Source organism: Indicator indicator, chromosome 33 (assembly GCF_027791375.1).
Source record: "Indicator indicator isolate 239-I01 chromosome 33, UM_Iind_1.1, whole genome shotgun sequence".
Classification (NCBI taxonomy): domain Eukaryota; kingdom Metazoa; phylum Chordata; class Aves; order Piciformes; family Indicatoridae; genus Indicator; species Indicator indicator.
In genome coordinates, this window is record NC_072042.1 from 7,588,088 (window position 1) to 7,729,782 (window position 141,695).

At 47.9% G+C, this 141,695-nt stretch overlaps 3 protein-coding genes across 3 annotated transcripts; 2 read left to right on the forward strand and 1 right to left on the reverse strand.

Moving 5' to 3' along the window:
* Positions 1–3,770: 3,770 nt before the first annotated feature.
* On the forward strand, positions 3,771–30,210 carry ZMPSTE24 (zinc metallopeptidase STE24). The gene is made up of 10 exons (XM_054395312.1): positions 3,771–3,887; positions 5,458–5,604; positions 12,472–12,558; positions 13,253–13,369; positions 15,209–15,361; positions 22,046–22,187; positions 25,771–25,931; positions 27,283–27,387; positions 28,957–29,100; positions 29,410–30,210. Exons 1-10 carry the CDS (start codon positions 3,771–3,773, stop codon positions 29,632–29,634), a joined length of 1,398 nt encoding a protein of 465 aa, XP_054251287.1. The 3' UTR covers positions 29,635–30,210.
* A 4,615-nt stretch (positions 30,211–34,825) lies between these two features.
* KDM1A (lysine demethylase 1A) lies at positions 34,826–82,915 on the forward strand. The gene is made up of 20 exons (XM_054395287.1): positions 34,826–35,119; positions 37,872–38,037; positions 42,712–42,771; positions 46,283–46,416; positions 48,391–48,469; positions 49,279–49,371; positions 50,423–50,529; positions 52,376–52,457; positions 54,859–54,953; positions 59,277–59,419; positions 59,927–60,017; positions 61,803–61,937; positions 63,080–63,153; positions 63,812–63,923; positions 66,674–66,806; positions 67,533–67,720; positions 68,157–68,271; positions 77,928–78,055; positions 81,465–81,611; positions 82,675–82,915. Exons 1-20 carry the CDS (start codon positions 34,832–34,834, stop codon positions 82,858–82,860), a joined length of 2,556 nt encoding a protein of 851 aa, XP_054251262.1. The 5' UTR covers positions 34,826–34,831; the 3' UTR covers positions 82,861–82,915.
* Positions 82,916–98,185: 15,270 nt separating this feature from the next.
* Positions 98,186–107,160, reverse strand: LUZP1 (leucine zipper protein 1). The gene is made up of 3 exons (XM_054395218.1): positions 104,056–107,160; positions 100,066–100,230; positions 98,186–98,224 (listed from the first exon to the last, which is right to left on the reverse strand). Exons 1-3 carry the CDS (start codon positions 107,158–107,160, stop codon positions 98,186–98,188), a joined length of 3,309 nt encoding a protein of 1,102 aa, XP_054251193.1.
* Positions 107,161–141,695: the final 34,535 nt, after the last annotated feature.

Below are 141,695 nucleotides of genomic sequence, written 5' to 3' on the forward strand. Positions count from 1 at the left end.
GACACACACAAGTCTATGGAGCCAACCATAGGTGCTGAGGGAGCTGGTGGAAGGGCTCACCAAGCCACATTCCATGATTTCCAACCAGTCCTGGCTAAGTGACGAGGTCCCAGCTGACTGGAGACTGGCAAATGTGACACCCATTGGCCTTGGTGCCAGAGAAGGTCATGGAGCAGGTCATCTTGAGTGCCACTGTGCAGCACATGCAGGGCAATCAGGGGATCAGGCCCAGTCAGCACTCGGTTCAGGAAGGGCAGGTCCTGCTTGACAAACCTCATCGCTTTCCACAACAAGGTGAATGCTGACTGGGTGAGGGACGTTTACCTGGACGTTAGTAAAGCCTTCAACACTGCCTCCCACAGCATCCTCCTGGAGAAACTGGCTGCTCATGGCTTGAATGGGTGTACTCTGCTGGGTTAAGAACTGGTTGCATGGGCAGGTCCAAAGAGTGATGGGGAATGGAGTGTGGATCCTCTGAAGGTAGAAAGGCTCTGCAGAGGCATCTGGCCATGCTGGATCCATAGGCCAAGGTGAGTTGTATGAGGTTCAACAAGGCCAAAGGCTGGGTCCTGCACTTGGGTCACAACAACTCCATGAATGCTCCAGGCTTGGGCCAGAGTGGCTGGAAAGTTGCTGTCAGAAAAAGACCTGGGGATGATGGTCGACAGCAGATGAAGATGAGCCAGCAGTGTGCCCAGGCTGCCAAGAAGGCCACCAACATGCTGGCCTGGATCAGCAATGGTGTGGCCTACAGGGTCAGGGCAGTGATCGTGCCCCTGAACTGGGCACTGGTGAGGCCACACCTTGAATACTGGGTTCAGGTTTTGGGCCCTTCACTCCAAGAAGGATATTGAGGGCTGGAGCAACAAAGCTGGGCTGGGACAGGGTCTGGAGAACAGGGCTGGTGAGGAGCAGCTGAGGGCTGTGGGGGTGTTTAGTCTGCAGATAAGGAGGCTGAGGGGAGACCTCCTGAAAGAGGTTGGAGTGAGGTGGGGGTTGGTCTTTTCTCCCTAGTAACAACTGACAGGAGAAGAGGAAATGACCTAGAATTGTGGCAGGGCAGGGTTAGGTTGGAAATGAGGAAAAATTTCTTTGCTGCAAGAGTGGTCTGGGATTGGCATAGGCTGCCCAGGGAGGTGGTGGAGTCCCCATCCCTGGAGGTGTTCAAGAAACCTCTGGCCATGGCACCTGGGGACATCAATGGTTGGACTGGATGGTCTGAGAGGCTTTTCCAACTGAAACAATTCTATGATTCTGTGCTGATTCAGGTCAGCTTCAAATGTTCACAGTGACAAATGCAGCACTAAACCTGTCCCTGCTACCAAAAGGAGTCCGCTTCTCTGTTCCCAGCTGTCACCTGCTGCCATTTCTCTTGCTCTGGCTCCAGCACTTCTGTGAATTCATTTAACTCTTTGACATGGTTAGACAACCCCAGGAGCAGTAACACAGTTTAGTGTCTTTCTACCATTACAGAGCAGAGAAGCAGGGCTGCAGCTCCAGGACGCAAGTTACTGCTGCCATGGGGGCTGTTCATGTGAACAACTCTGCAGCCTTCCCAGGCCTGGTCTTCACCTGATGGATTGCAGCAGCTCATTATCCAAACCTCCCAACCCACTATCCCAGTCCTCTGCTTCCCCTCATTTATATTCTAACCTCTGTGCTCCTATTTTCCTCTTGTGTTCTAATCCATTCTCCTTTACAAGAAGTAGCTCAGGCTTTATCTCCTTACCCAGAAGTGCAGGTCCTGTCCACTGCTTACTCAACTGGAACAGGATCACCAAAAAAGTAACAGCTGAGAGTCAGAGGCTTCCTGATGTAAACATTGACTGTGCTCTGAAAATGGTGCCCTCTCCCTCCATGGTCCCTGTCATGGTCCCTCACATGAGTAAATTGGTGTTGTGTACCAAGCTCCTGGTGTCTCAGCTCATCTGCAGGGCTGGGCAGCAATATCTCTGTCTGCAGTCGGGAGCCCCAGAGCAAGCAGCCAACCAAGTAACTTTAAGAACACATGTTCCAGACTGCTTTTAAAAGAACACAGGAGAGCTTACTCTAGTAGAATTAAAATCAGCACAAGGAGAAAAAAAAAGTAGCTGTTAAGAGGCAGTCAAGGGACTGCTTGCAACATATACCAGGGGAGAAAACCAGTTAAATACTGGTTTAGTCAGTATTCATTTTTGCACTTCCCTTTTCTTAGTGTGAAAGGGTTTGGGCTTTATATTCATTACTGTGCACAGTCTGGGTAACCTGTACTGCAGAACAATGGTTAAAATATCTTGTGTAGAGACTGCAGTACCTGGAGAGTGAAGTCTAGTGGATGAATGAAGAAAAACTAACAGCTGAGTAGAAGGGAAGAAGGATCACCTCCCATGATCTGGCAACTGAATTCCCCACAGATATAACTCCCCCTCACCAGGGATCTTCCCTGCATATGTGTACTAAGAACTCTCCAGACATCAAGTTCTGCTGCACTTTCTAGAGAATCCTTGGTCCAAAACACGACTTTCTGGGTCAAGTTTGCAGCCAATAATTTGCTGCTCATGTTGTGCAGGGACACCTCTGCATCCTACAAAACTTGTACCCACCAAGATCACTGTAAAGACTAGGTCAGTGACAGCTGAGTGCTAGACAATGTGCTACCTCCTGACCAGGCCTCGATGGTTCTAAGTTGGAACACTGGACAACACTTTGTTGCAAAAACACTTGGTAGGGAGGATTGACAGCTACCCCATGGAGAGCTTGTAGGAGTCTGCTCTCACCGAGTCAGGTTCCTGTGGACACTAGATGCTGCTAGTAAGCGCTTGGGCAAGTTCAGAAGTGTACTGACCTATTGATCAGATTTACATGGGAATATGCTTGCCCTTGTCCAATCAGTTCTACTCCACTGCTATCAGTCCAGTCCTCTGCCACTTCTGGAGGGCGATGCTGGGGTTGGTGCTCCGAGAGCTGGGCCTTTCAGCACGCACTGTGTTTGCTGTGATTCAGGATACAGCAGCCCCAGTGCATGCGCAAGTGCATAAAAAACCCCATCTTTTCAGTGTCTTCTTCCACACTGGTCAGCCTCATGGTTGGAATCAGGTGCAAACTAATGCAAATTTGATCAAATTTAGCACTGTTAGGACTGATGGAATCGAGAGTTACGGAAGGGAATTTCTCCAAGGATCAGCCCCTGTGCTCTACACCTGAGCAGCAGGAGAGGCCGCTGTGCAGTGTAAGCGTCCAGCACGGACACGTAGACGGGTGCCTCCTTCCCTGCTGCCGATGCCTCCCAACACCACCAGCAGCTCCCGACAGCTCTTCTCCACCTTGGCACAGGTCCGCAGGCGCTGCAGGTGCAGCGGGACTGTCCCGGGAGCCGCCTTGTCAGGCCGCCCCTCACGCGCTGCCTTTCCAGGAACACACTCGGCCCCGTCCCGCAGGCCCCTCACCGCGACATGACGAGGGGCTGTCTCCTCACGCCCTCCTGCTGCTGCACGGGGGAGGCCGTCCCAGCCGCCCTGCCCTGCGCTGCCCTCTCCGCGGCGGGGCTCCGTGCTCCAGCGCCGCCCGAAGCGGCGGAAGAGCGCCGTGCCAGCAGGGGCGAGCGGGCGCAGCACCCCGGCACCGTCCCGCCGTCGGCGCACCGCGAGACCACCGCTGCCGCTCCCCCATCGGCTCCGCCTCAGGGCCTCTCACCGCCTTCCCTCGGAGCCCGGTCCTGCCCGTTCCGCGGCTCCTCCAGGCGCCAGGTGGCGCCGCAGCGCGGGGACCGCAGGAAGCGCGGGAGCGACGCCATGGCGGTGCCCGGCGAAGTGTGGGCAGAGCTGCCGGCCGAGAAGCGCATCTTCTGCTCCGTGCTACTCTTCTCCTGGGCTGTTTACCTTTGGGAGGCCTTCCTGGCGCACCGGCAGGTCGGCGGGGGTGGCTGGGGGGCTGTGCTGGGGGCCTGTGCTGGGCCGGGGGCTGTGCTGGGCCCGTCCCGGCCTCACGTGGGGGCGGCAGGCGATGTTCTGGGCGCGGAGCGGGGACCGGCTTAGTCCGGCCCCTGCCTGAGAAGGACTTGGCCCTGTCCTGGCCGAGGCAGCAGGCCTGAGGCGCGGTGTCAGACCTGCGCGCCCGCGATCCGTCGGTGGAACTGGTTCGCCCCCGGCAGATTGTGAAGAGCCATCCGGGAAAGAACCCCCGAAAAGGGGAAGGGACTCGCCATGCCGTCGGTGCTCCCCCTGTTCAGAGCCGAGTGGCGAAGCTCTCGGCAGCTCTGCCGAGCCGGGCTCCTGACCCAGCTCTGGAACACAGCTGTGCTGTGGGCCGCTCCTTGCTTTAGCGGGTGGTGGAGACCCTTGGCATCCCCCGGGGGTTGGGCGAGTTCATGAAACCATCTGAAAAATGCGGGTGTGGTAGGCAGCAGCCCAGCGCCCACCCAGCAGCTCGAACCTCCTTCCCTGGCCAAGTGAGAGAGCAAGAAGAATAAAAACTCGGTCGAAGCAAAGACCAATAACAGGTGAAGGAAAAGGGGAAAAAAGCTGTGCAAGTTTTGTAAAGGCATTGCTCAGCACCTCCCACAAGCAGGCAGATGCTTCTTCTGCCTCCAAGTAACAAGCCACCTTGGAAGTCAAACTCTCCTCTTCCACTTTCTTCTTCTACTTCAGCTGTGGTTGCTGAATCATCCAGTGGGGAACGCCCCTGTGGTCAGCTCGGGTCAGCTGTCCTGGCTGTGTTGCCTTGCAGCTTCTTGCCCACCCTGAGCCTTGCTGTGGAAGAAAGAGAAAGCCTTGGCCTTGCCTCTGTTTAGCAGTGGCTAGACCAGAGGTGTCACCAGCACTGCTCTGGCCGCAGATGCAAAGCATGCCTCTGTGCAGGCTAAACCCCATCCCAGCCAGATTGGCATAGCTGAGAAAGTGCTGGCAGGACTCAGTGTGGCACAGAGAGATCAGCTGAGTCCTTTGGGAAGCTGCAGCCTGGTACTTGGTCAGAGGAAGAAAGTGTTTTGAAGTGACACAGGATGGGAGCTTTTGTCTTTGAGAAGGGATAAATATTACTGAAATAAGGTAAGGAAGTGGATGGAATAAAGACCTTTAGTCTTTAGAATTTTTCAAGTGGCGAGTTCTCTACTGAAAATGGAATTGCACTTCATGCAGGTGCAGCACAGGTACTTTTTCTGGTGAAGTTGCATGATTTGCATGGAAGGATCTGGTGTTTAGTTTCAATCTCTGCAATAAACCATATCCTGTGGAAAAACAAGTTTATGTGATCTTTATGTAATAACTATTAGAAATACATTGAGTGGGCAACTCAGTTCCTGGTTATAACGTAGTTATGCTTCAGCTTTTTATTTGGGACTTGTTAGAAAGCAAAAATTTAAGTTATTTGTAATCTTTGAGTGGTGGCCCATAGGATCATGTCGTATGTTGCTTTGAAATTGTATTTATCATCTTTAAAACCTTGGATGTAGACATTTAAGTTTCCTTTTTACTGTTTCAGAGACGGGTGTACAGGACAACAACATGTGTGCCACAGGAGTTAGGACAGATCATGGATCCAGAAACCTTTGAAAAGTCTCGCCTGTACCAGCTGGACAAAAGCACTTTCAGCTTTTGGTCAGGCCTGTACTCGGAGGTGGAGGGCACTGTAAGTACCTGAGCTTCCCCAGCATTCATAGGATACTGTTCATAAACTGCTAGTGCAGCTGCCCTGTTGGTGTCCTGGTACCTAGGTCAAACACTGACATTTGGCTGCTCTGGGGTCCTGTGTTTCTTTTTGGCCCTGTATTTGCTGTATGAAAAGAGGGAATTACTCAGCCAGCACATCTCCTGTCTGTGCAGTGCTGAGTCACACTGCACAACTACAGTTTGCAGTGTATTACTGGCTTAGTGGCACAGCTCGGCTGTTATGGTTTCCTCTGCCAAATAATGAACACTGGAACAGGTTGCCCAGGAAGGTGGTTGAGGCCCCATCTGTGGGAAATTCAAGGTGAGGCTCAACAGGTCTCTGGGCAACCTATCTAGTGGAGGATGTCCCTGCTGACTGAGAGGGGTTGGACTGGATAAGCTTTGGAGGTCCCTTCGGAGGTCCCTTCCACCCCAGACCATTCTGTGATTCGATGAACTACTTTAATTTATAGATAAAATTTAAGTAGAAGGTAAGAAAAGCCTTCTGGGAATAGGAAGAATACCAGTGGATGCTTCTGAAGTGTAAGAACAATTACCTTGGGCAAGTGACATATGTGAAAAAGCAGAGCCATTGAGTTAGAACAAAGCATTACAGGTGTGGTACACAGGCTTAAGAGAAACTCTTGACTTACTGCTGTAGTGCAGCACTGGTCATCAGTAGCACGACTAGGTGAAAAAGGAATCCTGAAGTGGTTGGCATTGCAAAATAGAACTTGAGTATGATGTACAACAGGATGAACTTAAGGAAGCAGTCAGGTAAATTCTAAAAGGTAATGGCAGCAGTATTGTGAAATAGTGCAAGTGATGTAACTGTGGTGGGAAACCAGTACTGGAGTGTGGTGACTCCTCTTGACTTTAGCATATCCTGATGTGTTTTGTGTAGCCTGACCTGGACATTGTTTCGTTTTCTGTGAGCTTGTGAAAATGTAGTTACACACCTGTCAGCATTCCTGGTGCATTCCTCTTGTTGGGCTTTTTGGTTTGCTGTGGAGAATTTCTCACAATTTTTGTGTGAATGTGAAAAGCTTTTATGGCTGTGGCCAACTTGAGAAGCAGTATTGAATTTGAAAACTGAAGTGATCCTCCAGCAGTGGATTAGTGGACACGGTGAGATGGTACTACCTGGCAAGTGCAACAAGTCAACAGGTTCTGAAGCTTTATCTTGCTTTAAGAGCTTTAGCCAAAGCAGCTTCCCTTGCTGTTTCTGAGGAAAACACACAACTGGAATGAGCCTTTCTTGCCACTGTAGTGCCCTGCTAAACAAAGAGCTGCATCAGCAGTCTGTTCTTACCTTCCCCCAGGACTACCATTGTTACAGTCCCCCACAAAATTCTGGCTACTAAATTGGAGAGGTAGGGGTTTGACAGTGTTGTGAGCTGAATTTCCTGTTGCCCCTGCGATCCAGGGTTACATTGGTGACAAATGAAGGGTATGACCCCCACTGCTGTTCCACAACAGAATTCCTGAAATGCGGAGTAGAGAATCTCAGAAGTCCTTTATTACAGCATTGCAGAATCTGCAGCATCACAGTCTCTATAACAGAACCTCAGGCATCCCTAACAGAAGTCCCAGAAGCCCTTAACAGAATCCCTAACCAAATCCCCTTATTGCCCAAAGTAGCTGATTTTTATATGCTTCCTTATCTTTCACATTAACTCACTCAGCCAATAGAATTCAGCCCTGTATACCAGCAAAAATATGCACCTATAGAAGATACTAAAAATAGCTCCATATGAAGACAATTGCAGTGCCTCTGAAGGTCTGGCTTCTGCAGAATGTTGCCTTTGGCACTCATGAAAACAAGTTCGCAGCTTGTAGTTGTTTGCAGAAGGAGCAGCTGCTGGGTGGACTGTTTGGTGGACAAAGAGCTGGCTGGGTGGCTTTGTCCAAAGCGTTACAGCCAATGGCTCTAGAAACCAGCGGTGGCTCTCAAGGGTCCATTCCTGGACAATACCATTTCATATCTTCATCAACAACATCAACTACATAGGAAGGAAGAAATTCTTGCCAGGGAGGATGGTGAGATGCTGGAACAGATTGCCCAGAGACATTGTGTATGCCCCCACCCTGGAGGTGTTCAAGGCCAGCTTGAATAAGGCCTTGAGCAGCCTGGGCTAATGGAGGTGTCCCTGCCCATAGCAGGGGGTTGGAACTGGATGAGCTTTGAGGTCTCTTCCAACCCAAACCATTTTGTGAATCTATTAACATAGAGGATGGGGCTGACTGCACCCTTGGCAAGTTGCAGATGACACTTAGCTCAGTGATGCAATGGTACAGAGGGGGAAGGGAAGGGAGGGGATGCTACCCAGGGCAGCCTTGACAAGCTCCAGGAGTAGGCCTGTGCAAACCTCATGAAATTCAATAATGCTAAGTGCAAGATCCTGCACCTGGAATGGGGCAATCCCCAGTACTAGTAGAGACTGGGGGGATGAATGGATTGAGAGCAGCCCTGCAGAGGACTTGGGGGTGCTGGTAGATGAAAAACTGGACATGACCCACCTTGCCACTTGCATATGTGCACTTGAAACCCAGAAGGCAGCTACGTCCTCGGCTGCATCAAAAGCAGCGTGGCCACGAGATCAAGAGAGGTGATTCTGCCCCTCTGCTCTGCTATGGTGAGATGCCACCTGGGCTCTGCTGTCTGCAGCCCAAGAAAAACATGGGCCTGCCAGAGCAAAGCCAGAGAAGGGCCACAAAAATGATCAGAGGGATGGAGCCCTTCTCCTAGGAAGAAGGAGCTGGGGTTGTTCAGCCTGGTGAAGAGAAGGCACCAGGGAGATCTTCTTGTAGCCTTTCAGTAGTTGAAGGAGGCTTGTTAAAAATATGGGGAGAAACTGTTTGAGGACCTGTAGTGACAGGACAATGTTTGTAAACTGAAAGGAGGTAGGTTTAGATTGAACAGAAGGAAGAAATTTGTTACTATGAGGATGGTGAGTGGCTGGAACAGGTAAGCCCAGAGAAGTTGTGGATGCCCCATCACAGGAAGTGTTCTGAGCCTGGTCTAGTGAAAGATGTCTGTTCATGGAAGGAGGATTGGACTAGATGGTCTTTAAAGGTTTCTTCTGACCCAAACCACTCTGTGACTATGCCTGTGTAGGAAGAGCTCAGCCTTTGCTTTCTCTTCATGACCTTTTCCTTTCTGTTCTGCTCCTGTTACTTAAATAACAGATCCACAATGATTCTGGCCACTGATGGATCTGTTAAAGAAATCGTTGCATCCAGATGTCTTCCACAATTGAGCCACAAACTCCAGACTGTGCTGGTGCTTCCTAAGCTGCAAACAAAACCAAACACTAAGGGCAGCTCCTCAGCTTGTGTTTGTTCCACCACTTCAGCTGTGGTGGTAACAAAGAGCTGGGAAACAGCTGTGTCTCAGACTGCTACTGTTATCAAGCTGATTGCAGTGCTCTGCTTTGTGTGTTACAGTGACACTGATGAAGAAAAGCCAAGGAAAAAAACATGAACTATGTGAGTTAATGCTCCCAGCTAATTAATTGATCGTTGGCCTGAAAAAGCAGGTCTCAGAGCAGTCAGCTGAGATGCTGTATGCCTGTATTCTGCTAGCACCATCAGCTGTCCTCATCTTCTGAACAAGAAGCTACTGTTTCTGTTTGGGTTGTGGTCTTGAGAATCTGTATCCCCGAACTTTTATTTGGGACGTGGAGGGAGTTGTCCCGGGGGGTTGCTATTAGGGGCTTGCCTAAAAAAAAGCTGTTCAAGCTTTGTGTGTGTTGGCAATTTGCTCCAGAGGGTGCAGAGCCTTGCTGGAGATAACGCTTGCAAGTCTGGTGGTTCCCACATCTTGTTTGTTCATTATGGCTCTGTTCATGCAAGCTTTGCTCAGGCTTCTCTGCTTATTTTGTTCCTGCAAAGGGGAAATAATTACATTTGGATGGAAATTCTTAGAATGAGTTGGGTTGGAAAGGACCTTAAAGATCATCTAGTTCCAATCCCCTGCCATGGGTAGGGACACATCCCACCAGCCCAGGTTGCTCAAGGCCTCATCCAACCTGACCTTGAACACCTCCAGGGAAGGGACATCCACAACCTCCCTGGGCAACTTGTTCCAGTGTCTCAATACCCTTACTCTAAATAATTTCTTCCTGATTTCTGGTCTCAATCTCCCCTCTTACAGCTCTTCCATTGTCCCTTTCCCTGTCACTGGAAGCCCTTGTAGAAAGTCCCTCCTCAGCTATCCTGTAGCCCCTTCAGGTGTTGGAAATCTGCTCTGATTTCTCCCTGGAGTCTTCACCAGGCTGAACAGCCCCAATTCCCCCAGCCTGTCCCCATAACAGGGTTCTCTGGCCCTCTGATAATCTTTGTGGCCTCCTCTGGACCTTCTCCATCAGTTTCACGTCCTTCTTGTGCTGGGGGCACCATCACTAGACACTGTGCTCCAGGTGGGGTCTTGTTAAGGGATTGCACTTAACTGACAAATGATGTGGCAAACTACAACACTTCTATGCAAACTGGGAGGAAATAACATGGAAAGAGAGGATCTCTGGGAGCGAAAATGGTGCTCACCACATTTTGGGGCAGGGAGGAGAATCAATAAGAACTCTTAAGCCCAAGAGGCAATTAATTAATTACACACAGCTGATTCTTCTACCCACATGGGGAGTGCTGCTGCTGTGTTAGCTGTTGAGGCTTTGGGGTGCTCTGGTATGGTGCTGGCACGGCAGGCTGCTGGCAAGAAGGGTGCCACGTTGTCCCAGGGCTGATCTAGCTGCAGCGGACCGTTAACGATGCGTTCTTCATGACAGGCACTTGCTTTCTTCCTGGGTAAACTGAGGCATGACATGATTCCAGTGACAAGGGGAAGCAGGCTTGATTCATAAGCTTGTGGCTTCTCCAGCTTGCTCTCTATGCCTTGTGGCTTTATCTCAGGCTTTGGACCAGGCACTCGAGGCAGGGCAGGGCGACTTGAGGCAGCTTCATTCAAGACAGGTCCAAGAAAGCAATTCAAGCACGGCTTGAGCAAGGCTTGAGCAAGGTCTAAGGGTAAGGAGAAGGCTACTACAAGTCAGCCTGTGTATATATCTCGCCCAATATCCATGTGCGCCAATAGGGGCAACTGAAGCCAGTATATAGCTGCCCAGTGAAAATGGTTCTGCTAGGTTGTGGCCATAAAAGGCAGAAACAAAGGCCTTGTTTCTGGGGGAGCAGTGGCCAGTACATGTCCTCTTACCCCAGGTAAACAACTCGTTTACCAGACGTGCACGGGTCCTGTCTCCTTTGTTCCTTTTCCCGTGTTGCCCTGACTTTCTGCAGGAAGAGGGGAGAGTGGGACCGTATCAGGGCCTTCGGGCCTGTCTGGGTTTGTGCTGGGCCTGTTTTGGCCCTACCATGACAGGTCTCAACTTCTGAAAGGTTTCTCAAGCATTGGAACAGGCTGTCCAGGGAAGTGGTCATCATTGCTGGAGGTGTTGAGAAGATTTGTAGACACAACACTTGGGGACATGATTTAGTGGTGGACTTGCTGTTGTGTTGGGTTAATGGTTAGACTCGATCTTAAGGGTCATTTCCAACCTTAATGATCCTGTTATCCTGTTCTACCCTGACATTCCTCATGTGTTGGGAGCCTGCAGCTGCTTCTCTGCCTATGTGAGTGATGAGTTATTGCTCCTTCCTGGGATATTGATCTCTAGCCTCTACTGTCTGGGTTTCCCACTTTCTTAGACTGTAAATTGCATCCTTGGTCATCTTTGGGAACTGCCTGAACTTGAAAGCAGTTGCCATGGCCAAAGTTGGTGAAATTGGATGACAGCTTTGCAACATTTTGCTTTCAATAAGCAGAAGGGTGATTCACTTACCTGGCAGTTGAGCTGGAGGGAGTTGCTGTGTTAGGATTACTGGCATGCTTTGATTTATTTCAGCCATTAATTATGTGGGTTTCTTTTAAACTAATAAATAGTGTCAGCATCATTAACAGCTCTCTTTGTTCAGGGATTGGTACTTCTTGGATTTCTAGCTCTGAAACCTACTTTTAGCCTATGAAGGAAAAACAAGCTTGCTTTGGTCACTTGCATCTCCTGCTGATACTCAAAATGCACCCTGATAGTTAGGTTTTAAGAGTATACCTTTCAAAAATGTGAACAAAATCTGCTTCCCGTTCTGGAAGCCTGCTTACTTCAAACCCGATTTTTGTGTGTATAGGGATCAGTCACTTGATGAGAAAGTAAATGTGAAATGTTTGGAGTCAAGCTGCTGAACAAACATCCCTGCCCCATCCTTGAACCACAGGCAGCGCTTGCTGCAGTAGCTCTGGCTCAAGCATTTCTTTGATGATGGTGTGTCCTGAGCAGTCCATTAGAGTGGAGGCAGGCAGAAGGAGGAGGGCAGAAGGAGCTTCCTTAAGATGGCTGAAGCAGCACTGATACTGGAAGTGAAATCACAGCTTTTTTCTGAAGGCCTTCATTGGGGCACGGACTGCTGGCAGGTCCTAGTGCAACCAAATTGCTGTCTTGCACATCTGTCCTAGGGAAAATGTTTTACAAGCATAGACAAATGAGTTTAAGGTCTTCTGAAAAGTCTGCCTTATGTCTGAGCCAGTAGAGCAGCAGAGTGTAGGCTTGGAAATGGGTGGTGTTTAACATACCACCAAAAACACAAAAACTTGACCTGATCTATACTTCTCTAAGTACAAATGAACCATTCCCAAATATTCCAGGTTTTCTTTATGCACTGCTGAGATCAGAGGAGAAAAAAGCCTAATTGTAACAGTTTTCTCATTCACCCTTAAAAGATTTTTACCTTCCTGTAATATCAGTAGAAGATGATGACAGTCTGTTTCTTACTGCCTCTGCTATGTGCTTTTGTTCTCCAGATGATTCTCCTCTGTGGAGGAATTCCTCTTCTCTGGAATCTGTCTGGGCAGGTCTCTGTCCGTGCTGGGTTTGGACCAGAATATGAGGTAAGTCATTTTAAATCGTGGTGAAAACATTTGATTCATAAACCATACTGTTACCATTACTTTTATTTTTAAGCTTGTGTTTACTTAAAGCACGACTCAGCCACGGACACCATGTATTAAGAACAACAGCTGTGTTCTGGTGAGTGCAGGGAATACCAGGTGGGACTTTCATATTATCTTACGAATGAAATAGCTTTGTGTGCTGGAAACATGCAAATCTGAAAGCTACCTGAATCAAATGGCGGTGAGCTGGGGGGTTGGAGGCTTTTTGTTTGGGTGGTTTTTTTACTAATCTTAGAAGTGATCTTCTGGCACAGTAAAAGGGTCAGAAATTAGAGGCTGCTGCTGCTGTTGTCTTTGTGCTGTGGGTGAGGCAGCCAGCCAAAGGCCTGTCACAGATCCTCAGTTTGCATTTCAATTTGTTTCATTAGTGTATTTCTTGTCCTTCATTTAACACAGTGACCAGCAATCTGATCATCACAAACATGTTGTTTCTGTGAATTTATCTAGCTCCAATTTCTAACTGGTTTCAGTGAACACTGACATGAAATCCATTTTTAACACCTGGAGTAACAGTGTTAGTACAGCTCAGCCAATACCAGATGTTTTTTTTTCTCTGTGGTTGTGGTTTCGGGATTCTCTTTTTTTTTTTTCTTTTTTTTTTCTTTTTTTTACAGTGTTTATTTGTTTTTAGATTGTTCAGTCTTTGGTTTTTCTGCTGCTTGCAACACTCTTCAGTGCAGTGACTGGTCTCCCGTGGAGTTTGTACAACACGTTTGTCGTAGAAGAGAAACATGGCTTCAATCAGCAGGTATGCAGATAGTGTCTGCACTGACTGTCTGGGATGGAGTTGGTGGGTTAGATGGACTGGTGTGTCTCTGGCCCTGTGCCAAAGACTGTTCATTTTAGGATCTTTTCTACACACACTGCATAAAAAGACAAGAGTGGTGCCAGTTTGTGACTAGTGGAGAACTACCCATGGCCGCAGCAGGAGGGCTCTGCGTGAACCCATGCCTCTGAGCACAGAGACCTGTGTGTTCTGGCAGTTGAATGAAGAACATTTCATACTTCAGCTGTTCATTTCTGGATGGACTCTTCCTGCCCTTCATGTGCCCTTGTTGAGCAGCCTGGGTCTCTGCTGGGTCTCTGGGTCTCAGGGGCACTTCTGAGTCATGTACCCTGAACAGATGAAACAAACTCAATCAATGGCAACGTTCCTGCTCTGTTTCATTTATTGAATTCTTGTCATCAGAAAATTCTGCTCCTCGTTTGTATTTCTGCTAGGTACTCAGTATCAACCCTGGCTTTACTTTCTCTCACCAAATTAGTTTAACCTGCTTCAGTGTCTGGTTTTTGTGAGATCAGATTTTCCTGTTGAGAGAGGAACTTCAGTCTGAGATACACCATTAGCCATTTCTTGTCAGAGTATAAATTTGTTCTCTGCTTTTGGACCCAGCTAGCATTGCCCACAGTATTTTCTGTTCCAGCTCCACTAGGAAACTTTTATTTTATAGTAGAATGAAATTTGGATGGGTAGCAGAAGTGGGATAAAGCTGTTTGGCACATGTGCTTTTGTCTATGTTCAACCTATATCTGTGGCTAACCTGTAGCAGTTGCTCTATCACCTGATGACCCCTCCCCAGAAGAAAAGAGGGCTTGGGAACAGAAGAGAAGACCCCAGACTGAAATGGAAGCAGGTTTAATGAAACCACAAAGCTAATGCCAATGCCAGCATAAAGTATACAGAGTTGAAGGAAAGAAGTCAGAGTTAAGGTCAATGGGACGGAGTCTGGTTGAAGGCCTGTGTCTAGTGGAGTCCCTCAGGGGTCAGTGCTGTTCAGTATATTCATCAACAACCTGGATGAGGGCATAGAGGACACTGCCAGCAAGTTTGCTGATTACACCAAACTGGGTGGAGTGGCTGACGCACCAGAAGGTTGTGCTGCCATTCTGCCAGACTTAGATAGGCTGGAGAGTTAGGCAGGGAGTCCAACCGCCCTGCCAGAGCAGGGTCACCCAGGGCAGGGCACACAGGAACACATTCAGGGGGGATTTGAATATCTCCAGAGAAGGAGACTCCACAACCTCTCTGGGCAGCCTGCTCCAGGCCTCCAGCACCCTCACAGTGACAAAGTTTTCCCTTCTGTTCCCGTGGTACCTCCTCTGCTCCAGCTTGCCCCAAGTGCCCCTTGTACTGTCCTTGGACATCCCTGAGCAGAGCCTGGCTCTGTCCTCCCCACACTGCCCTGCACATCTTTATCCCCAGCAATGAGGGCAGCCCTCAGTCTCCTCTGCTCCAAGCCTCAGCTCCATCAGCCTGTCCCTCAGCCTGCAGCAACTTTGTGGCTCTGTGCTGGACTCTGTCAATCAGTTGCTTGAGGTCCTTCTTGAACTGAGGGGCCCAGAACTGGACACAATATTCCAGATGTGGCCTCACCAGGGCAGAGTAGAGGGGCAGGAGAACCTCTCTTACCTATTCATCACAGCCTTTCTAATCGACCCCAAGATGCCATTGCCCTTCTTGGCCACCAGGGCATCTTGCTGGGTCAGTGGCATTGCTGGTTTGTGATTTGCCTGACTGTTTCTGTGCATCCACTAAAGGCATTAGCTCCCTCAGCACCATGGCACTGACCACATCCTTCCTTTGCAGACGCTGGGATTCTTTTTTAAGGATGCCCTCAAGAAATTTGTGGTGACTCAGTGCATCCTGCTGCCAGTGACAGCCCTGCTGCTTTACATCATCAAAATAGGGGGAGACTACTTCTTCATCTATGCCTGGCTCTTCACATTAGTTGTTTCCTTGGTGAGTATATGGCTGGGGATCTTCCAGATATTAGCTCATTTACATAGCTCAATGTGCCAAGGTTTAAAAACATAACTGAAAGGAGATGGAGACAAATCCAGGTCTCTTGGGAATTCCAGTGTCTGTGGTTCTGCTTGTCTAGCTACTTTTATATACTGAATTGGTAGCTGGCATTTTTAGCTCTTAATTAAAAGTATCTTTTGTATCCATCATAAGGCTTTGATGTTTTCTATTGTTGCTATAAGCTCTGAAGTCTGTATTTTATTTTTTTTTTTTATTTCTCAACATGGTGCTCTTCTGGATTTTTTTCTCAATATGCTGTCATGGTAGGGCCATGACATGGCCCAGTACAAACCCAGACAGCCCTTAACATGTCTGGACAGGGTCCCTTTCTCTCCTCTCCTTCCTGCAGGAAAACAGGGCAACACGGGAAAAAGAACAAAGGGGACAGGACTCCTGCCTGTCTGGCAACCAAGATGTTTATCTGAGGTGAGAGCACAGAAGCTGACCACTGCTCCCCCAGAAAAAAGGTTTTGTTTCTGCCTTTTATGGTTATAGCCTGGCAGAATGCCTTTCCATTGGGCAGCTATACGTTAGTTTCAGTGCCCCATTGGATCAATCGATCTCTGGCAAGATGTATATATACAAGCGACTTGGTAGTCACCCTTGCCTTGCCTTGCCTTGCCTTGCCTTGCTTCAAACCTTGCTTTAAGCCTACTCGGACCCGTCTTGTAGAAGCTGCCTCGAGTTGCCCTGCCCTGCCTCGAGTGCCTAGTCCAGAGCCTGGGATCTGGCCATGAGCCATACACATGCAAGCTGGAGAAGCCACAGTCCTAGAAGCTGGATCTGCCTAGCCTGCTTCCCCTTGCCACCAAACTTGTGCCGTGCCTCAGTTTACCCACGAACCAAGCCAGCGCCCGTCGCGAAGAGCGTCGTTAACTGCCCGCCATCCACTGAAGCCAGATCAGCCTGGGACCAGGCGGTGAACTCTCCTTGCTGGCAATCTGCCACGCTGCACCATACAAGAGCACCCCAAAGCTAACGCAGCAGCAGCGTCCCCCATGTGGGTAAAACTAGCTGTGAGTTATTAATTCATTGCTCTTTGGGTTTAAAGATTCTTATTGAGCCTCCCCCTGTTGGAATCGAGCACTCTCTGCTCTTGGGGACTTTCTCTTTCCAAGTTGTTGCCTCCTAATTTGCTTAGAATAGTTTGTATTTGCCTCATCCAGTCTCCTCTTGAATGTCTCTAGCGATGGTGACTCCACCACCTCCCTGGGCAGCACATTCCAATGGGCAATCACCCTCTCTGTGAAGAACTTCTTCCTAATATCCAGCCAAGAAAGCCAATGGCATCCTGGCCTGGATCAGGAATGCTGTGGCCAGCAGGACAAGGGAGGATATTCTTCCCCTGTATTCAGCCCTGGTCAGGCCACACCTTGAGTACTATGTCCAGTTCTGGGCTCCTCAATTCAAGAGAGATGTTGAGGTACTAGAACATGTCCAGAGAAGGGCATCCCATTGGCCTCTGCCTACCCATTGAGCCTGTCCAGGTCCCTCTGCAGGGCCCTTCTACCCTGCAACAGATTAACACCTGCTCCTAACTTGGTGTCATCTGCAAACTTACTGATGATGGACTCAATTCCTTCATCCACATCATCAATAAACATATGGAATAGGGTGGGGCCCAGCACTGATCCCTAGGGGACACCACTGGTGCCTGGCCGCCAACTGGATGTGGCACCATTCACCACCACTCTCTGGGCACCATTCACCATCACTTTCTGGACACCGTTCACCACCACTCTCTGGGCACCGTTCACCACCACTGTCTGGGCCCGGGCCTCCAGACAGTTCTTGACCTATTTCAGAGTGAATCTGTCCAAACCGTGAGCTGCCAGCTTTGCCAGGAGCTTCTTGTGGCAGACAGTGTCAAAGGCTTTGCTGAAGTCCAGGCAGACTACATCCACAGCCTTCCCTGCACTCACCAGACAGTAACCTGATCATAAAAGCAGATCAGGTTGGTCAGGCAGGACCTGCCCCTCCTGAATCCATGCTGGCTGGGCCTGATCCCTGAGCATCTTGTAGGTTCTGTGTGATTTCACTCCAGATGACCTGTTCCATAACCTTGCCTGCACTGAGGTCAGGTTGACAGGTCTGGAATTTCCTGGTTCCTCTTTCAGGCCCTTTTTGTGGATGGGCATCACCTTGGCCAGCCTCCAGTCATCAGGGACCTCACCTGTGAGCCAGGACTGCTGATAAATGATGGAGAGTGGCTTGGCCAGCTCATCTGCCAGCTCTCTCAGCACCCTAGGATGGATCCCATCAGGTCCCTTGGACTTGTGAGGATCCAACTGGGTCACCAGGTCCCTTACTGCTTCCTCCTGGATTACAGGGGGAGTATACTGGTCCCCAACTCCAGCTGCCAGATCAGGAAGCCAGTTGCCTGTCCCACTATTGAAGACTGAGACAAAGAAGGTGTTAAGTACCTCTGCCTTATCCTCATCTTTTGTTACTATACTCCCCTCCACATCCAATAAGGAGTGGAGGTTGTCCTTGCCTCTTCTTTTGCCATTAATATATTTGTAGAAATATTTTTTATTCTGCTTTACGGCAGTAAATATCAGAAAGAGAAATTCCCTGGGAGCAAAGTGGTGCTTGGCCACAGTGGGGGAAGACTCAACAAGAACCATTAGGCCAAAGAGGCAATGAATTAATTACTCACAGCTGATTCCACCCAAGTGGGGAGCACTGCTACTTTATTAGCTGTTGAGGCTTTGGGGCGCTCTTGTGCAGTGCTGGTATGGCAGGTTGACAGCAAGAAATGGCCACACGGTCTCGGGCTGGTCTGGCTTCAGCGGCTGGCGAGCCGTTTATGATGCTTCTCACGACGGGCACTTGCTTTGTCCTGGGTAAACTGCGGCACCGTGAAATTCTAGTTGCAAGGGGAAGCAGGTTTGGCTCCAGCTCCTAACCTCGTGGCTTCTCTAGCTTGCTGTGTTGTAGGCTCGTGGCCTTTATCCCAGGCTCTGAACCAGACACTCGACGGGGCAGGGCAACTTGAATCAACTTCAAGCAAGATAGGTCCAAGCAGATTCAAGCAAGGCTTAAGCAAGGCAAAGGCAACTAGAAATCAACATATATATATATATATATATACGTATAGCCTGAAATTCAATTGGGCCCATAGTTACCCAATAAAAAGGGGTTCTGCCAGGTTGTGGCCATAAAAAGGCAGAAACATAGGCCTGGTCAGGGAGGAGCAGTGGCCAGTACACCTGCTCTTAGCCCAGAAGCAAACTTGTTTACCCGACATACGTGATCCTGTCCCCTTTGTTCCTTTTCCCACATTACCCTGACTTTCTGCAGGAAGGAAGGGGGAGATGGGGACCATGTCTAGGCACATCAGGGTCTGTCTGGGTTTTGTGCTGGGCCTGTTTGGCCCTACCATGACAATTTGTCAGCTTCCTGTCTATAAAGCACAGGCACTGGCTGGCCTCATCAGTACAAAAATGGGATCTAATGCTGCATGAGAGGCCATGCAGTTAATGCAGGAAGATCTGATTTCCCACCCAGATATCCAATACCTGTAAAGTCTTTTCATAGTCCTGGCTTTGTGGGTCACAGATGTCCTTACCTGTATTGTACTGGTCTTTCTACTGGGATTTTTGCTTCATTGGTGCCTGTGGTGAGTTGGAGATTCCACTCCCCCAACATTAAATTTGCCAGACCATCTCAGCTGGAAGCAAATGAAAGCTCTGTTTACAAGCAAAACTACAATCTGCAATGAAATGCAGTGAATATGTACAAAATATACAGTATTTACAATATTTACAAATAATGAACAGCACAAGGACCCCCCTGGTCAAAGACCAGAGGAGCTCCCTTCCCTGCCTCCTCCTTACCCCCCTGTACACAAAGGGACAAGAAACAGAGCAGACAAGTTATCGTTAACACCAGTCACAACAAAAGCAGTGCAGCCCAAGGTCAAGCAGAAGCCAGTTAGTATCTCCCAGCCCAAAGAAGCAAGAGAAATAGATTGTTTTGTACAGCTAGTTTAAGTCCCTTATCTCTCCAATGGGATTGTTTAGAATTATCATTATTTTCCTTTTTACACCCAATGGTGATTTATTTACATTTTACTACTTTCTGTTCAAGATCTGTGGAAAAATTTTAAAGGCATAGCCTAAAACTGCCACAATGCCTGACATGCAACTGAAAGAAAACCTGTGTGCAGTAGTGGATGGGCCACTGATTCTGGCCAAGTGCAGTGACCAGTGCTGTGTTTCTGAGCCACTTAGGGACAGTACAGTAGCAAAGTGTCCCACAGAGGTGGCAAGTCTGGCTCACAATTACTGCTTTGAGTTCTTTGCCACTTTTGTTTGTTGGTTTCACCATACAGCATTTCCTGGCATTCTGTGGTACTAGCTCCTTCTCTCCTTATGCTCTGACTTCTTTCCTTTTTTGTCTCTGCATGTATTCTGACAAACCTAGTGTTAGGTCCCAGAAGTGTCAGTTCATGCCTACTGAAATGACTGTTACAGGAATGCTTGTGCAGACTCCTGGTAGGATTTCTTAATGAATTATTCTTTTTCTTTCAGCCTTTTATAAGCACATACTCTTACATCCTAATGCAATATGGAGCTGCTGCTCTGCCCAACTCAGTGAAGCAGCCATGCTCACAGCTTATTCCAATTCAGCCTTTTTATTTGCAAAACTGGGCAAACAGTCATTCCTCATGGTGACAGCTAGTTCCTATTTTAAGCCTTTAGTCTTAAAGGCTTTAATCATTTGCTTTTTCATGGAAGGATTAAGATGAAGTTTTAAAAGAACAGGTAGCTTTGGGACTGAAGGAAGAGCCCGGATTTTCCAGAGTGGCCTGCCCTTGCCCTTTGTACACCCAAAGTGAAACTGTTTTCTGCTCAGTTTCCTTTGTACCAGACATTGGCTGCTTTATTATTGCCATATTTTCTTTACGATATGTATTGTAAAAACTGTTGTGTGATCTCCTGTGAGAAGCTTTCTGAAAGTCCATCTGACAGCTTTTATCAAGCAAGTTTAGTAGAAAGAAATGACAGACGTGAGTGGTACCTAACACTGAATTTTAAACACAGAAGCAGAATGTACGCAGCTTATGCCACTTACCTTTCTGGCACTTTCCTATCACAAACTATTATTTTAGTTTTGCTTTGCCTCTCTCTTCCAACTGAATATTTCAGACTTCTGCTCTGTGCTGACAGACAATGTTGCAAGACTGAGTGGCTCACTTTTCTTCTTTTAAAAAAGAAATTATTATTTTTTCCTGAAGTTGAAGTTCATGCCCAGACAATTGGTGCTTTTCAGGTGTCTTGCATTGTCACTGCAGCTTTACAGGGTGTTGCTCAGGCTTTGAGGCCTGTTTGAACAGTCTTTGACATGCAAAACAAGCTTAAGAGGTGTTAGATTTACCATTCAAAGTTCCAGTTAGGGAAAGATTCCTTTACCCTATAATCAGGGTTAGAATTAATTACATCCTTCTACCAGTCTGCTGATGTCAAGGCTTTATACAAAGATCAGAGATGAAAGCTTAACAGTAGGCCACTAATGCTGCATGTCTGAGACACTGCTCTGGACTGAAAACCACAGCTGATTCCTGCTGGTAAAATACCCTTCTACAGCTGCTGTAAAATATCTGCAGAAGTTTGAATCCTTGTCTGAATCCTTGGTTTTATTTTCTTGTGGTGTTCCATATTGCTCTGTACCTGTCCTCCCTTGCTCTGACTGTGGGAAAGTCACTTTCCCTACTTTTAGATTTTATTGGACTTTCTCAACAGAGCAGGTACTTTGGAAAGTCAAGGGACTTGTTTCAGTGGATAAAAACCTGTCAAGACAATTTTGAAGCTCATGTTGCTGTCCATTTGCCTCTTGTGCCCTATTCCTTTTTCACTAACCAGAATTTGACATTTTGTCCAGTCTAGTTTTTTAAAATAAATAGCTTTGTGAAGATTCAGAGTGTAAAGGAAGGGAGTTCAGCTTTTCTTTCCATCACAGTGTTATTCCAGTCCTGCCTTTCTCACCTGGACTGCATCTGCTGTCAGTTTCAGGAGGTGCAGGTACCATGCAGTGTTTTTTCGGACATGGCTGTGGATCACTGTGGACCAGAGGCATCAGGCAGCTCCTTAGCCTTCATACAGCTGGGAGAAGGGCAAGAACAAAGGGGATGTGATTTTTTTTTTGCCTGCTTTTAACTGTGGCTTTGTAAACTAAGAGGAATTTGAAGAACAGGATCATTTCCTGGTCCAGTCAGCTCTGCTGCTCGGTGTGAGGCACCTCAGAGCTCTCCAGCGTTGGTGAAGCGGGTGAGAATGAGAGCCTGTGACCGATCAGACCCCTGCCCCCAGCTGTCATAGTGGCTTTGCAGTTTGATGTGCCCTCAGAGCAAACCCTCTGTTCACACTGGCTTTGCTGAGGACTACAGACTGTAGCTGAACCTGCCCCCAGAACATCTTGCTTTGTCAGTAGACTAAGGAGCTATGCCTGTGGATGGGATGAGCCACAGGAGCCTTGCTGTGGCTCACACTTCATGCAGAACTCGACTTTATCAAGTATGTTTTCTGACATTGTGCCTTCTCCCTGTACTTCTGCTCCATCTTTAGTACTCAGCACACGTTTCTGTGCCTTGTTTGTAATTTCTGCCTGTGTTTGCAGGTGCTTGTCACAATCTATGCAGATTACATTGCACCATTGTTTGACAAATTCATTCCACTTCCCGAGGGAGAGCTCAAGCAACAAATTGAAACGATGGCAAAGAGCATTGACTTCCCCTTGACTAAGGTCTACGTTGTTGAAGGTGAGATTCTTTGTCATTTCGAACTTGTGGATTTTAGCTTCCATTTGTGGGTGCTGTAGTACACTTGGTAACATTCGTCAGCTGTTGGAATGCTTGTCAGTGTCTGTACCATTTTCCTTGCCTTGAGGTCAAAAAAGCAAAGCTGAATGTACAGCCTGAACTCAGCATCTCCCTGAGAATGTTGTCCTGTCTCCATAGAATGGAAATACACAGCACAGACAGAAATGGAAGCAGCAGTCAAAAGTCCAATTTTAGAGCTTGAAACCAGAGGGGAAAGAGTTTTTGATCTTTTCTGGTCTGAGTTCATTACCTGCCTGAGTCCTTAGTGAAACAGTTTAAAAAGTTACGGAAGTTAAACCCACGTGTTCCTTCTCAGGGTTGTCACATGAGTGGTTTCTCATGGTCTGGCTGGATTCTTACCTTCTACTTGAGACTAATGTCACTTTCTAGTGATGAGTACAACATGGAGTAGCTGCCACGTCCCTTCCTTGTCACTTCCATGTTCACGCAGCACTTGTTGATGTTCCTGCTGTTGCTCACCTTGCTCCCTTCTGAAACAGATTTCAAGGACTTTCCCAAATTTTGTTTTGGTTTTACCTCATCTGTGAGGATCAGAGGTGTTTTTACTGCCCTGTCCAAAGCAGCATGAGGTGGCACGAAAAGCTGGAATGGTAGAGTTTAGCAGTAAGAGAGGATGAGCTAGTATGGGGCTGACCAAATCCAGCGTGCCTCAGTCCAGCCAGGAATTGCTGCTATTGATGTCCTTGTGGCCCAAGAAACTCCTCACTTTCCTAGCAATGCTGAAGCTTTTCAAGTTGGAGATTCAGCACAGAGCCTTGCCAGTGGGTCTTTTTTGTGTGCATTGATCTTGTATGTATGGCTCTGTGCTAGCTTTTAATCCTGGGGGAAGTTCTTGTGAGGCACTGGTTGGTAGCCTGGCAGCTGTGTGGTGTGCACTGGCTTCAGTAGCTACCACTGGCATCCCAGCATGTCTGCAGGTAGTGGCAGTGAGGTGCAGAGGAGGGAGGCTGCAAACCCTCACTCTCTTCCTGGTATCTGTAAGAATGTTGAGCCATGGCATGGGGAAACCTTTTTGCCAGTGTTGTTCCACTGTTGCTTTGGCTCTTTCTACTCCAGAACTGACTTTTTAGTAACATGCATCCAAGTCCTTTAATTTCAGGGTTCATTCTGTAAAAGGTTTGCTCTCTACCAACATCTTTCTGGGGCATGATGGGTTTTATGATACACGGATGGAAGGAACACATCCAGCCTGTAACCGTTCAGATTTCTTCACTGAGAAGGGAGTGGATGATGAGGCTTCATACTCTGACCAGCCTCTTCCTCTGCTGATCTGTCTGGTTTTGGTAATGAAGGTTACAGCGACCAGACCATCAGTTGGCTGGCAGTGGAACACTGGATCTTGTGTGCCCTAAGGATGCATAGAAATGCAGACCCTACATTTAGAGTGAAAGCTGAAGGCAGACATCTTTCCCTTAACCTTTTGCTGCAGAAACCAGAGCAGTTCACCCCACCTGTCATAGGTGGGGTTACAAGAGCTGGTGCTGTCCATAGGCAAAACTAGACAAACCTTTAACAGCTGCTTTGATCTAGTGGCTTTCTACAGTGGAGTGACTGCAGCAGTGGACAGGGGAAGGGCAATGGATGTCATCTGTCTGGACTTCTGCAAGGCCTTTGACACAGCCCCCACAGTGTCCTTCTCTCTGAGCTGGAGAGATATGGATTGGATAGGTGGACTGTCCAGTGGGTAAGGAATTGGTTGGGTGGTCACATCCAAAGGGTAGTGGTCAATGGCTTCATGTCCAGATGAAGATGGGTGACAAGTGGTGTCCCTCAGGGGACTGTACTGGGACCAGTGCTGTTCAATATCTTCATCAATAATACAGACAGGGATATTGAGGCACCCTCAGCACATGTGCAGATGACACCAAGCTGAGTGGTGCTGTCAGTGTGCCAGAGGGACAGGATGGCATCCAGAGGGACCTGGACAAGCTGGAGAGGTGGGGCGAGGTGGACTTCCATGAAGTTCAACAAGGCCAAGTTCAAGGTCCTGCAGCAGGTCAGGGCAATCTTCAGTATCAGTCCAGGCTGGCAGATGATGAGGTTGAGAGCAGCCCTGTGGAATAGGCCTTGGGGGTGCTGGTATGTGAGAAGCTGGAGAGGAGACAGCAACGGAACTGGCAGCCCAGAAGGCCAAAGGCAGCCTGTACTGCATCAAAAGAACTGAGAGAAGTGATTCCGCCCCTGTACTCTGCTCTGGTGAATCACAGAATGGCTCAGCTTGGGAGGGCCTCAGAGATCATCTACTCCAACCCCCCTGCCATGGGCAGGGATGGCTCTCAACTAGACTTGGTTGCCTAAGGCCTCATCCAACTTGGCCTTGAGGCATCCACAGCCACTCTGGGCAACCTGTGTCAGAGTCTCACCACCCTTATATTGAAGAACTTCATCCTAAATGAGACCTCACCTGGAGTGCTGTGTCCAGCGCTGGACCCCTCAACACAAGAAGGACATGGACCTGATGGAGAGGGTCCAGAGGAGACCACAAAAATGATCAGAGGGCTGGAACACCTCCCCTGTGGGAACAGGCTAAGAGACTTGGGGCTGTTCAGCCTGGAGAAGAGAAGGGTCCAGGGAGATCTTGAAGCAGGTTTCCAGTACCTGAAGGGGACCTATAGAAAAGCTGGGGAGGGACTGACAGGGGCTTGTAGTGGTAGAAAAATGGACAATCGTTTGAAAGTGGAGCAGGGCAGGGTTAGATTGGACATTAGGAAGAAGATTTTTACTATGAGTGTAGTGGAACATTGGAGACATTCAAGGTTGGTTGGGGTTCTGAGCAACCTGATCTAGTTGGGATGTCCCTGCTGACTGCAGGGGGGTTGGACTGGATGACCTTTATAAGTCCTTTCAAACCCAGTGCATTCTGTGAGTCTGTTCTATGATGCAGACAGCTTTTTAATGCAGTGAAACAGTCCCTGTGCTATGGAGTGAGAGGAGTTTGTGACCCCAAGTACATGGTTTGCAGAAATAGTCCATGAGTCACCTGGTCTAGATAAAAGCAGCAATGAAATATCACTTCTTTCAAACAAAAAAGTAACTTTGAGGGGCTGCCTGGTACCTGCAGCTCATCTCTTCACCTTTTCTTTCTTTAACATCCTCATCTGGTTTGAATTTTCTTTGCTGGCATGTTGCAAGGATTCTAAGAATATTGGAATCTCTCACAGGTCCTTGGCCAGGAGGGCAGCTCATGCTCTGTACAGAGTGCAGAATGCTCTCCCTGAGACTGCAATTAGAGATTGCTTTTGCTCTGGCTTTTGGATCTTCCCATGGCTGCTCTCACATTTGTAGTGATTTTTGTGATTACATCTTACAGATGGACAAAAATCCTTCCTTCCCTGGTGTCAGTGAATGCAATCAGCATTACTTAGCTAATTTTAAAATACGCTTCAACCTGGAATCTCAGTTGCTTGACTTTGTCCACTGTTCATTTGGAATGCTAATGGAATACCACAGAGTCTTCAGTGCCTGGCATTGTCCAGCCTTTGATGTATATTTTCCCTCTCAGGTTCTAAGCGTTCTTCTCACAGCAATGCCTATTTCTATGGATTCTTCAAGAATAAGCGGATTGTGCTCTTTGACACCCTCCTGGAGGACTACTCTGCACTGAACAAAGAGCCAGCAGAAGGAGAAGATGGTGAGAATGAAGAGACAAAGTCTAAAACCAAAGTGAGCTCATCTTTGCTTTTTGTTGTGTTACTTACATTAACTTCTTGATGAGATATTCCCATGTGTTTTCTGAGTGTGTCTTAAAGATTCTAAGTAAGATGCTAAAACCCAAACCCTCATGATTTCAACACCAAAGTATCCCTGAGCTGCCAAGTGGGATTCTGGGGCTGTGTGAGTGATGTTGATAGTGCCAGAGACCATAGAAATCCACAGAGCCTTTAGGAAAAATATTGGTTCCCTGCATGTGAAAACCAGGACTTGTGACTGTTTGAAGCAGGGACCTGTTCAGCATTTCAGCTGAAGTTCCTTCTCTTGGGACTGCCAGGTCTGTCCATGTGCCATTTGTCTGCCTTCCAATATAGGCAAGAATTTGGTGCAAGAGGTGTGCGCAGAGAGGTTCCACATGTGTCTCCTCCCCTGGCCTGCTCACCAACAAGATGATGGCTTTTCATTGTCCTTTGCATTTCAGCTGCCATCAGGAGTCTGCTGGAACAACTTTTGGGGATTCAGGAGAGCGTAGGGAAGGTTAAAAATAATGGAGTTCTTTCTCAAGAGCTTGACGGAATAACTGAGAACAAAGAATTGTCTCCTGCAGCCTAGCATTAAGCCAATATAGAGATTAGGCCAATGCATAGTCCAGCTTCTGTTTCTTGTAGCTGTGGTAGTGATGGCATTCTCTTCTTTCATGATGTGGGATGGCTTACTGCAGATGGGGTGATTACAGGAGGGGATGTTGAGCTCACCTGCTCTGGTCATAATGAGAATCATTTGTTCCATCTCAACAGGTTCTTCAGCTGTGTTCTCAGTACACAAGCGCATGTGCCTCCTTCTGATTTGCTGGTGTACCTTTTTTGGGTACAGATGTCCCTCTGACCTCATGTCTTTTTGCAGAGGGCAGGGATGTTGTCATTACCTTCTAAGGGGAGGGGAGTGCAGTGCCTTGGGAGGGAAGCTACAGGTTGAGGGCTCTGCTCTCAATTCTTCATTGAAAATCTGAGGCCCTTCATTGTAATTAATTTCTTGAATGAAAAAAAACATGATGAGATCAAGGGATGGTAGGAGAGAGCTTGGAAAGCAAATCTTCCAGCATTCTTCCATGTTTGCATGGGCATGCATGGACATAAGAGAATGCCACCTCAGCAGAGAAGTCCTGGGAACTTTAAAGTCAGGGGGGTTGTAAGTGTCTTCTTGAAAAAGGCTCAAAAAATAATGAGTCTGTCTGATGGTAGATGGGAGCAGCTTGATCTAGGGACACCTAAGTGACCTTGGGGAAAAAACAGACCAGTATGTAAGAAATTTATTCAGTTGTGTTCAGTTACATCTCATTTACTTTTGCTTTGTACTCCCTCAGAATAAGAAACAAGGATGTAAAAATCAAGAAGTTCTGGCTGTACTTGGTCATGAATTAGGTCACTGGAAGCTAGGCCACACTGTCAAAAATATTATCATCAGCCAGGTGAGTGCTGCCAGAGTGGTGATATGGTGATTTCCCTGCAGCATTCTGTAATTAGTGCTGTTTCCAAACGCTTGCTCCCAGATTTGCAAGTGCACATTCACACACTACCATAGAATCATAGAATGTTAGAGGTTGGAAGGGACCTCCAGACATCATTCAGTCCAACCTCCCTGCAGGGTGCATTCCTGTGTGGACATAAACTACAGCACAGGAGGTTCTACCTCAACATGAGGAGGAACTTCTTCACTGTGAGGGTCACAGAGCTCTGGAGCAGGCTGCCCAGAGAGGTTGTGGAGTCTCCTTCTCTGGAGACTTTCAAGACCCATCTGGATGTGTTCCTGTGCAACCTGTGCTGGATTCTGTGGTCCTGCTCTGGCACGGGGCGGGTGGACTTCATGATCTTCGAAGGTCCCTTCCAACCCCTTACATCCTATGATCCTATGAATCTCTTCACATTCTTTCATTTGCAAGGTGCAGGTGTGTGCCTTCAGTTCTGACAGCAGTCTGTGCTGTGTGTCCCTCTAGCATGTGCCAGGTGTTACTCACCCTGCTGTTCTTACAGTTCCCAACCTTTTCTTTCCTTTTTTTTTTTTAGCTGCACCTTCTGTAACCCTCTGGTGTCTGCACCAGGAATGCTATGCTGTTCTATTTTGAAGACTATTCACAAACTTTTCAGGCTGTAAGCATAACTTTCAAGGTCCTGCTTAAGGCAATCTCTGTATTTCCATTTCCTGGATTTTTCCTGTCCATGAAGCTGAACACTTTCGGGAGGTCCTTCTTGCTTTCTGCTTTAAGGGCATTAACTTCCGACATCAGTGTTGATCCATCCTACCAACAGCTGTTATAAAGCCTTTTACCACTCTCCTAACTCATGTAACTTTAGTCTTTGATCTGTTTTCTAGATACTATTATTTTGCTGTAATAGGTAGATTTTTTTTCTTCACTAGCAGAAATTGTCACAAATTCTTTTTCAATATCTTCTCTTTCTGTTTGCTGTCACAGCCATCCCTTTTCTTTTTCTGTCCTGTGTGTTTCAGTAACAATATTCTGGCACTTTCCTCATTAAGAGGACTGTTTGGTCTTGGATGGGTGCTAATGGCTTGAAAAGGTGCTAATCACCTCTAGAAAATGTGGGGCATGGCTCTGCCTCTTGCTTCTGCAAAGCCAGGCAAGCAGTGTGGCACAGGTGATGCATGGCTTAGAGAGAGGCCTGGATTGTTCCCAGGTATAGAAGTGTGACATAGCACAAGCAGATTTGGTTTGCTATTAAGCTTCTCTTTGCTTCATTCTGAGGAGGTGGATTCTAACCTGTGCTTCCTTCTCACTTCTTGCCTTTTCATCTTCCTTCACTATGGACATTTTTAGGTCCCTAACAGCAAACATCATTTCCTTACTGGACACTGTAACAGAACCAGGCCAGCTGTTCATCCTCTTTGTCTGTTGGTTCTGAAGTGATCTATTGGGTTTTTTTTCAGTGGTGTTTCTGTGCCAGTCTGTAATATGAATAAGCCATGTTTTAGACAAAGATAAACCCCCTTCCTAATCAAGAATGTTGTTTCCTTTCTGCAGATGAATTCCTTCCTCTGCTTCTTCCTGTTTGCTGTTTTAATTGGTCGAAAAGAACTCTTTGCTGCCTTTGGTTTCTATGACACCCAGCCTACCCTGATAGGCTTGATGATTATTTTCCAGTTCATCTTTTCACCTTACAACGAGGTAAACTGTTTTCAAGAAACAGATGCTGAAGTATCTAAAGATGCTGAAGTATTTAAAGAATTATCCTAATTTTGACTAGAGGGGAAAGCTTGGAGTTTCTAGAGGCTGTGTGGTATCTTGCTTTAATCGCGCGGCTTAGTGGTCTGTGTGGTGTAAGGCTTCTAGTTCCAGGTGTGGCTTGGATAAGCCTTAGTGAGCTCATTCTGCAGCCACAGTGAGGTGTGGGCTGTGGGCAGGCAGATGCAGCAGTGGTTGCTGATACTCAGGAATCTGCAGATAGCTGAATGTTAATGATCTTTCTTTCCACAGGTCCTCTCGTTTTGTTTGACTGTATTAAGCCGACGATTTGAGTTTCAAGCAGATGCATTTGCCAAGGAACTTGGGAAGGCTCAAGACCTATATTCTGCTTTGATCAAGTTAAACAAAGATAATTTAGGATTCCCTGTTTCTGACTGGATCTTTTCCATGTGGCATTACTCCCATCCGCCACTTTTAGAAAGACTGCAGGCCTTGAAAGACATGAAGCAAGAGTGACAGGAGTGCTGGCTGGGTCCAAGACCCTGCTTCCATCTCAGAAGCAAAGTTCAGAGCTGCTTTTTAATATCTTTTAAAAATAGTGCTAATGAAATTCAGTGTTAATGGCACCACACCCTGAGTTGGGTAGTAAATTATAAATTAATTTTTTTAAAACAAAAAATCTTGTGGAACTGAATTTAGAAGTACTGGGTGAAACCCTGCCCCCCACATACCCAGGCTTTTATCTCCATACTATAGCATAAACCTGGAAAGGGAGGAAAACAAGTTGTATAGACTTCAGAACACCTATTTCTTCAGTTCGTGTATGCCTTGAACATTGCTTTTGATCCTTTTCCCATTCTCAGCACTCTGAACCTTCCCAGTCTCAAGCCTCTACATGGTGAAGACTGTTGGAGTGACTTGACTTCTAATATAGTGATCCTTGTTCTTGCCAGGCACTTTCTGTGGATTTGAAAGCTGACTGCAAGGGCTGGCCTTGCTCCTGGATTCATGTATGTCACCACTGAAAATGCTACTTAATAAAACCTCCTTTATCTGAAGCATGGGAGGAAAGCTGAGGCAGTGCACCATGGCTTCCATGAAAATGAGCACCAGTTGGTATTTGGTAGCTTTATGCTAAGGTCGGGCTCCTCCTCTTCTCTGTGGTGCTGCAGGGGGTGTGGGAGACTGTACTGAGAGACAGAACAGGACCCAGATGTCAGAGAAAATTTCTGGTTCTCTCTTCTCCCTTTTGCCTGTGAGCAGAACAGTTAACAGCTTCTCCACACCTCCGTTCTTCCATTTCTGTTGTACTTTGAGTTTGTTTTGTGTATGGAGCTGTCCAGTTGCTCAGGCAGTGCAGCAGAGCTGAACTTTCTTTCCAGGGTTGTTTGTCCTCCACACCATGGGGGGTTTTCCATTAATAAAAATCCAGCTGAAATAGCAGTGTTGGAATACTTAGGAAACACTCCTTGGCATTGTAGTAGACCAAGATGCAATTTGTTCTCATAGGTTAGTGAAGGACAGAGTGAAGAATTGCTGTTGTGGCTTCTGCATTGATTGTCTTGGCTTTTTCTGATGCAAGGTGGCATTAAATTTACTTCTGTGGAAACAAAGCTAAAAGTTAAAATAAGGAAGTTTGTATGTGCCATACAAATGTTTTGGAGCCACCTGAAGGCACACACTTAGTGTAAAAATACAATTTTCTGTCTGTGGTAGATGAAAAAGTTCTGCTCAGCTCCGTATAAAGAGAGAAGAAGCTGAAGCAAATTGTTATTTTTTTAGATGTCAAAGCATTTTCAAGAGACTCTACTGTTAGTTTCAATTTATTCTCCTGAGCATAGGGGAAAATTCCTTGTAAGAGGATGGGCATGATGGTGGCTCAGGTGCAACAAGATAAAAGGTGTTGCTGCAAGCCCTTTGTATGCCTTATTCTAGTGTTGTTTTATACCCTAGTGACTATGAAGCCAAACTGTAGATATGGGCTTAGGAGACAGTTTTACAGATGTGGGGAGCCTGTGTCTGTCCTGTCAGCTTTGTTTAATAAATAGCCCTTCAAAATAAAAGGATTAACTTAATTTTCTCAATTCAGAAGAGTAAATAAACACGTCAGGTTTTTCGATGTTGGTCGATGTACACCTGTGGAAAACACATTAAATGTGTTCTGACAGAACCATTTGTCTCACCCAGAAGGGAAAACTTACACTCAGAAGTGAATTTTGTGGCTAGTTCAGAAATTTGGATAAACACAAACAGGAGTGAAGTGGTGTAATGAAGGAAATGTCAGTTCCTGTGGAGTCTTCAAATGCTCTACATAGGTAGGTGTGCAGGTGGAGATCTTGCTGTTAAAGCAGTGATGCCTATGCTTTCTGTTCTTCCCTATCACTGTTTAGGATTCTCTCTGCAGTTCTCCCAGCTACATTTTGTCCTCTCCTCTGACTGGGAGTTCAGAGTTGGTTCCAGTCTGCTCCAGTTTCTTCTCAGCATTGGCATTGTTGGTCACTGTGTACTGCTGACCTGCTGTCCACATGCTGCTGTGCAGACACCTGGAGTGCATCAGCTACACATTGCAGACCTTCTGCAGCTTTTATTTTCTTCCTCCGCATCTGAGAATGGTCAAAGTCACACCTAAATCTCTTTGTGCAGATGCTGCCTTTGCAGGTATTTAAACGCTACAGTGTCTGCACAGCCACATGACCAGCTAGTACAAACCAGGCAGAGGACAAGATGCATCCCCTGGGATCAGGCACACATCCCTGCTGAGCAATCACGACTTTGGAGGAGAGTGGCAACAAATTAGCAAGAGTGGGGTTGTTTTCTGTTACCCTCAGCTAATAATGTTGAAATAGTCAATGCAGGAGAACTCGGAGCAGAACATCTTCAGCTGTACATTCCATGCAGGCATCTGTGGGGCTAGTGGGCACTGATCAGCAGTGCCCTGCTTGAAGACTGATAGCTTCCAGCTTTCTGATCCCTGCCTCACCAGCTTGGTCCAGTGGTGTATGCAGAAGCTTGGGAGGACATCACCTTTGTGATCACCTGAAGAACCTGAAAGTGTTCAAGTCCATGGGACCCAACAGGATACACCCACAGGTACTGAGAGAACTGGCAAATGAGATTGCTAAACCCCTCTCTATTATATTCCAAAAGTCCTGGCAGTCTGGGGAATTCCCCACAGAATGGAAAAGGGGAAACATTACTCCCATTTTCAAAAAGGGTAAGAAGGAAGAACCAGGGAACTACAGGCCAGGCAGTCTCACCTCTGTGCCTGGTAAGATCATGGAGCAGATTCTTCTGGAGGCACTACTGAGACAGAAGCATAGTGAAGAGGAGATTGGGTACAGTCAGCATGGGTTTACCAAGGGCAAATCCTGCCTGACAAACCTGGTGGCCTTCTATGACCAGGTGACAACATTAATAAATGAGGGGAGAGCAACTGATGGCATTGACCTGGACCTGAGCAAAGCCTTTGACACTGTCCCACACCACATCCTGGTCTCCAAACTGGTGACACATGGGTTTGATGGGTGGACCATGAGATGGATACAGAACTGGCTTGATGGCCACACCCAAAGAGTGGCTGTCAATGGCTCCATGTCCCAGGGGAGGCCAGGGACAGGTGCAGTCCCTCAGGGCTCAGTCCTGGGACCAGTCTTGTTCAACATCTTTGTTGGTGCCATGGACAGAGGCATTGAGTGCACCCTCAGCAGGTTTGCTGCTGACACCAAGCTGTGTGGTGCAGCAGACAGGCTGGAGGGAAGGGATCCATCCAGAGGGACCTGGACAGGCTGGAGAGCTGGGCACAAGCCAACCTCATGAGGTTCAACAAGACCAAGTGCAGGGTCCTGCATCTGGGTTGAGGCAATCCCAAGCACAAATCCAGGCTGGGCAGGGACTGGCTAGAAAGCAGCCCTGAGGAGAGGGACTTAGGGGTGCTGGTGGAGGAGAAGCTCAACAGGAGCTGTCAATGTGCACTTGCAGCCCAGAAAGCCAACCAGATCCTGGGCTGCAGCAAGAGAAGTGTGGCCAGCAGGTCAAGGGAGGTGATTGTCCCCCTCTGCTCAGCTCTGGTGAGACCCCACCTGGAGTACTGTGTCCAGTTCTGGAGCCCCTATTACAAGAGGGCTATGGACATGCTGGAAGGTGTCCAGAGAAGGGCCACCAGGATGATCAGAGGGCTGGAGCACCTCTCCTGTGAGGAGAGACTGAAAGAGTTGGGGCTGTTCAGTCTGGAGAAGAGAAGGCTCCAAGGTGACCTTATTGTGGCCTTCCAGGATCTGAAGGGGGCTACAAGAAAGCTGGGGAGGGACTTTTTGGATATCAGGTAGTGATAGGACTAGAGGGAATGGAATAAAGCTGGAAGTGGGAAGATTGAGGCTGGATGTAAGGAAGAAGTTCTTCACTATGAGAGTGGTGAGAGCCTGGAATGGGTTGTCCAGAGAGGTGGTTGGGGCCCCATCCCTGGAGGTGTTTAAGGCCAGGCTGGACGAGGCTCTGGCCAGCCTGATCTAGTGTGAGGTGTCCCTGCCCATGGTATGGGGGGTTGGAACTGGATGATCCTTGTGGTCCCTTCCAACCCTGACTGATGCTATGATTCTATGACATGCACTGGAGGAAAGTTCAGTGTAGAGCTAGGAAAGAGATGGGAGGAAGACTAAAATTGGAATGCTTTATGGAAGTAGGAACAAATGTTTTCCTTTCATCTGTCTTCCACATTTCAAGGGACCCCATGAAGTATGCTCTGTACATACTTGTGTCCACAAAGGACTGCAGTGGTCACAGGGCTTCTCACTTTTCTTGGTTGCCACCAACACTCCCTTATGTGGATTAGATGTGCAGGCAAGGAAAATGTGGAACAGAATGTGTAGGCTGATTTGCCTGATGGCATGAAATTGAACTGAGGTGTGTTGATTCAGCTTTGTGCTTGGAGGGCTTGCAGGACACAGACTTGGTAAGGAACACTGTGAGGCCAGGTGAGTGAGATAAAAATTTAAAATTCTCATCAGCTATGGGTTCCCTACCACAAGGACATGGGCCTGCTGGAAAGGGTCCAAACCAGAGTTACAAAAATCATCAGAGGCCTGGAGCACCTCTGCTATGAGGACAGGCTGAGAGAGTTGGGTCTATTCAGCCTGGAGAAGGCTCCAGGGAGACCTTAGAGCTGCATTTCAGTATCTGAATGGGAGCTACAGGAAGGTTGGGGAGAGGTTGTTTAGAAGGGCCTGTGGGGATAGGATGAGGGGTAGTGGTTTGAAACAAGCAAGGGAGGTTTAGGTTGGACATCGGGAGGAAGTTCTGCACAGTGAGCCTGGTGAGACACTGTTGCCCAGGGCTGTGGTGGAAGCCTCATCCCTGCAGACATTCAAGGCCAGACTTGATGGCGCCCTGAGCAGCTTGATGTAGTTGGAGATGCCCGTGCTAACTGCAGGTGGATTGGACAAGATGACCTGGGATGGTCCGTGACCTCCGGAGCCCTGACCTGCTCCCTGCTTACGCGGGCCTGAGGCGCTCTCTCAGCCCGTCCTCCGCCTTCACTGGGTGAGCCTCTGAGCGCCCCCTACTGCAGCGGAGGTTCGCCGGGAGGCTCTGGTTCTCCTGCGCACGCGCGAATGAGGGAGGTGCGAGAGCGCGCGCGCGCGCGCTGCGAGACGGCGGTGACGTCACAGGCGCTGCCGGCAGCCTGCTCCCGGCTCCTTTGTGCGGCGCGGCTGGGGCGATGCTGGCGGGGGGCAAAAAGGCTGCAGAGGCGGCGGCGGCGGGCGGCGAGGGCGGGCCTGAGGCGCCGGTGCCTCCGCCCGCCGCCGCAGGGGCGCTGGGGTCCTCTACCGAGAGCGGCGGGGTCGCGGAACGTACTCCTCGCAAGAAGGACCCACCGCGGGCCTCGCCCCCGGGTGGTCTGTCCGAGCCACCGGCCGCCGGTGCGGCCCCTGCGCCCGGCGCCGAAACCACTGGCATCGCCGAGACCCCCGAAGGCCGCCGGACCAGCCGCCGCAAGCGCGCCAAAGTAGGTGTGGGTGGGCTGGGGCTGCGGGCTGGAGCGGGGGTCTGGCGGCCTCTACGGCCTCGGGCGGGACTTGCTGCGGCCGTTGGGCTTCGGGCCCCGCCCCTGCTCGAAGCAGCTCGCAGCGCCCGGGATCCGTCCCTGGGCGAAGGGCCCTGAACTGAGCAGGCTTGACCCGACCTGGTCGCCCGCTCTGCCGGACGACACTAGCGTGTGGGGTGCGGGCACTGCCCGGTGGCCTTCAGCAGGAACGTGCAGGAGTGCGGGCAGCAAGTGCAATGGAGGTTTCCTTCTGTCACAGCTGAACCTCATAGGACCTAGGCAGACTTCGGGCACTGTCACAAAGGGCAGGGTCTGCAGCAGTCCTCGGAACTTTGTAGGGCTTCCTGGTCAGCTAGCCAGCCGTAAAAAATAGAACCCCAAACCAAAACGACCCCGGCACTGCATCAAAATTCCTCTCAGCTGATGTTCTCATGAACACATTCGCCTTCTTGCTGGGGGTGTGTGGATGCAGCCTTTCTTGAGGCTTATGTGCCTGGAATGAAGCTGATTTGCCAGTTTACAGAGGTTGTTCTTCAACCTCTCTCGGTGTTGGAGATTTTGAGTCACTGCTGTGTTATAGGTGTTACCTTTGCCCATTTAACAACGCTGTGTTAAATCTAAAGGCCGTAAAAAGCTCTCAATAATTTTGTCCCCTGGTAAGTGATTCTGAACATCTGTTTGGTGGGGAAACTTTTGATATAAACCTTGTTGCAGAAGACTTTGGAGATTGTGGCTGTTGTGAGAGCTGGATGTGTTTAATATGGAGGCTGAAATTACTCTTAGGAACTCTGTTGTATTGTAGCTTTGGCATTGAACGTCTTGCTCTTCAGAGTCCTTAAGTGATAGTTGGAATGGCTCTTTGCATAGAGGAGCTATTGGAGTCCAGTCTGATGCCTGTCTGAGTGAGGATAGATATCAGTTGGACATAAGGTAGAATTTTTTTTACCGTGAAAGTGGTGAGAGCCTGGAACAAGTTGTTCAGAGCAGCTGGGAATGTCCTGTTGTTGTAAGTGTTAAAGATCAGGTTGAATGGGGCTTTGAGCAGCCTGATGTAGTGAAAGATGTCTGCCCATAGAAGAGGCGGTTGGACCAGATGATCTTAAAGCTGACTCCTGACCCAAATCGTTCTGTGACCTTCAGAGGGGTTTTACATACAGTGCAGTGTTGTGTAACAAGCAGTGATTGGTGCACTGCCTCTGGGTTGTATTTCAGTGCCGTTTCTCTGCACTGACCATGCCTATCTGCCAAGGGCTTTCACCTCCAATATGGTATATCCCCCTGTTCGCTTCAGGCCAGCACAATCACGGAATCACAGAATCAACCAGGTTGGAAGAGGCCTCCAAGATCATCAAGTCCAACTGATCACCCAACCCTATCTAAGCAACTCAACCATGGCACAAAGTGCCTCATCCATCCTTTTCTTAAACACTTCCAGGGACGTTGACTCCACCACCTCCCTGGGCAGCCCATTCCAATGGGCAATAACTCTTTCTGTGAAGAACAAGGTTGCCTTACTGTGAAGTTTGTGGTGTGAACTCATTTGGGGAGGGTATCCAGATTAAAAATAAACCTAGGGAAAAGTATAGGTTTTTATTGGTTCTCTGAGAGTTGTGCATGCTCAAGGAGGATGGCAGAGCTCAGAGGGCCTTAGGGCAGAACTGCTTTGAGTTGGTTTCAAATGCCTGTGATACTCAGGACTTCAGAGTGGGAGTTCACAAAAGATCCTGCGTTTACTCAACAATGTGAAAAACCTAATGTGCTGGGCAGGATGGAATGTAAATGCTTGAAAGATGACAGATGATGGAGTGTGTTTTACTGCCCAGGAATGCCCTTTCTTAACTAGGAAAGATTTTCCATTCCTTTGACAAAAGCAACTGTGCAGTTGTAGAAGCCGACCTGTAGGATATTGGAGCTGCTTTCTTTTTATTTTGCCCATGGCTGCATGTTGTGGGAAGTGCTTTTTTCCTTTCCTATATCTAGGAAATTCAATAGCAACATGTAAAGCTTTCTAACTTTGCACAAAATTTTGGTTTATTAAATAACGTGAGACACTTTCCTTCTAGGTTTTCTCTTGGGGTTTCCGTGTTTCTTTCAGGCGGAGAAAGTCTAGTTTACAATATTATTTATTTTAACTGAAGAACAAAACAAAATATGTATGGCAATAACAAATTTTGTATTTTTTAGTCTTGTGTTGAGGGTAACCTCCTGGAGGGAAGATAAAGGTGATCTGTAGCAGGGCAAGAATTTCCAGTGAACAGGAGACTGTGCAATTTATGTCTCTTTATAGGACATGGGTGGGATTTTCTTAGGAACTCCTCTGTCCGAGCCACCGGCCGCCGGTGCGGCCCCTGGACCCGGCGCCGAAACCACTGAGAGATAAATGTAAGTTGGAGCACAGGGGAGGTGAAGGCAGGGAAGAAAAGTAGAGAGCTTAAATGATGCTATAACAAACACACATGAACTAGGCTCAATATGAGCAGAAAGTTCCTGCCGTTCAGGCTGGTACTGTTTTTAGTGGAGGAAACAAAAAGCAGAGCTTGTTAAACTGTGAAGTTCATTTTGTAACATGGTAGCTGTGTTAAGACTCTGGACAAGGTAACTCAGGTTTTTGCTTTCAGCCATGAGCAGTATTGCTGCTTGCAATGTTGTTAATTTTAATAGTGAGACTTAGAGACATCTTCTGTGTGTTTATCCTCTGTTGTGCTTTTTACAGGTGGAGTACAGAGAGATGGATGAGAGTCTTGCAAACCTGTCAGAAGATGAATATTATTCTGAAGAAGAGAGGAATGCTAAAGCTGAGAAAGAGAAAAAGCTGCCACCACCACCTCCACCAGCTCCTGCAGAAGAAGAAAATGACAGTGAGCCAGAGGAGCCATCTGGTGAGTAGAGACTTTCTCATCTGACACTACTTACCTGTTTTATTGCTAGAAATTGATTGGGGTAGGTGCAGCATCATGAATCCTGTGTCTGTTTTCAATCTGGTTTTGGGTGATTTATCTACAGCGTTTTCTTTGCTGGCCCCATATGTGGAAGGAGGGGAAAACCACAGATGAACAGCCTGATACAGACAGGAATATGCATGATCTAATTCCAGACTAAGCCAAACCTCTCATACTAGATTCTCATGATCCTTGTCTTTGGAAGCTTATTGGCCAGAATAACCTCTTTGGCACTTCACTGCCACACCTGCTCATGCACCAACATCCACTTACTCCTCTGAGAGACCAGAGATTAGCTTTACTGGGAGGGTTGCTGTGCAGAAGAGTCAATCTACAGTAATTCTTGTGGCTTTGAACTATGACTCTGATCTTAACGTTCTGGTTGGATACTGTTTGCTTGTAGTTTAATGCTTTCCTCATTACCTTTCACAGAGTTGTAAAGCTTCACTTCACCTTGGAAAGTTTTTCAGTCTTGTTAAGGAAGCAGCTTTTGAAATTCATGGTACCCATTCTTTGCCTCTGCTGTGTTTACAGCTCCCATCCTTAGTTAGGGCTGTGCTGGTGTATCCCTTTACTGTCTACACAATCCTGCTTTTGCAAAGTTTAGCTGTTGGAGAGATTTCCTGAGATGTTTGCTAGTTGGTTTTAGACAGTAGCTGAATCCTAGAAGCTGAATTTTTTTCTGCTGCATCACTGATGTGAGTAACTATTAATCTTCATTTCTGCTGCTCTTAATAGGCTTCTTTTTGGCTGACAGGTTTGAGAATGTGGGCTGATGTCAGTTTGGGGATACTGACAGTTTCAGAAAATACATGAGAAGCCACAGTTGTGTTTTATGTCTTACAATTTGTCACTGCAATCTCTCAGTTGCAGCTGTTGGCTGCATATCCTAACTTGATACAGAAATAGCTCATATGCTTGGCTGAATATTGGCAGTGATAAAAGCCCTCCCTGCCCCTAGTTGTAGCTGACCTATCAAAAATTGAATTTTAATAGGTGTAATTAAGTATCTTAAGTTTACTATTTAATTTAGCCTATACTTTGGGTTTAATCCTTGAGACCTAGTATTAATACACATCTGGTGTTTCTCACATGCTGTTTTGTGCCTGTAAGAATAATTCTGGAAATCAATTTCAGGCAAAAGCAGTTTGTATGGTGTTGTAACCCACAATGGAAGAAGCATGGAAGATAGGCAGGGGCAGACTCATGTCATTCCTACATACAAGTGTCTGTTCAGCAATCCTTGTGCAAGCACTATACTTAGTTGTCTAAATACAATAACTTTTAAAACAAGATCTATCTATCTCCTTAGAAATAAGCAGATTTCAGGTCATCATCTCTGTTCTCTATTCCTAGAAATCCTGTGCTGTAAATGAAACAGTGGTGTAGGAATGTGACACATTTTCAATTGTCATTCCACAGCTAGTGGCTTCTGAAACTATCTCTGTACATTGGTGGATCTCTTTATTAATGCAGATGTCAAGAGCATTATGCTGACTATATGTGCATTGAAACCTCTAATTCAAACAGCTGTTAGCAGAAAGAGGCTTGGAGTCTGCTATATATGAGGAGCAATGTTTGTAGTTGAAGTTTTCTCTCTGTCATTTCTTGGAAGCATCAATAGGAGTTTTCAATAAGGAATGTTAACTAGAGCAGAATTGCTGGAGCAGGATTGCATATTAAAAATTTAACAAAATGCCAAAAGTTAGCGTGTTTCTGGTACTTTATTTCCTTTGTATGTTTGAAGTTGTGCAGTAGAGGAGTAAAGCTGTCCTGTTAGAGGTTGTGACCTCCTGTGTGGAAAAGCCTAACTGTGGAAACGTCACGATTTCATAGCGGCAGTAGCTGATATTTCATTAGTGTGTCCTCGCATATGGTTTGCAGTAGAAACAGAGTATTGATTAGCACACTGAGGTGACAGGGGCATTCTGGTATGATGTGTTCAGCTGTGGAGGAGCCCAGATATTCTGGCTATGTAGACTGTTAGGGACTGGATTTTCAAGATTTACTGCATCTTACAGCAGAGCAGCTTTAAAAGGTGTGACACTATTTCATGATTAAGGTATTAATTTCCCTAATCTACCTCTCCTCTTTTTCACTTGATAAATACTGTCTGATAGCAAAAAGGTTTCTATGCTCAGTGGCCTTTGTGTTGCTGTTTGCCAATATCCTTTTTGAAATGAAGAAGCCTGCTTTTGGTTTTCTCTTAAGGACCTTTTTTTTGCCTTCACCAAAATGGATTTTAATTTTTGTAGCTTCCAGAAGGTTTTCTTTACCCTCATCTCCTGTCTATTTAGTTTTGTTAGCATTCTTTGTGGTGCCACAATCTCAATATTCTAGCTATGATTTTCCAAAGAAGTGTGAGACAGAACATGACCCAGATCAGCATCAAGTGAAGAGTCACACATAGTGGTGCTCAGTCTCTGTCTTCCATCTGACTTACCTGTTTTCTTAATCCAGTGCAGTACTCAGTGGTTGTGTGCTGAGACAGTGGATAATTTATGCAGTGGACTTCTTTGTAGACTTTCTTTCTGATTGCTGTTAAGCCTTTGTCATTCTGTTGCCTTGAGACTTCCAGCAGATTCTGCTCTGCATATGCTGTGTGCATCTGCAGTCACTGGATGTTAGCACAGATCTGCAGTTGGCTCTGCAGGTGGGACCTGACTTTTAGGAGAAGCAGCTTGCACTGGCAGGCCATGTGTCCACACTCCTGTACTAGGGCTGGGTGATATTTAGAGTTGTGTCTGAGCAAGCAATAATACGGATGCTTTTTGTTTAACCTATCTGACAATGTTTTAGATGTTATTAACAGAAGAGGAAAATAATGAAGACAGGTTTGTTCCCTTTCCTCAGTGTTAATTCAGGGATAATGAATGTCCCAGGTTGATGGCAGCACCTTTTCAGTTTAAGGTGCAGAAGGTAGAGGTGTAACTTCCCGCAAACCAACGGCCTGTGCCGGAGTACACACAGTGCTTGAGTTATGTTAGTCTTTCCCAGGATGGAAACGCTCCCAGCAGATCCTTAGAGTGTAGGTGAAGGGAGGAATTCCTGCTATTGCAGGATTCATAGAATCCTGACTTTGAGACTTCTGAGGCCTGCCAAAATGCAGCTATTTGTCATGGCCTCTCTTGCAAATTTCTGAATTTCCCTGCTGGTAACCTAATCCAATGATAGAAGGTACTGCCTCTTGTTCCTCTGCTGTAACTGAGTGAAAATGGCTTTCTTGTTTCAATTCCTATTTATTTGTCTGTAGATGTGGAACATTGCAACATTCTAGACATCCAGTCATAAGTCTAGGTTCCCGAAATTTGCTTTGCTTTCTGTGTCTTGCTTTAGGGGTTAAATTTGTAGTTCAGATGAAATTCTTTTAAGTTAGAGCATCCCTTAAGAGCCTCAAATTACATTCTGGTGAAATCACGAACTCAGTCCCAAACGGGACAGAGTAATCTTAACAATTGTGTGTTCAGCCTAAGGTTAGACCTTGCTCTTACCTGTTTGGAGATGACACGCTACCATGGCAGTTTATTTCAGCAGGAGGTTGGTTGAATTTCAGAAAGCACCCAATGTGCTGCTAAATCACTTGCTTTGAAGGAGCCTCTGGCACAAGCAGCTAGCAGAACAGCACTTCATCTGTAGGGTTCCACAGCTTCCTGCTCTCTGGAGGTGACAAGACTTTAGGCAAAGGTCTGACTGTAGAAGAATATTGCTTACAAGCTAAACCTGGAGCTAGTGTGAAGATTAGGAGTGTGTGGGGTGACCTATGTTAGCTTTGTTCCTGCAATCATCACGTCTGTACTCATCTCTGTTCTAGATGTGCTCTGTTCCTGGTTGTGTTAGGGCTGCTATATAGGACTTAGATGCAGGCTAACATGATTTTGAGGCTTTGTCAGATCTTTTAGATGAATGCTTTGCCTTTCCTCATGTTTCCAGTCCTGAACACACTGAAAGACAGTTGGTGCTGGATATTGATCACATGGTTGATCAGTGGTATTTACATGTACTTGGATTCAAAGGTGGTGTTAGTGTGCTAGGGTTAGTGTGCTCTATCAAGGGTGCTGAAGCCTACCTGAGTGATCTGGGCCTTTCAATACCATTTCTATCATCAAGATTCAATGAAGGGTTTATGGCAAAAAAACCCACCAGGCTCTCTTGAATGTAAGAGACTTCTCAGAATGATTCATATTCTCTCTTGCATGTGGGGAGATTTGGGAGTACAGAGGACAAGATTATCAAATTCTTATGGTTTGAGATGATTGATAGAATCTGCTGGTATCCATCCACTAGATCTTGGCAGTAAGAAATGTCATCTTACTGTTCAACTCCTAGCCATTGAGGAAGTCAATCATAAGTGTTTGGCCAGCAGCAATGCTACATGTTGTGTGCTTCTTTATATCCCTTAAAGTCTGATGTGAAGCGTTCCAGTAACATGGATAAACTTTAGAAGACCACAGAGTTTGGTGCCCTGAACCTAGGTTCCAGAAGATGGGGTTCTCAAGAAATGGGTTTAGTTAGTTGGTGGAATTTAATATCTAAAACGCCAACTGCCGGGCCTTTTGTCCAGTATGGTTTAATTTATGGAGTAAGGTCCCTGAGTTCTCCTCTTTCCTTCCACAGGGCAAGCAGGAGGACTTCAAGACGACAGTTCTGGAGGGTATGGAGACGGCCAAGCATCAGGTGAGGGTGGCGTTTGATGCTTGCCACTTAGTAGCAAGAGCCGCCAGGATAGGGATCGATGCTTGCAAGTGCGCATGGGTGTGGCTGTCCAGACCTTAGCAAGAGATGCAGGAGCTGGTTACCCACCTGTTAAAAAAGTGAGGGGTGTTCTCCCATTTCAGTTGAGGTCTGTACCCACTGCAGAGAAGGATGCTAACCTGTGTGGAAACGCCTTAGGCCGATCTCTCATCCCTCCGCTCCTCTCCATGTTCAGAGGAGTCCAAATGTGCAAGCAGAGATTTCTTACCTATCCAATTTTTACCAGCTAGAGTGACACAGAAGGACCTGGACTTCAGCAGATTTGCTGAAGAAACATAGCCTGAGATACTTTTTTGCTCCTTTGTTGTTTTTTGCCTTTTGCAAGGGCTTGTGTTTGAGCTGTGTGCAGGGCTTAGCCCTAGATCTGTCTGCTGGGGACGTTCAGAGTCTGCTTCTCCGTGGGCTGGAGGGGGAACTGCATTTGCGTTTGGTCAAAATACTGATGCTAGCAGTGTGCACATATTGCTTAATTGACAGCAGTGGTATCTTTGCTCTGAAGTATTGGAATGCTACTGAAGATCTTTTTCCAGCTCTGCCACTTTCACTCTCACTTGAAGATTGAGGATTAGGGTTTTAAGCAAAGGTGTTGAAGGCTACAGAACCTATTCTGTGCCTCCAAATTGCTCTTTTTGAAGAAAATGTAACTTCATGGTAACTTCTGCCAGTCCATCCTTGCTGTTCCAGATAAAGGAGCATAGTTATGGTTTGGATCTTGCCACTTGTACAGAATTTCTGACTGCTCTGGATTGTGGCCTTCAGGATGCTTTGCCTATTTCATTTTTAGGCCAGCATTGTCTTTTTGGACATTCTGCATCTTTTGCATTTTGTGTCTCTGGAGCCTGTGCTTTAGCCAGTGTCTGATCCAACAGCCAGGTAACTTTCCTTCAGAGTATTTTTCATCTGTAGGTGTTCCAGTAAATCTTTAAATGAGCAGCGTCCCTTAAAATTTCTTCTGTGGGGAAGGAGATGATCAGAACTTTTAGCACCTTAGTTGATGATGCTGAATGTCAGAAATGTGCAAGAATGTGTGTGAAGAGGTGATGAGACTCCAGCCAGGCAGAGTCACTCCTTCAGTCATTAAAGAGTTCCCTGCCCCAAAGAGAGTGTGTGTAGCTCTGAACTGGTACTGCCTTTAACGTGTGGCTTTCATGAAACACAAGCAGTAAGAGTATGGGATGGGGAAGAATTTAATTAACCTAAGATTTTATCTTTGAACTGTGTAGTTGCAGAAGTGAATTCAAGGACATTTAGTTCTTATAGATTCTTCTGGTGGTTGGGCCAAACAGAACAATATTTTCGCTAATAATAGCTGGGCTTTTCCTAAATTCTGCTGTCAAACCCCTTGTCTTGATTGCTTGTTTCTGAATGCCAGCACTCATCCAGAGCTATTCTGACATTCTGAAGTTTGAGTATGGCCATAAAACATAGTGGCCTTGAAAATCCAACAGCAGCAGTACTCCCCCTTGGAGTTCTTTCCAAGGCCCTTAGGAGCACCAGTTTCTCTGGATTCTCAATTTGAAGAAATAAGTAACAGTTTATCAAGAAACTGGCAAGTTGCCTTAAATCCACATGTCTGAAAGTTTCCTGGTAGTTAATCTGATATATGAGAGTCCACCCTTTTTAGCCAGTATCTAGAGGAGGCACACAATCAGTTTAGTATAAGCCTACAGACTGACTCAGGCTCAGCACTTCAGATCTTTTGTAGCTGACCATTCTCTGAAAGTTCTTCTGATAAACTTTTACTAGCACTTGAAGATCTAGAACCTGAATTAAGATTTGTTAATGTTAGCAAAGAATTGGTAACTTGGGTTTGGTTTACATGCACACTTGTACTGAATTCCTCATTTAGCCTCTGCATTCATACAGAGATGTTTTCACACTTGGGCCAGTGTTAGACTGAAGGACAGCAAAAGGGCTGAGGGCTGTCTGTTCCTGGAGAAGCTGACGTTCCAGCAGAGCTGGAGTTTTTATTCAATAACAATATTCATGTCAAGGTGTGTTGTGGGCATGTCAGCTTTTCCTGTTAATTTCATTTTACTTTCTTGCAGTGGTCTGTTACTAATTTCCTCTTGTAAAATCCCTGTAAATGATCAGAGACAGCTTTTGTTGCCTTGAGTCATCAGATCTCCTAGTCTTTGCTTGTGAAGTGGTTTGTTTTTTTTTCTTAGGTTTACAATCGTTTCCTTGTTTTTTTGGTTTTTTTTTTGTTTGTTTGTTTGTTTGTTTTTTTTCTTCACCTTTGGGATGTAAAAATGCTTGTAAGTGAAAAGTGTGTGTGGCTACACCAGCACTGAAAGAATAGAATTCCTCTCCCCGGTGCAGTAACACAATTACCTCTGCACATGAGCTTCAGACTTGCAAACAAATGCCTTGTAGTGTAACACTGCAAGTTTCTGTTTTCTTTGATATTGATTTAGAATCTTTCAAACAATTGCAATTTCAGCAAATAATCTTACTAGGTTACTTCTGTGTTTTTCTCCACCTTGGGATGTATTGGCTTGTATCGTTCCAGATTGAATATCCTCTCCTTTATGTGTCCTGATCTTAAGTCACTTCCTAGGACATACAAGATTTTTATTGTTCTTGCTGGGTCTCACATCTCAGTACTTGCCTCTGCTTGCTGTGCCTGCAAGAGTCACTTTTTACCTTCTACTTGTGCTGTAGCTTGGTTTGTTAGTTTATCTATAGGGTAAAATCCAGATGAGATTGAGGAGGGTAAGATGCATGACTTCATTGCCAGCCTTTGAATCAACACAAATGCCTTTATGAATGAAGGAAATGTCTCCTGTATGTGTTCAACACTAGTCTTTTCCATGTGGAGCGTTTGGAAGGACAAGTCAGAAATCTGTAGTTGATTATGGCCAGCACCTGGGGAAGGGGACATAAGAAAAGCATAAGCAGGGCTGTATTTCATTGCCCTGCGTGTTGTCAATATATAAAATGTGCCAAAGGAGAGCTTAAGGTAGGTTCCTCTAGCTTGAGGAGTTGGGTGCCAATGAAACCTTGAAATGTAGGTAAGAGGGCTCTGGAGGCATTGTTGCTTAGATCTTACAGGTCTTTTGGCTTGAAGGGTTTCCAAAATATTTTTTGTATTCTGGTAGGAACTGGAAGCCACACAATGAAGGAGAGCATCCAAAGCAGTTGTGTTTTATGGCTGATGTGTTCTGTTGACTCTTCTGTATTCTTCTGATATTTGCTCCTGCCCCACTGATTTTTTCAGGTTTAGGTGTGTGTATCCCTGGTCCCAGAGTATCTTTTTCATTGACCCTAGATGGTACTTGCAGTTCAAAGAACTGCTGCCTTGGGGACCTACATGTCTTGCAGAAGCAAATCTGAGGACTAAATGAAAGCATGACAGGCTAGGAAGAGTAGTGTAAAAGTGCTTCAGCAGTTGCCTTTGCCTGCCTGTAGACAACTTATCTTTTTATTGTAGGTGTGGAGGGTGCAGCTTTCCAGAGTAGACTTCCACACGACCGTATGACATCTCAAGAAGCTGCCTGCTTCCCTGATATAATCAGTGGGCCCCAGCAGACTCAGAAGGTGTTTTTGTACATCAGGAACCGCACCGTAAGTTTGTTGTCAACGTGTTGATGAACAAAGGGTAGGATGTTCATCTGCTCTGCAGTTACCATGTCTAATAGTGGGTAGTTTATTTGGGGGCTTGAGGTGGTTTGGCTTTATTTCTGACATCCCATTGTGATCTAAGTTGCTATAGAAGGTGTTACCCCGTTCTTGCTTGAGACAGTGCTGTGAGGCAGCATAAAGAATCTGTAGGATATTTACAGTGTCATGGCAACCATCAAACCTACAGGATTCAGCTCATATGGCTTCTAAAAAGTAAAGAAATAGAAAGCTAGTGCAAATATTCTGTTACTTGATGTCAGCTTAAAGAAGTCACTGTAGAATACTTAAAAATAATATTCAGTCAAAGACATTGCTTAGAATAAAGCAAACCTCCCAGCTTTCATTCTTTTTATTTTGTTTAGTATTCAGTTGCTGTAATGCTGAGACATCCAGCCAGTCCCTGGTTTATTCTCAGCACAGGACAGTTACTTTGCCAGCTTTGATTTCATAAAAGAAACTAACATTGAAAAAAATAAACTGCTTCTGAATGTTTGTAGCATTTCTGTCCTATTCAACACTTCCATGCAACTTATCATATAGAAAGAAGGGTCAATGTAATAGCTCATTGGGAAGTTCTTTCAGCTGAGTCCAGGCAAGCATGCCTGAAGTTTAAACCCTAATAAACCTTTAACAGCAGTATTGTGTTTTGCAGATGATGCTTTACAATTGTGCCAATGCTTTTAGGTTCCTCAGCACTCAGAGTTCAGGGCTTTCTCCTGTACTTAGAGAAGGGTCCTTTAGGCAGCTCAAGTCGTGTTAGAAAAATTCATGGTAGGAAAGCAAGAAATATTTTTTTAAATGGCTTTGTTGCCATAGCGAAGAGAGAAAAAGCCTTAGGTACCATTCAGGTGTTTTCAGTGTCACAGTGTGCTAAGTATGGCAGCACCCAGTGCTTAGTAACTTCAGTTAGCTGAGATCTATGTGTGGGGACATCTTGTGCTAAGTGCCTGACTTTGGCTCTTGGGAAGCCTCCCTCACATTAACCTCAGTTGAAACTTTTGGAGAGTCATGAGATGTGTAAAAACAGAGCAAGGCAAGCGCAGGGACTGGAACAACAGTTTGCTGAAAATGTGCAGTGAGTAATCCTGTTACAGACACATTGAGCAGAAGAGCCTTTGCTGAAGCCCAGCAGTGATGGCTTTTAAAGAAAGACTTGCAAGGGGGATTTTCAGGGCTGGGCTGCAGCAGCTGTCAGGTCCCTATATGCTGTGGAGGATCTTAAAGCTTTAAGTTCCTAAGCAGGCATCCCTTTCCAAGGAAGACCTGTGAGAGGATCTCCTCTAGCCAGGATAACAGGTTGTAGAGCAGCAGATGAAGTAAGTGCTGATATAAACCCAGTGCTCAGCAGAGCTCTGGAGGAGCTGTAAACTGCAGCCTGCATCCTCTTTCTTAGAACTGGCACAGTACCAAGGGGTTTGGCTTGGGCATAGACACCCAAAGCTCCTGGAAGCTGGAGGAGTTAATTTTGTTTGGTATTGGTATTTCCAATTTGCCTGGTAATAACTGGAATGAGGACCTGAAGGAATGACCTGGTAGGTAAAAAGTCAGATACCAGCTGGTGTTGCATGCCTGGTTAAAAATCACACCCATCACCCTTGCCATGCAGCTGGAAGGGAGGCTGTATGAGCATTCTGCTCCTTCCATTTTGGAGCTTTTGTTGCTTCAATGTATGTTTCCTCATACATGTGATTAGGAGATTTGTTAATCTGATGTGTTTAAATATGCTCAGAATGGTGTAGAATGGACTTTACTGCACCTTAAAAACACTGGAATGCTGGGTTCAACATGGCTTGGATAGTACTGCTGAAGTTTAGCCTGCTGGGGAGTTTCATCTCACAGTGTTTGGTAACAGACATGTGGGCAACACCTCTTCTATATTGCTTAATAAAACATGTCATCTTATTTATTTGAATACAGCTGCAGCTCTGGCTGGATAACCCAAAGATTCAGCTGACATTTGAGGCAACTATCCAGCAATTAGAAGCACCTTATAACAGTAAGTCAAGCCTTTTACTTGTCAGTAATGCTTCATCAGCATTTGTGTACAAATGGGGTGTTGGAGTGTGCTGATTCAGGTCTGTTAGACTTTGGTACAGAAAGACATCCCTAGCAGAATTCCAAACAGATGGAAAAACCACGGTTATTTTTACAGAAGCTTCCCAGGAGTGGATTCCCAGGCAGCTTTTAAGGTTTGCTATGACTTCATGGTGGTTTGCAGCTGTGAGATTTTCTTAACCATAAAGGTTTTGTGTAAGACCTGAACAGCCTGGCCATGATGAAAGAATGCAGCAAAGAGCCAGGAGTAACTGCCAATAAACTGGAAAAGGGTGGAGGGAAGCTGTAAAGAAGTAATTAAGAAGGTGCACAGAGCCAGGGTCAGGTATTGGAGAGTCATGGATTATTGTGTCTCTGAAAATCCAAGTGATCATTCAGTGCCTTAGTAATGGCTTGGCTTGAAACTGGCAAATCCCTTTACAGTTTTGTGTAAAGACCTCTGGATTTCTGTAGTCAGTTTCAGAAAAGCTTCTTCCAGAAATGGAAGCATTTAGTGGTCTAGAGAGCTTTCCAGACAGTGCTTGCATCTGCAGGACAGCATGGAAAACAGCTTGTGGTTTCCAGAAAATTCAAGCCCAGCTTTCCTCAAGAAGATGGATTCTTCAGTAGGGCAGCTGGGAGTACAGAAAGGGACATGTCTGGTGTAACCTTACTGGGTTGCTGCTGTTTTACATTTGCTTGTGAATACATTTTCAGTACCTAGGTGCTGCAGAAGGTGCAGCATCATTTTAAACTGTTACCATGTTGTAGGTGACACCGTGCTGGTTCACAGAGTACACAGCTATCTGGAGCGGCATGGGCTCATCAACTTTGGCATCTACAAAAGAGTGAAGCCCCTTCCCAGTAAGAAATGTTTCTAATTGGAATTGTTTTGTTGTTCTTTGATTTCTTAGGACAAATTTTTGAGTGTATTTTGCAGGATTTTGGTAGTAAGAAAATAAGAGAAGGCTGGAAATCCATCTGGTAGATGTCCAGGCTTCTCATTTTGAGAGGGGAAGTGTTTGCAGATCATCTGTAGATCACAGAATCATGATTTTGTTTGGAAAAGACCTTGGAGATCATCAAGTACAACTATTACTTAACTACTAAACTGTGATGCCCATGTTCCTCAGCACCACATCTCTGCCTCTTTGAAACACCTCCAGGGATGGGGGTTTAACTGTCTTCCCTGGAGAACCTGAGAACCCTTTTAATCAAGAAATGTCTTCCAATATCTAACCTAAACTTCCCCTGGCACAACTTCAGACCATTTTCTCTTGACCTATCATGTTTCTGACTGGTTGAAAGAATCCTGGTTGAGGGTTTTAGTTTCTAGTCAGTTCATATTTCCAGCTCCTTATCAAAGTTTCAATCCTAATTTTTTTAAAAAAGAAAAAGCTTTTGAAATTGGAGCTGTTCCCACTCACTGCAGGGGTGTTGGACCAGATTGACCCCTGGAGGTCCCCTCCAACCCTAACCACAACCACTCCAGGATAATTCAGTGACTGTCACAGTTTAATTGGTTCTCTTTGTTCCTTATATGTGTAACAAAAGACAAGCACAACACTGTGCTTACCTTGTATGCTTTATCCTACTTGGAATTTTTTCTTTCTAGGTTTTATTCTGGGGCAGAAAGAAATAAAATTATGATGCTCTGTCCCACAGTTTCTTCCAAGAGTTCTTTGCATGTTTTCTTCGCTGGCACAGAGGCACTGCTGGTGTACTTTACATGTATGTCATGACCATGTTCTGTACTGCATTTTCTTTGTGTTTTGTTAAGGAGTTCTGTCAGAGCTACTGATAAGAAGGAAGCAGCTTTTTGTTCTTAGTATCTGTTACATGAAGCTTTAACATGAGCACTCAGAATGCAGCAGTGCACAGACAGAGCCAGTAGCTTCTTTTCCCCTATCTTTAGCCAAGAAGACTGGGAAGGTGATCATCATCGGTTCTGGAGTCTCTGGGTTGGCAGCAGCTCGCCAGTTGCAGAGTTTTGGAATGGATGTCACAGTTCTGGAAGCCAGGGTATGAATTTCTGTGCTATTTCACCTCTGTATGGAAACTTAACCACATTCAGTAGGGGCATAAGGCTGTATATCCCAGCAGCATGCCCATGGGCTGTGTCAAGGGTGTTCTGCTGAGTGCTGACCTGTCTCATGGGGAAACAAGTCTTTCTGTTTTCATGGGGCTGGGCCAGTACTTTCTCAGGGGTGGAGTGGGAATGTAGGCAGGTGCTGGTGTCATTTACCAGTTACAGGCTAGAATCTTCTTGCTTTCCTGGTTGGAAAAACTGATTTTTCACTGAAAGGCAGATTGCAAGTCTGTCAGAAGCTTGCCCACTGGGCAGACTTGTCTGGAGCTGCCATGTAGTGTCTTGCACCTTTGAAGTCTGCATTGATGATTTCCTTGTTTGTTATTGTCTGCTCAACAGAGGCTTTAGTTCTATGGAGCTAAGTTTTGTGGTGCCTGAACTACTGATTGTTCTTGCAGTGCTCAGGTATTGTAGCCAGCCCTAAGTGAAATCTCCTTGATTTAAATTTGATGGGATTTGGTGTAATTAATCAATGAAGAGCAGCTTGATAACTTATTTAAAATAAATCCATTGACCCATTAAATTGAATTTATCTTATGTTTTGCTTCCTGACTGTTTTCGTTTGAATATTTACTTCTGACACTTCCCTAACACAGATTAAAATCATCTGCTTAAGCTTTTTATTTATGTTGCAGGCTCTTAATTTTGCTAGCTACTGCCCTTTTTGCTAGGGAGCAAGAGCTGCTGGCTCTGCTTAACAGGTTCCACGCTGCTGGAGCTGAGGAGAGCACAACAATCTGTTTAGGAGCATCTTGCTCATGTGAACATATTCTGGTGGTTTTAGGTTGGTTTTGTGGGTTGGGGGTTTTCTGAAGCTGTAAGAAAGCGATGCATGCTGTGATCTGAGTTTTGCTCTCTGCGCATTTCTTATACCCATTATGGAGATCAGGTGAGAGGCTGTTCTGAAGTAATGCACAATGCCTTTCCAGTCTCTTTTCTCCAGACTGCTGCATTGCTTTTTGAGCACTCTGTAGTGTTTTATTTTTCGTGGTGTATTTTCGCAGAATGATTTCAGTGATTCAGGTGATAGTTTCTGTGTCCCAAATAATTTTCTGGAACTTGCTGCTTCTAAATTGCTGATATAATTATTAAAACAAAACTTTTACATTTTTATGTGTATTGATAACTGGTAGTTGGTATTTCTCTCTGACACCATCCTGCTAGCTGAACTGAGACTAGGGAAAGGCAGCTGGTTAGTACTATATGAAATTTCAAGTGAGAGGAAAATAAAGTGTCATCCTTTAGGCAGTTGTATGTATCACCAATGAAAAACAGTTTTTCTTGGCTCTGAAGTGGGCTGCTGGCTCATGGTTAGCTTATTCTGTGGAGAACAGATAGGAGTAATTGTCTGATGCCTTTTTCTTTAACCTTAAAATTGGGTCTTCTCAAACATAGACAAATTATTTCCTGTATCTGTTGGATTTTGTGGTAAGAAATGAGAGGAGATCAAGTACGTAACAATCTATCCATGGACAGTGAAGCACTGGGTTTAGGATCACAGTAGATGCTGCTGTAGCTGTAGTTCAAATCTGTCCAGATCAGGTTAGACTTTTCTAATTTCTTTTTTTTTAATTCTTCAAATTCAGCCTAAACATTTTATTCCTTAACTTCCAGCAACTTTGAGATCAAGTGTTCATTCGCAGAAAAGTGTACATTCTATTCATTGAACCTTTGGGTGAGGCAGTGCTTACAGCAGGTGGTGGTGAAGGTTCAGTGGTTGTATTTCAGTGAGCTGTGTTCTGAGTGTTACCTAAGGTTTCCTATGTTCTGCTTTTAAAGGACCGAGTAGGAGGAAGAGTCGCAACCTTCCGCAAAGGCAACTATGTTGCTGACCTGGGAGCAATGGTGGTGACAGGACTTGGTGAGTTTGCAAAGTCAATAGGAGTGGGGAGGAAAACTGTGGGGCAAGATGTCACAGATATGAAACCTTCTGCTGTTGCTCAATGATTTTGGTCATGATAGGAACTTTTAATTACTAAAAAGTAGATGTTCCAGTTCAGCCTCTTCAACAGTTTGCATTTGTCATCAAAATCTTCAGGAGAGGTGGCAGCCTGCACTGGACCTGCTCTAGCCCTCAATGTCCTTCTTGGAGTGAGGGGCCCAAAACCTGAACCCAGTATTCAAGTGTGGCCTCACCAGTGCTCAGCACAAGGGCACAATCACTTCCCTGCTCCTGCTGGTCACACCAGGATATTTGTGGCCTTGGCCACCTGGGCACACCCTGGCTCATCTTCAGCTGCTATTAACCAGCACCCCAAGGTCCTATTCTGACAGCAACTTTCCAGCCACTCTGGCCCAAGCCTGGAGCATTCACGGGGTTGTTGTGACCCAAGTGCAGGACCCAGCCCTTGGCCTTGTTGAACCTCATACAGCTGACCTTGGCCTATGGATCCAGCATGGCCATCTTCAGAGGATCCACACTCCATTCCCCATCACTCTTTGGACCTGCCCATGCAGCCAGTTCTTAACCCAGCAGAGTACACCCATTCAAGCCATGAGCAGCCAGTTTCTCCAGGAGGATGCTGTGGGAGGCAGTGTTGAAGGCTTTACTAACGTCCAGGTAAACGTCCCTCACCCAGTCAGCATTCACCTTGTTGTGGAAGGCGATGAGGTTTGTCAAGCAGGACCTGCCCTTCCTGAACCGAGTGCTGACTGGGCCTGATCCCCTGGTTGCCCTGCATGTGCTGCACAGTGGCACTCAAGATGACCTGCTCCATGACCTTCTCTGGCACCAAGGCCAATGGGTGTCACATTTGCCAGTCTCCAGTCAGCTGGGACCTTGTCACTTAGCCAGGACTGGTTGGAAATCATGGAATGTGGCTTGGTGAGCCCTTCCACCAGCTCCCTCAGCATCTATGGTTGGCTCCATAGACTTGTGTGTGTCTTAAGTGGTGCAGCAGGTCACTGACCATCTCCTCTTGGACTATGGGGGCTTTGTTCTGCTCCCCATCCCTGTCTTCCTCACCACTGTATCCCCCGCTTCCAACAGAGGACAGAGATTCTCCTCAGTCCCCCTTTTGTTGCTGATATCTTTGTAGAAGCTTTTCCTGTTCTCTGAAACAGCTGAACCCAGATTAATTTCATGGTGGGCTTTGGCTCTTCTCATTTTCTCCCTGCACAGCTCATGACAGAATTTTGCAGTCCTCCTGAGTGTCCTGCCCCTTCTTCCAGTGCCCACAGACTCCCTTTCTCCCTGGGCAGCACCCAAACCTCTCTGTTCAGCCAGGCCTCTTGGCTGACAGCTTGGCTTTGGGCATGTGGAGCCAGCCTGTTGCTGTGCCTTTCAGGCTGCCTTCTTCAGCAGTGAATCTGCCCTTTGCAGACTGAGGCAGCACAGGCTATGGTGTGAGAATGATTTCTGGAGTTAGGAGACAAAGCATATCCTTTGTGTATCAGAATCTGGCACAGATGTGAAGGCAGGAAGACAGCTGAAGGAGCTGGGCTTGAGATTTTTGGGAAGGTCAGAGAGTGAAGTTAATTGGATCTTCTCTGGAGCTGTCAGCAAACTCTGGAAGAACTAACACTTCTACTAGGTTGAACATGAAAGATGAGCTTATTTAGACCTGTTTCAAAAGTGTTGACTGTTCAGTCACCTGCCTAATGACAGGAAGGTGCTGTTGTGGCTGACTTCCTCTTCTGCTTTTAGCTAAGGCTCTGGGTTTGAGAGAAAGAACTGCTCAGGGAGGCTTCCACTCTCAGTGGTTGTGTGTGCTTCAGGTCGATGCTTTCTGCTTTTCTCGTGTTTCTACATGAAGTCTCCTAAATTATTTTCTAATCTATTCTCACATTTCCAGGCACAGCTGGTGTGCATGGCTCACCTTCACACAGTGCATTCACTGGTGTTACTTGTTGGATTTGCACTAAGTTTTTAGGGACTGATTTTTTCACGTTCCTTCTCCATGGCACAAGACATTTAACAGTCCCTGAAGTTGTGGTGCAGCTGGGGGATTTTTCTTTGACTCTTTGAACACTCTGCGCATAAACATTTTGAAGATGTTTACAGCTGTGAAGTCTCAATCCTGTAGGGTTGCTGCCACCTTAGGACTGTGCCCTTTTTATGTGGTCCTTCCAGTGCTGGTGGGCAGGGACTTTTTCATGACCTCATTGCAATAATTGCTGGGAAGGGAATACCTTGGCAGTGTTCTGCTGCTTCACTGGAATGCATGCCCTGGAGTTGGTGAATTTAGTCTAACTGTGGAATTTTTATTTAATTGCAGACAAACTTTGTGGCTGCTCTGTTAACTACGCACAATGTTTTCCAGGAGGAAATCCCATGGCTGTGGTCAGCAAACAAGTGAATATGGAATTGGCTAAGATCAAACAAAAATGCCCACTCTATGAAGCAAATGGACAAGCTGTAAGTCTGGTACTATTTTCATGAACCTTCTAGAAGAGGTAACATCTCAAGTGTATTTGTTCCCAGGCTACTCTTCTAGCAGGAGATACTCTCCAGGAAGAGAGAAGGACACTGATGAAAGTGTGTCCATTTGTAAGGAGTGAGCACTCATAGAATCACAGACTGCTCTGGGTTGGAAGGGACCTTTCAAACGTCATCTATTTCAACTCCCTGCAGTGAGCAGCTAGAGCAGGTTGCTCAGAGTCCTCAACAACCTGACTGGGAATATTTCCAGGGATGGGGCATCTACCACCTCTGGGCAACCTGTGTCAGTCTCTCATCACCCTCACAGTAAAGATTTTCATCCTAATATCTAGTCTATGTCTGCTCTTTTTCAGTTTCAAACCATCACCCCTTGTCCTGTTGCAACATGCCCTGCTGAAAAGACTGTTCCCATCTCTCTCATAGGCCCCCTCTAAGCACTGAAAGGCTGCAGTCAGGTCTCTCTGGAGCCTTTTCTTCTCCAGGGTGAACAGCCCCTTCCTTTCATCTGTATGATACAAGGAGCAGGCCTCGCTGGCCTTGGATACCCCTCTGGTGTGGATGGATGATCAGCTACATCCTGCAGGCCGCCTCCATCCAGAGCCTTCAGCCTGTTGTACAGAGGAGCCTGAGAGGGTGACATGGGCAGGGGAGGGGGTTTGCCTGCCTCCCTGAGCAGGGCTTTGCTCCTTTCACTCCTTTCATTTCATTCACTCCCCTCCAGCATGGCAGGCGGAGGTTGCAGAACCCCCTTGATCCTGGTTGTTTTCCTACAGGTGCTCCTGTTTCTGATTCAGGCTCCACCAGTCTCTCTCTTTGTCAGCCTCCTTGATGTTCCTTAGCCTTTCTACTCCTCTCAGGACCTTTGCCAGCAGGCTGAGTTGGTATCTGACTGTCCCATATGGTCACAGTGCACGTGGCTGCCCTCTCTGCTGCCAGCCCTTGCCACTGAAAGGCTCTGGCACTCCTGCAGCCTGTGACTGCACGTTTTTCATAGGAGCCACATCCGTTCTGAACAGCACAGAGGATAAAGCTTTCTGCCTGGTGGATACCATAGCTCAACTCTTTCTGGGGGAGTGATGATCAATTGAATTTCTTGAGCTGGCAGAGCTTCAGTGCCCTTCCATGCAAACTGCTGCACCAAACTCTGGCTGATGTGTCACACTGTTTGCCAGCTCTGTTCCGTCTGTTTTAGCCTATCTGCAGCAATTCTGCTAAGGACTGTTTTTTCCAGATGAGTTTTAACTTTGAATTTCAGAGGGTTTTGTGAAAGCTAAGTCCCCATTTGTTCTTCCCAAATTCATTATTCCTTTTCCTTAGTGGTCACTTCTCTTTGAAACAGCTGCCGGCTGTGCTGGCACTCCAGCTGTTGTGGTTGCTGCTACTCCTTTTCCCTGAGATGAGTTCATCCTGGCTGTTGTACTTACCTGTTGCTCTTTAAAGAATTGGCTGACCAATGCCAGTTTATGCACATGCCATTAGAGGCAGAACTTACAGATGCTAGGTCAGTGCAGACTCAGCCATGCCTTGCTTGCTTCTGGCAGTCAGTCTGCTCTCATGAAGCCAGTCTGGCACACTTGCCTCTGCACTGCTGTCTTAACCCACTCCCAGCCGTTTCCAGCGTCTGCCCAAGCAATGCTTCAGCATTTTGCAATGGGACAGATGCATCCCTGTGCAGTTTGATGAGACTCCCTCTGTGAACACCATCCAGTAAAACACAACTCAGCAGTAAGCACTGCTTTTTCCTTTCTGTAGCCCTGCCCTCTCCATTCACAGTATGCAGCAACTAGACTGCTTAAATGCAGCCTAGCCCTTCAGACATATGCGGCTCATGTGGTCCAGGAATTTCTCTTGCTCATCAGATAGGCTCTTAAAGCAGCAGCAGTGGGATTGGAGTACTTGTCTGAAAAGGAATATTCCTTCTGTTTCCTGTACCACATTAAAATGCTATTTATCCTAGGAGACCCAGTCAGGATGGAACTGGCAGCTGACAAGCACTGGGGTAGAGAGGAATCCCTAAACACAGAACAGATTCTTCCTGCTCCTTTGGCTAAGCTGGTGGGCCAGCTCTCATCACCTCCTTGTGCACAAAGGTGGTTGCTGGAGTGAGGAGTTCCTGCAGTTTAGATGTGTGCTTGATAAGTTTAAGGACAGGAACTGAGCATGTGTCACAAAGACCTGTCACCAGGTTTATCTGGTTACCTGTTACAAAGCTTGAGATATATCAGTTGGGATGTGTTCCAGAATGAGTTTTATCTCTTCCTTGGGTTGAGTGTTGTCTTGGTGATTATGTAATGAACTTGAGTTCTCTTTCTTGGTTTAAAACTAAACAAGATTGCCTCTGTGTGCTACTTGTTTCCAGGTGTGTCTGTCCTGTATAGCTTCTGGAATGTTTGATTAAAGTATCTAATTTGAAGACATTTTAACTTTGATAATTAGAAAGACAAGTTGTGAGTTGTGGTTGTCATTAGATGATCACTATTTTAATCGACCACCCAGACAGCACAAGTGCCAATACAATCTTGGTTATGTGACATACAGCCTTTGGGATCCTGCCTCTGTATTGCCTGGAGCTCATGTCATCTAAGCTATTAAATGTTGGTTCTTCATGAGATAAAGAGCAAGTGAAGAAAAATGTAAAGTGGGGATAGAAAATTTGAATTGGCTTGCTGAGATGTGGGGCAGTTATACCTCAAAACTGTGTTTTGATGTGTTGCTTTTGTCTTTCTCTTCTTTCTCCTTACTCCACTCCTTGAAGCCAAGGCAGTTCTTTTACTAATCCTTTCTTTTCCATGCCACAATTTTTCCTTTGTTTATTAGCACTGCTAAAAACTTAAATGCTGATTATCTATTTCTGTTGCTTTTTCACATCCTGGTACTTTGATTTTCACCTCAATGTATAAAACTTATCCTGATACAGCTCCCAGGATACTTCTGTTTTATTTCTTTCTGCTGCAATTGTTGAAAAGCCACTGTCCAAATAGTGCTTTGTAAACAGCGAACAGTAAGTTTAGTTCAAACCGCAATCACTTTTTGCAGAATGTGCTCCTTCCAAAGGTGCATTCACATTGGGTTACTAATGAGTATTGGGCAAGTGCCTTTTTTGGGAGGAAAACCTTTTCTCCCCCTGCTGATGGTCTACTGACCTGATAGTATCCCTCTCCATTTCCTTTCAGCTTATCCTATTACTCCATTTGTTGTCCCACTCTTCCTCAAAACCACCTCAATTTGTGTCCACCAGTAATAGCCAAGAGCACAGCCTTTCTTGCTCAAATAACCACTAATGTCCTTCCTCTGCCATTTTGACAGGCTTCATGGTACTTGACAGGAGGCAGGTTGTGGCTTTAAAATCAGGTAATTCTCCAGCCTTCCTAGGAAGTGCCAAAGGTGTCCTTGGAAAACAATGTACATCAAAGAATCTAGGGACAGGTACTAATTGGATGTGCTTCATACCTTGGCTACTGTCTTGACAGCTTTCCACATCTACACAGGTACCTTTTAAATGGTTAACCCTCCCTGCCAGTCTGCCTCTACTGTCTGCATTTGCACTGAATGTGCATCCTCATCATTAAGCAGGTGCCTGCAGGCTGGCAGCAGCACAGGCTGTTTTAATGAGGCTCTTCAGTACAGTCAAGTACCACTGGAAGAGTCCTGCAGTGCTTCCTCTATCATCCTGTAAAAGCTGCACTGGTAGTTCTTGGTCACGCTGACCGCTCTGAAAGATAAGTTGCTGTCTGTCCACTGAGCTGTGTCAGGACTAAAGAGTTGTGACTGTGTAGAGTCATCTTGTCAGCAGAGCGGTCTTTTGTCCCTTTGGCAAGCTTCAAGAGCTTTGAGCACAGCATCCGGTAAGGAAGTCTTTGTGTTCCCATAAATTGCTTTTCTCATGCAAGAGAAATCATTTGTCATAGAGATTTGCCAGCTCTTCTTGGCCAGAATAGCTCTTTGGCCACACATCCTGGCAGAGTGACTTTTTTGTCCTTTCGGGACATCTGAGAGAGCTCAGGATACTAAACTGATGAGGCCTGTTTTTCCTTATTCTTCCACTTGAAGGCCCTGTGATATCTGACTGTGTGAGCATTGCTCTAAGAATTCCTCTGCACCCTGCATTATTCCTGATTTGAGGAATGGCAGCATTTTGAGTTTGTTACAAGATGTTGTGAACTTAGACACTAAAGCTCTGGTTTCTTTTCAGTTTTTTCTCTGTACTGCTCAAGAGGCTTTGAGTTTTGGTGGCCTTTGTTTTCTTTTGCTGTTTATGAGCAGAGTTGTAAGAAGCCAGTTTGTTCTTTTGACTCCTAGGTCCCAAAAGAGAAAGATGAAATGGTGGAGCAAGAATTTAATCGTCTTCTGGAAGCAACATCCTATCTCAGTCATCAGCTGGATTTTAATGTTCTCAATAACAAGCCTGTGTCCCTAGGTCAGGCTCTGGAGGTTGTCATACAGTAAGTAACCTCTCTCTTCCTGCCAGGCTTTCCCCAAAAAACCTGAAATAATTTGTCATGCTCCTAGGGTAAGCATCGCCTACTTAACCCAACCGCTTGGTCTCTACTGAGCTCTCATTGTGTGTTTCTTGTGTATTGTTGCTAAATGTGTCCAAGATGGTTAAAGGAGCAAACATCTTTTCTTGAGAGACTCCTGAAGCAACATTACTGCAGTGGCTGCTGGTGGGTGGCTGATTCAGTGTGAACTAGTGTACATAGAGCTCACTTTTGCTGCTTGAAAGGCAGTGGCATTTGTCATATATCTTTTAATAATAGTAGTTAATTGTAGACTCCTTTTGGCTAGTCAAGTGTCCCCTGTTTACCGAAGCTGCTGTTAATTTTCTGTTTGCCTTACAAGGATTTACCAGGACACCCCATGCTATGCACTGTTGCCCTGCACTGATACGGTGCTAAGGAGCTTCTCAGTCATTCTGTGGTGAACTGACTCCCAACATTTACTTTTCCAAGATTGCAGGAGAAACATGTGAAGGATGAGCAGATCGAACACTGGAAAAAAATTGTGAAAACACAGGAGGAGTTGAAAGATCTGCTTAACAAGGTCAGGTGATGGCAGTCAGCACAAGAGGTTGCACTGTGTGTCTGAAGGTGGCAACTGTACAAAAACTGCCATGGGAGTCAGAGTCATCAGATAGTTGCTGGTGGTGCTTAGTTTTAAATGTATCTGTTAGTTTAAGACCTGCTTAGAGGCTCTGTCATGACAAAGGAGTCTCCATTTGGGAGGAGGAGCACATAAGTGGTTAGACACCAGATTGTAAAGCATAAATATGGGAAAAGGGATTGGACTGTTGTAATTTCGAATCGATCAGCGAGTAAGCACCACGCAGCTGCTCGCTCCCACAGAGCCACCGAGTGGTGGGGGACTTCTGGGGATCATCCAGCCCAACCCCCATGCTACAGCAGGGCTCCCACACCAGCTTGCCCGAGACCACGATGTCCAGGTGGGTTTGGAATCTCTCCGGAGAAGGAGACTCCACAACCTGTCTGGGCAGTCTGCCCCCAGACCTCCAGCACCCTCAAAGTAAAGAGGTTTCTCATGATGTTTAGGTGGAACTTCCTTGTGCCTGTTGCCCTTTGTCTTATCACTGGGAACCGTTGGAAACAGTCACCCCATCGTCTTGCTCTGTACCCTTTATCTGTTGATCAGCATTAAGAGCAGCCCCTCTCAGGCTGCTCTTCTCCAGGTTAAACAGCATCAGGTCTCTCAGCCTTTCCTCCTCAGAGAGATTCTCCAGTCCTCTCCTCATCCTTGTGACCCTCCAGTGGGTTCTGTCCAGTAGTTCCCTGCCTCTTGAACTGAGGAGCTTAAAACTGGACACAGTACTCCAGATGTGGCCTCGCTAAGGCAATGGATTAATCCTCTGTTTGAATATACAGAAGTCTGCCTCTGGGATGGGGAGGAGGAAATATGAGAGGCACATGGGTCAAGATGAGGAGAGGGGAAGAGTCATTCACAGTCCTGGGCAAACCAAACTTGTCTTGGAAATAAAATCACTTCAGTCTCAGACCTCATCCCCTTCTTCTCTGACCCTGGTGTCCACGTGGGTGTTGTTCTCTCATACCACTACCCTCTCTGCCTCAGGCTCCCCAACAGTTTTTTTTCCCTTCTTAAATAAATTATCTCAGAGGCTCTGGCATTGTTGCTAAATGACTTGGCCTTTGCCAGAGGCAAGTCCAACTTGCTGGGGAAGCTTCTAGCAGCTTTTCACAGGAGGCTCCCCTGTAGCTCTTCCACCACTACCAGCACATATAAGGCATCACACAAACCCTGTCCGAGGAAAGACATGATAAACTTCGTGGGGTAGCTTCCTTAGAGGCGTGTGTATTGTGGGGTTTTACAATGTTGACTTTCTTGACCACAAATCTTCTCTGTGGTGTAGAAACAATGCTTTAGACCTTCATTATTGTGGTTGTAGAGGAGGACATCATGGAAGTTTTTCCAAAATCCAGCTCCCATATCCTGAGTTATTTGCCACACAGTTTTCTCAGAAGTCAGTGATGTAGGGTTTAGATCAGGTTGGTTTGGGGTTGGAGTTTAGTCTGGTTTATTGGAATCAGAATTACATACAGAATTCACAGAATGCCGGGTTGGAAGGGGCTTTAAGGATCATCCAGTCCAACCTTTCAGGGTACGAATAGAGTTTAAATGAGATGCCTAGCACCCTGACTGGCCTTGAAACTAAAGTAACATCTCTAAAAGCCAGGAGATCTCTTTGGTGTAATGACATAGTCTGAGGTGAATATCCATGTTAAACAGTGACCTGCATGAGATCTACCTTCCCTCATTTTTTTTCTTTTCTTTCTCCTTATTTCTCCACCTAAAAAGATGGTGAATTTGAAAGAGAAAATTAAAGAACTTCATCAGCAGTATAAGGAAGCCTCAGAAGTGAAGCCACCTCGTGATATTACTGCAGAGTTCCTTGTGAAAAGCAAACACAGAGATCTGACTGCACTCTGCAAGGTAAAGGTTGGCAGACAGGCATCACCTCAGTAAATGGTTTGTGAGGACTTCAGCAGCCAGTATAAAAGCTTCCACATCCCTCACTGATCCAGTAGTCTCAAGAGAATGTGACTGATGGTAACTGGGTTGCAGTGGTGGTAACAGGGCTGTGTTGCCTTTAGGTCACCTGGTTTTCATGGCTCATGATGGATGTCAGCATGCTAAAAGTTCAGTTTTAGGTAACAGTCTGTGCTGGCTCCTCAGACACTCTTTGATGTTCTGAAGGTCTGCAGATGTTTAGACTTGGTCTTTAGTACTGCTGGGTCTCACAACAGTCTGTAAGTTTTGCATCTAAAGAGCATTGCTCTTTAAGATAAAAAAGGCAGTACCTTAAATATCTAAAGATTATAATTTCCAGAGCTCTGCCTTGAGAAACAGTTAGTCCCCTGCTCTGTGTGTATCTTGGTATAGAAATATCCCTTCAAAAGGAATCCTTAAAAGCTGCTCTTTCTGTGACAGTGAAGGACACTTGTTAACCCAGGGCACACAGAACCAAGGATCATTGCTCATTCTCCAACAGGGCCTTTATTTGGAAGCTTGGTGTGTCTGGATGTCCACTGGCAGATTTTCTATCCCGTCACCAGAGAACAGCTTTGTGCTCTGGTTGCTGTTGTTACGCTCCCAGTAGGACACTTCAAGGGCAGTGGTTGTTGCCTTTGTTCCCAGTTCTACTAACGGGTTTTAAACTAAGAAAAAAAACAAACCCCAACCTCTGAAAGAAGCTTGAGGTAGATCATGGTTTTGTCTTTTGGACAACTGCTTCTGCTTTGGAAATCTCTCTGTTTGACATTAATTATCATCTTTGAAGAGAGAAAGAAGAACATAAGTAACATGTTGTCAGTACTTGGTACCATGGGGGCGCTTAGAATAGGAGGATGTAAAGGACCTTGGTGTCCTTGAGACACAAGTGCTTCAATTCCTGAAATGCCAGCAAACTAACCTTTTCTGTTGGTGGCACAGACTTCTACATTAAATTGACTTTGGTTTCACTAAAACAATGACACTTGCGCTGATTTCTCTTGTCTAGTCTGCTGCTGCTGCATGATGTCTTTAAGTCCTTTCACAAGTAAACTGATTTTAATGTCAGCTTTTAATCCTATCAGGAGTATGATGAATTGGCAGAAACGCAAGGAAAGCTGGAAGAGAAGTTACAAGAACTTGAAGCCAATCCACCCAGGTAAAGTTACAAACTAGAAAACTAGGCAGGCTTTGTGCTACTTTTCACTGAGTTTCAGAAAGGTTGTGGTGTGCTTTCTGTGAATGTTTTGAACTCCAGGTGTTAGGAGGGCACAAAGGTAGAGTTCCTTTCTGTGTTTTTAGAAGTGACTTAGACAAAAAAGGTGGTTGTTAGCTAGGGCACGTTTCAGTAGATACCCTTACTGTCATCAGTGCCTGAGCCCAGGAAGCCCAACAACTCAGGAAGCTCAGCAGTGACAGCACACACACATTCTGCTGGTTTTGGCACAGCAGGACTGGTTTGTGCTCTGTAGGACTGTAGGAGGTTTTGAGGAGTCTACTTTCCACGTACTACCTAAGCCATGATTTATCTAATGTGTTTTTTTTTTTTTTAATTCCTAAAATTAAGTTTCTAGCTTCCCCTAAAATACTTTCCATGAAATCTGCTTTGAAAATGTGGACTTGCTGGATTTTGTTGTTCAGCTTTCATGCAGGAGGAGTTGGGTTTGAAACAGACTCTGCTTGCTCTTTGAATTATTTTTTTTAGCACTGAGGTGGGATTCAAACAAAAGCCTTCTGAATAAATTGTCAAAAGCAGTGCATTTGCACCTTCCTGCTCTAGCAAAGTAAACACCTTTAGTTTGTTTGTTCTTCCCTAGTGATGTTTACCTGTCATCAAGAGACAGGCAAATACTTGACTGGCATTTTGCCAACCTGGAATTTGCCAACGCCACGCCGCTGTCCACGCTCTCACTGAAGCACTGGGACCAGGTAGCTCCTTCCTGCCTGCGTTCAGCAGGGCACTAAAAGCTGAAGCTCTGTTTATTTCCTTCTCATAGAAGCTTCTCTGTTGACAGTTTCTAAACACTTATAGAACGGTTTGGGAGGGACCATCCAGTTCCAATCCCCCCTGCCATGGTCAGGGACATCTTCTACTAGTCTGCTAGTAGTTGCTAGGGTTGCTCAGGGCCTCATCCAACCTGGCCTTGAATACTTCCACAAAGGGGACATCCACAGCTTCTCTGGGCAACCTCTTCCAATGTCTCACCACCCTCACGGGGAAGAATTTCTTCCTAATGTTTCATCTAAGTCAAGCTTCTTTCAGTTTGAAGCCATCACTCCTTACCTTTCACTACATGCTTTCATAAAAATCCCCTCCTCAGCTCTCCTAGAGACCCTCTTCCAATACGTGAAGGCTGCTCTAACATCTTCCTGGAGTCTTCTCCAGGCTCAACAGCCCCAACTCTCCCAGCCTGTCTTCATAAGAGAAGAGCCCCAGCCCTCTGATCATCTTTGTGGCCTCCTCTGGACCTGCTCTGTCAGGTCCATGTGCTTCCTGTATTGTCCTTCCTACAGACCTGGATGCAGTACTCCAGGTGAGGATCCCCTCTCTCCATCTCTGGCCACACTGCTTTGGATGCAGCCCAGGCTGCCCTTGGCCTTCTGGGCTGCCAGTGCCCATTGCTGGCTCCTGTCCCACTTCTCCCCGGCCCAGCCCCCAAGTCCTTTTCCTCAGGGCTGCTCTCAGTCTCCTTTTCCCCCAGTCTGTATTGATAGTGAGGATTGTTCTGACCCAGATGCAGGACCCTGCACTTGGTCTTGTTGCACCTCATGAGGTTCACCTGGGCCACCTCTCTGGTGGCATCCAGGTCTCTCTGGATGCCAACCTGTTCCTCTGGCACACTGACAGCACCACTCAGCATGGTGTCATTTACAAACTCACTAAGGGTGCCTGAACCTTGCTGTGTCATTGATGAAGAGATTGAACAGCACTGGTCCCAGTATAGACTCCTGAGGGATACCACTTGTCACCCATCTCCATCTCAACAATGAGCCGTTGACCATTGCCCTTTGGATGCAGTGATCCAACCAATTCCTTAATCACTGGAGATTCTACCCATCAAATCCACATCTATCCAGCTTAGGGAGAAGGATGTTTTGAGGACTGTGTCAAAGGTTACACAGAAGTCCAGATGGATGACATCTGTTGGACTTCTGTTGCCCACTGATGTGGGCATCACAAAAGGCCTCTCGGTTGGTCAGGCAGGACTAGCCCATGTTGAACCCATGCCGGCTGTCTTGAGTCACCTCCCTGTCCTCCATGCGTTCCAGTGTAACTTCCAGGAGGATCTTCCCAGGCACAGAGGTGAGGCTGGCAGGTCAGTTGTTTCCAGGTGCTCTTTTTCACCCATTTTATAGATGGGTGCAGAGTTTCCCTTCTGCCAGCCTTCAGGGACTTCACCTGACTCCAGGACTTTTCAAGTATTGTGGAGAGTGGCCTTGCAACTACATCAGCTAGTTCCTTCAGAGCTCTGGCATGTGTCTCATCTAGGTTTCAGATTCATGGATGTTGATGGTCCTCAGGCAGTCCTGATCTTTCCTTATGGTGGGAGGCACTTTACTGTGCTGGTCCACACCGAGTGGTCCATGGGCTGGAGTAAGGAGTGGAGCAAGACTGCCAGTGAAGACTGGGGCAAAAAAGTTATTGAGTACCTCAGCCTTTTCCTCATCTGACACCAGCTCTGCACCCTCAATCCCCAGAGGGGTGCACTTTCTTCACCCTTCCTTTGCCAGCTGCTGCACCTGTAGAAGCCTTTCTTGTTATTTTTTACATCCCTTGCTAGGTTCAGCTCCAGCCATGCCTTGGCCTTCCTGACCTGATCTGTACACAACCCACCAGTGTTCCTGTGCTCCTCTCAGAATCCCTGTCCCTGCTTCCACTGCCTTTGCAGTTCCCTCCTGCCTTGTTTTCACCAGCAGGTCCCAATTCAGCCATGCCAGGCTCTTCTCTTCCTTGCCTGATGTCTTACAGGGCATCAAGAGTTCCTGCACTCTGACGAGAATGTCCTTAAAGATCTGCCAGCTCTGCTCTGCTGCCCTGTCCCTGAGGATCCATGGGGTCCTACAGGCTAACTCCCTGAGGAGCTGGAAGTTTGCTGCCTTAAAATTTAAAGTCCTGACTTTGGTCCTTGCCTGTCCCATGTCCCTGCAAACTCCTCCAGTGCAGGATCATTGGCAGCCCAGGCTGCCCCCAGTCTTGACATCAGTGATGAGTTTGCATTTGTGACCCATCAGGTCCAGTGTTCTTCATGAGGTTAGCTTGGGCCCACCTGTCCAGGTCCCTCTGGATGGCATCCTTTCTCTCCAGTGTGTTAACAGCACCACACAGCTTGCTGAAGGTGCCTGGATCCCACTGCCCATGTCGTGAACATTGATGTTGAACAGCACCAGTCTCAGTACCAACCCCTGAGGAACACCCTTATCACTGGTCTCCATTTAGATATCACTTCTGTTTTTATGCAGATACTCAGCCCTTGCATTATTATTTGCTGATAAAATTCCAGACCGCTTTTTGCCAGTACCAAACCAATCTCTAATGCCTTCAGAAAGTTCTCGAGCTTACTTGACTGATAAAGGATCTCAGATTCAACTCACAGTTTGCCATTGTGTGGATTTGCTGGTTATTTTCTACTGCATTGTTTGCTTTCCTTACAAATGCTTTTTATGCATCTTCCTTTCAGGATGATGACTTTGAATTCACAGGCAGCCACCTGACTGTGAGGAATGGCTATTCCTGTGTGCCTGTGGCTCTGGCAGAAGGGTTGGACATCAAACTGAACACAGCAGTTCGACAGGTTCGCTACACAGCATCAGGTGAGTGCCACCTCTGAGTGAGGGTGGCTGTGGAAATTAGATTTCAGTGTTTCTGCACTGAAACAGCTCTAAAGATCTTGTAAAAGGTCTCCCCTTACAGGTTTGGGAGATAATCAGCCGCTTTTCTGACTGGCATTAATTGTGTAGGAAGATGTTGGAAATTTACTGATGTTTAATGTGTTTTGCTTATTTCTGTGTCTGCTTTAAGGCCATCCTTTTGTGCTGTGTTTTACTGGCTGACAAGTTCCCGTTCATTCTCCCATTTGTTTACTTCAGTGGCAAGCATTTGGACTGTCTAAAGCTTGGTGCCATAGGATCTGGCATTATTACTGAATGTTATATGGACTTGTAAGAAACGAAGGAACGGATGTCCTTATTCTGAAAAACACTGGGCTTGGGAAACTGTCAGCTGGGAGAGCAGCTCAGTGAGAGGTTCCCTGTCTAGTTTCCATTTACTTCTGTATATATTTAAATGCCATTAACTGGCCTAGAGGAACCTTTAGGCTTATGCTACTATGGCTATTTTGGGGTGCTGTGTGAATTGCACATTCTGGAGCTGAGCTGTGTGGCCAGTAACACTCACTTGCCTACAGTTAGTGTAAAGCTGTCTCCATAAATAAAACCTTGCGTGCTGTGGATATGGTTTTAGTGTAGTTTCTTCAAAGTTTAATCCAAAGCTTTTGCCTCTGGGCTTGTTAAGTGATTGCGTTTTTCTCCTCTTCCCAGGCTGCGAGGTAATAGCTGTGAACACCCGATCTACCAGCCAGACTTTCATCTACAAGTGTGATGCTGTGCTGTGTACTCTTCCTTTGGGAGTGCTGAAACAGCAGCCTCCAGCAGTACAGTTTGTGCCACCTCTTCCTGAGTGGAAAACTTCTGCAGTGCAGCGAATGGGATTTGGCAACCTTAACAAGGTGACTTGGTCATCAGGGGGGCTGCAGCAGGCATGGGCCTGCAGGAGGCAGAAGCTGAAATGTATATGAAATATGTGTGGTGGGTGAGAGGAAGAAGACATTTTCCACTTTTTTTCCAGCCATTTTGCTAGACTTTGGTCCGGAAAATTATCTGGGGAACTGTAAGGACCTCTTCTCTATTTCCTATGTGAGTTTAAAATAGTTACATCTCAGAAGTGTGTTGAGCCACTGCAGTTTAACCAGCAAATCTGTAAGCACTGAGAGCATTCTGACCTTGGAGGACAGTACAGATACACTGCATGTGCACAAGGCTGTATACATTCATCAGGTTTTCCTTTCTTCACCCTTCCAGTGATGAACATCAGTGACTGTAATTGTCTGGTGTTTTATTATTTCCTGTGGGCTTATCCTAACTCTTGATTCTGTTTATTCCTAGGTTGTGTTGTGTTTCGATCGTGTCTTCTGGGATCCAAGTGTTAATTTGTTTGGCCATGTTGGCAGCACTACTGCGAGCAGAGGAGAACTCTTCCTGTTTTGGAACCTGTACAAAGGTAGCTGTGATGCATGTCTACTTCTGCAAGAGTCTTGTTTGTGTAGCTCAGATCTAGAAAAGAGCAAATCTGGATCTAGCAGGTGTAGAAAAGATGCTGTTAGTGTTAACGTGTAGGTATGATGCAGTACAGTGTTTGTAGGAAGATAAATGGAAGCACCACTGACTTGCAAACAGCTCTGTACTGAACTAGGGCAGATAGAGGTTTCCTGATGCTGACTTCCAGGCTGTGTCTGCTGAATGCCATTGCTGCCTGTGTCGGTGTGAGCTGAAATTCCCCCCCACCAACAATAACCAGGCTAGCTCAGTCTGGAAGCAAATGAAAAGCTGTATTTACAAGCAGAGTCTAAAATCTACAATGAAATGCAATGAATATGTACAAATATACAAAATTCACAACATTCACAAATATATACAATCAACAGAAAAAGCACAACCGATCTCCCTTTGCTTCCCCCCAAGGGGACCCTCCCAAAGGGGCCTCTCTCTCCCAGGAGCTTCCCCCCCAGACCCCCCTGGACAGAGAAGCAGAGTTAGTTAAGCAGAAAGTTGTTAACTTAGCTGCCAAGGTCAGTGTGTTATCTTCAGCCAGAAGAGAAGAAACAGCAGCCAGACAGCCCAGCAACTGCCCCCACTGCCGAACGCAGAATGTGCAGAATGCCTACTTTGTTTTGGGTAATAGTTCTTAAACATTTCTATCTATCCAATGGAAGTGTTTTTCAACAATCGTTATTTTGCTTTCTTACACCCAATAGTGACTTATTTACATTCTTTCACTTTCTCTGTTCTGAACTTTGCAAGGAAAAATTAAAAAGACAGTTTCAAACCACCACAGTCCACCCCTTCTAAACAATTCCATTGGCTGCTACTATCATTTATCTAATCTAAAATAATATCTACAACAATAGGTGAATAAAGACCATAGTCCATTCCGGCTATCTCAGATATAGATGATTCAAAAGAGTCAAATCACAGGAAAAACAGCAAACAGCTTGTTTCCTCGCAGATGGAGCGAAGAAAGGAACAGGGACTCTCAGGCGACTCAGGGCTCTCAGGGTTCGTGCACCGTAGATCTCATGGACTCTCCTCTTGGGCGCGATGCTGTATCTGCGCAACACTCTGAATTTAACCTCTCTCAGCCAAAGTTAGATTTCTTTGTGGAATACACTGAATTTCACCATTTTCTTGCATCACCCAATAGGTGTGACCAGGACCATCAGCAGAAACCACCCCTCGGACAGGTTTGGCCTCTCCTGAAGGAGAAAATACCCAAACAGTTTTGCCTAACAGATTCTTTTCTCTGATAACAGGAACTCTATCACCTTCTTCCTTTCACAAGAAATCTGATTGGGCAGGTCCAGCTCGATTCACTGAACCTCTACTATTCACCAACCAGGTTGCTTGTGCTAAATGTTTCTCCCAGTTTTTCAAAGATCCACCCCCCATGGCTTTGAGAGTGGTTTTCAGCAAACCGTTGTAGCGTTCGATCTTCCCTGCAGCTGGTGCATAGTAGGGAATGTGGAATATCCACTCAATGCCGTGCTATTTGGCCCAGTTTTTTACAAGATTGTTCTTGAAATGAGTTCCATTGTCCGACTCAATCCTCTCTGGAGTTCCATGTCTCCACAGGATTTGTCTCTCCAGGCCAAGAATGGTGTTACGTGCAGTTGCATGAGGAACTGGATAAGTTTCCAGCCATCCAGTGCTCACCTCTACCATAGTCAGCACATACTGCTTACCAGATGGAGAACGAGGTAGAGTGATGTAGTCAATCTGCCAGGCTTCACCATACTTGTACTTGGACCATCGGTCACCGTACCACAAGGGCTTGATCCGCTTTGCCTGCTTAATAGCAGCACAAATGTCACAGTCATGGATGACTTGTGTGATAGCATCCATGGAAATGTCAATGGATCTGTCACGAGCCCATCGGGAGGTTGCATCTCTGCCCTGATGTCCTGACGAGTCATGGGCCCACCGAGCTAAGAACAGCTCACCTCGGTGTTTCCAGTCAAGATCAGGATCAGGATCAGAGTTTGTGTCCACCTGGGAAACTCTTGCAGCTAGATCTGCCTGATGGTTGTGTTGTTGTTCCTCAGTAGCTTTGCTCTTAGGAATGTGAGCATCGATGTGTCTCACTTTCACTGGGATTCTCTCAATGCGAGCAGCAATGTCTTGCCACAGATCTGCAGCCCAGATTGGCTTTCCTTTCCTCTGCCAGCCATTCTTCTTCCAGTCTTTCAGCCAACCCCACAAGGCATTGGCTACCATCCACGAGTCGGTGTAGAGATAAAACTTTGGCCATCTCTCACGTTCAGCTACGTTAAGAGCTAGCTGGACAGCTTTTACCTCTGCAAATTGACTGGATTCTCCTTCTCCATCTCTCGCTTCTGCAACTCTGCGCGTTGGGCTCCACACTGCAGATTTCCATCTCCGCTTGTTCCCAACCAGACGACAGGAACCGTCTGTGAACAAAGCATATCTCTTTTCATCATCAGACAGATCACTGTAAGGAGGAGCTTCCTCAACACAAGTTACTCTGTCCTCTGGAGGTTTAGCACAGCTTGTGCCTTCTGGCCAGTTTGTGATCACCTCCACCAAACCAGGCCTTTCGAGATTTCCCATTCGAGCTCTCTGTGTTATCAGAGCCATCCACTTAGACCAGGTAGCATCTGTTGCATGATGTGGTGAAGAACCTTTGCCTTTGAACATCCAATTCAGAACTGGCAATCTAGGAGCTAGAAGAAGTTGTGACTCAGTTCCGATCACTTCAGAAGCAGCTTTCACTCCTTCATAAGCAGCTAAAATCTCTTTCTCTGTTGGAGTGTAGTTTGCCTCTGAGCCTCTGTAGCCACGACCCCAGAAACCAAGAGGACGTCCTCGTGTCTCCCCTGGAGCTCTTTGCCATAAGCACCAGGTTGGACCATTGTCACTCGCTGCTGTGTACAGAATGTTCTTAATGTCTGGACCAGCTCGGACAGGTCCCAGACCCATCGCTTGGACTACCTCTCGCTTGATCTGGTCAAAGGCTGCTTGTTGCTCAGGACCCCATTGGAAACTGTTTCTCTTTCGAGTCACATCATAGAGAGGTTTCACAATCTGACTGTATCCAGGAATGTGCAGTCTCCAAAATCCCACTATGCCTAAGAAACGCAGAGTTTCTTTCTTGTTGATGGGATTTGCCATGGTGGAGACTCTGTTTATCACATCCATTGGGATGTGACGGCGACCATCTTGCCACCGCACTCCCAGAAACTGGATTTCTCTGGCAGGTCCTTTCACCTTGTCTCGCTTGATAGCGAAACCAGCTTGCAAGAGAATGTCAAGGATTTTTTTACCTTTCTCGAAGACTTCTTCAGCAGTCTCACCCCAGACGATGATGTCATCGATGAACTGAATGTGTTCTGGAGCTCCACCTTTCTCCAAAGCATCATGGATCACTGCATGGCAGATGGTTGAACTGTGAATCCACCCCTGGGGCAAACGATTGAATGTGTACTGAATGCCTCTCCAGGTGAAAGCAAACTGAGGCCTGCATTCCTCTGCTATGGGAATAGAGAAGAAAGCATTAGCAATGTCTATGGTAGCATACCATTTGGCCTGCTTGGATTCCAGCTCATATTGGAGTTCCATCATGTCTGGTACAGCTGCACTCATGGGTGGAGTTACTTCATTCAAGGCACGGAAATCAACTGTCAGACGCCACTCTCCATTCTGCTTTCTCACAGGCCAGATTGGACTGTTGAAAGGTGAATGAGTTTTGCTGATGGCCTTCTGACTCTCCAACTGACGAATCAAGTTTTGAATGGGCACCAAAGAGTCACGGTTGGTTCTGTATTGTCTGTGATGCACAGTTTGAGAAGCAACTGGCAGCTTTACGTCCTCTATCTCATGTTGTCCCACAACTGCAGATTCATCTGAAAGCTCAGGTCTAATGGACAACTTCAATTTTCCTCCATCAATTTCTACAGTTGCTATTCCAAAAGCCCATTTGTAACCCTTAGGGTCTTTAAAACGCCCTTCTCTCAGAAAGTCAATTCCCAAAATACAAGGTGCATTAGGTCCTGGTACAATAGTATGTTTCTTCCACTGCTTCCCAGTTAAACTTATATCAACCTCTATCTTAAACAACTCTTGAGATCCACCAGTGACTCCCTGAATAGTTATAGATTCTCCCCCTTGATAATTTGATGGTATTATGGTGCACTGAGCTCCTGTGTCAACCAAGGCCCTGTACTTCTGAAATTTTGAAGTGCCAGGCCACTGGATGTACACATCCCAATAGATTCTGTTATCTCCATTATCCCTTACCTCCCCCTGGTGGAAGGCAGGGCACCCCTAATGGTGGGGATTACCTCCACATGTACAGCTGGCATAATGTCCAGCACCAGAATTAGGATTACTGTTGGAGCTATCAGAGTTGTTCTGGGAAACTGAGGAAGTGACAGCTACCCTCCTGGTATTGCTACCTCGGGATCTGCCCCTCTGCAGCTCCCGTAACCTCTTGAAAAGATCAGAAGTTGGTTGACCATCCCATCTGTTCATGTTCTCACCAAACTGATCACGCAGAGTTATCCAGATACTGCCACATGATTGCCTCTGCTGTCTGTTTTGGTTTGACCTATTCTGGAATGGCCTTCTTGGAGCACGTCTGTTCCTAACAGCTGAAACTTGTATCCATCTGGAGGAAGAGGAATCAGAATCATCCCCCTTCATCAAGTTGGATATGGAGGTTTTAAGTTCCTCCTTCAGCTCTTTCATGCAATTCTTCATTTCTCCAGACATAGCCTCAATGGCTGAAACCAAAGAAGTACGTGCAAGACTATCCTCCAACTGCCTCATTTGGTCAGTGAAATGGCCAACAGTGGGAGGTGCTCCACCATAATTTCTTGCCACAATCCTGCTTGCCAGAATAGTGGCATAATTAGGAGGAGCAAGCTTAATGAGCTTTTTGGCAAGGCCTGTTCCAACAGGAATTTCATCAGGATTCAGAGTCTTATGATCTCCATACATTACTTCTCTCACAGCAAACTCTCTCAGATGCTTGATTCCCTCAGCTATTGTGGTCCAAGGCTTAGGGTTCCATGGTAAATCATCTCTGCTGGGGTACCTCAGCGAGACTGCCAGTAGGAGGCGTGCCCACAGAGAAACTTTAGCAATGCACTTGCCTAGATGCCTGTCTATGCCTGTATCCTTTGAGAGCATCCCCAACTGAGAGGCCGACTTGTCGCCTACCACCAATGCTGGGGCTCCCATATCAAAACACCTGGCTAGCCAAGACAGGACTGGCTCATTATCTCCTCTGATGTAATCCTTCCTCACATGTCTAATTTCCTGTCTGGGTGCATTAGCTGACTGTATGTCATCCTCATCATCATCATCATCATCATCATCCTGAGGTTGCTGTCCCCATAATCCTGTTGTAATCCTCCGTTGAATTTCCTTGAGTTCAGAGGCACTACCAGCAGTTGCTAATCTACTAGGGTCTACATCCTGACCTACATCTCCATCATCCATGTGGGGTCTCAAGAGGTCTACCAGAGTTTTAAGGCTAACCCTCTCTTCCTCATCAGAAGGATCTTTCTTAACAGAGGGACCCTGAGTAGAAGGACCCTCATCTCCATCTGCACCATCTCCTGCAGCATCTGCATCTCCTCCTGCAGCTCCTTTACGCTTTCTGGTTACAGTGGCCACCAAATTTACTGGCTTGGTTTTCACATTCACAGCAGAGTTGGAAGAGCAAGTAGCCTTATGTCTTTCTTGACACAGTGCTATCAGTAGCCATATGATTATTCCAAGAAGCAACAAAATTAAGGCAAGCACAAGATATCTAGGGTACCACTGGTTCCAAGGACCCTCTGTAGTTGTAAGAGGAGTAACAAACTCATATGTGTCTGCTAGCAGATCCATAGTTGAGTTACCATAGCTTCTTAGCCCAATAAGACCACAACAGAATTCACCAACATTCAGTAACTTGTTCTTAACCCAAAGAAATTACTTATATGCCACATATCTCACAATCTTGTCTATCATGCAGGTAACAGCCCATCTGTAGACAATTGCACCGATAATAGATGAAATAAAATTACTCAAAATCCAAAACAGCTTCATTTTGCTTCCTAATCTGAGCAGAAATAAATCACAAGCAATCGAGCCCCGAGTTGGAGCGCCAAAAATAAGAAGTGTGTCGGTGTGAGCTGAAATTCCCCCCCACCAACAATAACCAGGCTAGCTCAGTCTGGAAGCAAATGAAAAGCTGTATTTACAAGCAGAGTCTAAAATCTACAATGAAATGCAATGAATATGTACAAATATACAAAATTCACAACATTCACAAATATATACAATCAACAGAAAAAGCACAACCGATCTCCCTTTGCTTCCCCCCAAGGGGACCCTCCCAAAGGGGCCTCTCTCTCCCAGGAGCTTCCCCCCCAGACCCCCCTGGACAGAGAAGCAGAGTTAGTTAAGCAGAAAGTTGTTAACTTAGCTGCCAAGGTCAGTGTGTTATCTTCAGCCAGAAGAGAAGAAACAGCAGCCAGACAGCCCAGCAACTGCCCCCACTGCCGAACGCAGAATGTGCAGAATGCCTACTTTGTTTTGGGTAATAGTTCTTAAACATTTCTATCTATCCAATGGAAGTGTTTTTCAACAATCGTTATTTTGCTTTCTTACACCCAATAGTGACTTATTTACATTCTTTCACTTTCTCTGTTCTGAACTTTGCAAGGAAAAATTAAAAAGACAGTTTCAAACCACCACACTGCCCATCTGCTATAACCTCTGCATTGCTGTGCACTGCTTTATTGCCTTGCAGACTGGTGAAGCTGTGCTGTGACTATCGTGGTTGCTTCTATTAAGCTTCTATTTCGTTGCCACTGGTATTCTGAAAAACTTTACTTTCTGATTTTTATTGTCCTGTGTTAAGAAAAGAACCTAACCCCCTGTCTAATGTGGCTTTGTAGGATTCCAGAAACAGAGCGAATGCTGTGTGTCTGCTGAAGAGCAGTGCTTTCTTAATTACCTGCTCTGGCAGGAGGATGTGTTGACTTCTGCAGAAGGATGATTTTGCTCTGCAGCATTATTAGATGAAAAGTTGTTTCTTAGTTCCTAAGGCTCCTTGAAACTGAGTTTCTTGCAGGCTACTTAACATGGTCCGAGCTCTTCCTCTCTTTTACTAAGCTGCTCATGCGACTGGCGTGCAGTTCAGTCTTAGTTTTGAAAACCTTGGGTTCTTGGATGTTTTTCAAGCTGAACTGACAGCTTGAAGCCAAATCTCGTGCATGAGACTCCATGTAATCTGGGATGATTTGGTAGCTGTGTCTGCTACAAGAGGTTGCAGAGGGTAATTTCAGCAAGTGCAGTTTTTGTCATTGCCATTTATGGTGCTGAAAGCCAAGGTGTGCATGCAAGGGAGCAAAAAGCCAGACATGTGCTGTGTCAGCTCTGTGGAGGTGCTTTGAAGGTCTTGTGCTGGCAGAGACCAGCTGCTGTCTGAGAAGTGGGTGAATGGAGTGGAACTCGTTAAAAGACTGCTTGTGTCTTCAGTGCTGTTGGCTGCCCTGTTGTAGCTCAGACAGGAATCCTCCCAGGGTTTTAAGTCCAGTTCAGGTAATAGCTGCTGAGGAAACCTGCCTTAGGAACCCTGTGTGTGTCCCAGAGCAGCTGGTCTGTGCTGTTGGTGCCTCTTGCTCTGCCATGTTGTTGGGTTATTGTAGCTGCACAGACATACTTTAAGATGGAGAGGCTCCATCAGCATAGGGCAGAGGAGGTCCTGGCAGAAGCACTCAGTGTCTCCTGGAAGTCCAATGCCATTTCAGGCTCTGTTTCCTCTGTCATAGTTCTGTGGTTGCTCACTGACCACATTCTCTGCTTGCTGTTTGGTATCAAGATTCAGTAAATGTCCCTGCCTCAAGAAGAGATCTTCTTGTGGAGCAGTGACACTTGCTCAACACACAAGAAGCTTGTCTGAGGAGCAGCAGAATACTCATTGTTATGCTGCAGCCTCCTGGCCTTCCGTTACAGTTCTGAGTTAATGCAGATGACTGAATTGCAACACTTCCAGATCTGGATAAATCTAAACCAGTCTCCTGACTGCAGAGGTGATTTCCATGGACATCTTTGGGCTTGTCTGGACACAAGTTTTCATGAACAGATTCACTGGAATCTGCATTTTCAGTATGCTGGGTTTCTACCAAGAAACAGTACATGGCCTGCATAATTGCTTGGAAGTGCAGGGATCTCACTGTGTCAAGGATGGCAAACTAGGAAAAACTTTGCTGCTGAAACAACAAGGAAACCCTCACAGTAGCTGTGGATGATAGAAACTAGATTTTTGTTCTTCCCTTCAACTGTTTGAAAGACTAGGCCTAATCTCTCAGAAAATTGAGCTTAATTGGAGAGGCAATCATGTGTCTGTTTTTCCCTCATAAATTCAGTCACAGAGTCCTGCATGTTCAAGTGTCTTGTTTGTACCTTGGGTAGTGTAATTGTTCTTGTAGTAACAATCTTGGGTACTGTCATTATTTTTGTAGTAGTAACAATCTTACTAATCTGACTTCCTCAGAATGTCAGAGTTAGGTTTTCTAAAGAAGATATTCATGGGCCTTCCAGTCTCCAGATCTCAACCTCACTCCAGACAGTTTTCTTTGTGGGCAGTAACTTGAAGGGAATTTCTACCAGATGTCCATTTATACCAGGATGTAAGGAACTCACTAAGAATTTTGGATGCTTGTACAAAAGTTAAAGCCAAACTTTTAGCAAGGACATTATTTCCCATTTCTAATGTTTGACATCTGTTTGTAGGTGTAGTATTTCCTTTGCTAAATGTAGGACTTGATAAGAACCTCCAGGAGACAGAGCAGCTGAGAGAGTTTTCACTGAGTAGCCATGCCCAGGTGTGGGTCACTTCTTGTAAATGAAAGCTGCTTGCCATTGGGTAATTCTGGTAGTTCTTCAATATTTAGCTAAGATTGGCCTTGAATTTGTCACTACGAAAAATGTATGCTTAGCCTTGACAGAGCTGGTCAGAGGTAAAATGACCTCACCTATTTGAATATCCTGCAGTCACATGAGCACTCTTCACCCTGGCATCACATGGGCAGCTCAGTTATTTGCTGTCTGACTTGGGAGTTCTCCATATTGCTGCTTTTCTGAATACTTGCTCTAATTCTACTCAGTTTCCACTCCTCTGAGATTATCTAATGTGAATGTGTATCAGGAATGAAGAAATCCAAATACTTTGTATGAGTGAAGTACAGGTAACTGCTCTGCTGATGGTGATTGTACCTTAATTAGATCCTATGGAAGGTGTTGAGTTCCCTCAGATATAGCACAGGTAACTGTTAAATCCCACAAGTGATATCTGCACTGAAGGAAACCTTTCTTCTGTGTGCTGTATGTCCTGATGTCTGTATTTGATATAGCAGTTCTCTTGATAATTCTGACTGGCACCACAGCACGTATTCATTCACTTTCCTGTTGGGAATTGGCACTGGTGGTAGCAGATTTGGGACTACTTTGATGGAGTTTTAGTATTTAACAGTGTGATTTAGCTGCCAGTTTATGCCCATTCAAGCCCAGCCTGTCTAATTTTAAATGTTTGCATTGTAATAATTAAACTGTTTTTTCTTTTTCTCTCTCCCTCCCCACCCCTAGCACCCATATTGTTGGCCTTGGTGGCAGGAGAAGCAGCAGGGATCATGGAGAACATCAGTGACGATGTCATCGTGGGACGCTGCCTCGCCATCCTCAAAGGCATCTTCGGCAGCAGCGCCGTGCCGCAGGTTGGTACAGGCAGCACTTCTGGGCTGCGGTTCTCAACAGCCTGGCTGCTGCATGCAGCTGCCTGGAATGTGGACCACCTCTTGGTTGGTCAGGAGGCTTGGGAGGAAGGGGGTTTAGGATAACGGAACCATCTAGGCTGGAAAAGACCTTTTAAGGTCATCACATCTAACAGTTAACCTGGCACTGACAAGTCTGCTGCTAAACCAGGTCCCTCAGCACCACATCTCTGTGTCTTTTAAATCCCTCCAGGGATTATGATTCAGCCACTTCCCTGGGCAGCCTGTTCCAAGCCTTGACAGCCCTTTTGGGGAGCAATTCATTCCTAAGGTCCAACCTAAACCTACCCTGGGGCAACTTGAAGCAGTTTTCTGTCAGTTGCAGCTTGGGAGAAGAGACAAATCCTCATCTGGCTCCAGCCTCCTTTCAGGGAGTTGTATAGGGCAATGAGGTCTCCCCTCAGCCTCCTTTTCTCCAGGATGAACAATCCCAGCTCCCTCAGCTGCTCCTCGTAAGACTTTTGCCCTCAACACTTCACCAGCTTCATTGCCCTTCTCTGGACACACTCCAGCCTTAAAGCCTTTGTAGTGAGGAGCCCCAAACTGAACCCAGTACCCAAGGTGTGGCCTCACCATTGCCCAGTACAGAGGGACAGTCACTGCCCTGCTCCTGCTGGCCACACCGTTGCTGATCAGGCCAGGATGCTGGTAGCTTTCTTGGCCAGCTGGGAACACTGATGGCTCATCTTCAGGCAGCTGTTGAACGACATCCCAAGGTTCTTTTCCACTGGGCAGCTTTTCAGCCATTCTGCCCCAAGCCTGGCACATTGCATGGGGTTGTTGTGACCCAAGTGCAGGGGGCTTTTGGTGGGATTGTGTTGGGGTTGTTTTGCAGAAGACTGAGTAAGTCCTTGCTTTCCCATAGTGTTAAATACTTGAGTTCATTTTCTACCCTTTACATTTCTGGGGTTACAGCAGAGGTGTCTGTGGCTCGTGACAGCACTGCAATGTTCTGTGCCTTTTCTAAAGTACAGTGAAGGTCTTGGCCAGTGAACTCCATAAATGAACTGGTTTAGCTGTAAACTGAAAGAAAGAATCAAGTAAAGGCAGTCTTGAATCTGAAACTGTTCCCTGTGCAGCTGGCCAAAGGTTGTTTAAGCACAGTAAGTGTAAAAAGAATGGTTGGTGAAGGGGGAGTTTAGAAAACATTTTAAATATTACTTCCCCCAAAAATAGCTTCTGTATTTAGGGTCTGGATTTGAAAAGTCAGAGCTGTCCAGCCTGCAGCACATGGGGCTTAGCTGGGTGCTTGCTCTGTTCTCACAGACAGCGTGCAAGCAGTTCCTGCAAAGAGCATTGGTTGTAATAAACATCTGCACTGAGATTTCTGCATAGTAAAGTAAGAGGAAAAATACAGGGGAAGTTGAATGTGCCAGTCTTCTGTGAGGTGAAAACTGGACTGTTGTTTGGTGTTCCACCTGAGGAATAAACTCACTTCATCGTTTTTGTTTTAGAATGGTTGTGCAGCAATTTTTGAGCACAACTGTATCATCCCCAGTGTTCCAAAGATTTCTGGCTCTTAGTGTGGGGTTTTAGTTAGTGAATGGATCTCATGGTTTAGAAATGCTCAATCAGTTGAATTTTACTTCTCAGACTGGGGAACACAAGAGAAGGAAACCCCTGGCTTGCCTTTCTGAAAAATGATAAGGCTTTTTGCCCTGGACACTTCACCACTTTGTTGTCTTTCTTTGGACATGCTCCAGCTTCAATGTTCTTGTAATGAGTGGTCCAAAACTGAACACAGATTCAGAGCACCTTCTCTGAAGACAACCTCACTTCCTGATGAGATCTTTCTGAGAGGAGCTTTTGGACTGTTCTGTACAATGTGTAGAGTGTCAAAATGACTCCAGAGTGAACACCAAGTGAAGTGTTCTACTGCAGCTGCTCTTCATTTGGCTTTTCAAGTGAAAAAAAGTGGATTGCAGAACCCTGAGAACCAGCAATTCTACTGTAGATAAACTTCAAACTTAGACAATTTATTGGGGCATTTAAAATATTTCAGTGCATTAGCTGTTAATCCCCTGTTATGGAATGACTCCATGTCTGATCAGTCATGCAATGATGGAAGCGGTTTTTGCTTGTGATCAGCAAGGTCTCCAAGTGAGATTTTAATGTATTCACATTTCAGGTGCTTGTGTAATTGGAGCACTTGATAGTAGAGAGCTTTGCTGCAGGCTGTCTTCTGAACAGACAGTCATAACTCTGGATAAGCTGCACTCTAATCTGTTTCCAGCCCTGCTGTGTTCTCAGCCCTGCTGTGCAGCTGACCTCTGTTAGATTCCAGTGTTGTAGCATCTCCACTGCAGCAGCTGTTCTTCCCCCTGCTCACAGCCCTTGTCAGGGTGAAGGGCAATAAAGTAGGTGAGGGGTCTGGAGCACAAGCCCTGTGAGGAGCAGCTGAGGGAGCTGGAGTTGTTTAGCCTGGAGAAGAGGAGGCTCAGGGGAGACCTTGCTGCTCTCTACAGCTACCTGAAGGGAGGTTGTAGCCAGGTGGAGGTTGGTCTCTTCTCCCAGGCAACCAGCAACAGAACAAGAGGACGCAGTCTGAAGCTGTGCAGGGCGAAGTTTAGGCTTGATCTTAGAAAGGAGAGATTGGCCATTGGGATGGGCTGCTCAGGGAGGTGGTGGGGTCAATGTCCCTGGAGGTGTTTAAGAAGAGACTGGATGAGGCACTCGGTGCTGTGGTCTAGTTGATTAGATAGGCTTGAGTGATTGGTTGGACTTGATGATCTTGGAGGTCTCTTCCAACCTACCTGATTCTGCGAAAATGAAAGCTGATGGATGTGTGGGCACATGAACCACAGCTGCTGTTTGGGCTACTATGGTCTCAGTACCTTTGTACTCTGCTCTGCAGTTGTCTGGATTAGCCACACATTCAAAGTGAAGTAAGTGAAGTGAAGTAAAAATCTGAATTCATTCTCTGTTGGCTTGGATTTATTCTTCCTGTGATTTCTAAAGACAAGAAATGTAAGAAATGCCTCTTAAGTTTTTTGTCAGACATAACATTGATGACATCTAGTGCCATCCAGGAAGCCTGCACTGTCATTATCTTAGTAACAGGAGAAGAAATGGAGCAAACAATGCCCTGTGTGCATGTGCAGCTGTCCGCAAAGTCTGAGTGCCAGAGCAGGAGATGTGTGCAGGGTGCTCTGATGACATCTTGGAAAGAAACAAGGTATTGCCACCTAGACAGAGCCTTCACTTAGTGTGTTAGCAAAGAAAATACACCTGCAGTTCCACCATGAACCTTGGCCTAAGGACTTTTTTATTCTTGCAATGTGGATCTTTTTTATTTTGCACTAACTGTAGAGCTTGCCCCATGCCAGCCACTGAAGTGTCTGTCTTATCTCAGCCTAAGGAGACCGTGGTGTCCCGCTGGCGTGCTGACCCATGGGCCCGAGGATCCTACTCCTATGTAGCAGCTGGATCTTCTGGGAATGACTATGATTTGATGGCCCAGCCCATTACTCCAGGGCCAGCCATTCCAGGTGCTCCTCAGGTGAGAGATGTTCCCATTCTTTTTAGGAAAACCTCAAAGCAGGATGTCCTTGCAGAGTGATTTGCAGGGTGGTCTGCACACAAGTGCCCACAACTTGCAGCTTCTGACAAATGAGTAGAACTTGTACAATAACTCAGTTCTCCATCCATGCCTTCCCATGTTTGGTGTTGTTTGTTTACTAGAAGAAGAGCTTATTTATTCAGAAAGTCAATTTGGTGATGTCTAAACATTATAATATTATACATTTCTTGGTTTTCATACTCCATGTTTACTCTGTTCATCATCATACTGAAGCGAGTGGTAGTGATTTGAAAGAGTGAAAGCTAGAGTGAGAGGAGCAGGAATCAAAAGGTCTCTGTCAAATTGGTTGTGAACATTGAAAGGATGAAGTTCTGAAATCCGTAGCAATTCTGAAAGCACCAGCAGACAAGGATGTATTTAGGTCCTTTATTTGGGTCCTTTTTCTAGTGATGCAGATCAATAAACACAGCTATGGATAAAGGGGTCCTCTGCAAAGTAGAATGTATGAAAGTTTGGGGGTTTCCTACTTTCATGACACTCTCAATGGTTGGTTTATGTTTTCAGCTTTAAGAGAAACTGGTAATTTGAGTGAATTGCTGACATTTTTCTATGCTTACTGTGCTAGAGGCCATGTCCCTCCATCCTTGTTCTTCAACACAGGTGGGGGCTTGGCTGCAGAGCAGACGCAGCTCGGTGCAGCGTTCAGCCAGCCTGTACAGCTGGGGATGTTCATTGTGCTTGCCTGTCTGTTTCTGAAAGGATTGGTTTGTCAAGTAGAGCTTTATTGTCTTTGTACCAAAGCAAAGAACTGACAAGTGTCTGTTGGTATTGCACTCCTCATCAGACATGTGGAGCCCTCCTGGCACATGACCAGTGTGGGTGCAGATTTGCTGGGTAACATAGGACAGGTAAGAACAGATGACAGATGATTCCATTTGCATCACTGTCATGTTTGTGGAATGATTTAGAGGGTTCTGGGACATTCTGCTTAGAAGTATTTGCTTGCTGCAGCACAAAACTTAACAGTGTCCCTGTTCCCCAGCCCATCCCTCGGCTGTTCTTCGCAGGAGAGCACACGATCCGCAACTACCCTGCGACGGTGCATGGAGCGCTGCTGAGTGGCCTGCGGGAGGCAGGGCGCATCGCTGACCAGTTCCTTGGGGCCATGTACACTCTGCCTCGCCAGCCCACACCTGGGGTCCCCCCACAACAAGCTGCCAGCATGTGAGAACAGAAGGTATCTGAAGAGGAATGAGAAGACCACAGTGCTGCTGTTGTGTACTCTTTGGGGTGAAGATACCCCCCTGTATCTGCTGAAGGGACCCTGTTAGAATGGCTCTACACAGACTTCCCTCACCTTTGGCTTTGGAATACGTCTACAAAATACCTCCTAGCTCTCTGGAGTGTCAGTGTACACAAATCCTTCACTGCTGAGCAGGTCAGCGACTTCTGTGATTCTGCAGATACTGTTTGAAAGTCAAGCTTAGAGGTTGGGTTGTTTGGGTTTTTCCTACCTATATGTGTATGTATGATTTGGTAAGTGCACAGATCCCTCTAGAAGTTTGTTGCTACAAATAGTAGCTTAGTGTAGAATTTATGTAAACTTCTTTTGTTGGGTCTTTTTGGTTTTGTTTAGAAGAAGAATATTTTTGGACCAATTCTATTCTTATCTGGCATTTGAGATTTGGTGTGACTGTTCTCTACCAGTACCAGAAAATCACTCCCACTCCATCATGGCCCACTGGCTGCTGCACCACATCCACCCAGGTCTAGAAAGAAAGCCAAGGATGCGCTGAGCATACTGGTTCATTAAATACTTCTGAAAAAAAGAAATCATCAGAATTGGCTATTTGTAGGTTAAAAACTAGGGAAAATAGTTGTATTTGTTTCTATAGAAACAGAGTTGCCAAGCCAAGACCTTAGCAGAAGGCCCTCATCTCTGCATGTTGCAGCTGGGCACTCTGCTGTGCCTTTGAGGAGCTGAATGCAGCTGCCATTGTTGTGCTTCTGAAAGTCACTTTGGGTTGGCTGCTTTTCCTTCTTACTAACTCAGCACATGGAGCCCTCTTCTCATGCACAGAGCAGGCATATTTAAACATTTAGGTTCTTTTCCTCTCTCCTCCTTTCCCCATTTAGCATTGGACTGTTCCTTTTTCTTCCAACTTTTCTCCTCCTCCTTTTTCTGCACTTGATTTCTCTCTTATCTAACCATGGTCTCTCTTCAAGCTTTTTTCTGTCTTTGCACCTCCTGCTCTGCTAGAGGACCAACACCTCTTGTTCCATGCTCATGTCTCTACAGTTATATCACCTGCCCTTCTTCCTGAAGGGAGTGGATGCACAAACACAATCACAGCCCCTGCTTGTTTATAGCTGCATTGTCTTTGGTCACAGACTCTCCATTTCCCTGCATTGTTACCTCTGCTGTTTTCTTTTGTCACCTCTTTAGTAGCTGGAAATGATTCCTCTTCCTGACTGTGTGTCTATTATCTTCTGGTTGTTTTCTCATTAGATGCTAAAGTCTGTGAGGGGGTCTCTCCATAGGCAGCCCTTCTGACAAGCATAAGAAAGGGGAGGACTCTGATGTGTAGGTGTCGCAGTCTGTTAGAGGGCACAGACTTGAGATGGGCTAAGGCCATTTGAAGTGGCCATATGGGGTGCCATGGGGGAATCTTCTATCCCAAATCTCTGCCTAAATTCGTGTTGCCTTCCTCATATCTCTAACCTTGCAAGTGTTGTTGCTACTTGAGCCAACATTAAAATTTCCAGCTGGAAGCAAATGAAGCTGTATTTACAAGCAAAACTACAATCTACAATGAAATGCAATGAATATGTACCAAATATATAATATTTACATATATTTACAATTTATAAACAGCACAAGAACCTTCCTGGACAAACGAGGGAAGCTAATAGCTTCTCCTTCCCTGCTCCCTACCCTGCCCTGTACACAAGGGACAAGAGAAAGAGCAGAGAGTTATTTGTTATACTTTGCCACAACAAGAACGCATTCAAGGTCAGCAAAAAGCCAGCAGAAGCACAAGTTAGTATCTGCTAGAGCCAGGAAGTGAAAAGAGAGAAAGTTAGTCTAAACCAAGTTCGTTAGTAGTCTATCCCATGGGGTTGTTTAGAACTTACCATTATTTTCCTTTTTACATCCAATGGTGATTTATTTACATCATAACACTTTCTGTTCAAGATCTGTGGAAAAATCTCCAGGCACAGCCTGAAACTACCACAGAGCCCTTTATTGGAGCAGGTGCTGCTCCGCCTTGCTTCCCTTCCCAGGGAACAGATGTGGTGGTTGAGGAGGGAACTGCCACTTGAAGTGAAGGTGGTCATGGAGGAGGGGTGTGCCGGAGTTGACTGTTGATGACACCATTGCTGATCCAGGCCAGGATGCTGGTGGCCTTCCTGGGCACACTGCTGGCTCGTCTTCAGCTGCTGTCACCCAGCACCCCCAGGTTCTTGTCTGATGGGCAGTTTCCCTCTTTCTTGGGGCATCCACTCTGCCCAAGCCTAGAGCATCTATGGGATTGTTGTGACCCAAGTGCAGGACCCAGCCCTTGGCCTTGTTGAACCTCATATAACTGACCTTGGCCCATGGACCCAGCCTGGCCAGATCCCTCTGCAGAGCCTTCCTACCTTCAGCAAATCCACACTCCTATCCAATTTGGTATCATCTGCAAAGCAAAGCAAGACTGGCATGAAACTGAGCCCTGGGGAATACCACTTGTGACTGGTTTGTTCTGACTGAGACTCAGCAGAGTATTCAGCAGGCTGATTCTGTTAACATTACAGTAATTGGTCAAAACTATTCAAGCTTCCTTTTGCACATTTCCCTTGATTTGGCTGTGTGGGGCTGATGTTTCACCTGATGACCAGGTTGTCTTGTTTTCCCTTTCAAAAAGACATCTGAAAACCATGGTGACCACTGAAATAAGGTAGAGATTCCATAATTCCTGAAGGTATTGTGCAAAGGAGTTGTTGGGTGTTAGCTGATGGTGGTGATGGGAGTGAGCAAAGGAATGGGAATGCCAGGAGGATAGGACGAGGCCCTGTGACTTGCTGTAGCCTCTTCATCAACTTTCAAAGTCTTCACTGAAAGATGAAGATCATAATCTCTGGCCTACCGCATCCTGCTCAGTCCCTGCTGACAAGTCCCAATAGATACTAGAGTGTGCACAGCTCAGAGTACTTTTGGCTCGTAGGGGTGTTTGAGGCTCAGCAGCGACACAGATCAGGCTGTGCGTGGTGGTCAGTTGCAGTGGTTACACCCTAAGCACAGGGGAGCAGTGGTTGGGTTAAGGCAAAGCGCTGATCCTTTTGCTCTGGTTGTATCCTGTGGAACTGGGAGGGAAGCACCGTCTGCCCAAGGCCAGCTGGAGTTTGCAGAGCTGGAGAAGATGGCCTCAGCAGACAGTGATGAGTCAGCTTAGTGTTGGGGTTTGCCTCTGGCCATGTGGCAACACCTCCACTGAGGAGCAAGGTGGTCTCTACTCTGCAGCACTAGCAGGACGTGATACTCCTTGAGCAGGCACTCTCCAGCAGTTGGCAGCTCTTGCCTCACTGCTTCTATTATCCCAGGAGTGTCTTCTGCTGTGCCTCAAATGTTAGCCCCGAGTCCAGCTATCAGTGTAGCTGTTGAGCATATTGCGCTCTGCTCCCTGTACCAAGCTCCCTTAGGTGGACTTTGGTCTGACCTGTTACAGCTGGTCCTATTTAGTTCAGTCTTCTTACCCCTGTGACCTATGGAGAAGATGGCATTGTAACAATGTCACCAGACCCTCTTCATCTCAGCAGCCTCCCAAATTGTTGTGGCCATTTTTGCATTTGCTTGCCCTGACTTCCCTGCAGTGACTGCATCCTCTGCTTCAGCAGAGTTTGGGTGACCTTTATTGCAGACTGCTGGCCATGGTGTGCTCAGTTCTGCTTGCACCAGACTCTGTTCTGTACCTTGTCATCAACTAGTTCTCAGGGATTTACCAATTCTTCCTCTGCTCCATGGGTAGGTGGATTGCGTTTCTGAGAACAAAACTGGTAGGTGCCCATTTGGGAAAGAAAGGTTCTCTAGCTGGACCTGCTTTTCCCTATGGGAGGTGAAGTCACCTGCCCTGGGGTTCTGACCACCTGCATTACCTGGGCAGGGTGTGAGTGCAGCTGCAGCAAGCTTTGCATTTCCCAGCTCCTCAGATGCTTTGTTGTTGTCAAGTGCTAGCATCTACTTTGCAATAAACGACTCTTAGCTCAAGTCTTGGTGTGCAGTCTTTGAAGAATGGAGAAGGTTTGCCATGGGTCTTGCCTGTAGTGGAAGTTGATTCCAAAGCGTGGCTTCTCCCTCTTCTTGATAATTGACTGGGTGATAAACCTGGAGGAGCTGCTTCACTGGGGTGCTTCAGTTCACTTTTTTATTATTAATCTCTTCATCTGCACAGGTCTCCTGCTGTATTCCTGAAAATGTTCAGCTGAGGGTGCCATGGTCAACAAAGTGCTTAGAGTGCATCTTGTAGCCTTTAAGCCATGAAGTGAGCTGTCTAAACTTTGTCTACTTCAGGCTCTTTTTGAAGGCGGTGATAATGCTATGAGTTACTTCTCCCCAAAACTGTTGGAAGAATTGGATGCCTTGGGCTGGATTGTTTCCAGGTTTGCAGCTTTTACCCAGGATGTTTTTGCAATTTCCAATGTATCTGACTTCTAAGGGTGCAATTTTTTGGTTGCTTGGAAGGCATTGGAAACCGTGGGGAATGCTCACACAGATAATCATCCCCAAAGTACATTGACAGCACAGAACTACAATCTTGCTTTCAAACCTTCTGCTTTGGGTGTTATCAGCATCAGCAGGGTAAATACACAAACCCACAAGAAGTCACCTTGATAAAGTCAGTGGAGAGTTTGAAAGCATCCCTTTAATTCCCTCTCAGTCATGGAATGTGTCTTGTCCAAAGAACAAACTGTCCTTCACTTCGGGTATATTTTCCAGCTTTGTTGAGTTGCCTGCTAAAAGCTGCTGCTTCTCTGCAGGATCTGTACCACAAAGCTCCTGCAGGGCTCCTGGATTCCATAATTTCCAAGCACCAACAGGCATCAGGTCAGCCTGGTGTTCAGAAATTCCCTGTGAACATAGAATTACAGAATGGTCTGGGTTGGAAGGGACCTCCAGAGGTCATGCAGTCCAACCTCCCTGCAGGCAGCCGGGACATCCTCCACTGAATCAGGTTGTCCAGAGTCCTGTTGAGCTTCACCTTGAATATCTCCAGGGATGGTACCTTAACCACCTCCCTGGACAACCTGTTGCAGTGTTCCACCACCCTCCTGGTGCAGAACTTGTTCCTCCCATCTGATCTCAATCTACTCTGCTCTCATTTCAAACCATTTTCCCTCGTCCTGTCCCTGCAGGCCTGTGGGAGCAGTCCCTCTGCAGCCTTCTTGTAACCCCTTCAGGTACTGGAAGGCTGTTCTAAAGTCTTCCTGGAGCCTTCAGTCCAGGCTGAACACTCCCTCAGCCTATCCTCATAGGAGAGGTTATCCAGCACCCTGATTATTTTGTGGCCCTCCTCTGGAGCCTCTCCATCAGCTCCATATCCTTCCTGTGCTGAGGACACAGCACTGCAAGTGAGGTCTCCCCAGAGCAGAGCAGAGAGGCAGGATCCCCTCTCACCATGTCTGGCCACACTGGCCATACATTGGATGCTGCCCAGGATGCCCTTGGCCTTCTGTGCTGCCAGTGCCCATTGCTGGCTCCTGTACAGCTTCTTACCCCCCAGTACCCCCAAGTCTTTTCCTCAGGGTTGCTCTCAATATCCTCCTCCCCCAGTCTGTATTGATAGTAAGGATTTTTCCAGACCAGGTGCAGGGCCATGCCCTTGCTCTTGTTGAACCTCATGAGGTTCACCTGGACACCATCTCTCCAGCCTCTCCAGGTCCCTCTGGATGCTATCCTGTCCCTCTGGCACCTTGACTGCACCACTCAGGCTGGTGCCTGGATCCCTTTGTCTATAGCAGTGATAAAAATATTTAACAGCACAAGTCCCAGTACAGACCCCTGAGGGACACTACTGTCACTGCTCTCCATCTGGACTTCAAACCTTTGATCACTACCCTTTGGATGTGACCATCCAGCCATTTCCTTATCGACTGAACAGTCCACCCCTCATATCACATCAATCACAGAGGATGAGGAGTGCAATAAATCATCCCAAGCAAATACTGTCATCAGGACTGCAGCCCAGGCTTCTGCAGCCCTGCATTTCCCTGTGCAGTGCAGCTTCTTCCCCTTCTCCCATGAGGCAGTGGAGCTGACTGAATTCTCTCATAACACAGGATTCCTCCATTTTTCCAACCACACAGATGGTGCTGTGATCCTGGGAGCCTTTCAGTCACACAGAAGAAGCTCAGTACTCCAAAGAAGCCCAGAGCAGACACATTTTGCACTGGAGCTCTAGTTTCAGCCTTCCTGTGCCGCCCCTGTGACACGGTGTGGCAGCTGCTGATGACACGTGCAGAGCACAGGGGATGGCAAAATGGTCCCTGGCTGATCAACTGCATCCTGCAAACTTGTTTTTGTATGTGAGCCAAGACCAGCAGCCTGCATGAGGTTGGAGCCTCAGACGTGCTGGCAGCTGTTGTAGGGGAATATTTTTAGCTTCTTTATGGGGCTGGACTCTATTGGTTAGATGTGAAAGTATTTAAACAGCAATGTCAGGCAAGAGAGCAATTGGAGGGGGTTAGGGATTCTGTTAGGGACTTCTGTTAAGGGCTTCTGGGACTTCTGTTAAGGACACACTAGGAATCTGTGATGCTGGGGATTCTGCAATGCTGTAATAAAGGACTTCTGCGCTTCTCTCCTCTGCATTTCTGGAGCAGCACCCCGAAGTGAGGGCTGCGCTATCACGGGGCAGCTGACACCTGGCCTGTCTCAGTGCTGTTCCTCATGGGCCTGGGACTGCACTGCTGTAGTTTCTTGCCCAAATGTTGTCTGCCTGGGGACATGCTTTATAAAATAAAAAGTACCAAAGCAGCAGCAGAGTTGTTCCCAAGCATCCCACACACTGTTAGGCTGAAGATGTCCCTTGTCATGTTCATGGTGTGTCAAAGTATTAGCCTTAGGGCTGGCTTGAGACCACTGCTGAATAGAAGATGTGCAAAGACATCTCATGAAATGCTCTGCAGGGAGAATGACGATGTTTTCAATATCTGCTTTGGGTGGGATTTATTTAACCTAACCTTACACGTGGAGATATTCCAGGTGAGGCTCAACAGGGCTCCGGGCAACTTGATCTAATTGGGGATGTCTCTGCTGACTGCAGAGGGGTTGGATTGGATGAGCTTTGGAGGTCCCTTCCAACCCAGACCATTCTGTGATTCTATGATTTCTTCTGCCCTGGTTGACTGGACTCCCTCCAGCCACACTTGTCTAGAGAAATTCATTATGGTCCTGTGGCCAAATAGTTTTGGGAGCTTCAGGGCTTTAATTTCTGGTAATGGAGGACCTACCTCCAACCCTTTCTTCTTAGTATGTGGCCAGCCATGCCCCATTCACAGCCCTCAGGTATGTGCAGTTACATACCAGGAGCTGAAGGACCTTAGGGAAGTGGTGTCTCTGCCCTGGTAAGGCCTCATCTGGAGTTTGTGTCCAATTATGGGCTCCCCAGTTCAAGAGGGACAAGGGAGAGTCCAGTGGAGGCTAAGAGGATGATTTCTTCATCTGATGAGGAAAGGCTGAGAGACCTGGGGCTGTTTAGTCTGAAGAGGAGCAGGCTGAGAGGAGATCTGACCAGTGGTTATCAATACATTAAGAGTGGGTGTCAAGAAGGCGGCACCAGCCTCTTTTCCATGGTGCCCAGAGATAGGACAAGAGGCAATGGACACAAACTGAAACCCAGGAGGTTCCACCTCAACATGAGAAGAAACTTCTTTGATGTGAGGGTGCTGGAACCCTGGAGCAGGCTGCCCAGAGAGGTTGTGGAGTCTCCTTCTCTGGGGATTTTTCAAGAACCACCTGGATGTGTTCCTGTGTGACCTGCCCTGGGTGACCCTGCTCTGGTGGAGGGGAGGGAGGGGGTTGGACTTGATGATCTCCAGAGGTCCCTTCCAGCTCCCACCATACCGGGATTCTGTTTCCATTTACTGCTTCCATGTGCCAGATCCAGCTCACAACTTTCCACTCACAAAAACTGCTTTGGATTCATTCTGTGCCTTGTCTACTGCCTCATGTAGGCCAGATGTTTGTGTCTCTGTTTTAGTAAATGGTTTGTTGGTCAATGTGGTGTTGGTTGCACCTCTCCATGAACAGACTTTGCTCACTCTTACTCTCTTTTCCAGACAATGTATCACTGCACTCCAAGAACTGTATTGCACTTCAGCTGGGGTATATTACCTGGGTTTTAGGTTTCACACATAAAAGACTTCAGATGCCTGTGCTTGCCAACCCAGCCTGCATGATGAGGAAGTGTCTTTGTCCTCTACAGCTTCGTGCCTTTCAGGAGCTCTTGAATGGGTTTACCCTGTCTGTAGAGAGGTCCTTAGGTCCCTCTGTCTCTGCAGAGACAATTTGTTCAGATAATCATGTGCTTTAGACTGCAGTCATCTGAGTGTAGTCCGTGGCTGCAGGCAGCTCTGGCAGCCTGCTGTACTCTCTGGTGATGGTGCTCAGTGTCCATCCTTCCATACAGCTGCTGCCACGCTCACCATGCTTGCACCAAATGCTACTCCTCGAGCACCCAAAATCCAGTACCAGTTACCAGAAATGGTGACACTGCAATTTCCTTTGCTTTCAAGCCACCCTTGGGAGGCCACAGCAATGTGGAGTTGTGTGGGAAGTTACCCAAAGTTAGACATGTGGTGCACAACCATGTGCAAATGGACATCACTTACCTGGGTGCTGAACCTTTTGGTTTTGTTTTCTCCATGTTTTGTTAAGCCTTGTGGCTTAACACCAGGAGTTTCAAATAGCCATGATCCACTGGTACAAGACAGAAATGTCTCAAAACTCAAGTTCTTGGCCAGTTAGGATTGCTGTTTGGGCAACATTCTTCTCTCTGTACCTTTCCCTCACTCACAGAACCATGTCCTTTGTTTCTGAACACCACATCAAGCCTGGCAAACTGCTCCATTTGAATGGTTGCTCCTGAGGCATGGAGGTTACCTCAGCTGCTGGTCTGAAGTAAGCATGAAAACACATTCCTGTAACTCGCAATGTGTTTGTCAGACTCCTGAGCTCCTGTTGAGCAGCAGAAGCAAACTTCTGTAGCTATTGAGGATGGAGGATGTGGTTTAGGATGTGCCTGGAGTACTCTAGCTAATTCATTTGCCTTCATTGGGCTGTGTATCCTACCTATGTTTTTGTGTGCCTTGTAGTCCACATGGTTTGGAAATCTCTCCACCTCCTCAGTATCCTGCTGCTGTGCCCCAAGGTGCATGTTGGTGTGGGGGGCACAGGAGTAGCTAAGGATTTAGGACATTTTTTTTACCCAGACTTCAGGGTGTTCTGATGAGTGTGAGCCACCTAGCATTTCCTCATAGTGGACTGTGAAGGATTTGGGCATGGCCTCTGTTTTCAGAAGCAGCTGAGATGCTGTAGCCTTTGAAGAAAACAAGATGCTAATTTGTTGTCAACTTGTCATAGTTCTGGAGGTACCAGTCCATCTGAGGAGACAGGATGAGCCAAACCGCCCCTGAAGGGAGGTCCTGGAATCCAGCCTGGGATGAGTTTTAGCTGGGGCTGCAGCTGGTAAGATCTTGAGCCTGGAAGCACGTGGAAAAACTTACACTGAGATCACTAAGCTAGTGCAGATATTTCATGAAGAAATCAGTAAGGGGGGGGATCTTGTCCTAGCCTTCACCTTTCTCTGGCTGTCACGTTCAGTTTGTTTGGGATTATTGCATTGTTTAGCCTGTACGATCCCAGCTGTGTTGAGTGTACCACAGGAGGAACACAGTGGATGGGGAGCTCAAAGTTAATGGTCTCAACTTTATGGCTTATCCAGGCCTAGTTCTGCCACTGACAGGAAGCTGTTGGTTCATTTGCCACAGGTCCACAACTGGGATGATTGGCCCCAAGTACCAGAGGTATCACCCTCAAGGCAAAGCCTCAGCTGCTGACTTGTTCATTTCCTCCTGACCTGGCTGAGTACTCGCCTGCCATGGCTGCTTCAGCAGCTGGGTGCCCTCCACCCTTACCACCATTCAGCTTACCCTTGGTCTTCTGAGGCCTGAGAGATGTTGGCTTAAATTCACAGCAAGCTGAGGACACTGAAAGGAAGCCACCAAGCAATTAAAAAAAAATGGTGCTGCTTTATTTGGTGGTGGTTTGGAAGGGAAATGGCTGTGGCTGCTGTGCCTGACTTCATGCCAGCAGCATACTTAGACACTGTAAGAGGGAAGATGTCTCTGGGGACTGAAAGGTCTATGTATCTTTAAACCTTGTTTCCAGAACTTGATGAGAGCTACACAGAATTCCAGTTCAAGTTGAATGTAGAGAGCTTCACAAAAATGGTGTATGGACAACTGTGCAGCTACCAAAAGCAAGGAAGTATGTCTGGGTTTCAGATGCCTAGGTTTAAGAAGCACATGAATGAAACAAGGATAAGCACACCAGGGAGCTGGTGGAAGGAAGGCTGTTGGTGGGAACATGAGCATGGGTCACAGGCAGGCAGTGTCCCCTGTGCCAGGGAAAAGTGATGCTGCATGCTAAAAGTATCCAGAGGTCACTGGTACTGGCTCCAGTCAGACTAGCACTCCCTACCTGTCTAAAAGGGCATTGGGACTCGTCCTCTGGTTGGAGTGGTGGCAATGGTGGTAAGCAGATGAGTTTGCAAGGTTAAAGGGAGCTGTCAGCTACCTCTGTAGCTTGGGCAAATCCTGCCTTGGGATGTGATCTCAATGTTAAAATGTAAACACTGCTTAGACCTCTGCAAGTAGCTGATCAAGAGCCCATGGGAAGGAGCAGCCTTGGATCTGGGCAGAGCAGCATAGAGAGTCTAGCTCCAAAGCTCACCAATGAAGATGATTTACAGCAGCAGCCTTCTCAGAGGTGTAAATAAAGAATAATGGTTTGCAGCTGGACATCTGTTTGTAGGCAATGTGAGAACTCTTCGATCCCCAAAGCAGACAGGAAAGCTTTGGCCAATACAAAGTGTGGTGCAGGGCCCCTCCCAAATTCACGTCGTTCTGTCCACATGATGTGGTTCTCCTCAAAGGGGATCCTTCTGCATGTGACAGGTGCTGGTACCTGGGTCCTGCAGAATGTTTTGCCACTTGTACTAACCTCTGTATCCTCCAGCTTCCTCCAGGAGCTGGCAGCAGATCTTAGTGCCATTGCCATCTACACTGGCTCAGTGAAGCAATCCCAGTGACAAGGTGGCTCACTCCCCTGTGTGGAGCTCTTCTCTATTGTGCTCCCAGTAATGCTGGGCCCAGGTCATCCAGTGCAGAGTGGCTGTGTTCACCTTGATTTGCCAAAGGTGAATTTATTGCAGCCTAGGGCTGGCTGTGTAAGATCTGCCCAGACACAAACTAAGAATGAGGCAGACTCAGCTCTCACACACACAGCAGTGCAGACTGGAGCTGCCTCAGCACTTCATCAAGGGGGCACCAGCACTACAAACACCACAGCACAGACAGGTAAAAAGAGTTTTATTGGTTATACACTGCAGAGCTGACAGTGTTGGAGTCAGGAGAGACATGCGGCTACACTGTGTGTTTACATATGGCATGCAGACTAAGAGCACTGTGTAACTGGAAGGAGGTGAGCACCATCTGTGGCCACTGCATGGGCAGCCTAGGGAGGAAAGAGCTGGCTTCCCTCTACTGAGCACGCTGAGATAAGGTGAGTTTTGAGAGGGTGAAACAGTGCTGATAGCTCTGTTGGACACAAAGTTTGATTTAGGGGAACAAGCAACAACCCTGGAAAATCTGCCGAACTTGGATGAGTCTGTCATGAAAGGATTCTTGCATTATTTGTCTTCTAACTAAGCTGCCCCAGCCCAAATATGTGTCTGCAAATACAAAAAAATAGATTTATTCTCATAAAAATACATTCCACACCACCCAGAGTGCTGTGTCCCCAAAGCAGGACCCTGCACTGCATGAGGGCAGCCTAGGAAGGTGATCCTTTGGGTCCTTAGGTTACTGACCATCAGAGGCATCTGCGAACAATGGCTTCATGTTTCATCACATAAAGAGCAGTCCACTGGAGGCTGGCCTTGGAGCAGTGCTTCCACCACTCCAGTGATGTGCAAGGGTGGCAGAGATGAGGTCTACTTTGTTGGAGATGATACCAGTGTGACTATTGCTTCACTCTGTGGCTAGGAAATTGCTGTCAAATGTCCTGAAGCACCAAGGAGTGCCACTCTGCCTTGTGCTTCATCCTTTTGCTCTCCTGGAGGTACTGCCCACAGGAGGACCATGGCTCTGCCCTGCCTGTCCACTGAGCAGCAGTTTGACAATGCATGGGACTGGTGGTTGGACTCCTCCATGCTACCTGAGTGCCTGGAGAGGTGTGCTGGTGGGACATTTCTGGACACAAAGCAAGCTGATCCATGAAGCAGCCAGCTGCCAAGCCCTTGGGCTGGGGACAGCCCTTCTGGGAGCAGCTGCTGACTCTGCACAGTGGAGCAGCACCTCAGTGTGCTGGGGAGCAGTGAGCACTGGCACACTTCCTCTGTACAGCAAAGACATTTACAACTTTGGAGTTACCTCAGAGCCTGGCACGCAGCCTCATGGCACCATCAAGCCCACTGCAAAGCCTGCAATATTTATATGCTAAAATTACAAATACTTCAGTGCTGGCAATATTTACACATAGACTATTTTACAGCTGGTCAAAACAGTGTGCAATTTGGGTCAAACATGTTGGGTTTCCTGAAGTCACTGCTGCAAGTTTAATAGCACAGTCAGCTCCTATTGCACTCAATGAGAGGGCAGGGCCCCTGTCCATCTTACAGAGGGTTTCTTTCTCAGACTGAATCTCAGTTGTGATAAAAACAACCCAGTGCAGAGTTACTGAGTGACAGCCGTGTTCATTATTTACAAGCAACTGAGACCGAGTCAAGAGCAGGAGTTCAATGCATGTGCTGTGAAATATTGAACAGGTGACAGAGGCAGCTGGAGGAAGAGGCAGCATCTGTGAGAGGCACCTGAGGAGAGCAGAGCCAGAAGAGCTGTACGGATGGGTCAGCAGCTGGGACTCCCTGCCACATGCTGAACTGGTTGAACAGCACAGGGAAGTCCCTCCAATTGCCTGTGGCTTGGTCCTGGTTGACAGAAGGGAAAACCCAGCAACTGCTGCTGCTGGTGAGGTTTCAGACAGCTCTGTCCTTGGGGTGAGCTGTGGGGTTGAAGCCTGTGTTACCCCAGGGGGTCACGTTGTAGGGTTTTCTGGCCAGGACTGAACGATTTCCTTTAGGAAGAGCTTTGGAAGCACCATGCTAAGCTGGATCCATGCCAAGCCCGTGAGATAGAAAGACCTGCTGGATGTGTACGGGCACCCCAACTGTCCTGTGGGATGGGCTCATCACTGGGAAGAAAGCTATATAGTCACTGCTCAAAGCCATCCTTCTCCTCTTCAGAGCATATGTGCTGGTCAGCTGCTTGTAAAATGAAGCTGCAAGTCCTGCACAGCAGTGACATGGGGCAGAGGAAGGCCCTCCCCAGGGTGCTGCTTCTCTGTGTGGGACTGCACTGCAAGGCCAGGCAGATTGTCAGCAGTGGTTCTTCCATGGTGACTGTTACTGAGCACGTCTTGCATGGCTGGAGATAAATAATGACTGTGATGTCTGAGGAGATGTCTGAGGAGAAGGTAGATGCCCAGACACCACCGATGTGAGCTCCCAGGTGAAGCAAGCAGGAGCTGCAGGAGACACAGGGGCTAGAGCACCCACACTTTGCAGCAGTGCCTGCCATGCCGTGAGGACCTGAGGCAGCGTATTGAGTTTTGTAGGGAAATATTTTCTTCAGCGTGAAACTAAGGGGCAGAGAGTCAGAATGGTAGCATCCTGAGGCTGGCAGAGGCTAGCAAGCAAGCCAGCCCAATGAGAGTGCTGCTGAGATTGGCACTTCCGGTCAGGCTGTGATTCCACTCAGCAGCTGTGGGGAGGGCTGCAGCCATGCAGGAGGAGGCAGGGAAAGCATTGTGTGTGGTGGTGCTGGTGATCCTGCCATACAGGCAAACCTGAGCCAAGCAAGCTGCTCAGGGTGGGTATTGCAATTTCACAGTCTTGTAAAGAAAAACGCAGGAGCTGCAGTGGCTTTCAGTATTTCCTGGTCTAGGTGAGGCAGGCCTTTCAGAAACCTGAATTTAACTTCAGCATTTCAGTTCCTTTCACTTTTAGTTTGGATTTGGAGTTCAATCTTTTTCCCCCATTATACTTCATGACATATTCATCCCATTCTGTGCTAGTTCTGCCATGCTATGAAATGGGAAGAGAGAGCAGGTGACAGAATTTATTTTAATATCATTTAATTTTATGATGATTAGAGCTGCCACTTAGCACTAATTTTGAATCATTATCTTTTAGTCTTCTGCAACTTGACACTCATGATGAAATAAAAAAAAAGAAGGGTTAAAAAAGGTTAAAAATATAAATTTGGGAAACTACCTAAAAATTGGAAAAGGAAGCACTGCCCAGTGAGGCATACTGCATCTCAGCTTGGGGTCCAGTCCTGCTGTCTCCAACCTGTTTTTGGAAGGAACAAGAACATTCTGCTTGTTTCTTTTTTCCGTTGGAGCCCAGCTGCTCACAACGAGCAGCAAGGTTCTTGTCTGCAGAGCATGATGGGCATAAAGCTTCATGTAAGGAAGCTAGTCAGCCTGGGTCAGGAGACGGTTTCGCTGCTGTGTGAAGTGCTGTTGGTTTGGCTCTGTGGGTGTCTTCTTGGTGCCACCTCTCAGCTGGTGATGAGGAGCAGGTCATACAAAGCTTGTTGCAGAGACTGCCAGCAACAGGGAAGAAACTGCTGCTAAACATTCTCAGCTCACCTTCCCTCTTACTGGGTACAGCAAGCAATGGGGCATGGTGTCCTCCTGCCTAGACACAGAGGATGCTGGAACACAGGTACTGAGGTGGCCACAAGCAAGGCCAGCAAGGCTGTGCTAGAAGAATGCAAACTCTCCCCAGGAGCTGAAAGCTTTCCGTTGTGAAATTGTGTGGGCCAGCTGTTATGAGCTGGAGTCACAGGGACACCTCTGGGATTTTGTCCAAATGCAAGTGGTTAACAAGTTCTCTCTTGTCCAAGGAGTACCATCATTCAGAGCTGCTGTGCAGTCCAGGTTTTCCACATGGAGACACACCTATCATCCTATGGAGAAGATGAAGTTTGCAGGTACAGAGATGAGAAGTGGGAATCCCCTGAGCAAAGTCTCTGCAGCTGCCTCTTCAGCAATGAAGGAAAAGAATTCACTGATAAAGCTCCTGTACCTTGCAAATCACATTAGCAAACTGTTTTCAGGCTGGCTGAAGCCCTTGGAGAGGTTACAGCAGGTGTGACACCCACAGCTCCGAGCTGTGCTGCCTCTTGTCTCGCTGCGTGGCTTGTTCCTGGTGTGCAGAGGACACAGCTCACCTCCGAGACGTCGTCCGGCAGCCACGGGGAGCACCCTGAAAGAGACAACCCCACGGCATCAGCCTGGCCAGCACCTGCAGCCAGAATGTGACTCTTGCAAGTGAGATGTACAACAGCTGACACCAGAGAGGAGATGAAGCTGCTCTAATGTCAGAGCATGTGTGGGGTACTCAGGCTCCTGTATGCCAAGGCAGGTCTGGGCAAGACAAAAGAGCCAGATGATGGTGTTTGTGTTACAAGCACCTGACTTCACCTAGGCTTTTATTTGCTGCTGACACGGACTGTGCCAAGGGATAAGATACCCTGATGACAGGTTTGAGGTCTTAAAATTTTTAATTCTGCTGTGGACAATCCACAAATGGCAAGATGCTCTTTGCTGTGGGCAGTGGCAAAGGAGGAATTCCACATGACCCAGACCACTGTGTCCTGAGAAGGGAGCTCCTGTGAAGAGGCTGGAATCCATATTCCAGGCAGTAAGTCACTGTAATGCAGGGCACTCTCCACTGTTGTATCCAGACAGATGTGTTTTGAGAGGCAGAATGTCCTGAAGGGTCAAACCCCCAAGCATGTCCTAGCCCAGACAACGTCTAAGCACCTGCCAGTGTGCTTACCTGGACAGTTCCTGGGGTCCAGACAGTCAAGGTAAATGTCTAGCACATGTGATTAACATCATAAACACCCCTGAATGTGCAAACCTGGACACCTCCTGGGGTCCAGATAAACATGTACCACATGTAATTAACTTTTAACACAGCTGTGAACTGTGTGTGCCCCTGGCCATGTTTGGATATGCCCTATCCTATAGGTCTAGTTATCAGGGTTCTGTGTTACCAAAGGCCATTAATTGTCTTGGGACAGTATTTAAACCAGCCAAGAAGTCAGGCAACTTGCCTTGTGCTCACCCAGACAGCAACAAGAGCCAAATTCTGCCCAAGTAGCAGCTGAAGAACCTGCTCTAGCAGACCAACAACTTCACCCAGGCCTTGCACCTGGACCAAGGCAGAAAGGGGAAAAGCCCCAAGGGAACTAAATCCCAGAAAAGGCTGCAGCCCAGCGACGGAGCACACAAGGGAGAGGCCCTTAGCCCTCTCTGAGCCAAGGGCGAGCTCCAGACTGTGAACTGGGCACGACAAGAGAGAGTCTCTTAGCCCTCTCCGAGCCAAGGACTGCTGGAATTCCAGTCACAGCATCTGGGAAGACATCAGACAGAGGAGCAGGTGGTGAGTCCCCAGCCAATCTGCCAGAGAATCCCATCTGTGGGAAACCAACAGATCACAGCACCTGTATGTCCAATTTGAATTGCTGTATTGGAATTTAACTATATGTGGAGTATAAAACCCCCAGCCGAGTAACTGACCCTGTGCATACATTGTGTACCTAAGCTCCGTGCGGCGGTCTTTGAAGATACCACCGCCCAAGATATTAATTATAAAATATATAAAATATGCATTTTTATTACACAGAGCAGCAGGTGTGCAGCAGCAAACACACATCCCAGTACAGCAGCCAGAGCAGGTAAGCCAGGGGCTCTGACTCTGTCTCATCAAACATTTCCTTTCCACCCCTGCTGGCCAGTTTGTGCCAGAGGATGCCCAGTGCCATGCCTCTGATTCCCTGGAGAAGGACTTCAGCCATAAAGCTGCACAAGTTCAGAACAGAAGACTCATCCTTTTTGCCAGTGTAGGAAAGAAGTAATTTACCAGGACACTGCACCAGACACCACACCTGTGGGTTGTGCTCATTTGAGACTGAGCTTCTCCTGCAAGGTTTGCATTCATGTTAGACAGGTTCTCTAAATTATGTTACTGGGAGGTCAGTCCAATATTGGCTTCTGGCCTTGCCACACTTGTGCTGCATGCTCCTTGAACTCACATACCTGCTCCTCCACTTGGAGATCCAGTGGTGCCTGGGGGCAGGGCTCAGGGTCCTGCAGCTCCACCTTGCTGGCTGATCTCTTCCCTATTGTGTCAGCCTGTGAGAGGTACTCAGAAGAGCCAGATTGTTTCCTTCTGGAACTGAACACACCATCTCTGCTTTCATCCTGTGCGAAAGAAAATGAAGAGGGTTGGGAACTGGGGACTATGAAGGGGTCTGGAACAGTGCTGAGTACCTGGTCCTGTGTTTGTAGTGCAAGGTGCTGACTTGAGCCTCTTTGGAAAGGAGGGGCTTGGGGCCACCAGGCCGGCTCTGGCATGTCCTCACTTCTGTGCTGAGTCACTGTGGGTTTTTTCAAACTATCCAGTAACTTTAGCCCAAGTCTTCTGCTCAGTGAGTGGCCTCTACACAGACCTGTGCTCAGCCTATGTGGCTTGCTGGGCCCAGAGTGCCTACAGCCTTGAGGGTCACTCAGCAGCAAATCCCAGACCTTGGTGCCTGGAGCAGTTACTTCAGAACTAACTCTGAGTTTTAACTACCACGGGTTGGGGGTGGCCCAGCAACATGGACTTCCCATTTTGTTGTCAACGAAGATATCATGTGGGGTTGTCCTACACTTTTAAACTCACTGACATTTTCTTGAGTGTCTGCAGAGATTTTTACGGCCTCATGCCCTGGGATTCACAGACCTAGGAGCTGCGTAAGGGCTGGCTGGGTCACCTGTGGGGATGAGTGAGGAGTCCCTGTCAGCCTCCATCTCCCTGGGAAGATGGCAGTGCTGCTGCTGTTGCTGTTGCTAGCTGGAAAACTTCCTTACCCACATGTTGCAGCACACTGTAAGGCATCATCATGTCAACATCAGGAATAACCCAAATCATTGCATTGGTGAACTTACAGCTGCTGTCATGTCACCAGCTACTGGGCAAAGTGCTGCTGAAGGCTTCATCACCTCTGCTCACTTTGGGAGTGGTACTGTGTTTACATAGTGGACACCCTGGGCAGGGGCTGTGGGTGCTGGTGGAACAGATTTCTGACCCAGTTGTTTTTAGCTATGACACCACTGAGTGAGCCCAGAAGAGCTTCATCCCCTTGGGCATCTGGCAGCGTCTCTGCTGTCCAGAAGCATGAATTTATGGCCATCAACCCAGAGAGTCTCAAAAAATTCTACAAGAGCTGAGCCAGGGCCATCGGGCTGGCCGCCCCCAGGTGTTGGCAACGCAGACCAGTACCTCCTGGTACCACACCAGAGCCAGGGTCAGTGTGGAGCTCAGCACCCCAAGGGAAATTTTGCTGGTGACAGACAAGCACCTGGGGAGATGTTCTGAACACAAAACAGAATTAAGCCCCTAGACAAAGTTACTGAAGTCCAAGGAAAGATGAAGACGATGCTGTGGCTTGGCTGGCTGCTTCAGGAGAAGCTGGAGTGGAGTCAGCAAGGGTGACAAGAGTTACTTGGTGTTAGTCCCTACAGCAGAGCACAGAAGGGGCAAGAGGCAGCTTATCCCTGGATGCTGCCAAGGAGACCTTTCCATGAGACCTGTCCTTAGGATTCTACCTATTCCATGTGCCCAGATCAGCCACATTAAAGTCCATGCCCTCAGCCTGCACTGCTGCCTGCCTGCTTGCTGTGCTGGGCTTGGTGCAGAATGGCTGGCTGCAAGCAGCAGAGGGAGCTGGACTCCAGCTGCAGCAGCCATCCAGCAGCAGCCATCCAGCAGGACCTATTGCTCTCCAGGTTTTCCAAAGCAGCACTCGGAAGAGCTGCTATAGCTGACAGATGCTGACACCTCCTCTAGCTTCACTGGGGCCTTCTGCCCACATCAGTGGCAGAACCTGGAAGGCTGAGCTCACACTCTGTCTTGGCACCTCCTTGCAAGGATTACTGCCAGGTGCTACACTGGCTATGTCCAGAGGGCCAGGCTGAGGCAGGTGCCAAGCCTCCAGCTTGCTTTAGCCTCCTGCTGTGCTGCAGCAAGTAATCAGGCACCATGAGGACTGGAAGCTGCATTCTGGCAAAGCAGCCAGCACAAAGCTTGTGTTTCACAGCTCTGGTTCTTAAGGCAATCTCAGACTCTGGAGCTGGGAAGAGGTGCCCCTGATGCCTTCACAGGAAAACAAAATGTACAAAGTCAGCACAGATCAGAGCCAAACCTTCTGCCAGAGAGATCCTGAACTGAAACACAAATCCCAGCAGCAGACTGCTTGTGATGAGGCATTTTATAAGCCTGAAGGTGCCCTTCAAAGGCAGATATTTTGGGTGAGTTTGTTCCAAGGGCATATTGCAATAATTGGAGCTGCCCAAATAGGCACAGTTTGGTGTATCTGGTTAATCTGTACCTTCAGGGTAACTTCATGCTCCTCACTTACAAGCTTAATACACTTAATTTGTGACCAAAAATTCAGGTTTGTGCCTACATGGTGCCAGGGTGATTTTATGTCAGAGTATGATGCAGAGAGAGCTCAGCCTCAGGTGAACTACCCCTGCGGTCATCTTCCTCACTGTTGCTGCAGCCAATGGCATGGCTGGAAGCCACCTCATTCCTCTGGCATACCCAGGATAATCACGCAGAGGTCAGGCTGCTCTCTGAAATGCACTTCAGCAGGTGCTGGAGGCACATCACACAGCTGTCAGCTTTGATCTTCCCTGGAGCCCACATGCAGAGCACACTGCAGAGCTGCACTCATCCCTAGCCAGGTTGCCACAGGGCAATGGGAAAGCAACCTGCGAGTGCCCGTCCTGCAGGGCTCCAGGCCTGACCACCTATGAGCTGAGTGCCCATCCTGCAGGACTGACCACCTGTGAGCCCAGCTGCATGTGGAAATCTGTGAGGCTCAAGGCTGTGGGTGTTGGGAATTCAAACTCCTGGGACAGAGAAAGCCCCAGGGATGGATCTCCCATTTCCCAAGCACAGAAGCAGCTATGACACAGAACAACAATCTCAGTCATGCCAGTTCTGCCTGCATTCATGGAGCAACAGAGGCTGCCTGTGACCCCAGCCAAGGAGAGAAGGTACTCTCAGTGTCCCAGTGTAGCTAGGCAGCCAACCTGCCCTTTGTGACAGCAAGCAACAGACTCTGCAAAACAAACGTGTCAATTCTTCTGAGCTTCTCATTGCCACAGAGGTGGGAGAGAAGTTTCACAAAGGTAGAACTCCTTTCATATCTTCACCACCTCACCCTTTTCAATGACAGAGTAACTCAGCTCTGACTCTGGCCCTTTCAGATTACTCAGCTGGTCTCCTCCTGGAGACTGGCAATGGCAGCAGTTGCTTAGAGCAGCTGTTAAAGAGCAGTGCAGGAGCTGCAGTGTGTGCTTTAATGGTCTAGAGGGGCACTTGATGCCTGCAGCTCTGGTGGGGGACACAGCTCACGAGCCCAGCTGTCTGCATGTGTCAGCTCTGCTGTGAAGAGCTCCCTTCACTGTGGTACCAGTGGACAGGGACAGGAAAGAGCTCAGCTCAGCTATCCCAGCAGCTCTCATGTCTTTCCAGAGGGCATACTGACACAGACCAGGCTGGCTGTGGCACCAGCCAGCACTCATCTGTATAGGAGATGCTCAGGAAGTATTTTCAGACTGGAGTCTGGTTTCACAGAGGGAAACTGCAGCTCCTAACCAAAAGGAGTTGTGTCTGTACACAATTTCCATCATGCTTTCATTTCTGCTCCAAGCTGGCAGAGCACTGCAAAGTCACTCTGAAAAGCACAGCATGTCCTACATAAGCTGTGACACTGTCTTCCCTCCTCTTGGCAGCACCAAATGTTACTTCACTGTTACTCACATGGCCTTACAAGACCCAGGCAGATGGATGGAATTTCAAGAAGCCTAAATCAGGTACTTCACAAGTGAGCTCAGCTGATGACAGCTGGAGCAGGGACAGGGCAGCACTTCAGAAACAAGCAGCAAGGATTTCAGATCAGGTAGCCCACAATCAAGAGGTGACCTGGGAAAGCTCCTCAGCTGCAAGCCAATAACTTCCCACAGGGTACTTACAAGCAGTGTGGTGCGGTGGCAGGCAGCTGCAGGGTCGCTGGTGTAGCTCCTGCGTGTCAGCAGCTCAGATGCACTCAAGTTACTTTTGGTCCTTCGGGACCCCAGCTCAGGGGCACTCCAGGAGCTGGCCGTGGCACTGCTCCTTGCTGAGGTCTGATCCAAGGAGTTTGTTCTTGCACTGTTCCCTGCCATGTCTGAGAGGTCCACTGAGGACCTACACATGTTTGTAGCACTGGAAGCTGTGCTTTTCTCCACTTTGGTTTGAGAGTCCTCTGGGGAATGTAAGCCTTGTCTTGTTCTCCAGGAACTTCTCACAGTGACGTGCTTTGTTTCTGCTGAAGCTGCATCTGCAAAGCTGTGGCTCTTCCAGCCTCCTGTCTCCGCAGGCATCTCACTGTTCCTCTCCAGGAGCTCAGAAGTCTTTATCACAATGCTGCTTCTGGAGACCACTGTTTCTGCTTTACTTCTGGATGCTGCCTCTCCAGTTCTGTCTGTCTCAGATAATTTCAGAGCATTTTTATTGATTGATATCTCAAAAGGGGGTTGCTCATTGGGAGCACGTCTGATGTTGCTGGTGGTAACATGCCTCTCCTTTGGATCTGCACTGGTCCTTGGAGCTGTTGGCTCAGAAGGGAAGATGGTGATGCTGCTTGTCATTTTGTTTGTCACCATTTTTAAAACAGACTTCTGTTTTTCTGACTCTGCCTCAGAAATGGTCCCTCCCATGACTGCCTTCATATCCTTTTCAACAATGGCAGGTTTAATGACAGCTTTTGACCTCAGAGCTTCCCTTGGGCTGAATGACCTTCTGGGCTGAAATCCTTCAGTGCTGGTATCTGGTGGTTTCATACACTTGGTGGAGTCTTCCTCACTGACAGTGTTTTTGTCATTTTCAAAAAGTGATGCTCTAGGAACTGCCCTGGAGTTGGAGAACTGCTTGGCACTGACTTTCTTTCTGGTCTCAAGCTCTGACTGAGTGCTTGTTTTTCTGCTTCTTCCCAATTCTTCATCTACATTAAGTTTTTCCTGGTTACTCTGGGTGGTTTTTAAGCCAGCATTTACATGATCTGTTTTTGACATTGTAGACTGCTCTGTGTCTTCTTTATCCAGACCTGTGAGAATTTGCAAAATGTCCTCCTGACTCCTGGAGCAATGTGAGCGCTTGGTGAGTGTTGGAGCCTTCATACTTTCAAGTGAGGTCTCTGCAGATTCCTTTTCCTGGGACATTATTGGTCTTCTAGCCCTCCCCTCCGAGAGCTGTCGGTGTGATGCAGCAGAAGTAGTCACTGCTTCTGCTTTAGTGGAGTCAGATGCCAAAGCATGGGAAGAGAGGTGGCACCTGTGTGCTGAAGCTGTGCCATTGGAAGAGATGTGATGACCCCGGCTGAGCAGTGTGTCCCCTGAGCCCTCACTGACCTCTGCCTGACTGGATTTCAGCTTCTCAGCCAAGGAAGCCACTGAGTCTCCCTTGCTTGACTTTTCATCCTGTGTGTCAGCACTGGTTTGGCAGCTGCCACGGAGCACCTGAGATGGCTTTTCAGCCTTGGACCTCAGGCCTGCATCACCAAGAGGTCTGGAAGGCGCTTTCCAAGATTTCTGTTCCTGTGCAGCAGGAGGATAGCGGCTAAGGACAGATGGCTGCTCCTTTGCTCTCTTCCCCTCGTGTGGTGTGGCACTGCCTTCCTTCTGACCAGAAGAAAAAGTGGAAACTGAAGATTTCTCTTCCAGTCTTTTTGTATCTGTCCCAGCAGTGTCTGACAGGGCAGATGCACCAGCTGCCTTTCCTGCTTTTCTGTTCATTAAGCTTGGGCTGAGCACCTGCTTCCCACCATGACCATAGCTGTCATTACTGACAGAGAAATCTCTGTTCCTTGCTCTTTCCCGGCGCTGCTGCGGTGAGAGCTCCCTTGGCTTGTGCCTGGCAGCTGCCAGATCAGCTGTGACACCTCTGTATTTTGGTCTGTCATGTTTGCTCCTGCTAAAAAAGCTTGTGTCTTCATTCCCCAGCTCTCCATTCTCCAGCTCTTTCTGTTTCTTTATCTGCATTTTGATTTCTTCCAGCTGCCCTGTCAGGAGTTTGTTTTTGTTCTGTTCACTCAGGTAACTGTCTTGCAGGTCATTGTTTTTGGCTTTCATTTTTTTGAGTTCTTCTTCCAAAGACTCAAAACGCTTGATCTGAGTTTTAAGTTTCTCAATTTCTTGGGTGAGATCTTTCACTTTGTTGTCTTCCTGATTTTTATTCTTTTGGTTTTCTGATTTATTCCTGGTTTCATTTTCTACATGCTTCAGGTAGTCCACACTTCCCTTCCTCCTGGTCTCCTTAGAGGGCAATGCAGAAGTCAAGTCATCTTCAATTCTCAAATCATTTCTGTCCAGGAGATTATTTGATGACCTCTCTAGCAAGTTGGATGCATTTCTCGTTTGATCTGCCCTAGTCAGTTTATTGTTTTGTTCTAGCTTCTGTGTGAGCTCCTGGATTATTTTTTCATTCTGCTTTTCTCGTTCATTAAAATATTTTCTCTCAGTGATGAAGCTCAGAGCTAAGGATTTCAATTTTTCTATCTCACCTGTTAGGCTCTGCTCAGTTTTATCCAGCCTGTCCTCAGAGGCTTCCAGTTCTTTCACTTTCACTCGGAGTATTTCTAACTCTGTAGATATCTTTTTGGTCAAGTTCTTTTCTTCATTGAGACTAAGACACAGCTGTGTGCAGTCATTCTTGCTCCTGCCAAAGGCCTCCTCCAGCTTCTCCAGCTCTGCCATTCTCCTTTGCAGGTGCTCGATTTCTGACTTCAGCTCTCGGGTGAGACTCTCCTCCTCTTCAAGCTTTTCTTTCATTAACCGGCAAAGCTCCTCAGCTTTCCTAATTTCTTCGTCTTTGCCTTCAATCTTCAGCACTCTCTTCCGCAGGGCCTCAACATCAGCCAGCATGCTGGAGTTGCTGCCTTCTGCCTGGATGACTTTATCCTGGAGGTCAAGCAGCTCATCCTCAGCTTTCTGCAGATTTTTAGTTGCTTCCTCTAGCTCATCGAGGCGGCGACTAAGGCTCTGCAGTTTGAATCGCAGGTGCCGATTGGAGGTTTCCTTGTAACCTGTAAATTCTGCCATGGTGATTTTTTATTCCTTTTAGGAGACAGCTTTGCTTAGTCTAAATGAACAGTGTGGTCTTTAGCACCTTGTGTATTCCTGGTACGTAACTCTTCCTTTGAACAGAGGCAGTGTCACCTGGAAAGAAAAGAATGCTTAAAGTCAATATAAGAGCTCAGAATATGAACTATTACTGTGTAAGTCAGAAATGTTCATATAAAGAACTTGTTAATTAAACACACTTCTGATTGCTAAATTAGGAGCAATGGAACTGCAGACCAGAGCTAGAGTCCACTCACACTGTGATTTCCAAACCCAGCCCATTCCTGCAAGTGAGGGAAGGACAGGCTGCAGGTCTGCATGGGCAGTGTGTGCACAGCTGGCAGCCCCTCGCTGAGGCCCCCATGCAAGCTCTTGGGCTGCAAAGGTTCCTTACAGGTGCAGGACTTGGGTCCCTGTACATGGACATGCCAATGCCAGCAGACACCTCTCTTTTCAGCACTGCACCAGTCTCCTGAAGACACCTTAGAGATCAAGATTCAGGAACCATAAAACAAGACCTGGAAACCAGAAAATGCAATCCCCAGTCCTTTGGTAGCTGCTGAGCAGGGGACAAGCCCCCACGCCCCCCAGCTCACAGATGCAGGGTGGGTTTGCTGCTGCCAGGCAGCACTGCCCATCACTGCCAGTATTTCCCCTACGAGCTCTTTGGCAGAAATATTCACCCAGGTTTTAGTCACACTCTGAAGGCACTGTGGCGGTGGAGTTCCAAGCTTATCCCTCCAGTTTCAAAAGCTGCCTCTGACCTCAGCTATCACCACTTGCCAACTCAGGAGACAAGCAGCTGCACATGTTGTGCCTCTCCTCCTTGCTGCTGCTGCCAGTAAGCACAGGAGTACACCTGACATATGAAATGCAGCTCTGTGCTCAGCAGCAAGCAGCAGGGAGGGCACCTGAGCAGGTCAGACTGGAGGATGTGCAGTCCCTGGCAGCATTGGCATTGTCCTGTGCTGGCTCTAAAGGCATGACCCCAGCATGTAAGGACTGCTGGAGGAGATGGAGGTGACTGCAGCTCTTTGCCCCACACCCTTGTATGGCTGCCTGCCTTGAAGCAGTTTGGCCTCCAGCATTGTTGTGGAGCTCCCTGCACAGGACCCATTCAGGAGTTTCCCACAGCACCAAGAAGCAAGGAGCAGGATGTGGGGAAGAGACAGGACGGTAGGGAGGCTGCAGCACCCCATGACCGAAGGTGATTCATTTCCTGCCAGGAAGGGGGGCAGGCCTGCCAAGAAGCCTTCTGTGCACGCTGGGCACCCTGCCCGCCCTCTCTGAGGGGCCTCCCTCACTCAGGGTGGGGGGCACCAGGCCATGTGCTTGGATTCAGGCAGCTGAGGAGCCCTGAAAGGAGCACCCAGCGAGGAAGCTCAGAGGCATGCCTGGATCAGGCCACATGCCCATCCTCCCCCTCCTCGCCATGGTCACAGCCCACCCTTGGGCCACCTCCCTCACGCTGCCCACAGCCCACAGCAGCTGCGGGGCCAGCAGATCCCACCCGGAAACCTCAGCACAGCCTCGCAGCAAAGCCAAAGGGAGCAGCGCACTGAAACAAAGCTCCCAGCAGGCCCAGAGCAGGGAGTTAATGGTGGTTAGCAATGGTTAACAGTGGTTATCGATGGGTAATGGTGGCTAAGGGTGGTTAATGGTGGCTAGCAATGGTTAACAGTGGTTAGCGGTGGTTAGTGGTTAGCAATGGTCAGCAGCGGTTAGCAATGGTTAGCGGTGGTTAGCAATGGTTAGTGGTGGTTAGCAATGGTTAGTGGTGGTTAGCAATGGTTAGTGGTGGTTATCAGTGGTTAGCAATGGTTAGTGGTGGTTAGTGGTGATTAGCAATGGTTAGTGGTGGTTAGCAATGGTTAGCGGTTATTAGCAATGGTTAGTGGTGGTTAGCAGTGTTAGTGGTGGTTAGCAATGGTTAGTGGTGGTTAGTGGTCGTTAGCTTGGCCACTGGCTGGAAGTGAGAGCAGTCTTGTCCCCAGGACTCAGAAGGGCTGCTGTGCCACACTGGATTTCAAGGCTGCTGTGCCAAGCTGGATGCCAGGGCTGCTGTGCTACGCTGGATCCCAGGACTGCCATGCAGCACTGGATTGGAGGCCACACCTCCCGCAGGTTTTTTCTGCAGAGCTCAGGAGAAATCTCTGTATGGCCCACACAAAACACACAAAAAAAACCCAAACCCAAAAGCCAAAAAAACCCCAAAACCCAAAAAACCCTCCTACCAAACCACACCAAACAACAAACCCAAATTAAAACCAAACCAACCCGGGAAGAAAAGAGGATGACCATTCGCAAACAGCAAAAAACAGTGGCAGTGGCAAATATACTAAGGACAGTTCAGATAACCAGAGCCATCTGAGTCACTAAGATCACAGACCGAAGGGCTGCATCCTGGAAACATTAAAAAGGCTGAAATCAGCAGAAATTTTACCTACAGAAGGAGCTTCACTACTGCTGCAGCTCAGAGGGCAGCCCCTCCTGGCTGTACTAGGGGGAGAGTATGACAGCAGTTTGCGTCAAGTGCCAGCCTGTGGACACAAGTCTGATGCATCTCATCTTGCTCAAGCAGTGACATGGAGCAAGAGAGACATCTGCAAAATGCTCTTGAGTCTTGTAGGTTCCAAGAGAAGAAGATGCTCAAGTGTCTTGGAAGAGCTGCCCTTCACAGGGAGATTGGACTTCCCATGGGAGGGGTGAAATCACCCTTTAAGGGATCACACTCCACCCACTGATGAAGCTAGATGTGGGCTCAGGCACAGGTATCTGGATGGCAGATGTCTCCTTGGGAATGATGCACCTCTCTCTCCAGGGACCAAACACCAAAAAAAAAAAAAAAAACCAAGAAGGTGAACGTTTGAGAAAAGTCAAGGTATGTTTTGGGCAAGGCCACCAAAGCAGCCAGGAGTGCTTTAGAATTCTAAGAAGTCACAGATTCCACCTGCAGAAGAGCAATTCTGCATTAAGCCAAGAGTCCAAATAACATACGGGTTTGAGTTCCTGACAAAACGCCCTTGATAAGATAAAAGATTTTGTCTGATCCAAAAGGGTCTTTCCTAGCACACTAAGCCAAACCCCAATTTCACAAGAGAAGCATGGCACACAATTTAACCAATTCAAAGTGATTTACTGCCAGACCCTGCAGTGGATGTACCAGGACTCACTATTTAAATCACAGAATCTCAGAACATTAGGGTTTGGAGGGGACCTCTGGAGATCACCCAGTCAAACCCACCTCCAGAACAGGATCGCTCAGGGCAGGGCACACAGGAACACATCCAGGGGAGATTTGAATATCTCCAGAGAAGGAGATTCCACAACCTCTCTGGGCAGCCTGCTCCAGGCCTCCAGCACCTTCACAGTGACAAAGTTTTCCCTTCTGTTCCTGTAGCACCTCCTCTGCTCCAGCTTGCCCCCAGTGCACCTTGGGCTGTCCTTGGACATCCCTGAGCAGTGCCTGGCTGCAGCCCTGCACATCTTTATCACCATCAATGATGGCATCCCTCAAGCTCCTCTTCTCCAAGCCCCAAGGCCCAGCTCTGGCAACCTGGCCTCACAGAGAGATGCCACTGCCTGCAGCAGCTCTGTGCCTCTCTCAAGCAGTTCCTTGAGGTCCTTCTTGACCTGAGGGGCCCAGAACTGGAGACAATATTCCAGATGCGGCCTCATTCAGATTCTATTTTTCCCCATGGATTTGTCATTGGGGTTTCTGGTCTCCATCAACATGCCTGTATCCCCTAACCATTCACATTTATCACTATCCTCCCCTGTTCAGCAGAGATTGTCTTTCAGGAGTCTTTGACTGTGGTTTTGAACAGGACATCCTGATAAAGCTGTGAGAATCCAGCACCTGGGACATTTCCCATTCTCAGTTACCCCTCAGGCTGTTAAATGCAGCTTTTGCTGCACACCCAGTCTTGCTCCTCATCTACAGTTTGATGAGAACATTTCTTTAGCAGCAGGATAGAATCTTTCCCTGGGACTATATTCTCTTGTCTGCACAATACACACAGTCACACAGTGACCTACACAAATGACCTCTACCAGAAGACCTTAGACAGTGAGTCTGTTGCTCTCCTGATGCACAGCAGCATCTTACCCTACATATTGTTCTCCTTGCTCTGGTTTGGTTGTTGGTAGGAGTCCCACAGATGCCCACTGCTCTGAGTCTGAGGATGTCCTCAACACACCCATGTGGGAACAACTGTTGGCACCCACTCCTACTGTGCTCTCTCCTGTGCCAAGCTAAAAATGCTGCCATTTGTGCCTGCTGAGTGTTAGAAGACTCTGCTTTCTCTCATGAGCACATTTTACACTTCATATTTGAGAGTTTGTGTTTTTCCATGTGCTTCTGTACTGACACTGCAGCATCCCTCACTGTAGTGGAGGGAGCCAGCACTGCTGGTCTCCCAGGGAAGACCATCATTCAGAGAGGTAACATCTCATCCTGTGTGTGAAGGTTCAGCCTTATCCAGTCCTAAAGATGAATGAGAACTGTTCATGCCTTCTTTTGCTTCTTTCCATCCCTTCTTTTGCTCTTGAAGGTTCAGAGGTTTCTGGCAGACTTTGGAAAGCAGCACTCATCACAGGCCAGAGATTAAATCAAAGCCCCAATCAGATGTAAGAGCAGCAATCTGTCCTAGTGCAGTTGGAGTCCTTGGGGTCCTCCAAACTGTGAAATCCACACAGGCTGACTTTTGTATTCCTCACCTCACAAGTGGTGTAATTTCAGATGAAGTGCAGAGCGGGTGTAATATCCATGTTCTTATGGATGGGGCATACCCTTGGCACTACTCCCTCCACCTCCTCAAATACTGCAGTGACTTTAGAGTCTCACTGTTCTGAGCTCTGCTAAATTACTGCTCAGAATACCCGTGGGAACTGTACTTGCATCGAGCACAATGACAGGAGTGTTTGCACACACCTGGGGAAAGAGAGCCTTAGGCGATGCAGGTATCTGGACTAGAGATTCAAATTGCATGAGGAGGCTGACAGCCACTTCAGGCATAAGGACAGGCCTGGGGATGGCAGCCAGCAACATCCAGGGTAGCAAGGGCAGCCCTCTTAGTCCCAGAGAGCCAAGCAGGTCAGGGGGCAGCTGAAGAGACCACACTCTGGACCTAGTGAACACTCTTGCACCTGGAGCGTAGCTTAGGTGTCTTTGCTGGATTGTGCCCCATGTGCAGATAGAAGCACAGAACCACAGAATCATAGAATGGTCTGGGTTGGAAGGGACCTCCAGAGGTCATGCAGCCGACCCCCTGCAGGCAGCAGGGACATCCTCCACCAGAATAGGTTGCCCTGTGCAGCCTCACCTTGAATATCTCCAGGGATGGGGCCTCAACCACCTCCCTGGGCAACCTGTTGCAGTGTTCCAGCAGCCTCCTGCTGCAGAACTTGTCCTCACATCCAATCTCAATCTGCTCTGCTCTCATTTCAAACCATTGCCCCCTTCCTGTCCCTGCAGGCCTTTGGGAACAGTCCCTCTGCAGCCTTCTTGTAACCCCTTCAGGTACTGGAAGGCTGCTATATTAGTCTTTCCAGAGCCCTCACAGCCCACAGTCTGAACACCCCCAGCTCCCTCAGCCTGTCCCCAGAGCAGAGGTGCTCCAGCCCTATGATAATTTTCCTGGCCCTCCTCTGGACCTGCTCCATCAGGTCCATGTCCTTCCTGTGTTCAGGGTTCCAGAGCTGGACACAGGTACAGCTGCAGATTGCTTTGATAGTCTTCTGGTGTTGCAAAGGTGGGGAGCATGGACATGTCATGGTATGCAAGGGAGCATGGACATGTCATGCTCTAACATAGCAATGCTGCTGAGGATCCGTGCCTGTATCATAGCTCACCATGGTAACAGCAATGGCAAGATTTTCCTTCCCTGCCGCAGGGTGGAAGAGGCTGGGAGAAGCCCAGCATGTCACTCTTCATTTGAAAGCAAAATTTCTCTGCCATTTTTATAGAAAAAGGGCATTGGTGACACAAATTGCAGCAGATGAAGGACACTATGGCCAGAGCCTTCAATCAGTTAAAGAGAGAAGGAAGGAAAGTTTTTTATTCGATTTTGCCTTTTTATGGGCTCTTTACAGCATCTTGATCCCACACTGATGCATCGTTGTGGGAACAGGAGAAAAATCACAGAATATCACAGAATCACAGAATGTATCTGGTTAGAAGAGAACTCCAAGCTCATCCAGTCCAACTCTCAACTCAACGCCAAACCATGTCCCTAAGCACCAGGGCCACAGCTGCTGGAACACCCCCAAGGACGATGACTCCAGCACTGCCCTGGACAGCCTGTTCCAATGTTTGAGAACCTTCCAGTGCAGAAATATTTCCTAGCATGCAGCCTGAACTTGCCCTGGAGCAGCTTGAAACCAACGAGCATTGAGGTCTCCCCTCAGCCTTCCCTTCTCCAGCCTGAACACCCCAGCTCCCTCAGCCCCTCCTTGTAGCCCAGGTACTCCAGGCCCTTCTCTGCTTTTCTCTGCAAATCTGCTGCTGCCCTCCTCTGGCTCCCTTCTGAAATCACTGCTGACCTCATACTGCCTCACAAGCAGAGGCTCCCTGAAAACAGGCCTGAGCACAGAGTGACTGGGTGCAGCATCTTCCTTCCAGAAACACACTGAGGTGCGAACCTGCACGAGTGTCACACGGAGCCCTGCAGCTGGTGCCATCCTTGTCCTGGGAACCCCTGGCAAGGAAAATGCTGCCTGTACTCTGGAGTTCTTGATCAGAGATAGATTGATGCTTTCAAAGCCCCTCAGCATGCTGCTCCTATCCACCAGGTATCAAAAAGCACCTTGTGCATGCAGCAGAAAAGCCACCTATTCTGACAAGCTCTACTTCTGCCTTGCATTTGAATTCAGCAACACATTTTCCTGTATTGCCTACAGGCAAGCAGGAGAGCTGGTGGGACAGCTGGGTACCTTACCAACATCCCAGACTTCAAAAATTACCTTACTGCTGTTTCAAGAAAAATGTCCCACACTGCACTGGAATCCAAGCTGAGGAAGGTATTTTTCTTCTCTGACTCAGTGTCCCATGCTGCTACTTGCACTGTCCCTCAGAAACAGACCTGATTGTCCCGTTTGACTTCACACACCATGTGGGCATCTCTCAAGCAAGTCACAAACCTGGCAGCGTCCTGCAGATGGCATGGGAAACGCAGCCCCAACTCTATGGTGTCTCTATAATATTGGATGTAGAGGTGCCCCACCTCCTTTACCTCCCTTACCTCCATCAGGCTCAGCACTGCAAGGTCTTTAGAGACCACAGCTGTCACCATCACTTCTTTTCACTCCCACAACATCTGCTAGCCTCAATCACCCATGCCTGAAGCTCAATCACCCATGGGCTGGCTGAAAGCCACAGGATCCTAGGTTTAGGAAAGCCTCACACTAACCAAAGTTTCCCAACTGTCCTGCCACATGGCCATCATTCTGTCAGTTACTGTTGTCCGCTCAGTACCCAGATGTCACTGAGTTTTATTTGTAATTTTCCAGCATTGCCCCTTTTGAGGAAAGGGGCCATAAAATCTCCAGGGATACTACTGCAGCATGAAGACATTGGATCAGTGTTAGCAGCAGCACAAACCCAGACAGAGCATTGGAGAAGGGTTATAAACCAGGAGGGAAAACCATTGCTCTGCCTTGAGTGCTGTGAGCTCCCAGCATGCACAGAGCCTGCCTGGGATCAGCCCCTCCAGACAGCTGATGGGAGGAGGAGTTACTAATACAGAGCCACAAACGATGGAGAGGAAGTTGATGTTTGCTGCCATCCATAAAACACCAACTGATGGGCATCATCTGGAGTGACTGTGGGGAGGTTCAGAGCAAGCAGCAAAACCATGGAAGTCAGCAGGTGCAGGATATTATGGATGGCAAAAAGTCTACAGATCCAGAAAACGATCACAAGAACTCATGGAAGAAAATGTCAAAGACTACTGAACGCAAAGAGCACAATGTCCTGACTCAGGAAGCTCCTCAAAGTGGGCAGGAGGGGCAATCATCCTGTGAATTAGTTGCTGCCACGCTCCTCCCCAGCACTTGCCTCTGGCCACTGGAACAGCAGGGATGCTGAGGAGACAGCACCTTGGGCTGACCTACAGCCCCTCTGCTCTGCTCCTCCTCTTCTCTCCTGTGGCATATGGTGGCTTTTTCTTTATCAGAACACTGTGTTTCAGACTCAAAAGTGATTAAATCTGTCTCCACACTCTCCCACATCACTTCAAGTCTCCCTCTCTCGACTTCTCCAAATTCAATTTTCTCCAGCTGTTTAGTGTATGGTAAAAGCTCTTCTCAGCCTTATCTTTCACACTGTCACTTTAGCAAGCTTGCCTCCTACCTCTTCAACCTCTTCTTCCAGCCACCATAAATCTTACTTCTTCAAGCACAGCCTTTTTCCCTCCACTTTCTTCTGTCATGCTTGTGCTGAAGGCTGGGACAGTAACAACTGGCTCCGGTTCCTGATGATATTTTCATTGCTTCTTTCCACCTTGCTGTCTTCTGCTCATCTCTGGTTGGGGTCATTCTGTTCAGTGCTCTGCTTTTGCTTGTACATGGTCGTATGCTAAGGAACCACTTGCTGTGGGATATTGTGGAAGCTGGAAGTCCTCATGGGTTCATAAAGCAGCAACTAAACAAATTTATGGATGAAAACTTCCTTGAGGTCACACATTCAGGGACAAGGATTCCCTCCTAGCTCAGCAAGTCTCTGAACCAAAACCTAGAGGCTGGGAGAACCCTCTGGCCTGCATCATTGCATGCTTCTCCTGTTCCTATTCTCTCTCTGGGAGCCCATTTCTAGCCAGTGCTGGAGAAGAGATATGGGTAGGTAAACCTCTGCTCTCACACAATAGAGCTCTTATCTTCTTGGGCTCTTGTACTGTCCCATCCCAAACAGGTATCCAGGCCAGGCAGGACTAACACTGCACACGTGCCAAATGCCACACTAGAAATGGGCCAAGTACCCAAAAGCATAAATCCACACAACACCCCCAGAGCTGGGACAGGAATCCCTGTGTGATGCATCTAGTAAGGTTAGCTTCAAGTACACGCAACCATCTCCAAATCAGTTTGCTCATGAGACACAGACAGTTCTAATCTGCACACTCCTGCCAACATTACAGCTGAGAGCCAGAGGGACAGTGGCTGATCCCTGTCCCATGCCTCTCTGCTCCCCATCTGACACAGGCTGCACTGCATTCTCCCACCAGAGTGGTGGAGGCACATCTGAGCCAGCTCCTCTGACTGCTATGAGCTTTCCTGGCCTAAAGCCCAGCTCAGCCATTCAGATGTTTCCACACAGATCCCTACAAACCTTGCAAAAGACAGGGACTGCTGCAGAAACCCTCCAGATAAAGGAGCTGATATAGGGAGCTGGTTATTCTGGCAGCATCCCTCCTGGAAGAGCCCAGTGGAGTTTACCAGTGCGAAAAAAAAGCTTTTTAGCTCCCTTACACCCTTCCCAGAAACAGCTTGGGGAGTTGCCATGGCTACTGACTGCCCTGAACTACTGAACCATCTGTTTTTTGCCTTGGACAGAAATGAAAGGACAGGCAGGCAAGCAGCCTGTGAGGGGGTGTCTGCCCAGCCCTGGCACAACTCAGCAAACTCCCAGCAGCTCTCAAAGGCTGAGATGGAGCAGAGGTTTAGAAAAAGGAAGCACACAGACCCAGAAGTAGTTACACTTCCCATCTGCACCAGTGTCTGGAGGCCAAGACAGCAATGTGGCTGCAGGGTAAAGCCGTGGGGAGGCTCAGCAGAAAACAACCATCTAACACCTCCCAGTGTGCAACAGGGTGCACCTCTCAGTGCCACCCACATAGTCCCAGCCACCCCGTGTTCAGCATGGCACTACATGCCCCTAGCTTTGTCATGCATGCCCCTTTTTTCCTGTCTAGCACCAGCAGGGATGCTCTGCTGTCCCCATGGTCCGCAGTGTATTGTAGAAGAAAGCAGATCTGCGACTCATCCTGAAGTGCAGAGTCTCAGGCTGCCTACTGCTACCAAGGAGCAACTCCAGCTGGCACAGTGGCATGTTTGATTTACCCAAAAAGGCTGTAGGACATCACACTGAACCCCAACCCACCGCTAAGGAGCTTTTCCAGCAACCTTAACTGGTCTTGTGATGGACTGCTTCACAGCTAGTCCAATGGGCAGGTTTCAGCATTGTTTTGGACATCCCGCTGGAGGAGCAGCACTTGAAAAGGCTGATGTCACAGCAATGGCTCTCTGTCCCTCAGCCCAGAAGCAGGCTGGCCCTTTCCATGGTTTTGGACCTAGTCTATGCAAGGAGAGACTCTTGGATAGTATTTGTTGAAGGATTCCCCCAGGTCCTCTTTCCCCTGCTGCCCACTTGTCACAAGGTTTACAAGCTGGCTCTTTGAAGCTCATACTCTTTCCTTGCTTGTGTTGCAGTTTGGATTCCTACACTTCACTTTGCTTCAGCCATTTAAACAAATGCTTGGTCTGTTGCCACTTGCACAGGGATGTCCCAGATTGTCCTAACTGCAGCTCCTGGAGCAGTGCATGTTGGCTGAGTTGGATTTGATGCATTCTCACTCTCAGCTGCATATTCTCCCCTGCTCACACGGCTCCTAATCCAAGCAATCATGCAGGACTTAAGGGCTAAAATTAATTTCGTAAAAGTAAGAAATAGTGGACTGAAAAATGTTTGACCTAGCACAAAAGAGCACACAGGTATGAATGAGGGTAAAAGTGAGCAGCACAGAAGCAAGGAAAGAAGAGGCAGAAAAAGGCACCATGTGTTCATCAGTGAGATTCTGACTGCCCACAGCTGCCAGGAGCATTTCTTAAGGAAAATGGTGACAGAAAGCTTCCCCAGAAAGCTTCCTGGATCTGCACTTCAGCTTTGAACTTGCACCTCCTCAGAGAATCCAGTGTCCCCTTGTGACACCAGCAATGCCCAGACCTGCCCTCACTAACACCCTACATCCATGCAGTCCTCCACCACTTTACTAAAGGCAGCTGGAGGTGCTCAGAACCCAGGGTCAGAGAGGCAAAGCTCTGAAGATATAAAGAAGGACCTTCCAAATCTCACCAGGGATATGAGAGATGACAGTCAGTGCAGATCAGCATTAAGTCACAGACATGGGAAAAAACCCTCAGTTTCCATGGGTCAGCAATGTGCCGTTTTGGCCAAGAAGGCCAATGGGATCACAGCCACACAGATCCACTCTGCTCTGGTCCCAGCCACACAGCTTTGTCCCAGCACACAATCAAAAGCAGGGTGAATCAAAAGCAGTGTGTCCAGCAGATCCAGGGAGGGTCTCCTCCCCCTCTACTCTGCCCTGGTGAGACCTCACCTGGAATATTGAATCCAGTTCTGGGCTCCCCAGTTCAGGAGGGACAGGGATCTGCTGGACAGAGTCCAAAGGAGGGCTATGAGGATGCTGAAGGGACTGGAGCACTGCCTGGGGAGGAGAGGCTGAGAGCCCTGGGGCTGTTTAGGCTGGAGAGGAGAAGACTGAGAGGGGATTTGATAAATGTTTATAAATATCTGAGGGCTGGGGGTCAGGAGGGAGGGGACAGGGACAGGCTCTGCTCAGTTGTGCCCTGGGATAGGACAAAGGGCAGTGGATACAAATTACAGCACAGGAAGTTCCATCTCAACATGAGGAGGAACTTCTTCACTGTGAGGGTCACAGAACACTGGAGCAGGCTCCCCAAAGAGGTTGTGGAGTCTCCTTCTCTGGAGACTTTCCAGCCCTGTCTGGATGTGTTCCTGTGTGACCTGTGCTGGATTCTATGGTCCTGCTTGGGCAGGTGGATTGGAGTCAATGATCTTTGGAGGTCCTTTCCAACCCCTAACATCCTGTGATCCTATGATCCCTGTGAAATAACAAGTTTTCAACTTAACAGAACCATGCAGGAAACAGCAGCTCATTGTTCCACAGGGGTCAAAAATCAAATCTAGCACTGTGAGTTACTAGGAAATAACAGCACAGAGAGAAAGCAAACATTCATTTGCCACTGCATTAGCCCACAGTGTGTCAGCATTTCCAAAGTTGTTTGCTGTTCTGGTCCTGTGGCAGTTTAGGCTGGGTGCCCCCTGCCACTGCTGCATGAGATACACCTCTGGTGTCCTGGGTGCTCACCCAATAGGGGTGGACACAGGAAATGGCGTATTTCTACCCATAAATCCTGCACCCTATAAGGCCATCTGCAGAGTCATTCTCTTCCTCTTTCTTCCCTCTCTGCCCCCGTGGGAGATGCCCTCTTTTATCGGGTAATGCCGGGGGATAATAGGGGGGGGGGGGCAGTCTCAGAACTGGCCAGCCTGAGACTTGCCTAGCAGTGGGAGGGGGGGAAGAAAGAGCCCTGGGGGTTTGGGTATACCCTCGGGTGGGAGGAGGGAAGGATTGGGAAGCCTCTGGGTACTATGTAAGGGACTCTGTATGCTTTAGGATGTTCTTTGCCACTATGCTGTGTAGTTTTTCTGTAGTTTCACCAATTGCTTTTCCATTTAAACTTTCCATCACTCTCCAATCCGTTTGTGTGAGGGTCATTCTTTTGTCCCTTTCGGGGCAAGAGATGTTCTGGCTGGCCTCAAACCAGCACAGGTCCCATCTCAGCCTCTGCTGCCAGCTGTAACAGTCAGAAGGATGATTTCTGCAGAGGAAGAGTTGGGCAGGAAGAAATTAAATGAAATCCAACAATGGCAAGGGTAGAGTCTCGCATCTGGGAAAGAACAACCCCATGGACCAGGATAGGTTGCGGACTGATCTGTTGGGGAACAGAGCAGATGAGAGGGACCTGGGGGTGCTGGTAGTCAGAAGGATGCCACTGAGCCAGCAATGTGCTCTTGTGGCCAAGGGGTGGATTAGAAGGGCTGTGGTTAGTAGGTCAAAGAGGTTCTCCTCCCCCTCGACTCTGCCCTGGTAAGGCCACATCTGGAATATTGTGTCCAGTCTGGTCAAGAAGATCCCTCAGGTCAAGAAGGACCTCAGGGAGCTACTTGACAAGGTCCAGCATAGAGCCACAGAGCTGCTGCAGGCAGTGGAACATCTCCCTGTGAGCCCAGGCTGACGGAGCTGGGGCTTGGAGCTTGGAACAGAGGAGCCTGAGGGCTGCCCTCATTGCTGGGGATAAAGATGTGCAGGGCTGCAGCAAGGCACTGCTCAGGGATGTCCAAGGACAGCACAAGGGACACTCGGGGCAAGCTGGAGCAGAGGAGGTGCCATGGGAACAGAAGGGAAAACTTTGTCACTGTGAGGGTTGCTGGAGGCCTGGAGCAGGCTGCCCAGAAAGGTTGTGGAGTCTCCTTCTCTGGAGATATTCAAATCTCCCCTGGATGTGTTCCTGTGTGCCCTGCCCTGAGTGATCCTGTTCTGGCAGCGGGGTTGGACTGGGTAATCTCTAGAAGTCCCTTCCAACCCCTAATATTCTGTGATTCTGGTGAAAACTGAATGAATGAGGTGGGATGTGACTGATCTATAAAATTATGAATAGTCTGCAGAAGAGGAATATAAGCAAATGCTCACTGTGTGCAGTCACTACAACCAAGGAGAGATGCTGCTCCTCATGACATGCAGATAAGATGCTGGACTCTGCCACAGGGACCCCGTGGACACCAAAAGTTCTCACATGTTTGGGGCAAACAGATAAAGAAACACCACAAATCTCTTCTGAGGGTTAGTAAATCCCTGGGAGCAGCATCCAGCTCTGTAAGTGCCTGTGCCACATGGGGCTGGAGGCTGGGAGAGAGTGCAGGAGCTACCTACAGCACACCTTCCCTATTTCTGCTCTTCCCTAGGGACCTGTTCTTCGCCACGGCAAAAGTATTGGGCTAGATGCACTTGTGGTCTGACCCAGGACAAGCAGAATTGGCTTTGAGTTGGAAAGTCAAGTCCAGCTCATAATCACAAAAGACTTGTCCTGCTAGATCTGCAGCAGGAGCTGGGTGAAACAAAGCTTATGGCAGAGATGGAAACTACAGACAGGGCTCCTCATGGATAGGCCTCTGCCCTTGCTGGCAGGCAAGCAGAGCAGCTACGCTCGGCTTTAGGACTTCGGCCAGATGCAAAACACTTGGACCCCATATGGCACAGCAGCACAGCTTAGCAGTGAGGGTGAAACACAGGCTCATCTCAGCCACATCTCAGCCTTCAGCAGAGCTACAAGATGAAGCCAAAACAAAACCAGCATCCAGGTGTGCTGCTAAATCATAGAATCATCCAGGTTGGAAAGGACCTCCAAAGCTCATCCAGTCCAACTGCCCTGCAGTCAGCAGGGGGATCCTCATCTAGATCAGGCTGCCCAGCCTGTCAAGCTTCACCTTGAATATCTCAAGGGATGGGGCCTCAGCCACCTCTCTGGGCAACCTGTTCCAGTGCTCAATCATTGTTCCTAACATCCAACCTAAATGTGCTCTTCTCTAATTTCAAACCACTGCCCCGATCCTGAAGCTGACACACAAGGTGACCTATCCCAGTCCCTGGCGTTTTAAATCCTAAGAGGACTGCACATCTAAACAGCTGGAATGTTTTCTGGAGCTGGACATGGGTAGCTTGCTCTTCACTCCTGTGCCATTCAGGAGAAGGGCTCTGACTCCACACCTGTCTGGAACTGGAGGCCCTGCAAGGAGGCAGCAATGTGCAGTTTCACAGAGGGAAGGTTCTGATCTGGTGTCACAACCCAAGGTTAGGAAGGTTCTCATCTCTAAAGCCAAGCTGAACACACAGTCTGAAGTATGAAGAACATAAAGTTTGCAAAAATGGATAAAGAACTGAGACATTCAAGCTCACAGCTGTGCTGGTGGCTACTTTAGCTCTTGCAGAACTGGGTAAGAGTCACTGAATAACTGAACTGGTAGCCAGAAGGGATCTTGAATTTAAGGCTTTGACAGCATCTCCCACATAGATTCCCATAAGCAGATGAAACCACAATGAGCCTGAATGTCTAAGACTCTCTGAAACTGTGCCCTGACTCAGTATCAAAATGAAAAGCCTTTTTTTCAGTACTAACCCAGAGAGATGGTAACAACTCCTATGGAGGGCAGACAAAGCTCTGTGTTACCCAAAATCTGTCTCAAAATCTACCCAAAACTGTCTCAACCAGCAGTGGTTGTTAGGGGAAGAATGAACACATGGCTTCCCAGCTTAACCCCTCCAGTGGGTCTCTTGAGCAGTCTCATAAGCAGGACAGGAGATTGGGACAATGTCCAGATGCCACTAAGCTGGGAGCAATTATTCAATCCTGGCACACTGGGAAAATGCTTCAAAACCCAAATCAAGACTCACTGCAGGCCAAGTCTTGTGCCACAGGCAAGTGATTTATTCAAGAGGGAATGGGTGGGCAGACAGCAAATACAGGAAAGTGAGCTTCCACCTGCTCTGGAAAAGGCAAGGCAAGCTCTGGACACAGCAAGAGCTCCACACAGCAGGTGAAGGAACTGTTCTGGTTTGTGAGACATGATACTGCCTTCAGGGCTGGACTGCATGGCTGCACTGTACAGTCCACAGCCACAGGAAGGGAGCTGAGCTGTCACCATCACCTCCAGAAACCAGCCAGAGGCAGCAGCCAGCTGCATGCTGCAGTGAGGATGGAAGCACAGCGCTGCATGTGCTGAGGAACAGCTCTGCACACAAGCTGCCCTGCTGCTCCTTGCTGCCTCACTGCCAGTTCCTGCTCACAGCCCAGCTGAGTGCCCAGCTCAGCCACTGGGGCAGGGAGCACACTCTCAGCACCAGTGCCCAGCTCAGCTGCAGTGTACAGCATCGTGGGTAACTGAGAACAGAAGGTGAGCAGGGCAGGCCCTTGCCATCCCTTCCAGCTATTCCACACTGGGAACTAGAACTGCTTGACCTCGAGATCCTACCAGCCCTGCCTCTGTATAGTCTGAGCACAGAACCTGCTCAGATGCTCCATCCAGTTGGGCAGCAGCTGCATCCCCAGAATTCAGCCTTCTGAGGCTGTTCCCTGCCCAGAAGAGAGTCCAGGCACTCTCCACAGACTAAAAAAAAAAAAAACAAAGAAGAAAGTGGGCAGCACTTTGCACATTTTCTCTCCTGCTCCGAGTTTGCTGCCTAAAGCTGGGTGGGTGGATGGCACCTTGGAGACTGCACATTTACCCTGCTGACCAAAGAGGACATTCAAGGGTACAGTTGCATGAGCCTTGCTTCAGTCCATCCTCTGCCCCAAGGCCAACTAGTGTGGAAGGAGCTCCCCCACCCTACCAAACCTGCTGTGCCTCCAAGATGGAACAGTCCTTGCTAACTCCTGAGCCACCCCAGGAGACGCTTGGGAAGGTCCAGGGCAGGCCATGCCAAGAACCACTCAAACACAAAGCAGCACTGATGACACCAATCCATGGCTCAGCACTGCCCTCCAGCACTCCTTAGTACGAGTGTGAAAAATCCTTTGGGACCAGCTTAGACAAATAGACAACTTTTAGCTATATATTGTGAAAGGTGCCCTGTCCTCTCTGCACACCCTGCCCTGTGCCTCCTCCTGCTCCAGGCACCCAGCAACCTGTTCTGAGCAGGCACCACACAGACCCTCAGACAGCACAAGGAACTGAAATGTGACCTACATAAAAATGATCGTTCAGATTTAAATAAACCTCTAAATTTTAATTTTTCATTAACCTCTGCTAATAACCTTTTAACTCAACAACCCTCAGCAGACATCTGGGACTAACTACTCTGACTAAATTAAATGCTCAAACACAAGCCCATAAGCACAAGCATTTAACTGCTCTCTCCTAGGCCTGCTTTGTAAACCATTGCTACCTACCCACTGAACACAACAGCCCTGCCACTAGAAACAACCATGATCAGCAAAATCCCCAAAATCAGTGGAGGTTTTATCCCAAATCTCTGGAAAGTTGCTCTTGCTCAGTGCTTCAGCCTGCCCTGTCCTGGCAGCCAAAGCGCATGGGGCTGAATGAAGGCTGCAATTAGCAGCAATGCAGGTATGTGGAAGGGCCTCCAAGGAAGCTGGGAAGATAGATCGGGTTACAGGTGCCACTGCTGCCCCTCCTGGAGCAAACCAAGCTTTAGACTTGAACTGTAAACTTCTTGTAGCTGGACAGGGCCCTGCAGTGCACTGCATGCATGCATGCTGGCAGTGGCAGGACTGCAGCAGCTCACACTTGTGCTGGAGCTCAGCAGCACCAGGAACGCTGTGCAACCTGCAGCTTTTGGACAAGCATCTGTTAGAGAAGCAGCAGCACCCCCAGCTCAGCTGGCTGGAGAACACCGGGGTGAACACTGCTGGCAGGAGGAGCCCAGAAGATGTCAGTCAGCCTTCTGAAATGCCTCAGGCATGAAGGCTGCCTGGCTGGGGTCACACCATGCTGGGGTCTCCTCCAGAGGTGCTCTGGGTGACAGGATGAGGCATGAAGCACCAGCAGGCAGCCCTGCCATCAGCAGTGAGGAGTGGGGGATGCTGCACCTACCACAGGCTCTCACAGGCCAAAACCTGGGTGATGCCTCCTTGAAGTCATCTGAAGCAGGGGGACCCAAGGCACAGCCTTTCAGATGCCTTCATAGAATCATAGAGTCAATGCCCAGGCTGACTAACACACTGTGAGGGATCTCCAGTTCCTTCACAGCCTCCCAGCACAGGCCCTCAGGAACCTTGTCCCCTGGCTGTACCACAAATATCAGCGGTAGCTTGGACTCCCTTCTAACAACAGGCATCTCCTACCTTCAAGCTCCATCACTAAAGCTTCAGAATTCACCTTTTTGTGCTTGGAAGATTGAACATGAGTATTTTCTGTTCAATTTAATGCTGAAAATGCTCTCAGATAACAAAAAAGCAAATAAGATTGCACTTACAGACTGAGTTCTTCAAGGAACACACTGCCTCTGTGAGGCCACACTTGTGGCTGTTGGGACCCAAACACATCAACCTCTAAATGAGTGCTCCAGGCATGCTGGGGAGGCTCCAGGATGAGCTGTGAGGACAGTGCAATGACACCTTGCTGGAATGCGATGACATGCTGCTGGAAACAGTCCCCTCAAAAACTCTGACACATTCATGGAGAGAACAGTTTCACCTGCAGGCTGAGTGTCTGAAGAGGACAATGGGCATGTCAAACAAGGGATGTATAGCACTGGGCCAGAAGTTGGTACGAAGGGCCACAGAGGTGTGAGCATCTCGCTGCACTGGCAGGCAGAGACCAGCTGTGTGTCTGCATTGCAGACCCTGCTCCGGGCCTAGAGCTCCGAGGGAAAGCTCAATGCCCTCCATAAATCAGAGCTTCCCAGGGGATCCAGCAGCCATTGTTGGGATGTTCCCTAATGCAGAAGTAGACAGCAGATGGACAGCAGCCTCTGCCCAGAAGCAGGCTGCAGTCACTCTCTGTTCAATGGCACACAGAGACTGCTCAGTGTGGGCACTGACAGCACAGAGGAATAGCCAGAACCTCCCAGAGAGCAGACAACCCTGAGCGACCAGTTGCCTCCTCCAGTATGCAGCTAAGAGGCTGTTTGGGGTCACAAGTGTGAGACAAGACTTCATTGATGATGAATTTCATCAATGGCCTTGAAGAGGGGCAGAGTGCACCCTCAGCCATGACACCACACTGGGAGCAGTGGCTGACACCCCCTCAGGCTGCGCTGCCATCCAGCAAGATGTGGACAGGCTGGAGAGCTGGGCAAGGGTAGAGGGGCACCTGAGAGGGAATAACCTGCTGCACCAGTAGAGGTGACCTGATGAGAGTAGCTCTGTGGAGAAAGACCTGGCAGTGCTGGTGGACAACGAGTTCCCCATGAGCCAACAATGTTCCCCTGTGGCCAAGAAGGCCAATGGTCTCCTGGGGTACATTAAGGAGAAGGTGGAGGGAGGTTCTCCTCCTGCTCTGCCCTAGCAAAGCCACATCTGGAATACTGTGCCTAGATCTGGACTCCCCACTTCAAGAGAGACAGGGAACTGCTGGAGCGAGTCCAGTAGAGGCTAAGAAAATGAGGAGGGGACTGAACTGTCTCTTTGAGGAAGACGGCCTGAAGGAGCTGGGTCAGTTTGGTCTGGAGAAGAGCAGTCTGAGACGGTATCTTCTTAACGCTTATCAATATCTAAAGGGCAGATGGCAAGAGGCTGGGACCGGTCTTTATTTCAGTGATGCCCAGTGACAGAACAAAAGGCAACAAGCACAAGTGAGAACACAGGAAGTGCCACCTAAACTTCAGGAGAAGCTTCTTTCCTGTGACAGTGCCAGAGCCTTGGAGTATGCTGTGCAGAGAGGTTGTGGAGTCTCCTTTTCCAGAGAGATTCAAAACTCACCTGGATATGATTCTGGGCACCTGCTCTGGGTGAATTTAGCAGGGGGGTGGGGTGTTAGACTAGATGACCTCCAGAGGTCCATCTGAACCCCTACCATTCTGGGATTCCCAGCAGGAAGGCACTGAGCAGTACTTCCACGTACATGGCTGACTACATCACTAACTTCAAAGTTCATCCAGCTCATACCAGCCTCTTGTTCCCAGGGCATGAAAGGGTTAAAGATGCCAACCAACTCATGACTATCATAGGAAAACTTTGCTCCAAATTCTCCATTTCATGCTGCTAGAAAACCAACGATCCTGAAACAAGAGAAACACTTCTGCTGGGCAGCCTGCACTTGTATCTAATAGACAACAGACAAGGAGTGCTCCGGACAGAGGACAGATTGTGTTGCTCCTGAAGCACACACATTCCTGCCAGCACTACACAAGATGCTAATGAGGACATTTGCAGGCTCAGTGTCAAGCATTAATTTCTCTGAACACCATTCCAAATGAAGAGCAGAGCCAAGGGGTGATGCTCTTCTTACAGCACCTTTAAGAACTGGAGAGTAGAACACTGAGTGTAAAGCCACAAACAGCAGCAGAAGGCCTCCCTCCAGCCCTTGTTCAGGGCAGGGTTGGCTGTACTCATTCTCTCACATTCTTGTGTCCTTTCTTGACTTGTGCTCCCTGGACTGAAGGAAGGAAGGATGTTTCTCAGGAAGGAAAGACCGGCTTGGCTGTACTGAGAGGGGACCACACTGCTTCCCCCACCACACTGTTCCTTTCTACAGAGCAGGGAAGAAGTGGCAAATCCACATTTTGTCTCCTCTCAGTTGCCAGTCAGGGGTGAAGTTAACCCCAAGAGCCGCAGAACCTAATCCAGCTCCTGCTCCAAGCAGGGTCAGGGTCAAAAACTGGAGCAGATTGCTCAGAACTGCATCAAGTTGTGAAAATATCCAATGGTGGAGCTGCTGTAACACCTGCTCAGGTCACACCAATACATCAGTGACAATTATGCTCCTTTACACCCAGTCAGAAGTTACCATGCTGCAACATCCTGCACCTGGGCTGGGCCAGTCCCCAGCATCTGTATCAGCCTAGGGTGAATGGGTTGAGAGCAGCCCTGAAGAGCAGGACCTGGGAGTGCTGGTGGATGAAATATTGGACCTGTGCCAGCAATGTGGATGTGCAGCCCAGAAAGCCACCCATGTCCTGGGCTTCATCAAAAGGAGTGCAGCCAGCAGGTAGAGGGAGATGATTCTTCCCCTCTGCTCTATTCTCAGGAGACCCCTCTTGGAATAATGTGGAGTGCTCAGAAAGATTAGAGCAGGTTCAGAGGAAGCCACAAAAATAATCTGAGGGCTGGAATCCCTCTCCTGTGAAGAGAGGCTGAGAGAGTTGGGATCATTGAGCTTGGAGATGGCTCTGGGGAGACCTTATTGTGACCTTTCAATACGTAAAGGAGGTTTATAAGACAGACAGACTTTGGACCAGAGCTTGCCCCAGGACAAGGGGCAGTGAAAGAGAGTAGGTTTAGATCAGACATAAGCAATATATGTCATGATGAAGGTGATGAGACACCAGAACAGGTTGCCCAAAGAAGTTGTGGATGCCCAACTTCATTGGAACTGTTCAAGGTCAGGCTGGACAGGGATTTGAGCAACCTGATCCTGAGCAAGATCCACCCAACTCTCATAACACTTCAGACATCACTTCACCAGTCCTAAGCAGAAGAGAACAAACTTCCCCTCCTCGATCTGCCAACAGTGCTGTTACAGCTTCACATGCAGTCACTGCCATGTCCCCTACTGCTTTGTTGACCCTGTCCAACTTGTTGCCCACAGCCCTGCTTTTGCAGCAGAGGTGCTTCGTGTGCCCCACCAGCTCACACACAGCACAGCAGGGCTCCAAGACAAGCACTGTGCTGAGCCCTGGCAGACACATGCTCCAGCAGCCACAGGAGGAGGTACTCACTCTCGGGAGGCACAGGGCAGCACTCACTCTGAGGAGGCACACAGGGCAGAGACCTCTAAAAGAAAAGGGGGAGAGGGGGCTGGGGGGGGCGGGAGAGGAAGAGAAAAGAGAAAAAAAAAGAAGAGGGTTAAAGAGGAGAAAAACAGAAAAGAGCCTTGCCTGCAAATCAGCTCAAAAGGGAGGCAGCAAAGGAAAAAGTGGGATGATTTGTGGCTAAGGGCTCAGGTGCATGTTTCTGTTTTAAGACAGGGAAAGAAAGGTGGAGAATGGCGCTGGCCACTACCACTGCTCGGGTGAGATGCAGGGAAGGTTACCCAGGTTCCAGCAGTGTTATACAGCATTCAAGGCACTCAGAGCCCAACCGGTCTTTTGTGCTTGGAGCTGCTGTTTCACTCTGCCCATGCCTAAACCCAGCCTCACATCTGTAGCTATTTAACATTCACCTATCAGAAGCTCTTTTCTGTCTGCACCCTGCAGACACTAAGCACCCAAAGATCGATCTCCCATCTTCCATCTGCAGGAAAACAGCCCCCACAGCTCCACAGGTGATGGAACCACTGCAGTGTCACCTTCACAGGCAGTTTCACAGCTTGCCCAGATCACCCATGAGACTCACTCTCCTGACAGTCTGTTTCAGACCAGAAGTGCCCTTTTTTAAACTGGGTTCCTTTTTGCTACTCTGCCCAAAGCCCAAAAGCTACCCAAAGGCACCCAGACAATTTCAGGGTATATGCAGGTAGTCTCTAGGGTACTAGAGCCAAATCTCACACAGAACCATTGATAGCAACGTGTCACACAGGATACCTTTATGCTAAGCCATTAATCACTGTTGACAACACTAAACCCAAGCCCAGCTGTACAGAATGCCATACACACAACAGACTGAGAAGCTTCTTAGAATTTCCTGACTACTCCCAAGTTCAAATTCTCACCACAATGCAGCACCAACAGTTATTTATGATCACACAGGAATTACTGTTCTCCTGGAAAAACAGACATATTTCCAAATGATTCACACTACCTGAGGAATTCATGTTTTTGCAGCTCTGTTCCAGATCCTAGGTCAGGAATCTCCTTTCTATTCTGGTAAATTCCACTAAGATATCACATGTAACAACAAGTTCCTGGAGCAGTTTCATCAGATTTTCCCTTTAAGGTAACCCACTGCACTCCCACGTGAGGCACAGGCACCTCAAAGGTGCAAGCAGCTGGAAGTGCTGCAGTGGAATCAGATGATCAGCAGAAGCTTGGAGCCTCTACAGCCTTTCAGCTTTGGATTCTGTGACTTTCAAACCAATTCATTTAGGGAAGCCACAAAGCAGTGCTGTTGCTTAGACTCCAGATAATGCATATAAATGAAAGGTGTTTTAAAGCCATTTTAGAAACTGAATGTGAAAACAAAGCCTGAGAGATTCTGCTGCAACACATAGAGGGTGCAGCACTGCAGCAAAATCTGTCCTTCCCAAGCACACAATGCTGTGCTGCATGCAGCACGCTGCAGCTGAGCTGACAACACCAGCAAGCAGAGAGCTGAGCTGCCAGAAGCTCACAACACAGCCTTGAGCTGCTTCACCTTTCTGCAAGGTTGTGGATTGCAAGCAACAACACAGGAAAATGTAAAAAGTAAACACTCAAGGTAAAGAGAAAGTGTTTGAGCTAATTAAAGAGTTGCTTTAGCTTGTGTTTGTTGAAAGCAGTCATGTAGAAAAACACTTTTTTAGTTCAGAATGAAGCTACCACTTGAGAGGGCAATTAAAACACTGCAACACATACAGGAGTGGCACAGATACGTGTCTGGCCACCTCACAACATGCTCACTCTCCTGCACCTACTCCACCTCTTCCCACTGTGGCACTTGCACTTCAAATGCAGCATGCTTACTACTGCCCACTCCTGCAGCCTTGCAGGGGATGCAAGCAGCTGATGGGATGACTGTCCACATGTTGCTTCCTGGCTCCCAGAGCAGTGCTGTCCTGCAGCAAAGGTAGTGGCCGCTGGAAAGCAGATTCATGAGCAGTCCAGCAGCCCTGCCCTGCTGTGCTGTGGTGTGAGGCAGCTCACATAACCTGCCTGCAGAAGCATCTGCTTTTCACTCCTGCCATGGAGCCTGACAAGCTGCAGGGGTTTTGTAATATTAAACACCAAAGCTGTTTCCTAGCAGGGCTAAGAAGGCCTCAGCCCTCCTCTACTGCTGCTTGTCCTTTCCACAGGTGTGCAGGGTACACTCCAGATCCGTGCCTGGTCTTGGCCACAATGCTGTTTGCAGGGTGTCCAAATGAAACCTGTGCTGCTACTTCTCAGCCAAGTAAATCCAACCAAGGAATATACATTTTCATGGCAAAAAATCTGATTCATATCCACCAACACTCCCTCAACCATCAAGTCTGTAATCTGAAATACTAAACCTCAAAAATGGCTACATCAATGAGTTAATCTGATACTAAGTGAGGGCTGATACCATGGCCTGGGCATGGTATCAGCAGGTCAAACTGTGACTTCACCTAGGACTTAAAACCCCAGCTAGCTAAGTAAATTCAGAACTATAGATGTTTACATGCAGGGGATAGTCCACACAGCACTCACTGAAATCGTTGAAGCCTACATCTTCCTTTTTGTGACTGGAAGGGACAAAGCCACCACACATTCCTACCAAACCAGGGCCGATGGCAAGAAGGTGGTGATGAAGCATCCACACTTGGCAGCATCCTGGAGCACCCTGAAGCCCACCTGTGAGAAGTGGGATCTGCCCATGGAGCTGGACCAGCCCACCCCATGCCTGCCACCAAGGAAGGATGAGGCCTAGCACCAACCATGGCTGAGTTGTGGACAACTGGCTTCCCAGGGATCAGGAGACAAGGCAGCTCAGGATGGCTGGTATTAGGCTGCAGTGGGCCAAGAAGCAGCCACAGAGACACTTCCAGCTCACACAAAGTATTGACACACACGGAACCACTGCATCTGGCTGAACACCAGTGTGCTTTGCTAGCCTGAGTTCAAAAAAGATGAGCAGACTCCAGCTCAGAAGTTACTTCAAGAAGAAGCTATTTTAGGTTTGCCCAATCCTGTGAAGTAAAGATCTGACAAACAAGGCCAAGAATTGTTGGGACTTAACATACCACAGGAACTTTTCCACTGAAGTCCTTGAAACGTGGTGTCTGCCCAGGTCTGAGCAGCACTTTGTGCAAGCAGGAACTTTGCAAAGGCAGCACATCCAAAGTCACCAGGAAAGCAAGGTGGTAGCAGAGATACAAACACAGGTGGGACCTGCAATATACTCAGGGGATGCCATCACTGCACAAGAGACCTCACAGACTTTGGACTACTTCTTCAGACTGAAGTTTTATAGCTGTTCTTATGTGGCCCTGCACTGCACCTATCCCCTTCTAGCCCTGCACTTGCCCATCCTGGCCAGACAAAAGCAACCCTGAAGCCAGGCTGGGAATGAGGCAAGGCTGAAGGGGTAACTGATGGGTAATTTTCACCCAGATCAGCTCCCTCCATATTGCTGCATGGAGTTTGCACTGGCCAGGGTAGGGCTGGAAAGGGCACCCAGAGGGGAATGTGGCTGGAACAAGGGCAGAGGCAAACCCACCTCCATCATCTGCAGTGCCCACCTGCACTGACCTAGCCCTTCCCAAAGCCATGGCTGCAGAGAATGTCAAACCCCTCCAAGACAGCAGAGCTGCAGCAGCTCTCACCTGCCTGTTGTCACCCCAAATCAAACTTTCCAGCTGATATTTCCTCACTTTACAGCTGAGTGTTTTGGCAACTCTGCTCCCAAGTGAATAAATGATCTGTTTGGTTCCTGGGGCTGCTGCTGTGGATCCTATGGGTTCCACCATCAGCAGAGCTTATCCAGCTCTCACAGCAGAAGGCTGCCTAGCAGGCTGACAGCTAGGTATAACATCAGAACTCTCTCTCCTTTCAGCCCTTCACTGTAACAGTGCATTCAGCTTTCTGGATACATGCTTCCATGAGAAATTCAAACATCCAGGAATGAAAACCCTAAATTTGCTGCCTTTCATTGCAAGAAAGCAACTAAATAGCCTCAGCTCTGCTTTACAGAGAAGGAAACAGAAACTTCCTGTGCATGGTGTTTATGCTCCTGTGCACACTGCTGGTGCACTTGGGCAAGCTGCTTGTTGCACCTGCATATCTACTCCACCCTGGTGACGGTTAAAGAACACAGAGCTGAACTGTGCCTTACAACCTGTTATCTGCCCAGATTAGAGCCTCGGCAGGGGATCAGGATCATCACTGCCAAAATCCAGGGCAAAGCCAGAGACACAGAGGATGTGGCTGACATCTAATATCACACTTCATATTTGATCACATCCAAAAGTGCTTTGATTTTCAGGGTGCTGAACCACCCCAGCCACCTATGGTGGCTTCACAGAGGTCAGGAAAGCTCCTGAATCTGGACAGTTAAAGGCAAGTGGTTTGTGGCTTTTCTACCAAACTGGTTGTGTCACCAACTCTAAACCTTCAAACCCAGAGAGATGAGACTGTCCACAGTGTATGCAGTGTGTGGCCACAGTCACCACCAGGGGAAGGCTCCTTCCCCTGTCACCCTGCAAACAGGGTGGAGCTGAATCTCACCTTTGGTGACTACGGAGTGAGGAGGAGATGGAGTTAAAGGACTCAAGACCCTCCAAAGATGCAGCCTCCCTAAATCTGAGAGAGTAACGGTACGGAAGGATGAAGCCAACCACCAGCACCAGGGATGCAGGAAGTGCTGGCAAACACCACTTACCCAGCAGCTGTCACCAAGTGTTTGAACACAGTCATGCTTTCTGCTGCACATGGGAAAATCTAAACATCATCCAAGGCAAATGGCTGCACAACAGGCCTTGAAGATTTGGGAAGACATCTACCAAAGCCTTAGCCACCATAACTGATCGTGTCTCTTCTGATATGTTTTTCAAGGGTTCCTAGGACTTGCACTGCAGTAGTTAGTGCAAAGCATATTACCACCCTGTGCATCTTCCAATCCCAGCAGCCTCCTAAAAGGATTGCTTGTTTCATTCTAGTGTAACAGTTGTATCAAAATTATCCTATTTTGCCACTTAGCTCAGTCCTGCCAGCCACACCTTCTGAAAAGCTTGCATGAGGCAGGAGGCACAAAGCAGCTGGCTCCTCACAGCCTTGGGTGGGAAGGAAAAAAGGTTCCACCAAGGATGAGCACAACCTCAGAGTGCCTGTGTGTGTGATACTGTGGTAGAGTTACTCTCTAGGATGCCATCACCCAGCCATTTTAACAATCAAAATCGTGTGGGACAGATTGTGAGGCATGCCAGGCTTTTAAATGCTACGGTTTCTGGCAGTAGTCACATTTCTTGTAACAAGAGCTATTTTTGTCCAGATATCCTAACTTAAATAAAATAAATTAGGTAACTTATTCTCAGTTAGACCAAACTTTCAGAGCACAGAGAAAACCAGAGGGCTAGTGAAGAGCCCACACTGCTATTAACTTTTTACTTGCTATAAAGTAGAAATCAGTCAGACTGCCCTGTAGTGGGAGTAAGAAAACTTAATATTTATAGGATTATGGGGAAGCTGAGGCTGAAGGGCTGCCCAGACCAAAATAGAGGCATAGCTATGGCTTAGTTAATGAGTACCTGCCTGCCCCGTTACCCCAATTCACTCTTGCCTGCAGAAACTTTCAGTCACAGGTCCAAAAGAAACACAGCAACCAACTCCCCACATCCTGCTCCTCCCTGCAGTGCCTGGCCTGCTACAGAGGGCTGCTTGCCCTGACCAGCCTGAGTGCAATCCCAGCAAGAGGGTTCCATGCCCAGGAAGCATCTCCATAGCCAGCATGGGTCCTGCACCTCAGCCTCTCATTCCACCACTGCTCCCTCAGGCCTCTCAGAGCCCTGGCATGGAGTGGTCAGCCTGGCAGGCAGCACCAACAGCCTTCTACTGTCCTTATCACTGTGCAGCCAGCACAATGGAGGAATTATATGGAGAGTGCTGCAGAGGCACGATGGCCACAGAGCAGGCTGGCCCTGGAAACATGTGCCATGGCCATGGACTGCCCTAACAGACCAGAGCACATCGCTGCTGGCTTCTTGCTGGCACAGTGAGCACACACTGAGAAACACTGTCCATGCACACTATCCAGCAGGCCAGGAGACGCAGCTCACTGCCAAGAGACTGCAGGGCTGTGGTAAGGAGCTGCATGCCTGAGACTACTGCAGGGCCGGAGAAACGCTTCCCACTTTGACTGTCATTGCCGTGCGAACCGCTCGGAGAGGCACCGCCTGCCCAGAAGGCTCTCAGCTACAGACCTGCTCAGAACCAAGCCCAAGGCAGGCTGCAACGCCAAACTCTGCACCATGGGATTGCTGTAGAAGATTTTAAGGGCATTTCTGTGCCAGTTAAAATCTAATCCTACTGCACCTCACTCGAATGTGCTGACTAGTTGGGATGGTCACTTTAACTTGTGTTTAACTGGTTTAAAAGCTTTAGATGTAACATGAGAATAAAAAAAAATAAAATTACAAAACTTGGATTTGTAATGGAAGTGTGGTCACCGAGGACAACCAGCAAGGGTCTGCTATTCCACTTTATTCACATACCAGCACGTGAAACACCTGGCAAAGTCAAACGTGGTACTTTCAAGAAAAAAAAAAAAAAGGGAGGGGGGCGTTGCTACGTTCCCCTGCCTCACGATAGGGGAGCCAATAAGGATAACTCATTAACAAAGGCAGTGCATCAGAGAAGCTCACATATAAAAGAGTACTATTAACTAATACATAGATGTGGGTGGGCTGGGGAAGGAAGGAGAAGTTAGGAAAAAACAAGCAACAGAAAAGGCAGTGTGTGGCTGCAGCAAGGAAAAACCCAACCTGATTATTCAAATAAATGCCCTGCCTGGAAACCTCTAAAATCTCAACTACACCAAAACCCAACCATGCACTGCGGTGGGTGCAAAACCCTCCCCGAAGGCAGCTCACAGTAGCCCCTGTAGGACTGTGCCCTTCCCGGACGAGACCGGGCGCCGGCGGGGCCGCTCTCCGGTCAGGAAAGCGGCTGTTCCGGTCACGTCGGAAGGAACCCGACGGCGGCTCCATTTCCGAGCGGGAGCCGAGGCCCCGGCCGGCGGCGCAGGGCCGGGTCGTCCGCGGTGCGGCGGCCTCGGGGTCCCCACGGCCGCCACAGCGCGGCTGGCCGGCCCCTGCGGCGCCCGCCCGGGCAGGGAAGGCGGTCTGCCGTCCACCCAGACAAAGCGGATGCCTCAAATTCCGCCCCGCCCCGCCCCGCCGGTCTTGCGGAGCCGCGACACCCCCCACCCGCACCCTCATCGCCCACCTCTGCCTACCTGGGCAGCGGGAGCGGCCGGGCCTCCCTCCTGCCCGCAGCGCGCTTTCGCCGGCGGGGCAGCCCAGGCTCGGGCAGCCGCAGCCCGCGGGGGGCTCCGGGCTCGGGCGGTGGGTGCGGGCGCTGACAATGAGGGGAGGGACGCGGTACCGGGCGGTGCTTGACGTCAATGGCAGTGGGGCGGGGGTTGCCCCGGTCCGGACGCGGTGCGGCTCCGCGGCGCCCTCCCCCGTCTCTGAGAGCGGGCGGGGAGGGGCCGTCGGCCATTTTGGGGGAAGGGGCCCTGCCGCGCTCGGGGGTTGGAAGGTGCAGAGTTGGCTGAGTTAGTCCTGGGGGCTGCTGCCTTCTGGAAGGATCCGGGAGGAAAACGGGGACGCCCCGGTGGAGGACGGCGGCTTGCCGGGGGCGGGTGTCGTGGGACGGCTGCGGGACGGAGCGCGGGGTGCAGGTGGGGCCCGCCGGTGGTTCTCCGTAGGTTTGTGCACGGAGTCCTGCAGACAGGCTCTCGGTAGTTCCTCCTGGAGCTGCCACCAGCTTGGCCTCTGGCACCCCCGCAGGGCTCTGGAGGGGCTGCTGGCTGGGTGGGCACTGCTGGTGCCTCAGCAGGCGCTCCCTCCATGGCCAGGCACTTCCAAGTGATCTCTTCCCAACAGCAGAGCAGAGGGCTGCGTGCCAGGTGGCACAAAGGGGTTGGTCCTCCAGGGCCTTTTGTTGCAGCTCCCCAGTGGTGTTAACCTCTTGGAAAGTTTAGGGCTGAAGCAGGGAATCAAGTGAGGACCCAGCTGTAGTTGTTTCCATCTCTAGTATATGTGGCCAAAGCTGTTCAGATGAGTTCAGAGACCACAGCCCTTCCAGGGCCAGCTGGTAAAGGCTGCTCAGGGTATTCCCGCACGGCGAAGCACAGCCTCAGAGGTGAGCTGAGCGGTGGTGCAGCGGCAGATGCCCGGGAGCAGTGGCTCAGGGCTGTGGCACAGCGCTGGGCTGCAGTTGCTCAGTTGACTGGCTGAGTCCATAGAAGAGCTGGGCAGCAGCAGGTGGCACTTCCAGCTTCCCTGCTGGGCAGCAGAAAGTGGCAGTCTTCAAATCCATCATCCCCTTTTGCCAGTGGGTTTGTTAGGAAAAGCTGTTCTATTTCAGACAATGCCAAAGGGAGATGCTTTGGGTGCTAGGTGTTTTGGCTCTGATGAGGCTGGGTGATAATGTTGTGGTAGAATATTGCCCATGGTGTCATACTGAGCTAAAGTGCTACTCCCATAGCACACTGAAACACACTTGTTTTAAATGAAGTGTCAACACTTCAAAGTGAATTTTCAAGGTTCCCATCTAAAATCCAAGCTCACACAAAATACAGAATGAGCAAGACCTTACTTGTAGGCAAACTGAGAAGGGCCTGTGTCCAGCCATTCCATCTGGGGAGTGTTGCTTCCCTGGAGCTCCACCTGCACACGGTGCTCAGCAGCAGAGGCACAGGCTTGCTGGTTCTTTGCTTTTCTGATGCTACTTCTGCGTTTCCAAACTGGTATGAGGGAGTTTTGCTAGTATACTGCCAGCTCTTGAAATCCATCTAGCAGTGATGTGTCTGTGTTTCCACGGTGAAAACAGCTGAAAGAGTATCAAAAGCCTGAATGGCCTCCTGTGTGTGGATGGGTGCAGCAAAGTAGAGAGGATCCAAAGCCAGGTTGGGTATCAGGTTCTCAATATGGAGACCACGAAGGAGTTTAGAGCGTTGAGATACTTGGAGGCCAAATCCTCTGGTTATGAGGCCAGAGGTGAAGGTGGCTTGGGTAACATAGCTCCTGCAGAACCTGCCGCACAGTAGGAGCAAAATAGGGCATGTGGGACAGTCATCTGGATCAATTAGTTGAGAGATGGGTGAGATGATGCTGTGGGTGGACTACCCCATATGCAAATTCAGCACAATGGAATCTGTTTGATCTTGCTGACTAGTTCAGCAAGTATCCAATGCTGATGACACTGGCCAGGTCCAGTGTCAGGCTTCTAAGGACAACCCACCACTTGTGTATCAAGGCAGGATTTTTAAATGGGAATCCTTCAAGAAAATCTCTCCAGACCATTTTGTGGCTGTAGCAAGCTGGATCTGAAGAGTGATTCAGCATTCTGAGGAGGTCTGAGAGGATTTGTTCTAGGGAGTGGGCTTTCCATTGGATCCAAAGTGTCTGCCAGGCTCTGGCATATGATTGAGAAAAGACATCTGGCAGCATGCCATGCAGACTGTCCACAGTAGATGTTCATAGCAGTGTCTGAAAGCACTGACCTGGTGGTGACTGCAGACACAGCCTTAGTGAGCCTGGTCACAAGTGTTAAACACATGATTTTTAATGGTTTTAAGTGCCAAGAGATGGCATCTGTGTGGCCTGAAGGTACAGCAGCCTTTGTGGGCACCAGATGGGGCCAATAAGACAAACCACCCTTGTACTTGAGCAGTTTAAACATCTTGCAAGATATTTAAAATATCAATAAATCATAGAATGGCCTGAGTTGGAAGGGACCCTCTGTGCTTGGGCAGAGAGACGTCCCTCTAGAACAGGTTGCTCAAAGCCTCATCCAGCTTAGCCTTAAACACTTCAGGGATGAGGAGTCCACAACTTCTGTGGGCAAACCATTCCAGTGTTTCACCAACCTCATAGTAACTTCTTCCTAATGCCCAATCTAAATCCCTCTTGCTCTAGTTTAAAACCATTCCCCCTCACCCTGTCACCACAAGCCCTTGTCCAAAGTCCCTCCCCAGCTTTCTTGTAGCCCTCTTCAGGTACTGAAGGCTGCTCTAAGGTCTCACCAGAGCCTTACTGTCTCTGAACAGCCCCAGCTCTCTCAGGCTGTCCTCACAGGAGATGTTCCCCAGCCCTCTGATCATCTTTACGGTGCTCTCCAACAGTTCCATGTCCTTCTTGTGTTGGAGGCTCTAGAGCTGGACAAAGTACTCCAGGTGGGGTCTCAGCAGAGCAGAGGGGCAGAATCCCCTTCCTTGATCTGCTGTTCACACTGCTTTTGATGCAGCCCAGCACATGTTGATGGCTCATACCGAGCACCTCATCACCTAGCACCCCCAAGTCCTCTGCATGGCTGCTCTCAACCCACTTGTCATCCAGACTGGATTTGTCCTTGGGATTGCCCTGACCCAGGTGCAGGACCTTGAACTTGGCCTTGTTGTACTTTGTGAGCTTGTCTTGGGCCACCTCTGCAGCCTGTCCAGGTCCTTCTGGATGGATCCATTCCCTCCAGGATCTTAACCACACCACACAGCTTGGTATCATCTGCAAACTTGCTGAGGGTGCCTTGATTCCACTGCCTGTGTTGCCAGGCAGTTTGATGTTTTTGTGTGTTGATGTTTCTCTCCATCCAAACATGGGTGTTCAAGTCTGAGTAGTCCAACACGTCCCAGAGAGCAGTCAGCAGAGAGAGCTTCTGAGCGTGCAGTGGCCAAGTGTTCCTCCCTCTGCAGCTGACTCACCATGAGGAGCCCTGTGCAGGTTCAGTGGGGATTCAGACCTGCTGTGGAAGGTGGGCACCTGCTGAAGTACACAAACCCTGGTCCTAGCATTAAGGTGTAGTTGTGTAAATCACAGCACAGCTTTGTCCCTAGGCATGAGGAAAATGTTCTCCATCTCTTCACAGAGATTTTGGTGGAAGTGGCTTCTCTTACCTTGAGCCTCCCTCTCGTAGGCTCAGGAGCTCACTAGTGTCCAGGAGGAGCACGACGCTAACATGACAATGATGGCATCTGTCTTGTTAACACAAAGACCTGCCTGAGACCCTAACATGGTTGGAGGTTCTGGGTTTTGTGACCAGGAAGAACATTCAGTTGTCTGAATATCTGTCTCTGCCATCAGGCTCAGCACCACCTTCATGTAGCGAGTGTGGAAGGCTGTGTGTAATGAGCAGAACCAGCAGCAGGGCTTGGGTGACACCCAACCCTTGGTTGTCAGGCTCAGCTGATGTGCTGGGTGTGCAGCTGGTGATACAGATATCTCAAATAAAAAAGTTTAGTGTCATGAGGTTGGAGTTAGAAATTCTGTCCTGGGAGAGGAAATGTGATCCATAACCTAGAGGAAAAGAGGAAGGAGGAAGCTGGGCTGCTCTGAGAGGAAGGAGCAATTTGCTTAAAAAGCTGATTGTGTTCATGGGAGCCCAGGGCAGCCAATGAACCACCAGCCAAGAGGGCAGACAGAGACAAGGGGAATGGAGGGTTTTATAGGGTGAGGAGGCAGAGCCAGCTCTTGGCTGGTCTGGAGAGATGCTGAACAAAAGGTGACTGACGGGGAAGATCGGCACAAAGTAGAGGAGCCTAACTCACCCTGAAGAGAAAAGAGGACCAGGAGGGGGAAAACTACGTGGACTGGAAGAGGGGGCAGACACAGGGAAGTAGGGGAGAGGCAAGAGGTTACACTGCTGGTGTTGTGCACTGGTGTAAGGAGAAGGCTGCTCTGCTTGTGGGCAGGTAGGAGTAGCAGGGTGCACAAAACTGGGAGGGAAGCAGCCATCTCTTTCTCACATGGAAGCTGGTCTGGATCAAAACCACCATGTCCAGCAGGAGTAGGGAAGTGATCATGCCCTGTACTCAGCTGTACTGGGGTCAGCTCTGGGTCCCACAGGATAAGAAAGACATTGAGATGCTGGAGGATGTTCACAGAAGAGCACCGAGGCTGGTGAGGTGTTTGGAGGGCATCATACAAGGAGCATCTGAGGGAGCTGGGGTGGTGGAGTCACCATCCCTGGAGGTGTTAAGCTGTAGATGTGGTACTTCAGGATATAGTTTAGTGGTCATGGCAGTTGGGTTACAGTTGGACTGGGTGATCTTAAAGGTCTTTTCAGCCTCAGGGGAAGCGACAGAATCTGTCAGGTGCCTGATGACAGAGGCCCCATCCGGGTGTAGAAGATTTGAACAAACAGTAGCTTATGCAGTTTATGCACAGCTTGATAACGTGAGAAGTGGATGGCCACAGGATGCCACAAACGCCAGAGGCATGAGGTTGAAAAGAGACTAGACACGTTCACAGAGAAGAGATTTCTCAGTGGCTATTAAAAATGTCTATCTGAGTTATCTTCCAGTTCATGAAATCCTTGAACTGACTTTTCAGCTATTCTTGCTCCTCTGTACTTGCTCTGTTTCTATGGTGAATTGAAATGAGGTGTCCAAGTCAATCTAACAGCTTGTCGATGATACATGCAGTTCTGCTTCATTCCTGAAGCCTACTTGTGGCTCTGTGCTGCTTCTGTTGCACCAATCCTGGCATTTATTAAAGTCATTAGACTGGCAGAAAATTAACACGGAGTGAACACTTTTCTGCAAGTTCAGTTAGGTGATCCAGCCCAATTTGCTGAGCCTGTGCTATCCAGCAAATCAGAATGAATTTCTTCTTGCCACAGAGTAAGAAAAATTGATTTTTTTTTAGTGGAAGTGGAGATTTTTCTGGTATTATTTGATTCCAGGTATTCAGACAAAGTATTTATAACATCAGAGTCATAGTAAGATCCTGGTGTTTATTGAACTAGCTTCTAAGAGCTCCTGACAGAGCTGGAGCCTTGGCTGTGTTGGGTGTCAGAGTTTAGGAATATTACTAAACACAATAAGCAGCAAAAAAGAAAGATGCTTGTGTGAGCAGCAGTGAGCTGCAGAGCTTTCTAGTTATCAGCACTCTGTATGGCAGCCAGCAGAAATCTTGTTGTATTTTGGGTTTTTTTGTTTGTATAACTGTTTCTTGCTCCTGTGATTAGCAAGATACCACCATTACCTCCTTTCGGAGCCTGCAACCACATCAAGGCACAGTAATGAAGGTACTGAGAAGCAAGCAACAATATCTGAATCTGGTCAATGCCTTACTCAGTTCATTCTGCTGCCATCTTCCTCTTGGACAAGACAAAAACCATTTATGTGCTGTGGAATGCGGTGAGAACATTCTGTCCTCCTCAGACCAAGGATCTTCTCATTTCTTCACCAGCTTCAGAGGAAGCAAG

Excerpts from the sequence above, each read along its gene's own strand:
- KDM1A (XM_054395287.1), top strand. The coding sequence starts at position 34,832 with ATGCTGGCGGGGGGCAAAAAGGCTGCAGAGGCGGCGGCGGCGGGCGGC. Across the intron at positions 46,417-48,390 it reads TGTACATCAGGAACCGCACC|CTGCAGCTCTGGCTGGATAA; the intron begins GTAAGTTTGTTG and ends ATTTGAATACAG. Across the intron at positions 63,924-66,673 it reads CACTGAAGCACTGGGACCAG|GATGATGACTTTGAATTCAC; the intron begins GTAGCTCCTTCC and ends TCTTCCTTTCAG.
- LUZP1 (XM_054395218.1), bottom strand. The coding sequence starts at position 107,160 with ATGGCAGAATTTACAGGTTACAAGGAAACCTCCAATCGGCACCTGCGA. Across the intron at positions 100,231-104,055 it reads GCCACCGCACCACACTGCTT|GATGAAAGCAGAGATGGTGT; the intron begins GTAAGTACCCTG and ends TCTTTCGCACAG. Across the intron at positions 98,225-100,065 it reads ATCTCCAAGTGGAGGAGCAG|GGTGCTCCCCGTGGCTGCCG; the intron begins GTATGTGAGTTC and ends TGTCTCTTTCAG.
- ZMPSTE24 (XM_054395312.1), top strand. The coding sequence starts at position 3,771 with ATGGCGGTGCCCGGCGAAGTGTGGGCAGAGCTGCCGGCCGAGAAGCGC. Across the intron at positions 27,388-28,956 it reads AAAATATTATCATCAGCCAG|ATGAATTCCTTCCTCTGCTT; the intron begins GTGAGTGCTGCC and ends TCCTTTCTGCAG. Across the intron at positions 29,101-29,409 it reads TCTTTTCACCTTACAACGAG|GTCCTCTCGTTTTGTTTGAC; the intron begins GTAAACTGTTTT and ends TTCTTTCCACAG.